This window comes from Dermacentor variabilis, chromosome 7 (assembly GCF_050947875.1).
Source record: "Dermacentor variabilis isolate Ectoservices chromosome 7, ASM5094787v1, whole genome shotgun sequence".
NCBI lineage: Eukaryota > Metazoa > Arthropoda > Arachnida > Ixodida > Ixodidae > Dermacentor > Dermacentor variabilis.
This window is the reverse complement of record NC_134574.1, coordinates 92,125,102-92,243,573: the sequence shown is the minus strand read 5'-3', so window position 1 is coordinate 92,243,573 and position 118,472 is coordinate 92,125,102. Positions and strand designations below refer to the sequence as shown.

The following is a 118,472-nucleotide window of genomic DNA, read 5'->3' as shown; positions in this document are numbered from 1 at the left end:
CATTTTCTTTATTGATTGTGCAATTTAAGGGTGCGAAATTGTACAAGCGTTTTTGCTCTTCCAAGGTAACCTAGCCATGACTCAGCGAAACTCCTGTGTAATGTTGCTGACTGCACAAGAGGACCTCCACAAGGCATCAAAGAATAAATATTCCAGAAAAATATCCCCGTTAATCAATTCAGCCAACTCTCCAATGCCCCAACCTTATATTTGTCGCACATATCTAATGGCAAAAAAAGTCAAAAAAACTATATTTATATAGAGAAAATCTGCAGCCTGTTTATCTGAGCACCGGGACGTAGGTTGATTCCAGAGTATGACTCCCCTCGAGCCGCGGACGCATGTCTTCTTGTCACATCGATCTCGTTCCAAAATCCTACACCACAGATAACTAGTATTGTGTAGAAGCATGTGCGCTTTTTGGGAGTACGATCATGAGCAGGCACACCTAAGTGCCGTGGTAGAGCTTGGCCCGTGAGTTCGAATTTGTTCACTAGGGAAGACCTTGCGTGGAGCACATGTCGTGATCCCATGTGTGCTGCACACGCAAACTAATTGTCCACTAATGAAAACAATAGCCTATATAACACATCATGCCAGGATTCCTTACTTTTGTGGTGATTTAAAATTCGTTGTGACATAAAAAAGTTCCGCTTTGCTCGAAAGGCGAAGCATAGATTCCGACAGAAAATAAGCAGACAGCCATGCGAAGCAAGGATAGCACTTTTATCGACCGTGTCAACTTGTAAACATTCAGTGGCTGACTAAATTAACAAGCGCGGTGTCAGTGAGTACAACGAACATGAAGACGCCACACTCGACGACCGCGGACACCCACAGTGCGAACGCTGGCCCGAGGAAACGTGGCAGCAGCAGCGAGCAAAGTGACCTTCACGCTGTCTATCGCTTCAACAAAAACTGACCGCAGTGAACACACATCATGCACAAATCTACGAGCCGCCGACGCACGTGGACTCTGCCGCCAATGCATATCGCTCTCAGGACACGTCCGCGCGACAGCGCGCAGCCGCCGCATACGCAGTTGCAGCTGAAGCATACTGCCGCCGCTCGTCCGTCCCCTGTTGCTGTGCCATCGCAACGTTGGGTCTCTCGCGCATGACGGAAGACGGCGCGCTTCCTTCCCTGTTCCTGTCCGCTTTGCTGCCTTTCGTGAGCCTGAGATTGAGCCGTCGATCGTTGACTCCACTCGCACACTTTCACACGCACATACAGCGTAGGAGGCGCGGTAAAAGAGTTCTCACCCTTGGACATTATACGGAACCTCTCGGCGATGGTGAGGACGACCGCGACGGTAGAAATCCATCTGGCGTATCCATAGATTGCTAACGCCATAAATGAGTCTAGCTCTGCTTCTCACTTTCTTTCCCCTCTCTTTCACCTGCCATTAAAACAAGCTCAAAACACACATGCAAATGTGCCTGCGGGCAACATACTATAAACAAACGCTGTTCACAATGGTAATATGCATACATCTCACTACTAATAGAGTTTCTCCATGTAAGAAAAGAATTGTAGAATATATAATACGCTGTCGTAAGGAGTAATGTTGTTAGCACCGGGTATTGTTGCCGACGGTGATCAGAACGCCGAGCTTTTATTCTAGTTGTATACTCTGTGGCAGCAGTTCGAAAATGTAGGTGAGTTGGTATGAGTTCATTTTTCTTTTATTGGCGGGACAGAAGTAACAGAAATAGGAAACAGGGCATATGGGAGTTCGGAGTGACTTCTTTAAGGCGTTCTTTTTTTTTTTGTCAATACTGAAGAGTTGGATTAGGTGGTACTTTGCTTCTGGCGTAAATGCGCCAGCAGAAGCGTTAGCATTTATGTGTAAAGACTTCTTTTCTACAGCCTTGACGCGATCGCGCGTGTACGACACAAAGCAGGAACGTTCAGAAAGCCTTCTGGTTGAAGGAAACGTAAAAATATATCGCTAACACGGCTGGTGCTAGCGTACACATTCCGAGTTATCCGTCCTTTGCGAAACAGCGCGGACCGGCTAAATATATCTAATTAGGCATACACGTATTCCGTTACGTCGTGACAGTATCTTTGAAAAGGCGGGCCAATTGGGGCTTCTCGAGAAGAGGCTTAAGTTATTAGCGTGGAAACGACAAAACAAGGAGACGTGATTACGAACCTGGGTGTGTTTTAACCCTGGGAATATTATTCGAGCGAGTGTGAGATCGCGATTTTCAGTTATTGGGTGTGTGAGATATCCAGTGCGTGTGACTATGACAATGTGAATAGGAGTCAGCGTTCTAAAGACTTCCACTGAGTCTATATGCGAGTCGCCATACATCGAGCCGGTTCTGCTGCTGATTAGCCTACGTTCAAATGATACAGGTTGGTTCTGATTTCCGGCGAGTGAGATTGAGTCAGGCTTTTGAATCGGAGTTAGCGAAACGAAAGTACGCGTGAGTTCTAAAAAAAAGTAAAGTATGTGAGCAAGCCTGGGTGAGTAACGTTTACCTTTGCTGACCTCTGGGCGATATTGGATGCTTGGAACATCAGATATTATGCATCTTGTACAGTGTGCAATGAAATCTCAGAGACGGAGCATTTATTTTGGTACTAAATGTGCTTCTAACCTTAACGGATGAGGCTTTCGGACAGCTTGAGAAGTGCCTTTCCTCGCAGAGGCGTACAACAGTACAGTCATCGCGAAGAGACTGCAGGCAGTGTGCTTGGAAGTACTGCAAAGGTTTCTGACATTTCTGTGTGAGACAAGGCTGATCAGCCCAGAGTGACACATTTGGCTGCAATAGAGCCGCTCAGATGAATCGATTGCCAATCAACTTTGTCAGGCATGGCCGCAACCTCGCCTGCGGTACCATCATCACCACCGGCATCGTCTTCATCGACACTATTCGTGCAAATGTGTCCTCGAGATACCATATAAACACCTAAGCCGCACAATAAAATGCCCACGTCCACTCCAGTGTGGCGCTGGCACAGAGCTCGCCCAAGGTGCATGGTTCTGCGCGCACGCATACGCCATGCCCCATCCGTCTGTAGCAGCACCATTACGCCATGTCGTCAATGTGTACGGGACAGTCGATGTGCGTGTGAACGGCAAGTGGGCTCCAGCAGGAGACAGGCCACGTGACTTGTTGCGCTTCAGAAGCGACTGGTAGTCATCGTTCCATACTGCTCGTGTTCTCCTGAGAACCAAAATTAGAGGAGGCTGCAGCTGCGCAAGCATGGAATAGAAGCATAGGCCATTTTAGACCGTGCCTAAAGGACAAACACCGCTTCAATATAGAGCCAAGTGGATCGACTACAACAGCTTGCCAGCAATAACATTTCATAGCACGGTGGCGTCCAGCAGCTCCGCGAATTGGCTTGGGAATGAAGTACGAAAGAAAAGGACAATAAATGATGAAGGACAGCTATTCGATTTTTCTGCCCAATACGAACTGGCCTGAAATAAATGGAGTTCCAAATAATGCCTTTAATTTCGTGGATAAACCTTCTTAGTGAAATGGTTTCTCGAAGTCGTTCTCGTGAAGACAGGGAGCCGCATCAATATACCAGATGTTTCGACGAAGATTTCAACTAATAGGTAAAACTGCTGCATAAAATGAAATGACGGTTCTTTCGGAGGTGTGCCATCAGCGGTGCCGATCACAGGGCGGCGGGTGATACGTGCTAGTTTGTCGCTAGTGAAGTAAATATAATTATCTTATAAATTTTATTCTTAGTGGGTCCATTGTAATGGGGAAGTTGAAGCCAGCTTTCCGTACAAGCGAAATGATCTTTCGGATCTGCAAAAATGCGATTACTCCCACAACTACTGCATGAAGAATTCCGGATTTAATAGCGCGCGAAACTAAAACTGGGAGGCTGCAGCAAGCGGCCGAGGCAGCGCACCTCGAGGCGCCGTTCTGTTGGCGTCACGCTGCAGTGGGGCACCAGGGCGTCGCGACCAGTGATTGAGACAGCAGAGCACGGAGTTGAAACACATCGTCTGCGAGCTGCTCGGAAGCGTAAGCAGAACTTCGCCTCGACGGGATCGGCTTTGCAGTCGCTGCAGCCTCCCAGTTTTGGTTTCGCGCGCTCTGATAGGCGAAATTCGTCGTTCCAGTGTTCCGCTGGCAATCGCAATTTTCCAGATCCAAAAGTTCAAATTGCTTGTTCTTTCTCAATTTTGATTACTACGTGGAAATTTGAATAGTGTTTTTTGCTAATTTGCGACTACTTACTCCATATTACCCGTCACCCCGTAGTCGGCGTCGCTGATGGAATGTCTCCGAAGGCAGTGTCCTTTTAATTCACAAGGTTAATTTTTAAATAATACCTAAGGTCTTAGAAAAACATCGTATACTACAAGGTTACATTGTGGTATAAGCTATGAAAAAGGGATATGTTGAAAAAAATGAGCAAATTGGAATTTTTCTGCAGGGTGTCACTTTAATGTCTGAAATCCCACAGCGACTTGGAGGAAATCGCCTCGCTTACATCCACATCTTTACTCCACATTTTGTTATCGCGGCAGCTGCTTTGTATAGCTTGCCTGTACTTGTCTTGTGATGCTATTGGCACTACCTTTTGAAAAACTTGCTGACAGTTATTCTCTTGAAGCTATTGAAGCACATTGCTGACACTGTCGGATCCCCTGAGACGGGAACGGAACTTAAACCACGAAGCAACAAGCGTCTCTTGATTGAAGCGATAGTCACCCAAGTTAAGCACGAGTCCACTATGCTGCCTTTCAGCGTTTTATTTTATACTATCTTCATGCGGCTAAACTCCCAGCAGAGTGCCATAATTTTACCCTGCACTTCTGAGAAGATCACCATGTTCTTTTGCTAAATTACAGGGCCGTAGTGAATTAAAGGCTTGTAGTATATAGTTCCCCGCCCCTTTCTTTTCCGCGAGAACGGAAATACCTATACGGAGAGGCACATGATGTGAGCATCAACTGCTAGAATGCATACGAAATATGGTAATCAAATGCGCTTTTCGTACTGCTTTATAGTGCCAGTTTCATGATATTCCTAACTTTTTAGATCCATGCGTGTGTAATGAGGTGTAGCTGCTCTACACTTCTCAAAAGTAAGTTAATAAAGTGCTGCTAAATGGATGATTTTGATATCACTATCTATTTTGCTACCTTCTTACCTGTTCTGTACAAGCCACAGTTGGCAAAGCTAATAATTGCAGCCATTACTGGCCAACAAGGCTTCTTAAAAGTTTTCTCTAAACAGCGACTAAGCAACTGACACTTCATCTGCCTGTAGTCTATTATGCTAGGACTGCGACCGTCTTATGCAGAATTTAAACTGTAGTGTCGCATATTACATTAGACTAAATGTTATCTGAATATTTGGGTCCAGATATTTGATAGGAAATGGCACGAGCATCGAGTGACAATCTTGTTTCTTGCACAACACTTTCGGTTCACCTTCTGGGAATATGCAGGGAAGAAATTCAAAATAAATAACATAATAAGAAATAGTGCAGTACTAAATTCATTGGTTTCATTAGAGATATGATATCAGGGCATAAGTTTAGGTACAAATAGAGTTACTCGAATATCCAGAATAATTAGAAATAATTCGAAATCACTAATTACCACACACCAAAGCACAGAATTGTAGGCTTTAGACACGCGCCACGTGAGCACAACTTTCGAAATGTTCCTAGAAACCTGAAGGTACAAAGTGGAAGCAATGACGTCGCTAATGACGCCACACACAACGTTACATGATATTGAACTGGCTAGTTAATGGCAAATAGTTGCCTAACAAAGACTTAACAACTGAATAGCAGGGCGCATGTGACGTCACTCCCTCTTCTCTCGCTCTTCCTCTCCCGGCGCCCACTTCTCACTCGCTCGCTTGCTCACAACAGCATCGCACGCGCGCTCATTAGATGTTCTGACGTATGCAGCGGAGAGAGTGGGTAAGGAGCGCTTCATGCGGCACTCGCTGGGAGCTACGCCCGCCAGGTGGGGCGCGCTGCGTTTCCTGCTCGCCCTCCCTCCCTCCTGACTCGCATATCAGGCCAGGGGAAAAACGTTTGCTCGCTTATCTAAAAGGACATCAACGCCGAGTTGACAGTGCCACCAAGAGACACCTAAATCAAAGATTATGGTCACCTGCCAATTTTTTTTTAATTCAAATACACCTGTGCTCACTGGAGCAACTTGTGGTCCCAGAAACTCGAGCTATAAATACTCTTTAAATTCCACTTACATTTCTTGTACCGTAGCACGTTTTTTTTTTAATCCGTGCTATTCTTTATTGTAGCTTGAGGGCGTCCTTTAGCGCACTGTTACCCGGAATCATTGTACCGTAATTTCCCTGGTAAAGATGCGTGCACCAATAATTCATGCTTCAAATTTATCGAAAACATTCAGTGTCTTTTCTTCATATGTAATAGTTTGCTTACTTAGGCTTTTATAACGTCATCGACCTAATATGACAATACGAGCTGCACCTAATAATCGCATAGACCCCTTGGTATCGTTCATAAATATGCTTCAGTTTATTAGTAGCTGCACTACCGAGGTACTGACAATCACAACAAACGATTAATACCATAGTTAATACACAAAACCATCTGAATTGTAGCACGAACCCACGAACGGAAAGTAATTAAGGTTTCTCAGAAAGAAATATTCCTAGTTGAAGAAAAGTTGTCCTCACTCTTTAATCTGCTTAGCTCCTGGTTAGGTGAGATGGTAGAGTAACCATCACGGACAGGTGTTCGTCCCGGTACGTACACAGAAGCAGGACGAATGTTTCTTCAACTGCGAGCTTTCGTGCCTTAGAATCCTTATGAACTTCTGCTGTAGCTTCGTGGAAAGTGACTACATTTCGGGTGGATGGAAGTCTTACCCTTTCACGTATTTTATTTCACCTCACGGTCTTTGGCAGAACCGTTTTGCCAGTTATAATTTAGTTAATATTTGGGGTTTTACGTGCCAAAACCACTTTCTGATTATGAGGCACGCCGTGGTGGAGGACTCCGGAAATTTTGACCACCTGGGGTTCTTTAACGTTCACCTAAATCTAAGCACACGGGTGTTTTCGCACTTCACCCCCATCGAAATGTGGCCGCCGTGGCCGGGATTCGATCCCGCGACCTCGTGCTCAGCAGCCCAACACCATAGCCACTGAGCAACCACGGCGGTTAGTTAGAATTTAGTTAGTGCTAAATTACTAAGTAGAGTTAGTACTTAGAGATACTTGCTAGCCTCGGATGGTAAGTATTGTACAAACGATAAGTTCACTACCCACAGTTGCTAAGAAGGTAGTTTTTTTTTCTGTGTGTGATTAGTAGCGTGTTGGTATTTAGGCCTTAAGTATGACGAGTTTTTTTAGGCGTGCGTTATTCCTTCTTCATTCCACGCGAAATGTCCCAAAAGTAATCATCGCCGCTCACTAACACGTGCACAAAGTCTTTTTCTCATCAAAAATGTTTTCCGACCTAAGCGCTATTTGAAGTTTTCAGAAGAAGCAGAATGGGGTTGAATGTAATTTTTTTAGGCGAGCGTAGCAGGTACAATGATAATTTTTTTTAAATATTATGCTGGAGTCGTTCTTTCATGTGACGTCTTAGGTGAAAAAAATTATAAGTTTTCTGCCTTTATTTGACTATGTATAACAGTGAACAATTGTGCGTTTTCAGGATTTTTTTGCACAAACATCGTTAAGGATTTAGCCAGAATATCCTTTAATATTTACCCCTCTGATATAATTTCTGGTAAATATATAATGCTCGACTATAAAATCAAGTTTTTTCTAGAATATTCTAAATTTAACAAAAAGACACTCTTTGGCGATGTTCAGACCTAATTTAGGCATTCGGGCCGTCCACATAAAGATACGAGAACTCGCTTATTGCACGCACCAAATTCTCATCTGGTGACCTAGAAATTTTGTTTCGACTAAATTTTGTTACTGGTGAGAAAGCATTTCTGGAAGTACAGAACCAATATACCCGGCAGGCACTCCTAACATGTGCCTTTTGTACACAACGCGTACACGACGACGGCCATTTTTCTGGAAGGAATATGCACTCTTTGCTATTTACTAGGCGCACGCGCGCTGTGTCATATCAACATAAATTCATTGTGACAGGAGTACGTTTGTGAGTTCACCAATTATAATCTGGGGTGCTTGGGGTGGTCAGCTTGTGAGCTTTTTGTTGGGGCTGATAGCGGCTAACCTAGACTCATGCTATCCTATGCAGCGGCAGAATTATTACACAGTCGTATCTTGTCTGCTGCTTCACAGAAGGACAAAAACGGCACTTAATCAGGGACGCGTACGCTCAAAGCAGGCTATAGGTGGCCAACTATAAATTCTTTGGCATTTGTCTTTTGTAGTAAAAGATTATTTTTATCATTCACTTTAGCAACGTGGAAGATATTTAAAAAATGTGGTTGTAGGGATAAGGGTTTTTATTCTATTAATGCCTCAAAGGGAGAATGTCCTGCTTTTTACTAAGCCAGTTAAACGCAGAAAATTCATGAGTGCGTTCGCCTATGGAATCACACAAAAGAACCAAGCCAGCAGGAAACGCAGACATCCCGTTTGTCATCGTACCTAATTTCATGTAGATTAAAGATAGTTACCTTCAACCAACTTCTGCTCTTTGGTGGAAACTTGAAAGAGCGTGTAGGTAACCAGAAACGTTTTGCAAGAAAAATACTTTTGCGGAAGCTTCCGCAAAAGCAGACTTCCGAAAAAGCGCATTTTTTTCCAAGAGAATCGGACATGGCAGCTTTTAGGGTACCGCGCACTCAAAAATAGTTAAGCGCCGTATTGTAAGATCTTGCATGAATGCGGCACTCATCAGGTCTTTTGACGACGAAGTAGATGTAAGCTTCGAATTGCAGTAGTCTGGCTGAAGCTGAAGTTGAAGGTGGACTTGGAGTTTATTTCAACACAGTGCTTCAATGTTTACATATTCATACATGAGGCAATATACAATCTGTGGTGTGGAATTCGGGAAAAAAGCTGCGATATAAACACACCTAGACGGGCCCCACATCCCAGCAATACAAGGCAGAAAAGTGACAGCATTCGTGGCCATGAAAACAAGTAAATAGGCACATAAACACATAGCGAAATCGGCCCAATAAGGAATATGATTATACAAAAACGAAAAATGCCGAAATATTTGCAATCCTCGAGAAGAAAAAAATTTAAAAAATTTAAAAATTGTAAGAAATGCAGCATCTTATGCCCATTTTTTGCACCAAGAAAATACAAGGAATATATCATGTCAGTAACGAAAGATTGGACACATCCTGTCGCGAAAGAAAGCGCGATCGCTCTAATGAAAAATTGAATTGGTTTAGTATGTGGGGGAGTGAATGTTTAGCATTTGGAGGCCATAGTTTGTTCGGCATCGAGAAAGCTTCCAATAATCGCTGTCTAGTAGTTAGAGACGAGGAGCTGTGCTCTAAGCATGCTATGGAGGTATCTTTAATATTTACTTTGTTAAATTAACTTTTCAACGACACTAATAAACAATATTCATAGAGGTTATCAAATCTTAACACAGAACTGATTGAATAAAGACGAGGTATGTGCATTATATTCGGCATTTGCTATACAACGTAATGCATTTTTCTGAAGCGCGAGTAATTTTTGCTTAGATTGCATGGTGCCAGTGCCCCACAGGAAAAGACCATAGCGTAGCTGTGAATAAAAAAGCGTGTTATATGTTGGTAACATCTGAGTAGTCGGTAGAAATGATTAACATCTCCTAAGCATGCCTACCGCCTTGCTTAGCTTCTTTCTTACCATTTCACTATAGGAATCCCATAACACAAGCTCGTGAAAAATGATTCCCGGTGCTTTAGCTGTCGAAGAAAAATCAATCGCAGAATCGTTCGGGTATAGCTTTGAAGTGGCTGTGTACGTTGTTCCCTTCTATCGAAATAGAACAGCTTTGGTTTTTATGCAGCTGATTTGTAGGGCGCTTACGGTCGACCATGCATACAAGTCACCTAGTGTCGCGTTTGCTGCTGAAATAATGTCGTTTACGTCCACACCTGTGAAAAACAAGGAAGTGTCATTCGCATATAAGGCATGTTGGATTGTCGGGTTTATGGTAATAATGTCGTTGACATAAGTAATGAAAAATAGTGACCCCAATATACCGCCTTCAGGTACACCTTGAGTGGCTTTTTGCAAAGACGATTGTTCTGTGTTTATGCTTACACACTATAGCCTATTGCTCAAATAACTGCCAAATAAATTCAGTGCAGTGCCTCGGATGCCGTAATAGGGTAATTTTTCAAAAAGGGTATTGTGATTTATCCGGTCAAAGGCTTTAGAGAAGTGAAGAAATATACCTGCTGTAACTCTCCTGTCCTCCATAGTGCCTAATATAATTTGCTTTTGTCGTAGCAATCCTACCTCTGTCGACAGCCCTGATCTAAAACCCTACCGAGTGTTTTGTAAAGAAATTTGGTAATCTTATAAATATAAGTTGTTCTATGGGTTTTGAAAACAGTGGTAGAATATATATGGGCCTCTAGTTTTTAAATCATTTTTGTCTCCTCGCCTAAACAGTAGAGTAACTTTTGCATGCTTCATACATTGTGGGAAAATACCTGTGCCTAAAATGAGGTTATAAATGTATGTTAAAGGGACGACTAATATATCTATAACAAAACCCAATGGAGCGGTGTTTAAACCGTCAATACCTTCCGATTTGCTTTTCTTGAGTTTTCTTGAAAACACACATAACCTCATATTCAACTGTTGTGCAGAGATAGACCGACGAAGCTAATTGTGGGGTGGACACGAAATGTAGTGCAGTGATGTCACTGACGCTGTGTATCAATGAAGTAAGGTGGTTATTAAATTTCACAGCGAATGGTTTGCCCCTCTATTTTCGATACCCTTAAGTTATCTCTTCTACAGTAAAATTAGCTTTATGTAATGCGATAATTTAATTTAATTTGCTCCACATCTCCTTGACCCCTACAACACACTCGAACATGCGAAAATATTAATTGCGCCTCGCTATTTACATAAGTTTAGAGTAATTATTTCTGTACTTCCTAAACGAATCCAATGTGTCTTGATCGCGATTATTCAAGAATAGTTGATACATGTTATTTTTCATCATAATCAATTTTAACAGCTTATTTCTGACCCATGGTTTCCGTGAACGTTTCCACTTCTTTATTTCTTTGTAGGGAAAATATCGCTCGTGGATGCGGGAAATTTTATGCATAAAATTGTCACATGCTGTGTTTGATGATGAGCACGAGTGCACTGCTTCCCAACTAGTTCAGGAGATTTCGTCTCGAAACTGCGAAATAGAGTTTTCGGTCATGTTCTGGCACCGAAACTTACAGGTTGGCTTTCAGTGAATGTGACAGTTATCAATAACTAGATATATCAGCAAATGACTAAGTGCAATGTAAGTTGTCCCGGAAAACAGGCCTTCACGTGGTAAATCTTAAAAAACCCGCAGGTTCACCGTTACCTCTTTTAACTAGCATCGCTGAGAGCCTCGCAACAAGCCTTAAAAGAAAGCAATCGGCAGCTGCTCAATCAGAGAGTCCCTCATGGCAAATGGTTGCGGTTATACCATATGTGTACCAGGTTGCGCATAATCTCAAAAAGGTTGTCAACAGGGCAGGCGTTTGGTTGTTGTTCGCCGCCAGAAAGAAGTTAGGTAGCCTGTGCCACCAAGTCAGTCGGGTGACCGAGACCATCAAAAAAAAAATTTGTAAACAGCTGCACAGGCAGAGGTTTGTTGTTGAATGTTGAGCCTGTGTGGTATATATGATTCGTGTTTTATGTAAGCGTTTCTATATCGGTTTCTATATCGTTTCTATTTCTCTAAACGCAACATCAGCTTAAGTCTCAAGACAGGGTTGTCCTGTAGATAAAGTGGATAATTAAGGGCGAAACATTATGAACACTCTTACAAGTTAAACAGTGGTTTCACTCATGCAGCCACGAAATTGTGTAAAGCAGACACATAATATATGAAGCTGGTTTCGTGAAGTGTTTCATGCTTCCAAGGCTTCTTCTGCAGTTGTGAAAGCTGTCTCCACTAGCTAAACAAGCGATCAGAATAAAAAAAAACTTCAGCATGCTAAGAATACGTTGGCCATTTGCAAACAACCAGCAGTCTTTCCCACTCCTAAGTTGCCTGGGGCAAAGCTACTATGCCACAGCACTTGCCTTACCAAGTACCAGCCACTTTAAATTGCAATGTGTTCAGAGCCCTTTCCCTCTGTTATTCTGCTTTGGAAACAGTTTACCATGTGTTCAGTTGGCATCAAGTGGACAGAAAACACTCTGCACCACTGATTTCTAATATGTTTTACGTGACGCAGCACGCCGCACCCGATGCAGGTGAAGCCAGTGGAAATGCAGCGTCGTGCAGTGGCTTGTCCTGGAAGCAGGGCGTGTGGTGGACTAACTAGTGCGCGCGATCACATAATATTACTGCCGTAAAAATTTTCTTTGTGGTTTTTCACATTTTAGAAGATGTCTGTACATGTCTGGTAAGCGCTTTTATGACAATCTGAACCCGTATACGCTAGTGTTTTCTTACTATGAAGTGTTGTCTCATTTACTAGTATTCCCATTGCGCGCCACTTATGTTAGCGACAGTGTGGACACTTCAATGTAAAAATTCTGGACACCTACCGGAGAGCATGGGTTTATTTGCGTACAATAATACTTCTAGCGTGGCTGTGTAACGTTTTCGAGTGCTTTGGGCCCATTTACGACCTCGCTCAGTCAACTTTGTTGGTGATCCTTTTTAGCTTGGGCCCTATAACGTAAAACTATTCCAATTTTTTTTATTCCAATCTCCTGACGTCAAATTTGCGCAATCGCCGACGCAAGCAACAGGCGGTCACCCGCAGGGTTGTCTGAACAGACCAATCAAACGCTCTCCTTGTTCACAGGAGGTCACTTTTGTTGTTTTGGTATAGCATTGATTTTTTTTTTGGTCAAGTGTACGTAATTGGCAATATGATCATTCAACTCGCCACTAGGTCCTCGTTGATTTCCAATCGCGTTCTTCGAATATGAGAAGCGTCACTTTTTCCCCAGCCTATCCTTTTTCTTGAGATGAAGACAAATTTGAGATAAAATTTCAACTGACTTTGAATAACCGCACTGTCAACTGTGGCATTCGTAGCAATATGTTTTGCTATTCGGTGACTGATAACAGTCGACAAAAGCTGACATGCGTAAAACGCACAATAAATAATCTAAATAAAATTATCGTGCAGTCTATAATCGCAAGATTGCTTATTGATAACACGATGTGCATTGTAAAATGTCCTCACATATAAATTTATTAAAGTTTTATCGCACTGCAACACAGCAGAGCATTAGATACACTGCGAAAGTGCGACAACTGCGATATCAAGAAAAAAAAACGGAAGTTGCAAATAAAGATCCCTTTCTGCAGAACGTTATTTCCAAATCCCGACGAAACATGATGCTTTGGTGCTTTGTGAGTGGTGTGCCGTTTTGAATTTTGACGATGATTTGTCCAAACAAGAAAGATTGACCTGAGCGTCTTCATTTGGTTTTGCCATTATATATGGAAGCCAAGCTATCTTTGGCCAGAGTTGAAGAATATACGAATGCCACGTAGTTGGACAGAACCAAGGTAATCTTGTTCGCCATATTTTGAATATACTGAGATTATTTTTTCAATCAACCTAATCACATAAGTAATCATAATTAATTATTCAGCTCCTCAGCTATATTCGTTGAAAAGTGTCAACGAGCAAATTGTAGCGCGACATGAAAAACTCCTCACACAGCTTTCGGTTGCTCAAAACGTGCTACATAAAAGTGTTTTACCGAGCGGAAAGGCACCCACGAATACACGCAAAGTGCCTGGTGTGCCTAGTCGTGCGGAAATTTTGTGTGCATTGCAGGCACCTTTCTGGCTCCGAAAAACACTTTTATGTAGCATGTATTGAGCAACGAAAAGCTGTATTCGGAGTTTTCCGTGTCGTTATACAAGTATATCGTTCACACTTTTCACCTGATTATATTATTTGAGAAGTTGCTTATTCAGGAATAGTTATCTAATTAGGCGCAATTAAATATGTAGTTTGAGTACCTTCAAGTGACGACAAACAACATTACCTTGATTATGTCCAGCTACGTCTCATTCGCATATATTGAATCTCTTGCAATGCTAGCAGGAGCATACTGCTGCTAAGCACGAGGTCGCGGGATCGAATCCCGGCAATGGCGCGAAATGCGAAAAAACGAAAAAAAAACCGTGTACATAGATTTAGGTGCACGTTAAAAAACCCCAGGTGGTCCAAATTTTCGGAGTCCCCCACTACGGCATGGCTCATAATCAAACCATGGTTTCTGCACGTAAACTCCCATAATTTAATTTAGCAGGGGCACCATGTTTTGGTCATGCTAACATAGACCGCATTCTATTAGATGCAAATACATCGATGCTAGTTCTGAGGATCAATTCGTCTTCCTAACTTGAAGGTCATACCTTTTACTGCTCGTTTGGATCCGAATGATTTTCTTAGGGAAGGCATAGCGTTGGCACCCAGACCATTCATCAGTCAATTTAGTATATGAGGCGCCTATAGGCTGTTGCTTCAACAATACTTGATATGTGTGCTGTCATTGCCAGGCATCGTAAATATGGCGTTCAATTTTCTATGAGCATCTCGTAAATCTAAGCCTTCAGTGCGCACAGGTGCGCAGTAGGTTAGTTTGTCTTGAAGAGTGCGGCGCGCTAAGACAATCAGCAAGCGCCGTCAGGGGAAGCGTTCCAAATCGTCCTAATACAGTACAAGAAACGTAAAGGTACCTACGCCTGTTGTCAATGTGAGTCCAAGTGTTTGAACAATTACAGCTGAATTTTATTTACAAACACGAGAGGTTCATTGATATTTTTTGTCAACAATTAGGTCATTCGAGTCGCTCTTAAAGACAAAATGAAATTAGTCGTACGAGCATGTTTGCGCGTTTTTTTAGTCTACTGTACTTATAGTAGCAGACTTATCGACTGTCTATGGTAAATATCCATATTTGTTCAAGCTAGTCCTCGCACACTTTGACTGCCTATGAGTATCCATGGTAGACTTCCCAGGCCTTCCAATTCTCGTATGCGATAGCCTAATTTATCACTTAAACAATGTGTTCCTTGTAGGCGAAGGGTGTACCTAAAAAATGCATTTGCGTTCCGCATGGTAACAGTAATCATTCCACTGAAGCCTCTACATTAGCAATTTTTTTCTACAATGCTACGAATCAGTCAAAAACATTTCAGAATAATAATAGAGAGGAAGAGCAACTCTAGGCTAGAAACAACTTCCGCAACTTCAGGAGGAAGCATGCGCTTGGATATACATTCTAAGCGGGATATAGAATCCGAAGAGATATTATTAGCATCATTGCCTCCTATTACTGAAGTTTTCTGTGACCGAGTAACTTAAGATACATTTCTATTGAGTTTATTACGTGTTTATCAGCATTTCTCTAATATAAGCTGAGAGCTCTAAGAAAAAGCTTTGCGATTATTTTCCCTTATCAGCAACATATGGCAGCTAGAGACAAGCTTCGTTTCTCTATCAACGTTACAAACCGTCCCCTCTTTTGCGTGCCTCATTGGGCGCCTTGCCTCAAACCGCACTCGCAGGTCTTTATGTAGGCAGGAACACTGACGAGAATCGGTCGCACCAGTAATGCTGCGCTTAATAACGTCAGTAACGTAACCAAGATGGAGTCCTGCGTTCTACTGCTCGTATGAGCATTGTTCACACACTACTATAAGCACACTAGCGTTTCAACTGGACTCCTGCTTGTATGCAATATTTTGAGAGAAATGATCAGTAATTATCAAGATAAGCTTATATGATTTGCAAACACTGCTAATTCATTTTCTCAATGAGTATTTTCTTGGGCGCGAACTACACTACCGGTTTTCGGTCCGGTAATGTCATGAATAATCAAGGCGTGTCCCCTGCAACACCTTCGGCACTGCACGTTAGAATGACAACGTTGTAAGGTGCTTGGAAACTGACAGGATGCTGTTTCATCCACACAGCACGAGTAATGTGGAGGGCTACGACACGCTAACATGTTGCTGCTGCGTATATCTACCATCACACTAGTCAAAGTGCAACATTTAACGGCACACTCGATGAAGACGTTGTATTGACTTAGAGGAACATTTTATCTGTCTACCACACTATCACCGTTGCCTGCGTGCCAATAAGCGACTTTGGTGTATTGAAAATTGCCTCCGAAAGTCACTCAGCCACTCCACAATTTAAATAATTCACGTGACCACAGAGGACGGGACGTCGTATATCACGCCACATTGTGCTCTGCCGCTACTCCTGTTTGAGCCACTGCTCTCTCAACTCGCATTGGCGGCATTCCTCAAAGCGCCCGTGCCAGCTTGAGCTAGACTAATGTTTCACACCTCTTTACATCCTACTCCCTCTCACGCTGCACGCAGTCTCCGTCTGCCGCCTTACCGGTAGCGCCATCCGTCCAGGACGCCGACGTTACATCAGAGAGGTACCGTAGTCCACAGCAGGTGGCGTCACAGCAATCCCTCTTTTCGCGTAGCTTTTTAGCTTGCAAGAACTTTTTTCTCGTTTCAAATATATTTGGTGTTACAAAAGCCTGCTCTTTGAATACAACTCGACGTGACACTTTGTTTTGTGTCACCTGAACTTTCATAACGCTATTAGTTAGTTTTAGTTTGGCATACGCAACTTATAGCGTGCGCTATCGTGTAGCGTACGCTATAAGTTGTGTCAGGGATCGGTAATTTCTCAAATGCGACATTGTATATAAAGATAGGCTTACGATCAACACAACAGCGTTATAGATTGCTGTTGGTAGGGTGATGAGTCAGTCATTTGATTCTTTATAAATGTACGTCAAGATAAAATGAGGTTGCAGTGCATTCATTTGCATTTGCGCCATGGTTCCAGTCTTTACGTACTTCCGCAAAAAATGTGCCTGCTCCATGATGTTTCTTCTTCGTGCAGACCTAGCATCACAGTTCCGCTGCTAAAGGCCCCCACGATGACGTACGATCCACATGAGCCTATGTCATCCGACTTCCTCAACTACTTCCTTGACATTACTCGCAAAAACGGATATCATTGCGTTTTCCCCGTAAGAATTTTTCTTTTTATACTCTAATGTTCGTTTCGCTATGTACCTGCACTGTGATGGCGAGATGTAGCGCCCGAACTAATACCGACTGGCTTTGCCTGTCTTTACGTTATTCGTTGTTTCCGATGCTTGCAACTTCGGACATACCCAGCGGATCACTTCATGAAGCATACGCAATAGATGTGAAAGATAAAAAATACGTTTTTGACCGGCAGACTATGTGATTTGTTAGGTCTCTTTCTCATTCCCACTTTGTCATCTTTTCTCTCGCGGTTAAACAAAGAAACGATGTAATAAAAAAATGTGCCGGCTCCCGAGGAGCTTCGCGTTACGCAATACTGCTCACTTCCTCAAATAAGTAAACATTATTTCCCTTTCAATGTGAAAAAAGGAGACACAGCTAAGAGCTCTAAGAGCATGACGAACTCCATGCCCTCTTTTACAGTCAACAAAATGTGTATCGAAGACTATATTTCCAAACATACATTTCCACTAATACTGACTGCTATAATACTATGACTGCCACAAAAAATTGTAGTGATATATTTCGCATAGCAAATACCAAAAGGTTTGCAAAATGGACCTGAACAGGAAACACATGCTGTACTTACAGTAAAGAGAAACTGTGACATAGTATAAATGCTAACAAGAGTGCACAATAGCAGGCATATACTTCGTGCTGTCATATTAGGCACGCATTTTCACACGAACATCACATGCAGCTTTACTAAGGTGCATTGAGATTCTGGCAGATCATTTTAACGGTGTTGCTGATGCTACATAAAGTGCTAAAGTCATCTTTGCCGAAGACAATAAGAGAGGGCGTTGTGTCGATCAGGAATTCGGCTGTATTTCGAAGTTGTAGTGTAGCCTTGACAGGGCTGTCGGAATGCGGAGGCCATGAAGTAAGGCTAACGGCTGGGGGCGCGGGGCCCCCTGCCCCCCCCCTCGAAAAAAAGTATTACTTCCTTGATCGGGGACGAATTGTAGATGGACGTCTATTTCTCAGAATGCGAAGGCGAACAGTACCCTTACAAGGTTGGGCTCGGCGTGGCGCTAACAGTCAACACCAACTGGAACTAATGTTGTAACGTTACCTCTCCCGTAATAATTAACGTCACCTCCCCCTGGAACAAACTTCTGGACTTTCTTGGATCGTTTATGAAACTGGAGTACTTAGAGACTCGCACTGTCTTATAGGTAAAAACAGAACCTGTAAATGCTATACAATGAATGCCGTTTGTTAAAAGAAGTCCAAAAACAAGAAAGGGGCTGACAGATGGAATAGCACACTGTGGTATAAAGTGTGAAAACAGGGATAAGGTGCCTCAGAAAGGTTGCCCAACGTTTCGATAGGAGGACATATCTTCGTCAAAGGCGGCCTCGTCATCCTCGGCATGTTAGTTTTCAAGGGTTAGTGTAGTGACATCACGTGCGGGTGTTGTCGCTGGCGGCTGGTTTTAAAGAGAGAGACTTCGGAGGAAACGAGCGCTGTCGTCCGACGTCTGTGAGCTTTGTTCCCAAGACGGCGTGACAAGAATGGGAGAGTGGAAGCGCGGGGAGGAAAGAAAAGCAGTAAAGGCAGCGAACAAAAAATGGGGGGGGGGTAGCCAGGGCGACCTCAAGATAGAAAACAAAGAGGGACAGACAGAAAGAACAACAAAGAGAAAAACGAAATTTTCCGACAGATCGGGGCCTGGAAGCGGTTGGGGATGCGAGAGGTTAGGAAGCGTTCAGGGGGAGTCGTTGGCGGCATGTTTTTGTGGCATTAGAAGGGCCGGTCAGGCGGTCAGTGCGCGAGTAACACAAAAGACAAAAGAAATTTAAAAAACACACAATAAAAACATGAGTTGAAAGAGTGACTTGAGTAGCATAGCAGCGATACGTCGAGTAATTTTGCCATAGTTAAGATGGCGATGTATGGGGTGACTGAAAGGCAGCGGCATGGTCGGTCAAGGGCATTGCCCCAGTCGCTCAACGTAGGTGTCGTTACGGCGGCATCCAGAAATGGCGATACGCTGGGTTGAGGCGCCGAAAAAGGCATATTGACTTCGGAATGTGTTGGTGAGGGGGTTTTCAAAAAATACATAATAAGAAAAGAAGGGAAAAGAGAAGGGAGGAAACGAAACCGGAATAACAAACAGGAGAGTGACGTGCTCAGAAGCGGGCGGGGGCAAGTGTACATGGGAGAAGGGGTTCACGCAGTTGATATAGGCGTAAAAACCTGAAAGAGTATATTAAATTGAGTAGTAGGCAGGAAAAAAAATTTCCTTGCACTCATGAAGCACAATGAGGAGATTAACAGGCTCAACTCATTAATTTTCAACTTACAAAACTTCCATAAGAATGTTGACAAGATTAACCAAGAAGAAATAAACGAAGTACTGCACGAAAACCTAGCTTGGGACGGCTACCACTTAAACCGCAGTGAAATAAAGCCTGTTTCCCAACACATTAAATCATTAATTAAGGACAAGTACAGAAAAACTTCCTAAAGTCGACCTCAAATACCACCCCCACCGACTCTGCGGAGCGTGCCACCGCGAACAACACAACTGCGACAGCCACCTCGAGAAAACAAGGAACACAGACAGTGCAATGTGAAGCAAGCCACTGCACAAGTGAAACAGTCACCTCAAGAACAGTTGGAACACAGACAGCGGAATGTGAAAAGAACCACAAGGCACACGCTACACCAAAAACGACATCAACCACAGTGCAAACAGACACAACTGCAACAGACAACAGGAAGCCCACCACCGAAGTCTTCACACAGACCCCCACATGCCTGCCTGCACGCACACAAAGTCAGACAGAAACCGAGACCGAACTAAGCCAGTAATGCGGTAATAAATCGGCCGAACAGAAAAACACCCCACGCAAATCTGCCCGCAAAAAGACAAGTAAATGACAGACATCGCAAATCAATAGCTATTCACAGCCACGAAGCACCGAATTCCTACAGGCTAGAAACTTACCAAAAAACAGGTGAGCTACACCTCCCAACTGAAAACCTACACAATCTGCACAGAGAAAAATATAATCCTTAAAGGTCTAACACTGAAGGCTGTACGAACTCTAGAAAGACTCCCACCACACCATCGTGCAAACTGACAAACAACATTGCACAATGCCTCACTTTCACTTTTGAATATCATCGAGGAACACTGCGAGGAACAAATCGAAACTTTTAGCCACAGACTTCGGAACATAACCCGGACACCAGATCAGAAGAGGGATTCAGAACATTACGACGAAAAACAGTCTAAAAAATTGGTTCAAAAACAAAGGAAAAAAAGCAAGCTTTAATCAAAAAACAACCTTACAGCCAAACAGCCACCACATGCCGACAAGAAGGACCTCGAGTTTAGAAGTACCAGACGTTAAGGAAACTTTCACAAAACTAAACCGCTCCAATGTTATATACATTTCAAAAACATTAATTAAAAAAAATAGACGTACTCAGCGAGGGCCTAAACTTTTGTCTCACGAACAACCCAATAAATGAATTCGAGGAACCTATCAGAATTCTCCCGACGAATGCGCATCCGACACTTTTCCGCAGACACACCAGACACCGGGACGACACCACTTAGAGCCCAATCCACTTGGACTCCCGAACCAGAACAAGCCATTGAACTAGACATATACCTTAAGACTGTCACGAAATAAATTATAAGCCAATCCAAGACATCTAAGCGACCTAAAAACATAACTGCGTCGGAGAGTGATATTTCAAATCTGAGTTGCCGGAATGACATTGTTGTTAAGGAAGCAGATAAGGGTGGAAGTAAAGGTATTTGGCCAGTAGAAAAACACAGGCACGAGGCTTACAGACAACTAAACAAACCACAACATTACCGCAAACTAGATAACTATCCGACATTATCCTACACAATGACAATTACCAACAGGCTGAAATCACTTATGGCTGATGAATTGATAACACCGTCAGAATACAAATTTCTTAGACCAAGCAACAAAAACTGCCGGGCGTCTTTACCTCCTTCCAAAAATTCATAAAATTCCATACGCTGAACTATACACTACTATTATGCCAGGCCGTCTGATAGTATCAAACAACAACACCCCGACAGAGAGCATCGCCACATTCCTTAACCACTACCTTGGTGACTTGCCAAAAGCACTTCCTTCATTTGTACAAGATACGCTCCACCTGCTCCGAATTATAGAGAACATTATTGCTACAGGCACACTACCCCACAACACAATTCTCGCTACACTTGACGTCACGGCGCTGTACACCAAAATTCCAATCCCTGGTGGTTTATCTTCGATAAAACAAACGCTGTCTAAACGCAATGCACAACACTCTACTGAAGTCCACATATCTCTCCTTGAATTAGTTCTAACACATAACTACTTCGAATTTGAGGAGGGTTACTACCTAAAGATACATGGTAAAAGCATGGGTACGCCTTTTGCCCCAACCTACGCGAACATACATATGGGGATTCTGGAAACAGATTTCCGATCGCGCTGCACTGCCAAGCCCCACACATACCTACGATACATAGAGGACATAGTCATAATATGATCGATATGAGTCATGATATGATATGGCATGGTCAAGACAGTCTAGATAAATATGTAGCATTTCTAAACTCTGTTTACCCAACAATAAAATTCACATCAGAATCCTCAATTGAGCGCACAAACCTTCTGGACACAGCAATATACATAGAAAATGGGGAGCTAAAGACAACGCTGTACAGGAAACCTTTCGACAAACAACAGTACCTAGAATATACCAGCCACCATCCCAGACATTGCAAACAAAGCATCCTTAAAGGCCATGTCACACGACTACGTCGCATTTGCGTTGAAAACCAAGACTCGATCACCTTAAGGGAACCCTATCAAACAAGAACCACCCAGACAGTGACCTTCAAGCAGCCTACACCGCTGCAACCGAACTTGATCGAGCCGAGGTCCTAAAGCCCCGCCCGAGGATCACAAGAACAACAACGACTCTTCTGACTACTAAATTCTCAAACGCACTCCCAAAAGTGAATAACATCCTCAGTAAATACTACGCAATTCTCACCAGCAACCAGAAACTTAAGATTTTTCCCGACCCTCCCAGACTAGCTTACAGACGCAACACTAATTTTAAAGATGTGCTTGTGCACGCCAAATTAAAGACAAAGAGGAAGTTGGGAACCAATCCCTGTGGCCGCCCCAGGTGCTCTACATGCAAAAATATTCAATCTAGTACTACAGTAAACAGTACAGCGTCGAATTACGCACACAAAGTGACTTCGGATTTCACCTGCAAATCAAGCAACGCTGTCTACTGTCTAGAATGCGCCGCTTGAAGCAAACAATACATAGGTGAGACTGGACAACAAATTCATACAAGACTCAACGGTAACCGCGCGGACACAAAACACAAGTTACCTAAAGCAGTAGCCAGCCACTTTATTGAACATGGTCATATATTTGACAAAGCAAGGCTCTATATACCACAAACAAATATCTGTTCCCCTCGCGAAAGAAAGTATAAGGAATCATACCTCATACACAGGTTTAATTGCCTACACCCGACGGGAATTGATTTGGCGCACGGCAACTTAGAATCTTTAAAAGCGGTAACTTAAATCTGAAATACTCATATCATCAACCAAGACACAAAAGACATTATGCCACCAGCTAACCTTAATTCTTAACCTCACCTACTCTTCCACTCCGGTGAAAAAATAAATTTTTCCTGCCTACTACTCAATTTAGCATACTCTTTCAGGTTTTAACGCCTATATCAACTGTGTGAACCCCTTCTCCCATGTACAATTTCCCCCGCCCGCTTCTGCGCACGCCCCCTCCTGTTTGTTATTCCGGTTTCGTTTACCCCCTTCTCTTTTCCCTTCTTTTCTTATTATGTATTTTTTGAAAACCCCCTCACCAAAACATTCCGAAGTCAATATGCCTTTTTCGGCGCCTCAACCCAGAGTATCGTCCTTTCTGGATGCCTCCGCAACGACACCTACGTTGAGCGACTGGTGCAATGCCCCTTGAAAGACCATGCCGCTGCCTTTCAGTCACCCCATACATTGCACCGCAGACTCCTCGTCGCCATCCTAACTATTTCAAGATTACTCCACGTATTGCTACTATGCTCCTGAAGTCACCCTTTCAACTCATGTTTTTTGTTTATTTTTTTGTCTTTTGTGTTACTCGCGCACTGATCGCCTGGCCGGCTCTTCTGGTGCCACGGGAGCATGCCGCCAGCGATACCGCTGAATGCTTCCTGACCTCTCGCATCCCCAACACGCTCCCAGGTCTCGGTCTTTCTTAAAATTTTGTTTTTTCTCTTTCTTGTTATTTCTGTCTCCCCCTCTTTTTTTCTGTCTTTGGGTAGTCCTGACTTCCCCAAATTTTTTTGTTCGCAGCCTTTATTTCTTTTCTTTTGTTCCCGCGCTCCCACTCTCCCGTTCTTGTCACCCCTTCTTGGGAACAAAGCTCACAGACGTCGGACGACAGTGCTCGTTTCCTCTGAAGTCTCTCTCTTTAAAACCAGCCGCCAGCGACAACACCCGACGTGACGTCACTGCACTAACCCTTTAAAACTAACATGCCGAGGATGATGACGCCGCCTTTGACGAAGATAAGTCCTCCTATCGAAACGTTGGCTAGACTTTCTGAGGCCCTTTATCCCTGTTTTGTAACTTTGTACCACAGTTTGTGAGAAGAGACGTTCCATTACAGAAAAAAGTAAATGCACACTTTTAAACGTTTGTTAGAAGACACGTACCATTACAGAACAATGTAAGTGCATAATATTAAAGCAAATACTATAGAAATCAAGCCCTCTACAACCAGTACCTTGTGAAAAGAACATGTGACTATACGACACATTAAAAACCTTAACTCTCATTGTGTTTCGTGTACTCGGAGCATCTTTATACATTATAAAACTCAAAATTGACATTATCGCTCACATCTGCCCTGACGAAGTTGTATAACTATGGTCAACATTATAACAGCATCTTTTTTTTGGCACACGTACAATGCTCAATGATTGAAAGGCCATACTCAGAGATCATGGCGACCAGCGCTTTTTTGCGCCACCGCTGATCGCTGAGTGGTTGCTGAGTTGGCCGAATACAGTTACAATGCATGCAAACGGTTCTAACTTTAATTTCATAAAAATGCATAATCTCAGTGTCACCAGCACCCACCGGTGCCGCAAGAAAGTACCGCATTGCATTTCAATCACTGAGCCCCGTAGATTTACGTTGTCACAAACAGATGCATCTTTGGTTCGCGATTTTTTTTTTGAAGAGAACACTTGAATGAAACTCCGTAAAAGGAATAGCCTACTATTATATTAGCCATAAGACTATTTATTTATAGCAAATGTATGTACTTGCACACAAGTTCACATAATGTTGGGCTGCCAACCTAAATAACCCATGTGTCTAGCCATCTTGGCGGAACGAAGAGGCAAGACTCACTTTTTTGGTGGACAGAACAATAAAAAAATTGACACAAATTGACACAATGCGTGACCACTGAACTTTAAGGCATAGGCGAAGATCCCTGTATCCGCTTTGGATAAGAAAGATGAGCGGCTCATTCGCTCTGAGTACGGGCCCGAAATGACGGTCCTTGACCATAGTTGACATGGAAGTGCGCGTATTACACGTTTATGGTGCTGGAATGTTCAATAATATCCCCCCTTTAAAGGATAACATTTCAACAAGTGTAATGAAACAGGCACTTTGGGAGTAAAGAGCCGCCTATCTATGGTGATCATTTACATTAGTTGACCTAAAGGCTAGTTTACTGCACGTTTGCGCTGCAACACTGATGCATGAAATTTCATCTCGCCAAAGTATTTCTTGTGCTGTTTTTTTTACAAAACTGTATAGGATGCTGTTGTATAAAAACACGCTTATTATAGCAAGGTGTGAAACGAACATTTGCAAGCAAACCAAGACAGTACAGTTATAATGAAACGTATTGCTTAAACAATACCGGGGGTTGCCTTTCTGGTTGTGGAGTATGATTAGACGAATCATTACTCTTAGATGTGAGCTGGAATTCTGTGTATTGCTTTTCTAAGTTTTTTTTCAGAAGCCCTGTTTTGTGACGGTATGTTAGACGGAAGCCCAGCACATTCTTCAGCAGTGTATGAACCTGGTCACGGGAATGAAGCAGGAGGTTGAAATGGGGCGTATTTAGCAGAACCTTTACCAATAGAAACTGCAGAAAAAGGTTAGGAACTATCATCAAGGGATGGGTAGCCACTGCAATGACTCCCGTTGTCTAAGTATTGAAAATGATGCTGTCGTGTCGCATATTTCACCAGTTTGGAAATACTTCATCGCATGCCATTTTCCAGCTGGGAAGTACGGGATCCTATCCTGCGAATAGTGAACGGACCTAAGTATTTTGCACATCGGACGGAACTGCGTGAAGAAATTGAGGCTATTTTGTTGCCCGACGAGGATAAACGTATGATTTGACATTTTCCTCTTTTCGTAGCACGCATCTATACATTTCCTTGCACAAATAACGAAAAGCAAGTTCCGGACTGCTTGGAAGGATGTTTTCCACATCGAGACGAGTTCTGAATTGACTGTGAAGCAGCAAAGCCGGAGAAAGATATGTAGTCATATGTGGAGAAAACTTGTAGATTGACAGGTATGGAAACACTACAGAGCTAAAGTCTCTTTATTGCAACGGAGAAATCTGTATGAATTCCTTGATGACATGGTCTACCTGTCTGTTTGCCTGCGGGTAGTATAGTGAAGACAGGAAATGCTCGATCCTTCTTTCTTTTGAGAAAGTTTCGAACTCAGCAGGAACAAATTGTGGTTCATTGTTGGATATGATGGCATCAGGAATCCCTTATCCACTGAATGGAGAAATGAGACAGCTCATGATAACTTCAGATGTGACTGAAGCCATGAAGTAAACTTCAGGCCACATGAAAGGATAGTCAGTTATGAAAGAGGCAAAACGGGCAAACTGATGAGCAGGACCTAAAGTGCCTACTATGTTGATGGTTATTATTCCCATGGCGGAAGAGGCCTTTCCACATGTTCATGTGTAGCAAAACAATATTTAGCAGATTTATCTGCTTGCTCACAAGCAAAGCATTTTTGCATGGGTTCGTCAACCTGTGCATCTTTGTGAGGCTGCAAGCAGATGCCTCTGAGTCTGAGTGTTGTTTTGCTGATGCTCAAATTATCCTCATGAGCGAAGGACACGAGTTTCTGACGCATGAAAGCTGGGAATAATGATACATTGTCTGATTTGTGCTTTGGTGATGCCCAAATTATCTTCATGAGCAAAGGTCACGAGTTTCTGACGCGAGAATGCTGGGAGGAACGATACATTGTCTTCTGAGAAAAACAATATCCATGTATAAGAATTCGGACTACATCAGAATCAGAATCAGAATCAGTATCAGTTTATACATGACAAAATGAGGATAATTACAACATATGTATATACAGAAGGAGGTCCCGTAGTTAGAAACTAAAATGGGACCTCCTGGGCACGATGACTAGAATTAATAATACATACAACAATGGCAACATGAAAAAATTAACGAATAAAGGTTTTAGGAGACAAGGCATAAATGAACAGAAAAGCAGCATATGTACGTATTAAACAAAAACAAGGCTTAGACTTAGTTAACGAAAGGTGAAACTACAAAAATAGCTAAGAAGAAAGAAAGTAAATATATATATATATATATATATATATATATATATATATATATATATGCGGGAAGGACATAGAGAGACAAAGAGAAAGTTAATAATACAACTCATACTATACTCAAATGGGAAAGTCGGAGGAAGCTATAAGAAAATACTTAAGTTCTCTACGAAATCTGTGAGCTTTCAACATTTTAAATGGAATGGTGATGTATTTCACAGGGATAAAGTTGAAAAGTGTAATGACTGCTTACCATAGTTGGTGCGAACTAAAGGTAAAATGAAATTAGTATCTTCTGCAAATCTAGTATTATTTGTATTAGTAAGGGATGTCTTCGGTATCATGGTTACTAGAATATCATTGTTTAATGCCCTAAAAATAAATATGGCAATGTTATATTTAACAAGGTCAGTCACATTCAAAATATTATGAGAATGTAACAGCCGAGTTGCGCTAATGCAACGAGGCGAAAATGTTATTAGCCGAATAGCTCGATTCTGAATGACTTGCAAAGAAGTTAGGTGACTGTTATAAGTGTTTCTCCATGATTCAATGCTATAGTTAATATGAGAATGAACAAAAGCATAATAAAGCGACATGGGAGTAGAAAATAATAAATATGGTCGTGCTTTGATTAAAACGCGTATCCCGTATGCCATTTTCTTTTTAACATTTGCAATGTAAAGGCGAAATTTGAGATGGCAGTCAAATTCCGCACCTAAATAGGTGCAATGATGAACTGCATTGATTAGGTGATTGTTGATTGATGTAGACCGAAGGAGCTCAGGCGATCGCTGATCGCCTGAGCTCCTTCTCCCCGCATACAGAGCGCAGACAGCGTTGTCTGTATGCGGGGAGAAGACTAGAGAAGAAACAGGAGGAAGGGCAAGTAGTTGCACAAAAGTCTGCCTCGTCGACAGTAGTTGTATTTCCGAGCTGTCGTGTTCCCTCGATATGGCAGCCAGAACGCGGGGCCCACGAAGTAAAGCCAACGGCCGCAGGCAAGGAGCGCCGCAGAAAGAAGAGGGATTCCTTGTACGAGAAGCAAACGTACACTCACGTTATTTCAAAAGATTAGAAGGGAGCACGTCGCAGCACCCTCATTAGGTTTTGCGCGGCGTGAAGTTAGCGCTCCAAACAATCTGAAAATGAAACTCCGGATTTTACAGATTCCTTGCTGCAATACGATAGCCATGTGGAAGCTCGCGGTCTCACTTGTCTCTTGTTTTCCAAATATTGCTGTTTTCCTTGTTTTATGCAGGTCAGAAAGCAACTAATGGTTATACTTCCGAAAGGACTCATAGCTCAAGCTTGCCGTATGTTAACAAAATCGGAACCCAGCCTACGAATACCTTAATATTTTTAAAGCATATCTTCTTCGGAATAAGAATGCATATTTGCTAAAAATCAAATGCAAGCAAGACAAGATTGTGATACCCTTGGTGCAACAAACAAGGCTACAGTGTTGAAGCTCTGAAAACGCCAATGAGCTTTGACGCATCACTTTTATTTCACTAGAAAGAAAATATCGCAATCATAAAATAACACGAACAGAAGATGCATTTTCACGCGGATATTGGACATCCTCGTTCGAAGTCAAATTACTCAGAAAATAATGCACGCGCAAACTGTTCTGGGTCTAAGTATGGGCAAACGTTGCGCCACTTGCTCATATCCATGCCGCACAGCGTCATTAAGAATGTTATGAAACTTGACTAAACCAGTATAAAGCTTGTCAACCCTTAGCAGTCGTTAACAACCTTACGGGACCAGATCGGACTCTTATCAAACCTTATCGGTTTTTATGAGCCTTTACGGACTCGATGCGATCCTTACCAACCCTTATCGCTCCTTATCAACCTTATCGAACTTCACCCGATTCTTAACAACCGGTATCTGTGCTTGCTAACATTATCACATTCAGTCCGATCACTATAGACGCTTGTCGCTCTTTTGCACCTTATCCATCTGCGTCGAACCATTATCAATCATGATGAGACATGTATAGCCGATTATCACTACTTATCTTTACACTAAAATAGTTAACTGCTGATCTGTCTCTGTCGTGCGACGTGAAGCGCACGAACACTCATCGATCGGGGGCGTTTCTTTCGGTGAAAGAACGCCCCGACGGAAAGTACATACCAAGGCCACGGAAGTGCACCAGGATTGTGCCTCGATTGGCGTAAAACTTTCTGCGCAATCGTAACTTTTCTGATGTCTACAATACATAAATTCGGCTCCACCTGAGGTTCTAGAGATGGCTTTTATTCCACCATCAGCAAACGTTTCAAGAAACCATTCATAGAAAGTGCATTTAGAGCGCAGCTCTTTGGCACCCGTTCCTGCGTTTCGCGTCTCCATCGTGCCGCGTCGTCGTCCCTCACCGTAACCAGCTCTATAGCTGGAGCCAGCGCGCAGCTCTAGCTACGCCTGCTCCTGGCGCCATTGCTTGCGCACGCACGGCACAAGACTTGCTCTCTACGCCCCTCCTCCAATGTCACCCCTGTGCGGCGGCAATCAGAGCGCCGGCTCTCTGGAGGCTGACCCCGCTGATGCGCTGATGCGCTGCTGCGCAAGCTGACACGCATAGCCGCCGCCGCTCGGCACTGCGTGTAGCCCTCCCGCCTCCTGCGTGGCGGCTACCACGCGGTTGTCGATGCACCGGCTCAGTATCCAAAGCCGAAACGCTTCCCAAGCGGAAATGCAGAGTCACGTTTAGCTCAATCGCAAGCAGCGTCAGCGGCGTCAGTCAGTCACTGCCATCTCTACGCCGCGCAACGTTGCGCAACTTCCCAATAAGCGAGGCAGTTGCGCCAAGCTTCGCTCCGTTTGCGGTGGCTGGTGCAAAGTGTTTAGCACGAGGCTGATTATCCGAGGCTCACCAACGGTTAATATTATGATATAATCCGTCTGCCTATATAAATGGTTTGTTCCCAGCCAGTTCTGAGCCGTGAGCGAGGCAATAGGTAGAAGTCCTTCGTCTGCTGCTGCTACTAAATGAGCAGCCCGAGCAGAGGCCCAGTGCCGTCGCCGCCAGGATCCATAGGTGTGCAACGCCGAACCAGGCATGCGTTCCACAAGTAGAGCATATATCTATCTAATCATCCGACCGCAGTGGTTCCTTCAAGGCATTCAAGAACTGGGAGTGGAGTGTTTCTTGATGAAGGAATATGGTGTTCAGAACAAAAAATTATCTGTGTAGCTGTGCATACATGTCTTCTTCGTATTCCTGCCCCAATATATTGATAAGCCGGAACAGCTAAAGAGCTGGGCTCAAGTTTCGCATTAAGAAGTAACGTGATCGTTGGCAATTTTTTATACATTATCTTTGTAGCGCTTCGTCTTCCGTAGCGCACAGGTTTCCTCGTTGGTTAGGTAAAGAAATGCTTACACATCTAAATTTGTTGAAAGTGGTAAAACAAAATGCAAAATATTTATTATACATTTAACAAGCGTACATAAGGTGGCGCTTTCCGCGCTTTTACCTTCGGCATGCACATCACCATCTTTGTCATCACCTAATGTATACAAAAGTGAACTCAGTTCATTTTTCAAAATCTAATAACTTTTTTTCCTGGCTGCACTAATTCACTTTCTGTAGTTCTCGTGACAAGCACTGCTGTCGTCACCATAGGAGACAAAGGTTTAAAACGCAAAATTTTGGCGATGTATTCAGTTTAGAGAATGACGAATAATTGGGACCAATGATACTTCCTTGCAACACCAGAACCCTTATTGCCTGCCGGTAATGTTCACCAATGAATGGCATTATCATCACACTGCATTGTTTCGCTAGGCATGAACCGTGAAGAACTAGCGCAGTACCTCTGATGACATATACTTCTAACTTGCGAAGCAGCATTTTCTGGTTGGAAAAAATCAATGTATTCATAAACTGAACATTTTAAGAATCCAAACAAGGCCTCGCTTTGTTTGAACCAATTCAGCGGATTAGCATAATATACAAGATTACTATCCAATCTCGTCATAATCAACGTCGATTTTATTATCGTATAAGCTATCATACCAGCGATAAAGTTTTCAATTCCAGCAGCATATCATGATGAATTTCAATACAGAAAGCACCGACGTTCTGAGAGAGCTGTCGCCGGCAGTTGACATCATTTGGAGGTTTATTATCAGGCGTCTCACCGATACGAAAATATATCTGGATAGCCAATGTTAACAACACTTTGTTTGTTTTTTTGTCGTGAATCGAAGCAAAAAAGCTCTTTGGATAAAAGTACCGGCCCTTGGATGGGAACATGGAAGCGAAAAATATAGTTGTTTTAACGCTCTCATCAGTCCCGTCTCTCGACTTTCAAAGTAGGCGATTATGAAACGCGATGATGGTCGTGTTTACAAAAATGTGCCCCCATGTATTCCCTGAAAAAGCTGAAACTTGGAAGTACGCTTGCTTTTCCTTATTTGCAAAGAATAGAAGCTGCTTTCCTCGCCAGCAAGGACGGTGTCACAAGCGCGTACTGATACAGCTAGCGCTAAATTGAACGAAATTGATATTTGTCTAAAATTTGAAAATGCGCAAAAGCACCATAAGATGTGAACCATTTAGCGACAGACGGAGACAAAGAACTGCATGGGCTCAGATTCTAAGCGTTACGTTGTCTCTCGTGTCACCTACACTTACACGATAGGGCAGGAGAAAAGAACTCTATTTGGTCGTGATCTTTAACGACGCGACAGAGCGCAGAAGCTACTGCATGAATGGTAATCAGCAAATGTCACACCCGTGGGTAATGCTGCTAATTGGATGTGAATAGACAATGATAGGCCGATGTTACTTTCGTCCGCAGTGAAATGTTTCACTATGTGTTGTACTCATTTCCTCGGTTTGAATTCGGAGGTTTGATGTGCCAGCGCTACGATATAATCATGAGGCACGTCGTAGAACAAAAACGCCGGAATAATTGGGACCAGCTCGGTTTCCATGCTGTGTACCTATATCTAAGTACACAAGCCTTCTAGCATGTGATGAAGGCGCCGTGTCATGTAATCGAATCCCGTACCTCCCTCATAGTAGCACAACGCCATAGGCCGTAGGCCCACTGCCCCGGCTACTCAGTGCTTTTAAGTCTTGTTTCGCAAAATCATGTTTTCAGGTACATGCAACATATTTTGCGCTAAGGTTTAGCCTGCATGAGTCAGTGCATGGAATTTATATCACATAGCATCGGTACTAAGCAACACTGATCTGGTAAATACGATTTTCTGTCGTAGTTTTAAAAATGAATAAGATTTCGTACTGCACAATCATGGTTTCTCGTACAGTCATTTCTCGGACTTCCAGATTCACTGTTTGGATGGATTAAAAAATATATATCAGAACAAGAACACTTCCCAAGTATCGTTGCGCCCGTTGTCAGCTGTGATTATGTCACCAGCCGTACTCCACTTTATCTTTATCAGATATGCAGCGCTAAAATAAAATCAATGATAGAGTTTTACGCGCCAAAACCACTTTCTGATTATGAGGCATGCCATAGTGGAGGACTCCAGAAATTTATACCAACTGGGATTCTTTAACATACACCTAAATTAAGCACACATGGGTTTTCACCCTCATGGGAATGCGGCCGCCGTGGCCGGGATTTAATCCCGCGACATCGTGCTCAGCAGCTCAACACCATAGCCACTGAGCAACCACAGCGGCTTGATATGCAGCACTATATTCCCCATTACAAATCAGTACACTGTCACGATATTCACACGCGAATACACACTATATTACTTACTCACACATCTCAATTATGTCAACATCTACAGTCTGACTTCAGCAACGTGATTTGGTCGTGTGATAAACACAAGATGATCTTAAACATATCAATGTACAAAAGCATTCTTTTCAGGAAATGCATCTGCAAGGCGTATGTTTTTATGCAGCATTCTTACAAGCATATGGACGACAGCTATATCTATGTAGGTACAAGCCATAACGCAAAAAAAATTTTCCCAATAGTACATCACCGTTAATGCGTATACGTTACGTTGTTGTGGTCAGTTCTCGCAATTTTGTGACGTTCCGTGTCAAGCAAGCAAAGTTGGCGCAACCTGATGAACTTTTACCAGTAGCGTAGAGTTCATGGTGAAAAAGGCAGAACATCGAAAGTGATGATTTTTCTTTCGATTGGCCTAACTATGTGCACCCAGCGTGCTCACGCCATATCAGATGGGGAGTTGTGCCTGATTTCAAGGCGTCGCAAGACAGCCAGGCAAGGCGGGAGGTGACAATTGTGGACGTCAAGTGGCAGAAATAGAATAAAACTGGATTGGAATACCTTTACGCCATAGTGCCTCAGGAGACACACATAGAAGAGGCGACGTTGTTCACAGGAATAAGCTCAATCATTCTCCCTGATGTTCTGGATGAACGTAGAGATACTGCTCTGTTGCGTCGCTTATTGAATGATTGCACTGTTTTTATCTTAATCGGAAGTTTAGTAGCTTCTCTGCAAGCATTGCTAGGATCAATGTGAAGGCCAATACTCTTGCTCGAAGTGCCTATCAATGATGTCACCTCCGCTCATGGCCATCCTTCTTGGTCGGTGCCCATCACGGTCGAGCAAAGAAGCGAAGTAAAAGCTCAAGAGAAAGATAGAGAGAGAAATATATTTATCGTTTAAAGATTTTAGTGCCACTTGTGCCGAAGGGCGGCTTCTCAGTCTCGGACTCCAGTAGGCACCGCCACGCACCGGGCCTGGTCGTGGACACTCAATTGAGTTTTCAGGTCAGTATGGGTGAAGGTGGCGGCCCTTTGTTCCATTTAAGATTTTTTCGCTTATTGGTATGAATTTGAAATTTCGGGCAGCTAATTGCACGCCCATATCACATGGGGCAAATTTAGCTTCCTCCGGCACAAAGGCAACTTGTTGGCATATGTGCTTCGCCAGATGGTAAGCCACCTCCCAGATGTGACATGTGTTTGTCTAGATTATGCAGTATAGGCCAGTCCCCTCCACAGTTAATTATGGATTTTGCGCGGCGAGTTCTTGGTGTGCACGACGTTGATGTTCTAAGACCTCGCACACTATATTTGATTGTTGTTTTCGTTCAGGGTGTCAGTCTTTGCTCGCATTGAACTCTCGCGAACAAGATCGTCTGGCCCTGTGTTACCGTTGACAGCAGCATGTCCCATACACCATCCATTCTGATGTTCTTGTCTTAGTCGATGGCCCAAGAAGCGTAATCCTGCGAATTCTTCCGTGGAGGAAGAGTCGGCAGGTCACCTGGGAGTCTGGGTCCTTATCGCCACAACTACTGAAGCCGCCTCCGCTGTGCTGCAACAGCCCAGTAGTTAACCAGTACTTTCCACCAGTAACCAATACTAACGAGTTAACCAGTACAGTAGCCGAGTACTTTCTGCTGCAGAAAGTAGTTACGGTTCCTGGATTTCAAGAAAGCCACAAAGAATCCACAATAACGTGTCCCCTAATGTCGTGTGGTGCGTGTGCGTGTGTGTTGCATAGGGGTTATTGCCGAATTGTTTTTCTAATTGTTGGGATCAGGCTCAGCGAAGGGGAGCTCGTTCTTGGTGCTTTTGTAGGTCGCCTTGGCTACATTTATTCCTATTATTCAGAGTCGTCCTTTGCACACCTACTGAGTCTCGGCACCGTTTTGGGCAACCGGGTTTTGGAGTGTCCTTGTTGTTGGTGGTGTCGTTTAGTCGTTCATAGCATTCTTTGGCCCTGTTAGATGTTATCCAACGCATTATGCGTACTTTGAGGGGCATTCATGCTTGGAATTTAGCCCTTGTATCCTGCATTTGTCAAATACAGGAAAGCTAGGGCTCGGGCAGACATCGGTCCTGTGCCCTATTTAAGCTAAACATTTTACACGTTTGGATTGTATTTTTATATAAGAAACATGATCACCTGCATCTCCTCACATTACACTTGCCAGGGAAGAATTTTGCTGTAGAAGGTGCTAAAATATGTCTCGAATTCCCCGAGCATTATTGCGTAGATGATATCTGCTTCATGATTTCATGTTCTTCAGTGGTTTTTCATTCTTCCACTCAAGGCCATGTATAGATCATTAGAGGGTGGCTCCTAAGGTTGCTACATCCCCGTTTAAATAGTGCACATTGCAGTTGAGACGGATTGAGGTTAAATAACTCACCTGTACCACCGTTTCATGTTCTAGTGTCGATACAATAAAGATAATAAATACTGGTTTTCCGCCTAACCAAATTTTTACCACGGACCTACCCTGCACTCACTTCGGCAACTGATTCTGCTAATAGGGCCATCCGTCAAATGCCCTATGATGAGTCCTTTGTGCCATCTGAGAGTCACTTTAAGATCCTCTTTAGGTGGAGGTGGCGGCTTCTCGTAGATTGATTTCTTAAAAGGGACTGGATGCAGCGGTATAGTGCTCGGCTCGATGCTCTCCGCTCACGTGACCCGATTCCTTCGTTTTGATACTCTTCTAATTTGCTAGCTTCCCTTTGGCGAAGTGTTAGCAGCCCACGTCTTCTAGTTGTAATTGGCTGTGTGCTGTGAAACACGTTGCAGTCGAACGTCCCGTGGTTGTCAAAATGGCTGAACTGTAGTCCCCTTATGCTCGCTAATACATTCAATCATACTCAGAGGCCGCTTTCGACGCAGTGGCCTTTCGATGATATTGTTTTCAAAGTCATGGTAGCTGCACTCGAACCCCGCATACTCGACATCGGGCCGCTTCGCACGTGCGTCGCAGGTGGCGGCGTTTTCACATGGACTTGCAGCCGGTTGTTCTAGGGAGAGTTCTAATTAAGTTTCACAGTAAATATTGGATGTACATTCAAAGCATTTCGTGTCCCCTGGTTCCTCGGAAGTTGAGTAATGAGTTTGCATCCGCTTGTTCCGTGTTTCGTCCCACAAAACAGCTTCCTAAAGCGTTTTTGTATTAGCGCCATCTGACTCCGTCAGCATTACTGGGAGAGCCATAAGATTTAAAACTTGAGTTTCTCGCGTGTATTTGCCAAAGACAGAAAAAGAGCACACGAACATCATTTTGGCAAACACAAGTGAGTGTTAGTGCAGCGCTGTTGAAAAAAACTTGTTTTTGTAACACCATTTACTTGACACTGCTGATATAACGTGAATGGTATGCTATAATAAATGTGTAACGAGAGTGAACGTTTCGCTAATCTTTCCGAAGGGTCGTCATAATCCTTTCCTCCTTGTTCTACCATCGTTATTAGGTCACAGTCTCCATCACCATCGTATATTTTGGCATTGTCAGCACATCAGCATTGTAACTTTCATGCAGCTGTCGTCACGGCGTTGTCGTCGCCCACATTGTACATCAGGCTCTCCTCATTCTAACAGAAGCGTCGTTGTTATACGCGATTACCTGGAGCTAGCAGAAGAAGTCCACGTGTTGAACTCATTCGCATGTAATTGACTTAGACCCACTCAGTGTGTTACGCACTCTATAAATTGAAGAAGCGCGCAGAACAGAGATAGAAATAAATAGTAAACAATCCACACATCTTTTCCGTCTATACATGTGCGTACAAGTTACTTTAGCTCAAATATACGTTGCATCCATTCCTGTGCACAACTTGCGCCATCTGCAGCTCTTGAAATACCTCGTGATTCTAATTCTGCACAATCTCTGCCTCTTTTTTTCTGTAGTATGGCTGGAAGCTCGCAGACAAGGACGCATATATAAACAGCACGTTGAGACCACCCTTGTACGATGGCTGGACATTTCGAGTGTTTTTTTACTGTGTGGATCCGTGAGTATATTATAAAGCTGTACAAATCTGTGCATTGCACAGGATAAAAGGCAAAACCGAACTGATTACTGAGTACTGAGAACTGATAACTGAGTACAAACGCCTCTTTGGTATTCGTTTATATTTAGGAAAAATAGTCACGTTCTGCCCACATAGGCCTTCTCAGGCAGCGAATGCAGTTAAGGAGGAAAAAAACTGCTATTCTTCATATTTCTGACACTATCATTGTGCGAATGCTGAATTGTCTGCTGTATCACCGAAAGGTCAACAACGTGCTCGTACTTGCTTGGTTTGGATTGAATAATAAACAGCGTCTTTCATACACAGAGCGCAATTATTATCACAGCGGTACTATTCGACCCACAAACTCACTACGTACACATTATGAAGTTCTCATTTTACAAATATTGGAGAATTGTGTTAAGTTATTGCGCTTTTGTTTTGCGGAGAGCGCGGCGCACTCTTCACACAAATTTGTCTGTGCAAATAAACATATGCGTGTGTACGACAGTGTTGCGTTGCTACCAAACTACTCCAGGAAGGTGACGGCGTCATGTCTTAGACGCAAGTACACCATCACTGTACCTAACATACCATGGTGGTTCATGCCTCCAAGCACACTGGGCGGACGCTGTAAAATCGGTAAATTGATTGGTTAACTGATTTCGCGATGTCACAAATTGCGCAATTCAGCTTGCCTAATCCTGGCTCGTCAGCAGAGGGAAAAATTGAGCGCATACCAAGGCAACAATTATATTAGCGACTAGATGGTTCCGAGAATTTTATAGTCTCACTAGATTCAGTTTATTATTCACACAGCACCTATTGGCAAATATAATAGGGTGCCCAACCCTTTTAACTTTTTATTAGTACAGCGAATACCCTCATCTAAAGTTACCTTCAAACACCTTCAACACGGCAGAATGTCACGTTCTTTGTATAGAAAGCGACATTTTTAATAGATTCTAGTGCTTCGCATGGCTGCCTGCTTACTGCGTGCTAGGTGTTTTTTGGACAGCTGCGGTTCGGGCAGGTATGTTTGCGGAGATAAATAAGAACAATATATTGAACTACTACAGAAGAGGCGTATATGAGCCTCTGGTTGATGAACAAGCAAGCAGACAATATTATCAATACTTATTTCTTTGCTTCCTGTATAGAACCTGGACATTAATTGGTGGCTATCAGGCATTCGTAAGCTACACCAACGTGTTAATTGGATGGTGAACTATATTCACCACTTTCTTGGATATACTTTGTTCTCTTTGACTTACGCAGTAAACATTCGCGTATTCGTTTTTAGACAATCCTGTAGAGTGCGCATGATATATTGAATTTCATAAATGAAACTTGGAACTTCATATCAGCTCACAAATATTTTTAACACACTCACTCCCTCACGTATTTATTTACATTTCGGGGATGAATAATTTATCAAGGGTTTCTTTTTGCCATTCGACAAGTGTTACTTAGAAAGGGGCCGTTCAAGGCAATTATTCCAGAGTGCGTATGGACCAGTGCGACATCAGTGGTGGATAGTACCTAAATCCTGCCCCAGACGTGTCGCACTTTGCACGTATGTGCCATCACCATTCTTACCTCAGCCAACGTGACTATGTCACATAGTGTGACTATAAAGGACGCAACAGAAAACTGAATGGCAGAAGCTTATTGTTTTGTTGAAAGAACTTGGGCCCACAGAAACAAGAGACACTGAAAGCACAATCACAATAGCGAACACACTCAGTGATAGCTGAAATCTGATTGCGTGTCAGGCGCACTAGCTTTTATGCATGAGTCTTCGAAGCTTCTAGAGTAATCACTGGGGCCCATGTGTCTTTCAGCGAGTACTGTACAATTTCGGTCGCTCATACAATGAGATTGTGCAAGCTTTGGTGACAACAAATAAAGGATAGAGCCATCGATAACACACGAGAAACTCCCCAACGTGCCGTCGCGCCCTGCGTTGACAGATAACGTTCTCCATTTGCTAGCCCGTGAAAAGTGGTCACCTAAGAAAGATAAACAAGCACAAGTGCCAATGCCCCCTGTGAAAAAGCATCGTGCTGATGCTACAAACAGAAAAGACGCAAAAACAAAAGCATACTTATTTTAAAGGGAAAAAACAACAAAGAAATCAAGTTCGAACAACAAATTCCAAACGTAGCAAGTTCAAAGTTCAGGTATGCAAACTTCCAAAGTTCATTAGTGCTTGCTGAACGGCTGAAGTCGCACAACATGAACTATTTCTGGTCCCGAGCGGTGCCGCATTTATTGGGAAATGTCGTCTGGCACGACCTCATAGTCGAATGCGCCAATGCGTTGGATGATCTAATAGAACCCGAAATCGCGGTGCAAACGTTTCTCGCTAAGTCCTCGTCGACTTATCGGGGTACAAACCCAAACACGGTCGCCGCGCTTGTACCCGAAATAGCGCCATCCAAGATTCTAGTATCGGCTATGGGTATCGCGCTGGTTGTTGATGCGCAGGTGGGCGAACTGTCGGGCTTCTTTGGCGTGTTGCAAATAGGCTGCGACGTCGAGATTATCTTCGTCGGTGACGTACGGCTGCGTTGGCGTCGAGAGTCTTCGTAGGGTTCCTGCCGTAAACAGCTTGAAAGGCGTGATCTTCGGTGTTTCTTGCACCGCCGTGTTGCAAGTGATGGTTACGCACCACAGGACGGTCTCCCACTTCTTGTGTTCAACGTCGACGTACATTGCGAGCATGTTGGCGATGGTCTCGGTCAGGCGCTCCGTAAAACCATTCGTCAGCGGGTGTGAGGCAGTTGTCCTGGCAAAATGGTTTGTGTGAGCTCAGTAGTCAAGGCCATCCCTCTGTCGGTGATGAGGAGTTTGGGGGCATCGTATTGCCGCAGGTTGTTCTGGACAAAGAATTCAGCAACTTCGACAGCACTACTTTTAGTGAGAGCTTTCGTTTCAGCGTAGTGGGTATGGTAGTCGGCAGCCACGACGATTCACTTGTTCCTGATGTTGACCTCGGAAAGGGCCCGAACAAATCTCGATGGGCTCATCCCATCGGCCGCGCAGGTGTTGCCTTGTTCCGCTGGCAGTCTCGACATGTTTCGACGTAACGGGTGACGTCGGCGATCAGGCGCGGCAAATAGTACCCATCTCGTATTTTTTCAAGCGTACGGCAAAGCCGGAGTGCCCGGGCTGTCTCATCTTTGCACAGGGCGTGCAGCATTTCTGACTAGAGTCCTGCGGTTTCTTCATCACCACGACGTCCTTTCGTCTGAAAAGGGAAGATAATCCGCGCCTAAATACCCTCGAGACAACGTCGGTCTTTCCTTGCAACTGCTCAGCAAGGCTTCTGATTGCTGGGGGCGCTCCCTGTTGCACTGCAATTTCATCTCCAGTTATTGTACCTAAAGAGGCGGTCCTATCTTATTTAGTGCGGGTTGGCGGGTCCATGGGAGCGCAAGACAGGCAGTCGGCGTCAGAGTGTTTTCGTCCGCACCTCCAGATCACACTGATGTCATATTTTTATAGTCAGAGGCTCCACTGGCCCGGGCTTCCAGAAGGGCCCTTTAATTTCACTAGCCAACTTAACGCGTGATGGTCGCTGGCGACTTTGAATGGCCTGCCATACAGGGAGCGGTGGAATTCCACTGTAGCCTAAATAATGAACAGGCAGTCCTTTTCGGTTGTAAAATATGTGCTCCTGCTATTGAACACGACTGGTTAGCGCACGTTATCACCCGCTGAAGTCCGTCTTTCTTCTGGACTAGGAGGGAACCTAGGCCTAGGCTAGTGGCGTCAGTATAGATTTCTGCATCCGCGTCCTTGTCGAAGTGCGCGATTACGGACGACTAATGCACGCGTACGTTCAGTTTTTAAAATGCGTTCGCTGGCGGCGTTAACCACTTGAACTCGACATTGTGTATATTGATATGTGTCAGCGGCAGAGTGATGCGTCAAAATACATTCACAAAGATCTTGTATAAGCAACACATGCCAAGGAATCTGCGCACTGCGTCGCGGTCTAAGCTGTCTTCTACGGGTCGGGACAGACTCCAGATTTGCTGATGACCTCGGCCGGGATCAAGAGCTGATCGTAAGCGAAGCCGCGCATTTCTAACTTCAGAGTGAGCCTTGAACACTTCATGACCTCTAGTACTGTCGCAAGCCGCCTAAGGTGACCGTACATTTCCGGCGAAGACGACGACGCCATCCAAGTAAACAAGACAGGTCTGCCACTTCCATCCTTCTAACACCGTATCTCTGACGCGCTGGTACGTTGCAGGCGCTTTGCACAGACCAAATGACATGACCTTCATGTCACAAAGGTCATCTGTCATGATGTAGGCGGGCTATTCGCAATCCCTCTCGTCGACTTCTATTTGCCAGTAGCCAGTCTTGATACCTATAAACGAGAAGTATTTATCGTTGCAGAGCCGAATCGATAAATACGTAGTTCCGGAGCCAAAATGTCTGCTCCGGAACTATGTTCGTCTGAGCAGATGCGGCAGAATCCGAGTGCACAAACGGTTTCCACATATTCCTCCATGTATGCGCCTGTCGGGCCCTGGTTGTTGGGCTGGAACTCCTGGCTAATGTTTGTCAGCATCACTTTCGCTTACTTCTGTCTGTTCGCGCGATCCCTCTTTCAACCCAAATTTCACGGTCGAGCAATTGACATTGGTCGCCCCTTGATGATGCCTTCTGCTACACGGTGTCTCGTTCCCGAGGGAATTCACAATGATGGAAGGAGGCGGGATGCTGACTTAGCCCTCAACAACATTGCAAGACCTCTCCGTCGCTACCGCTTGATCAGTGGACAGCGTTAGGGAGTTTGACGTCAGGCCGACGAATGCGTCGGGTTGGCTCAATAAGTCCATGTCAAGAATTGCGTCTCACCAGCACTGTTGCAGGACAACGAATGTCGCAGATTAGGTCTAGTCGGGTACTGTAGTTCCTGCTATTCAGATTCCGGCCGATTTTAGGAGGTGTCTTTCAGCTGTCCAAATTTGATGGCCCTCCCATGCAGCCTTGGCTTTCTTCAACTTTGCGATGAATAATCCACTGATTACGGGATATTCTGCTCTAGTATACAAGCGCGGTGACTTCAAGACCGTGGAGACGGACGTCGAGGCCTGCAGGTATTTGTCTTGCTTTGCAGTTAAGTCTTGGTATCAGATCACGGCTGCGTCGCGTTGACCTGCCGCTGGTGCGTGGGGCCATCAGGTCGTTTCTTGTAGGCGTGTTCTTGGCTTCCAAGCTTCGTCGTGATGGCTGCGTGTCGTTTCTGCATCGTCCAAATTGATCCTAAAGCGTTACTGTTGACGGCGAAGTGTCTTCGTCATTTCGATGTGCGGCTACCACACCTCCATCGGTTGCTGCTTTTTGTTTTCCGGGTATGGGCTTACGGACAGTACACGGGCTAGGCTAGTGTACGGTTGGTGCAGCTGCGACAGATGGCGTCCTAGCGACGGCGAACGCGAAGGACGTCGGGTCTCCACTATGTTGAGGCGAGGTAGTCAGTGATGCAACGTGACCGCTCACCAAGATCGTGACGTGGTGCTTTGACGGCAAAGCCTCGCAGTCTGAAGTCGCGGCATGAGCACCGGCGGTGGTAGCAGTAGCTTGGAGCATGCCATACATAATTCTTCCTTTGGTAGCTGCGCAAGGCGACTGGAGGGCAAACTGGCGGCTGCGGTGGTGAACAGCGTAACTGCGACGCTACCGCGGTTTCGCGCGAAAGAAGAGCCTGACAGTGGGATACGACGACGTCAGGCATCGCTTTCGGCTGAGGCCGGATCAAGTGGAAGCTCTATGCGACTGGTGAACATCTTGAGGGATGATGTGAGCAATGGATGCTATTTGTGGCTACATCGGAGTGATCAACTTATGAAGCTCTTGTCGTAAACGCAGGTTGTATGTGCCCAGTGATTAAACTCTGGTATAGTATGTTGTGTTGCTGCAGTGGTGTAATTGTCTGCTCCTTATTTCCAATGTTTTCTAGATGATGGTGGCCTCGTGAAGAAATTTTCCGATGGTCTTCGGTGGGCTCGGTGTCATTCCAGCAAAAAGTTTTTGCCGTGTGTGCCGGAAGAGAGGCGAAAGCTTACAAGCGGGTACGTTCTAGAGGGTGGCACCGACGAATGTAGTTCATACGGTGAACCACTGCTAGGGCGGCTGCAGCGCTATTCTCGATGAAGTCAGTCTTGACAATACTCCGCCCATTCTTTGTCCATTAGGGGAATGCCAATGCAGCGCGGTCGCATGGCTGTACCTCGCTGGGTTTCACTGATTGTGGTGCTCAGTACATCACCGATGACAGTGCTTTGTGCGCCTATCTATTAGCAGTCAATATTGACGGCTATTGGCTGCTAATAGATGTCGGGTACAAGCGCGGGTACAAGCACTATGTCGCGTACAAGCGCGGCGACGGTGTTTGGGTTTGTACCCCGATAAGCCGACGAGGACTTAGCGAGAAACTTTTGCACCACGATTTCGGGTCCTACAAGATCATCCAACGCATTGGCGCATTCGACTATGAGGTCGTGCCAGATGGCATTTCCCAATAAATGCGGCGCCGCTCGTGACCAGAAATATTTCACGTTGTGCGACTTCAGCCGTTCAACAAGCAGTAATGCACTTTGGAAGTTTGCATACCTGAACTTTGGATTTGCTTTCCCTGGATTTTATTGCTGTAAACTTGGTTTCTTTGTTGTTATTTTCCCTTTATAATAAGTATGCTTTTGTTTTTCGGCCTTTTCTGCTTCTAGCATCAGCACGATGCTTTTTCACAGGGGGCATTGGCACTTATGCTTGTTTATCTTTCTTGGGTGACCGCTTTTCCCGGGCTAGCAAATTGAGAACCTTATCTGTGAGCGCAGGGTGCGCCTGCACGTTGCTGAGTTTCTCGTGTGTTGTCGATGGCTCTATCCTTTTTTGTTGTCACCAAAGCTTGCACAATCTCATTGTATGAGCGACGGGAATTGTACAGTACTCGCTGAAAGACACATGGGCACCAGTGATTACTCTAGAAGCTTCGAAGACTCATGCATAAAAGCTAGTGCGCCTGACACGCAATCAGATTTCAGCGATCGCTGAGTATGTTCGCTATTGTGATTGTGCTTTGAGTGTCTCTTGTTTCTGTGGGCCCAAGTTCATTCATTAAAACAATAGGCTTCTGCCATTCAGTTTTCTGCCGCGTCCTTTATAGTAACACTATGCGACAGAGTCACGATGGTTGAGGTAAGAATGGTGATGGCACATACGTGCAAAGTACCACACGTCTGGGGCATGATTCAGGTACTATCCACCACTGATGTCGCACTGCTCCATACGCACTCTGGAATAATTGCCTTGAACGGCCCCTTTCTAAGTAACAGATGTCGAATGGCAAAAAGAAACCCTTGATAAATTATTCATCCCCGAAATGTAAATTAATACGTGAGGGAGTGGGTGTGTTAAAAATATTTGTGAGCTGATATGAGGTTCCAAATTTCATTTATGAACTGCAATAGAAAACGCGCATTCTATAGGATTGTCTAAAAACGAATACGCGATTGCTTATTGCGTAAGTCAAAGAGACTAATGTATATCCCAGAAAGTGGTGAATATAGTCCACCATGCAGTGAACGAAATGGTGTAGGTTACGAATGCCTGATAGTCGCCAATTAATGTCCAGGTTTTATAGAGGAAGCAAGGAAATAAGTATTGATAATATTGTCTGCTGGCTTGTTCACCAACAAGAGGCTCATATACTTCCCTTCTATGGTAGTTTAATATATTCTTCGTATATATGTCCGCAAACATACCTGCCCAAACCGCAGCTGTCCAAAAAACACCTAGCACGCAGTAAGCAGGCAGCCATGCGAAACACTAGAATGTAATAAATATATCGCTTTCTAAATAAAGGACGTGACATTCTGCCGTTTTGAAGGTGTTTGAAGGTGACTTTAGATGATGGTATTCGCTGTACTAATAAAAAGTTGAAAGGGTTGGGCATCCTATTATATTTGCCAATAGGTGCTGTATCAATAATAAACTGAATCCAGTGAGAGGATATAGTTCTCGGAACCATCTCATCGCTAATATAACTGTTGCCTTGGTATGCGCTCAATTTTTTCCTCTGCTGACGAGCCAGGATTAGGCAAGCTGAGTTGGGCAAATTGTGACATCGCGAAATTAGGTAACCAATCAATTTACTGATTTTACAGCGTCCGCCCAGTGTGCTTGGTGGCATGAACCAACATGGTATGTTAGGTGCAGTGCTGGTGTCCTTGCGTCTAAGACATGACCCTGTCACCTTCCTGGTGTAGTCTGGTAGCAACGCAACATTGGCGTACACATTCATATGTTTATTTGCACAGACAAATTTATGTGAAGACTGCGCCGCGCTCTCTGAGCGCTGCTGATGATTTTGTTTAATAGTCGAACACGTGCTCAATTATAACATCGCCAAGCCATCCCAAGGTGAACTCGGGAACATGGCTGCAGCAGCAGCAACCCGTCTTATCGCTTCCAGTGGCAGAAACAGTCAATATCACGGCATAGACCTGTTCACCTACTTGAGTGACATAGTGTTTCAATGTAACTTTCTACTTTTCACAACGTCAGTTCGCTGGCTGTGTAACGAGTAATAGACCCACATCTGCGGAGACACTGTGGCAGCCAAATTAGCCTTTCCGAGCAAATTGGTGTGACTGGGCTGCGGAGTAAGGGTTCGTGCGATCGCTTCGGCTCCCCGCTGCTTCAAGCGTTGTGCGTGCACCGCGAACCTGGGCCATGCCCAGTCCAGTGGCGTGATCGGAGTACTCGGGCACCTACAAGGACCCAGGTTTCAACATGGACCGACAAACCTGCGAAGTGGTCACACTATATCGGAAGACTTAGAATGGAGATCGTGCGTCCTGCAGGTGCAACAGGTGCCGAAAGCAGTTGGGGCAACCCACACGGTGCCACTTCACTGAATTGGCACCGAATCAACACAGACCGCCTCGGCCGTCGACCTCTCTACGCGGCAAGTGATTTGACTCAAGTACTGCGTGAGCAAAAGCGTAAGTTTGACCCTGACCTATTGACGAGTACTGTCTTCGCGGTGGACAAAAGTACTATCCAGGTCGCCGGATGCCGGGCAACAACCTTCCGCCGAACGCCAAGAATTACAGCGGCACCGCAGATCGTGGACCATGCGTTTTCGGCACGATCTGCGCTAACAAGGACGAGCTGTGACTTTTCAAGATCGACCGACAAAATTCGGTGACCCTAGGCCCCATTTCTGCAGCCAAGGGTCAACTGGGGACCATTGTTCACAGAAAGAGTGGACTGCTCACAACTATATGCAAAATTTTGTGGCTGCTAACTGGACGAGTATGAATCTGGATTGGGAGAAAGTCAATCACAGCCTGAATTTTGTGGACCCGATCGTGGGAACGCACATGCAAAAATATAAAGTTATTGTCAAGAAGTGAAGCTCCACCTCCTTAGTGGCGGGTACAGGGTAACTGCACCACTACTGCAGTCTCAACTCACACGGATGTGGTAATTAATTTATGGCCACGTGCTCTGCACAGAATCTTTCTTGCGTTTGTTAGAAGCCATGGATTGCTCGGGGCTACCCAGTAGGAAGATGCACCACAAAGTAAAAGAGAATAAAGCATATTTGTCTAACCCCTTACTTGTATGAGTGTTTTTCGGCATTGCTGCGTGCTTACACGGTAGGTGCGTGGCAAACCACTTGTACGCTAGCCAGCATCCCACTTCGTCCCGCAGTCTTGAATTTATTGTGAGGAACGAGCGATCTATTGATTGCCCAGTGTGAAAATCAGGCGCGCAAACGCGGGATCGGAAATGCGAGTGCAAGCAGTTAAGAAGCCGCACCAATTCTACGCAGAAGAAACAGAAGGAACGACGAGTGATCTGTTGAAAGCCCAGTGCGGAAACAAGGCACAGAACAATCAGTGCTCGGAAATGCGAGCACAAGCACGTAATGAGCCACGCCAATCCAATCCCGACGGAAGAGGAGGAGAGCGTTCCATCGTTATTAAATTATAAATTAGTCTAATACACATGTCGCATACAGGCGCAATCTTTTTGAGCGTGGACACGGGAGCGCGTGGCTTTCGATACTACAACCGCAGTTAAGCGGCGACTCACAATACATGTGCGCATGCGCTGCGAGTGTAGGTTCCCTTCCCGCGCATCACGTCATCGGAGCGCTCGCTTGTCGTCTGCCAGCTGTTTCCTCGGCGGTGACCGAATTATCACTGTAAGCAAAATCGAGATGTTTCCAGTTTAAGTGGTGTGTTCCTGATTCTTAGCTTTACGCTAATTAGCTGGAAATCATTACTTAGTTTTCTTTTTCTTTCTCTCGGGTTTTTCATCTCAAAATGCAGAAAACGAGCTAGGAAACGCGTACATCTGAACTTTTATTTTGTGCACTTGTCACAAAAGAATGAAAGATGTAGAAAAGTAACAGCTGTAAATTAGAAATTATTGCTGTATCATCTTCTTTATTATTTTCTCTTATTCGCTTTTGCAGCAACAACTGCTGCCATTCTAAACAGTAGGGAAGAGTACAGGGCAGGTACAAAGTTATTGCTCTAAGATGCTCCCACACTTGGCAAACAGCTACCCACATGGAAAGCATATTTAGCGCCAGCGAACAAGGACAGAAGGGAGACGACACCCCCCCCCCCCCCCCCGCCACCCTTTTGACCTTGTTCGCTGGCGCTAAATATGCTTTCCAAGTCAGTTTACCAACATGCCCAACAAATGAAAAGGCTACCCACAGCTCATCCGCTCATGCCGAATGAATAGGGTGTTCCACCATGGCTGCTTTTATGCAGCCCCACGCATTTTCGAATATGTTCATGTCAGCGCCCTTGGCCGGCCAGGAGAGCAGATCGACCCGGAGAGTTTTTAGGTGCTCTTTCACAATTTTCGCAGTGTGCACCGGCGAAAGGTCACGCTGGAACACACGATCAGCATCTGCGAAAGCGAGGTGGGCACGTTGTCCAAAATTTCGCTCGAGTAGCTCTGCGAAGTAAGAGGGGCGTCAACAGTGCTCCCGAAACTCTGGGCCTCGGGCCTAGCACCCCCGTTTCATTTACATCGGGGGGCGCTTACTCAAATGTGCAGCTATGAATTTATACATGCAGTTGGAGACTGTTCTTGAACTTCTTTCCAGTACATTCATTTCGGCGTGTTTTAAAACAAAACAGAATTCATATGAACAGCGTGATAAGTACCTATATTTTTTTTTTCAGACTTCAGTCAGACACTGTAGTGCAAGTTGGATGGGCCTCCATTAATCCGTCCTATTATGTAATCAGAGCAGAAGCTCGAGGGGGTCGTCCAAGCGTGTCTGGTTACACACACAACGCAGATATTTCTGACCAATTTGTGACAAATAATATTAAACAAGGCGATTATTTCTCTTTGGCTATTCAAATCGATGGTGAGCTTCATAATTTCAGGGTAAGTGTGGGTCTGCTATTGTATGCGCAAATTCACTATTCTGTGATCAAAATCATAAAATTATAATTTGAGAAAATATACCATATACTTTCTTTTGGAGGTTTGAAAAAGTGACAGAAGTGGATCACTACAATTGTATCTGTGCCACTACAGTATTTCACTACATGTTTCGCAGCGGAAATTGCACTGCCCCACTTCACTGACTTTTTCTCACGCCTTTCTTTTTGTCCGAGCTCTCCCTTCCCTCTTCCGATTTTCCTTCCCCTAGTGCAGGATAGGAAACCGGAGGCTTTTTTTCTCGTTAACCTCGCTGCCTTTCTCTCATTTGCTTTTCTCTCTCTCTAATGCGCAACAAATAGCGAAATATTTGCAAAGGCATAAATGCAAAAATTTAGATGTACCACTGTCGGCTGCCAACTGTTGCCTGGTGTCCCAAACGTTCCGCATAAATCAAATTGCATCCCAGCTCACAATATAGGTGCTGTGGAAACATGTCTTAGCGACGGTTGAATGTAGCATAATTCGGCAGAACAAATCTCACGCGCTTCCTTCCGAACTTGCGGAACCCTCTAGCACTGCTACAGCAAAGTCCCCTGGGAGACCCATGGGAATATATATTCACGCAAGATTGCCTGACAGATCTCAATGGCTATGATTTTGCTGAGTGGAAGCGCCGGAATTCCACGCCGAGCTGCAGGCACGTCATGTGCCGCTGCATTTCAGTAAACACCTGCTAAATTTCTTCAAGAAGGCTGTTATTTGGTTTCATGAAGTTGTTCAAAGATTGCGATTTATTTGAAACGTTTTGTAGCAGCTTAAGGTTATATGTTGTAAAATACTAGATGTTTGCACAGTACGTTTAAACTTTATTGTGTTGCGCAAAAACCGAATCTATTCACCTAGGGAATGTCGAGAAACCCGCAAAGTGTACCGCCACTGAGCTATCACATCAATCAAATTCACTCTCACTTTTTGAGGCATTTGTGCTTGTCTAGGTAATCATCACAATGGCTCGCCGGGCTATAGAAAAATGAACATTTTAGTGGAGTGGATACCACATTCAAAATATCAGCATAGCCCATCATAATTTTTATGCTGGGCGTGATATAAAATGTGCAGGGCATGTTTCGCACACCCTGTGAACGAGGTGCCAACGCCGGAACAAATTCAAAATCTGGGTTAGCCTCCGAAAATAACCCCATGAACGCTACAGCGGCAGTTTTCGCGGGATAGGGGCTAACGCCTTCCACGCTGACCACATGTCCCTGAAACATAAGCTCCTTGTACCCGAAGTGACACTTCTGAGGCTTAAAGGTGAGGTTCGCCGATCGGATGACTTCGAGAACTTGCCGCAGTCGTTTCAAGTCGTCGTCAAATGTCGCCGAGAAAACAACCACGTCGTCGAGGTAGACGAGGCAGGTTTGCCACTTCAGACCAGCGAGAACGGCTGGAAAGTTGCTGATGCCGAACAGAACCCGAAAGGAACTACCCTGAATTTTTAAAGGCCATCTGGAGTGACGAAAGCAGTTTTTTCGTGGTCTCGTTCACCTACCTTAATTTTCCAGTAACCGCTCTTTAGATCGAGAGACGAGAAATGCTTAGCTCGCCGCAACCTGTCTAAAGAGTTATCAATACGCGGTAGTGGGTACACATCTTTCTTGGTGACATCGTTGAGGCGTCGATAATCAACACAGAAACTAAGCGTTCCGTCTTTTTTTCTTGACCAGAATGACCGGGGACGACCACGGACTGTCCGAAGGCTGAATGACACCATCATCTAGCATCTCCTCGACTTCGGCTTGAATTGTCCCACGTTGTTTCGGTGAGACACGATAAGGCTGTTGTTTGATGGGCGTGCGTCGGCGGATGTCGTTATTCGGTGCTTCGTGATCGGCGCTTGGCCCACCTTAGTAGACCAAGTGAAGCACGCGCGGAATTCGTTCATGAGTTCCTGCAGTGCGTTCTTTTAATCATCCGTAAGCTTGGAGTATATATCGATGTCTCTGAGCGAACTGTCGTCTGTGTCCACTTCAGAAGCAAAGCACCCAACGATGTCCGTTGATGGTTTGGCGTAGGCGACGGTAGTGCCACGAAAAATGTGGCGATGCTCAAAGGTAAAGTTGGTAACGAAGACCGCTGCCTGGCTATCACGAAGTTCCACAAGGCTTCGCCCTACACAAATACCTTGTGTCAGCAACATAGAAATGTTGCCTTCTACATTGGCTTCACCGTCTTGTAACTCGTCGGACTTGACAAGAACCATAACACTCGCACGCGGCGGTATCGTGATGCTGTCGTCCGAAACGCGAAGTGCGGATCTGTGTCCGACGGCGTCGGTCTGTGTTGTTGCCGTTTGCGTCGAGAAAGTGATGGAGCGCTCGCGGAGGTCAATAATGGCACCATATTCTCGGGGAAAGTCCCTCCCAAGAATTAAATCGCGGGAACACTCGCGTAGAACCAGACAAGTAGCCAGAAAAGCAGCACCGCGAATTTCTACTCTCGCCGTGCATAAGCCAAGTGGTGTGACGACGTGGCCACCTGCCCTGCGAACAGGTGCCCCATTCCAGGGCAACGTAACTTTTTTCAGAACCCTCGCCAGTTTGCCACTAAGAATGGAGTAATCGGTGCCGGTATCTACAAGTGCACTCATTTTTCTGCCGTCGATCAACACAGCTATGTCCAGTGAAATCTTCTTGGCGGGAACTCGTTCTGGCGTCGTCGTGTTTTTATTTTGCGGTCGGCATGATACGAGGTCTTCAGCGCGTCGAGTATCAGCGGCCCCGCCTCGGAAGGTCGGTGACGTCAGTTTTCCCGGCGTGGACTTGGTGATCTCCCTTGCGTCGTCCTCGAGGTGGTATCACGAGCAGGGAAATATCGCCGCAAAGAGGGTGAGCTTTACTGCCGCTGCGAGGTGCCCGGCCTGCGCTGCTGCTCGATGAATTCTGCGATGCCGGAAGGTCTCTGGCCAAACCTAGGTCGAGGTGAATCGATGGAAAAACCCCGCAGGCCGAGTCGTCGATAGGGGCACTCGCGATACACATGACCAGCTTCGCCGCAATGGTAGCACAGCGGTCGTCGGTCGGGTGCTCGGCAAACCTCTGATTTCCTCGCGGGCGTTCGGCGGTCGTCGAAGTACAGTAGCGGAGTTGTCGGAGCAGCTTGCGCCGATTGCAACGCGACTGGTGATGCAACATAAGTAGGTGCGAAAGCTTGGGCGGGGCCAGTAATGTTTCCGCGTAAGTCTTCCGCCGGGACTCACTTGGCAGAGGTGGCGCTTCACTGCTGGAAAGAGATGCCTGCTGTACTTCGTAACTCACGTCTGTCACTTGACGAAAGACACGGTATGCGCCTAAGTAGTACGAAATGAGCTTCCCACATAGTCGAATTCGCCGTGCTGGTTTCCAAAGAAGCACTATGTCACCAAGGTTAATGGGGGCATTACGGTGACGAGCTCATTATTTGCGTCGTTGGTTTTCTTGGGAAGTGATCAGGCGCAGGCGTGCGACCTCGCGAGCCTCGGTAGCTTTAGATATGGCATCTCGCGCATATGCTTGCGTTGTATCTGGAACGGCTGGGAGGTTAGGGTGAAACGTCAGTATAGGGTCTCGTCGATAGAACAGAAAAAAATGGACAAGAGCCAGCAGAATAATGGCGGAGCGTATTGTAGGGGAACGTGATGAAAGGCAGAGTGGTATCCCAGTAACGGTGGTTGGTAGGGACGCACATACCGAGCATTTCTGTGAAGGTCAATTGAGCCGCTCTGTGAGGTCGTTGTCTGAGGCTTATACGCCGTTTGCAAATTTGCAATTCGTAGCGAAGGCGTGCAAAATGCCCTGGACAACCAGTGAGAGAAAGTAGCAGTCCCGTTCGGTAAGCAGTTTCGGGGAACGCCGTGGTGAAGTACCACAGCATGGAGAAAGAAGACAGCGACGTCGGTTGTCCAACCGGTAGGGAGAGCCCGCGTATCCCATACCAGGTGGTATTGTCCGTAGCAATTGCTACCTGCTTGTTCCCACCAAGCGATAGAGGAAAAGGGCTAAGGAGATGAAGACCAATCAGAAGGAATGACGCAGATGATATTTAAATGGGCTGAAGACGGCCAGCTGGTAGGGCTGCTGGTTTTTCGCGGTGCTGACATGATTTTTGGGAGGCAACATCACGTAAATGGGAGAATAAATACCGGGCCAACAGAAACGACGCCGAACACTATCATATGTTTTTGAGACTCCCAGATCACCAGCGGTTGGGACATCATTCAACTGTGCCAGTGCAGTCTTACGCATATGTTGGGGACTGACCAGTATCAGTTCAGGGCCATCGCGGTGGATGTTGTAACCGTACAATATGCCATCTTGAAGCCCAAACATATGCGAAGAGGGGTAAGTGAGCAGTGCGTCAGGCTGAGAATGATGTCTCACAGGTAAGGGTTGGGTCGTTGCTCATTGGCGATGTCACCAAACGCGGTAGGCACGTGCACGCAAGTTGACTCGCTTGTTTTAGGCAACTGTCGTCGTTCTACTGCATGGCGTGACAAGGAGTCAGCTTCCTCATAGAGTCGGTCTGTCTGAGAGATCACTCTGTAAGAGACTTAGAACCGTCAAGCTCACTGACCGAGACATCCTGCTGGATCTTTTAGAGACGAAAGCCAGCATTGTGCGTGGCGATCGGTGATAGCCCTGAAAGGCCGTCCATAGAGCTGGGCGCGAAACTTACCTAGCACCCAAATGAAGGCGAGACACTCACGTTCGGTGATTGAGCAATTGCGTTGGGCTGGTGACAGAAGACGTTTAGCATGCGCAATCACACGGTGGCAATAACGATGTTGTTGTGCCAGAGCAGTGCCGATACCGTGGCCGCTGGCGTCTGCGTGAACCTCAGTTGTGGCGGATACGTCGAACTGACCGAGCATCGGTGGCGACCTGAGTCGCGTCGTGAACTCAGCCAATGCAATGGCTTCGTCGAGACGCCAGGCAAAAGTCGCGCCTTTCTGAAGAAGTTCCGTTAGAGGGCGTGCGAGGTCAGCAAAAGTTCTCACGAGTCTGTGGAAGCAGGAGCAGAGACCTACAAAGCTTCGAACTTTGGTTGCGCTCGTGGACAAAGGAAAATACTTGACCGCGCGAACTTTCTCCGGATCAGAACAAACACCGGACAAGTCGGTGAGGGGACCGAGCACAGTAACTTGCCGGCGGCCGTAGTGCGATTTCGTCGAGTTTAGCGGAAGTCTCGCCTTGACAAAGGCAGGTCCACCAGCCGAAAAGTCAGTCAAATATACTCTGCTTATTGAACGTAGGGCTTATATTTCTTCTTCAGTGTACATAAATAAATATATATATATATATATATATATATATATATATATATATATATATATATTTATTTATTTATATACACTGAAGAAGAAATTCTGAGCATTATATGAACCCTTTATCTTTTTATCTGTATATATTCCTCATCATGGCCAGCGTCATCGTCTTCAGCGCGCGACCTGCGAAATAAACCGTTGCAGCTCACCAGCTGTCTCGCAGCTGATGGAGGTTGCGTTCGTTCCCTTGGTCCTCTACGCCTTCGAGCTTCCCTGGAGCTTCGTTCAGGGCGCCGCTTGATTCACTTTTCTGCCAGGATGGCCCAAGGAGCCTCCTGCGTCACACTCTCTGACCCACCGGCCGTTCCTTCATGGACCGTCAGCACGCGGCAGCGCGATCCGACCATGTTCGCTGGTCTTCGTAGTGACGATGTTGACGACTGGCTGGACAATTATGACCACATGAGTGAGTCTAACCGCTGGGATGATATGCACAAGCTCCACAACGTCGCATTCTACCTCACTGACGTTGCCAGCACTTGGTTTCTCAACCAAGAGAGCATCTTGCCTCACTGGGCGGCATTCAAACACCAGCTTCGGCAGATCTTTGGCGCTCCCAACGCCCGCTCTCAGGTCGCCAACAAAAAGCTTGATGCATGCATTCAACTTCACGGGGAAACATACACCTCTTATAGCGAGGACGTCCTCGCCCTTTGTCGCCATGTTGACGCCACCATGACGGAATGTGATCGTGTTCATCATGTCCTAAAGGCATTGCCCACGTCGCTTTCGACGCACTGGCGATCAAGAATCCAAATATCGTTAACGGTGTGATCGCGACTTGTCAACACCTGGACGCACTGCAGGCCATCCGTTTACAACCTGTCACCGGTGACGCGCCTCCTTTGTTGGATACCAACCTGCGTATGGTGATTCGGGCTTTCATACGCGAAGAGCTCCAAGCGTATGGCCTGCTCAGTCCTCCTGTTCCCCAGCCTCAGCCTTCCGATCCTGGCCTGCGCGACATCATCAAAGAGGAGCTGTCCTCCGTGACTGCGCTGCGAGCTGTGGCCCTCCTTCGCCATCCACCTCGTTTGCTCAGGTTGCGGCTATGCAACCAGCGTTCGTTCGGACAGCGCCTCCTCCTCCTGCTACTGCCCCCCCCCTTCTGGAGACTCTACCACTGCGTCTTTCTGCCACAGCATTTTACACTACCCGGCCTACGCCCCGCCCCATTTGTTATTATTGCGGCATTCGCGGGCACATATCGCGTTTTTACCGAAGATGACCACACGACGAACGCCGTGGCTACGATATTTATGAGAGAGCCATTGCTTCCTCCGAGTACTTACCAGGGCCGGCTCTCCGCACGCTCACTTTCTCCACCTCCCGTAGCGTCTCGCAACTACCATCCAGGGCACCGCCGCTGCCCCCCCCTCTCCTACCCTCGACATCAACCGGTCAGCCGCACCCCTGACTACCGATTGGAAAACTAGATGGTGCAGTTTTTTGGGGGAAAGCTGCATGGCTCGCACAGACTACAATTCCCCAAGCGTGCCCGGCCAATACTTTATTCCTGTCTGTAGAAGGTGCACCAGTCCTGGCATGGATTGATACGGGAGCAGCTATTTCTATTATTCACGCTAGCTTGTGCTCTCGTCCACGCAAAATTACTACACCTCACTGTGTAGTTCTTCTTCGTCGTGCAAATAATATTGTTATTCGGCGATCGGTGCAATGCACCATTAGAGTTTCGATGGATGGGATACGCCACCATATCCAGTTCGCTGTGTTGACTTCCTGTGCTCACATGCTTATACTAGGGTGGTTATACAGAGACCGACAATTCCGACAACGGACACGAACCGCGCCTTCGCTTACGAACTGCTGACGATTGTATGGTGCCACCTGACCGCGAACAACTCTTTGTAGGTAACTCTGACATTTCCAATGGTGACGTTTTAGTTTTACCGTCAGCCCGTTGCTTAATAAAAGGGATTGCTCTGGCACCCAACCTTCTTCGCTTCACCAACGGCACGGCCACTGAGCCAGTCCTGCTTTCTTAAGGCGCCGTTCTCATCTGCGTCTTGGACACTCAGCCTGTCTCTGTGCTTACCTCGACTACTGCTGTTTCACAACGACCCACAGCTATAGATATATATACAGTGAACTCTCACTTGAGTGAACTTCAAGGGACCGAAGGTCATAGTTCACTTAACTGAACGTTCACTAAACTGAATATTCACTAGACCAACATAAGACATGGCATGCAGAGTCAAAAGTTTGAAGTGCAATTCATGGAGCAAAAGACATGGCATCCGTAGTGTTAGAAATGTGTGAAATGGAATTTGTACATATCAACAAGTACAAGGTTATAATGCTGCCTTTCTCACTTAGAAAAAATATATAATCTTCTGCACTTGTACTTTTAAAGCACAGGAAGTAACAAAACGGTGCAAAGAGTCAATGTTTTTGTACACTTCTGTAACAGCTTGCTGTTGAAACACAGTCTCTCAACTTTCCAATGTACCCTACAACCTCAGCTAGAGTTATAGGGCTTGAAACCGGCTCGGCAGTTGCCTCTTCGTCTCTTCTTCGTCTTCTTCCCTTCTTCGAAAGAAACAGACGACGACCATGCCACGAGTAGCCGGTCGGAAAAAAACACACCACGTGGTTTGGGGTGTGACAGATCGCCGCTTTGCTCTGGCTGCGTTGTAAGCGCCAGCGATGCTACCTTGTTCGTGGCCTCGGAGATTACATGCTTGCTTGTTTTATGCGGGCGATCTCGGAGGTCATGCCTCGTTGCCCTTCTTCTTCCGCGCCGCCGCTTTGCCCCAGGGGCGCTGTAGCGCCAGCGACGTTACATTGCCGCTGGAGCGGTGGTTTGATGGGGGCGGGCATCGGTTCTGACCATAAAAATATGCCTTGGTCCTCTGAGCGAGTTCGTTAAACTGAAATATCGACTGTTCCGAAATGTGTTCAACGGAAACATTTTTGCACAGAATCTAGAAGGAAACTACCGGGCATTTTTAAAAAGTTTGTTATTCTGAAATATTCGATAAAGCGACGTTCGTACAACTGAAAGTTTACTGTGTATGTATATATATATATATATATATATATATATATATATATATATATATATATATATATATGTAGTCCCTGCTTCTCTTCGCGCTAATGCCATCAGCTTCCATCTAACGCCACAGCACAGATGGGGGAGTTACTGATGTTGTTGCCCCAGCATAAAGACTCTTTCGACGTCCACTCTTCTTTTCTGGGACAGACTTCTGCGATGGCTCATCGCATACACACAAACGGAACTTTCATCGTGCGCCAGCGGCCATAACGCGTTTTTTTTTCCGTTCAATGCCCGATCATCGATGCCATGATTGGCAAAACGCTGAAACGTAGCATAATCCGCCCCTCCGCAATCCCTTGGTCGCCACCTGTCGTTTTGGTGCGTAAGAAAGACGGCTCAGTGCGATTTTGTGCAGACTACCGTGCCTTGAACAATATAACCAGCAAAGATGTCTATCCACTGCGCCAAATCGATGATGCGTTAGATTTATTACAAGGTGTGGAGTATTTCTCCTGCCTTGATCTACGCTCCGTATACTGGCAGATCCCCATGCACGAAGCAGACAAGGAGAAAACCTCCTTTGCGGAACCCGATGGACTTAACGAATTTAACGTTATGCCTCTCGTCCTGTGCAATGCTCCCGCCACATTTAAAAATATTATGGGGTTTTACGGACCAAAACCACCTTCCGATTATGAAGCATGCTCTAGTGGAGGACTTCGGAAATTTTGACCACCTGGGGTTCTTTAACGTGCGCCTAAATCTAAGAACACGGGTGTTATCGCCTTTCGCCTCCATCAAAATATGGCCACCGTGGCCGGGATTCTATCCCGCGACATTGTGCTCCGTAGCCCAACACCCTTGCCACTGAGCAACCACGGCCGGTGCCCCCGCCACAATTCAATGGATGATTTACACCGTACTACGGGGGCTATAGTGGCAGACTTGCTTATGATACCTTGACGACATCATCATATTTTCGTCGACCTTCCATCAGCACTTGTAGTGCCCCGACGAAGTCCTGACATGCCTCTCAGCTGCTGGCCTTCAGCTGACTACAAAAAGTGCCACTTCGCCAGCAAGACCATTAAAGTGCTCGGACACCTTTTCAGCAAGGAGGGCCTTCGACCCGACCCCGACAAGATTACCGCTGTCCTCCACTTCCCCAGGCCTCAACGCACCAAAGACTTGCGCATCTTCCTTGTTCTAGCTTCGTATTTCCGGCGCTTCATACGTAACTTTTCCACCATTGCGGTGCCGCTGCATCAACGCCTTCCTTCTTGAGCTCCCTATATATGGTTGCACGAATGCCAAACGCCTTTTGACGCCCTCAAGCGTGCCCTGACGTCCGAACCTGTGCTTTGTCATTTCGAGAACATCCCACCCACTCTTCCACATACTGGGGCCAGTGTACACGGTATCGGCGCTGTTCTTCTCCAACGTCAGCAAAAGTCTGAAGAACGTGCAGTTGCATACGCTTGTCGCACGCTAACAGCTGAACAGAAAAATTATACTATTGCCGAGCAAGAGTGTCTCGCCGTTGTTTGGTCCGTCCTAAAATTTCGGCCTTATCTGCACGGCCGCCACTTTACGGTCGTTACTGATCACCACGCCTTGTGCTGGTTGGCGACGCTAAAGTATTTAACGGGATGTCTCGGCCGTTGGATAGTTCATTTACAAGAATACGACTTCGACGTCACCTACAAGTCTGGAATGGAACACCGGGATGCCGATGCTCTCTCTCGTTGTCCCCTACCACCGTCTTCAAACGCGGCTTGCTTACCGCCTTCCGTGAGGAAACCGCAGGGCGCGTCGCCTGCATTCCCTTCGATCGCTGCTCTCGACCGGCTCCCATCCAGCCATTCTCATACGTTTGCTTCTAGCCGACGTAATGACTCCTACTGCCACTCCCTTATGGAACGTATTCGCGGATCATCTGGCACACCCTGAGCTCGGCTCCGTCGGCAGTTGAAGAACTTCAAGATCGAAAATTCAATATTATAACGGTACGTGTTTTATCCCGAAGGACACTGTTGGGTTCCTGTCGTTCTCCGATCACTTCGGGCCCAGATATTGGAGACCTTTCACGACGATCCCACTGCCGGTCACTTTGGTTTCCATAAGACCTACGAGCTAATTTGCAGCCGCTTCTCTTGACCTGGACTTGCAACCAGCGTAGCCAAATATGTGGCTTCCTGTTCGCTCTGCCAACACCGCAACCGATTGACCTCACCTCCGGCTGGACTGCTTCAACCTGTCCTGTGTCCTGAAGCTCCTTTCGCAGTCGTTGGTATCGACCAATATGTACCGCTACCCTTAACCACTGGCGGTACACGATGGATCGTCACAGCTGTAGACCACTTGACACGGTACGCTGAAACGGCCGCACTATCTTTGTGATCCGCCGAGGAGGTTGTAGCCTTTTTCTTCGAAGCCATCTTTTTACGGCACGGAGCCCCATGTGTCCTTTTGAGTGACCGCGGCAGGACCTTTCTCTCCAAACTTCTCGACGATGACATCCGTGCGTTCAATACCATCCATAAACCGACTTCCAGCTACCACCCTCAAAGTGATGGTCTCACAGAGCTCTCTCATCGCACGTTGTCCGACTTGATATCCATGTACATCAACCCTGACCACACCAATTGGTATTTCATTCTGCCATTCGTCAATTTCGCATAGAACACGGCCTTGCAACGCCCTACGGTATACTCGCAATTTTCCTTGTGTATGGTCGCGAACCGATCACTATCCTCGGCGTTTCTTTCTTAGGTGTCCCCGTGCCTGCGTCCACATCAGTGTGTGAGCAGTTCGTTTCGCGCATTGCCCGACGTTGCCAACGTGTCCGCCTGAACACCAACGCCAGCCAAGAAGACCACAAAATCATGCATCTCACCGTGTCGTTTCCTTCCACCCTGGAGACGAAGTGTTACTGTGGACCCCAGTTCGCGCTCCTGGATTGTGCGAGAAATTTCAGTCCCGTTTTATTGAACCCTACATTGTTTGGGACCAGACTTCGCCAGTTAACTAACGTGTCACTCCAGTTGTTCCGCCTTTGGAGGGCCGCTGCCGTGGCACAGAGATTGTGCATGTTTCGCGTCTAAAGCTTTTCATACGGCGTTTCCCGTCATAACCAGCGGCCAGGTTGGCCGCTTCCACGCGAGAGGGTAATTGTGTGAGCATTGCATTACCTTTTCATCCTATTCATCTGTGTATATTCATCATCATGGCCAGCGTCATCTTCTTCAGCGCGCGAGCTGCGAAATAAACCGTTCAGGCTTAACAGCTGTCTTGCAATGCAGGTTTCTAACCATGTCCCTGTTTTCAGTATCATTAAAATGAAAATATGAGATCTCTAATGTAAATATATATACATTATATATATGTATATATCTCTAATAAATAAATATATATATATATAATTTAGATTAAAGATCTCATATGGTCATTTTAATATTACTCCAAACAGGGACATGGTTAGAAACCTACAGGGAGAGTGAACATAAACAGATGTTTCTGAGACACGATGCCGTGCTGACTATGTGTTTCTTTTCACGTCTTTCCTCTTTGCTTACAGGGACTTTATGATAACTTTAAAGGCAAAACGCATAGTATGTCATCTATAAGCAGTGAGTACTTTTTTTCTGCGGAATTAATTAAGACCAATACTTATAAAGAGGTGGCTTAAAATTCCTACATTTGACTGCTGTCAGAATCAAGCTGGTTATATGTCTTTGGGGTTACTCGACGCTCACATATCGATAAGTAAGCGTGCAATTTAGTAATTCCAGTTTTACGTGTTGTACTTGCTGTAAAAGTTTAATTGCCAAGGAGTGTTCGCCGAATACCAGGCACTTTGCGGAACCTAGTTAGATAGGTAAGCAGGTAAGTAGGTAGGCAGGCAGGTTGGTAGGCAGTTAGTTAGGTGGGTGTGTGGGTCGGTGAATGCGTGTGTGTGTGGGCAGGTAGGTACCTGGATAGGTACGTACGTACGTACGTACATACGTAGATATTTTGAAGTGTTTGCTCTCTTCGGACCTAAGAAAACGTTGAGTGATGGGGTCAAGCCGCAATCTCCAAACACAATAGTCGTTTGCTCTAAACATTAGTCCAAACTGATCTGTTTTTTTTTTCCTTTTTCGCACAGAAATACTGTCAGCAACTTCGCGTGAGCATCATTTACAATAAACATGCATACAAACGCGCGCACACACGCGCACACAAAAGAATTCAGACCTTGCGAATAAGTCAAAACTGATAATTCCACGCATTGCAGCAATCAATACTATGCGATTCATTCTGGAGCCAGCTTAACGTCAAGGCCACATTGTCCTTCTTCAAAGCTTTACATCATCAACCAACATTTATGTGCACGTACAGCTATAGTGCACCCCCTTGACAATTGTAGTATCGCGGGAGAATAGACCGCACAGCAATTCAGTTCATTAATAGCCGCGACGCTGGGGAATCAGCGGCAGTGTGCTATAGTGCACAAAGCTCCCTCGAACACCAGCATCGTCTGTTACCCGGCTTTTTCTTTCTTTTTCTTCATTCAGAGCTTAGGCCGCATTGCCCGAAGGCGCTATAGGAAGGGCGTTATAGCGTTGCCATAAAGAAATCTTAATTTTTACAGCACACCCGAACCAGGCCATATCGTTATAAAAAAACTGGAAGGGAATTGCACCTTTAGTTTCCTTTTGTCAAATACGTCTTCCTGGCCAGTTTCCTTTCGTCAAGGACAACGTCTTCCTGGGCGAGTTTGGGGTTAAAATTTAGCCGTTTCACCTATCGCATGAGAGGACTTGGGAGTGTCGCGCTAGGTAAATATTTGAGAGGCAGCTGCAGGAGGCAATTTTTAACAGAAACCTTTCAGGGATAAGGGGTGCATCAGCCCGGTGAGTCACTGCCTGTTTCGCTACTGCTTTCGAATGAAGAAACAATGCAGAATGCAGATTTGTACACAGCCGAAATGTTTTGCTACCCAAACGAAATCGGCGCACACGAGGATAAACAATTGAGATATAGCTCCACAATATAATAGAATTATTACTGACTTCAAAGATACCTTTTGCTTCAAGCTCTATTCGTATAAGTATTACACAAATTATTGCAATTGCTACTGCAAATAAGTTGCGTCAAACGGAGAGGACACGTGAATTCTTTGGGACGCGGAAAGATGGAATGATTCTTGAAATCATAGGTATATGCGAAATATAAGCTTTAATGCTTGCAATTGTGCAATTGTGCAATTGTCTAATGCAACTGTGCAAAACAGGGCATCTTCTGCGCTGCAGTATGGTCTTACACCATCACTGATAGTTATGATCTTCATGCGCAACTACTGAGTGGGAGGCGTGCGCTTTAAAATGTCTCGACTCCTTTCCTTTTCAACGAGAGACGCTCCGGTGGAAGGTGGGCCTTTGCGTCATCTGCTGCCGCTGGAGCCAACACAGCAGCCATCACCGTTCGTATTTCTGCAAGTGTAGGGTGGGGGCTACATGGAGTACATTCACTACATTGAGTACAGCAAACTTTAGCACTTGCCTTTGCTATCCCATAGTCGCCCTGCATAATAATAGTAGCGAATGAATTATTCAATAGAAACGCCAGTGCGCACGGAAGATGGTGACACCAGTCTTGGCATCGGTCAGCCTGGTAACTTGGGTCAGCGATGGAGAATTTAGGGTTCCTAAAAAGCAAGAAATTTTGAGAGATGCAATCGTTTTTCCAGTCTTTTGTGATCATTCCATAGAAAGCGTGAAAAATAAAGGCATCAGATCTAGTACACAGCAAATATTAGGTTACGCTTTAATGCAATAAGTTGAAAACAAGTGCGAAGTGCAGCGCGGCTTCCAGTATGAAAATGCAAAGTGCTTAAGTTACTGAAACTACTTCTACTGTTCTCACGGTACCAAAGGCCACTTGCATGTACACGCCCTATGACCGTGACGTCAATTCAATTCTGCACCATACAAGACCGCAGCTCGTGTGGTTTTCCCTGCGTACCCCCACCAGACGCATGCAAAATTTGTTTGATCGGGAAATATGGCAGCTTTCGACAACGTCACGGCTTGATTTGCATGCGATTTAGTTTTTATTAATGCTTCATGTACGCAACTTCCAGTTTGGGTGAGAAAAACAGACTCACTTTTCACATCCATAGACGCGTTGTATTTCGTCCACATTCTTCCTCGGCCGTTAACGTGCACAATTTTTGTCGTAATGTTGACCAACTGAAGCGTCGTACCGTAGCTGTGCAGTAGGCAGCTACATAAAAACCGCTAAATTGGAATACAGAAAATTCGTGTCGTTGGCTGAGTACTCCTTGAACCTGCCACAATGTGCACGCAAGTGAACGGAAAGGTTGTACCTTTGTACGCCATTGTAGCTTTGGAAACATTTTTTTTCAGCAGCTGCTATCTATAAAAGAGCAGCTTCGGGTTGCTTACTGTGCTATTCTAAAAAAAACACTGCCCCTTCAAGGCCGTGAAGAGCCACACTGAGTGTTACACAGCGTAAGCTAAACTTCGCAAGCAGTGCATTTTGTCAATCTTTTGTTTCGCGATTCTTTCATCTCATTTTCGCTTTCGAGCGCTTCGCGTGGTGGCCTCGCTTTACGAGCGCTGCCGTCAAACCTCAGCCTCTCTGGCGGGCAATTCGGGGTCGACCTTACGACGAAGAGCCCGTTTAGAAACCAACTCTCGCTGACGCTGGCAGTAGGCACCTTCTTCCTCAGGAGTACCCACTACTCCTGCTCTTCCCATAGTTGTAGCTGGGACGAAATAGCAGAACCACTAATCCAGAGCTCCGTATACCGGGCGCAAGGCCTACCACAGGAGATGCGGGCGCTGCAATCGATGCTGGCGCTGCAATCGTTTTGACGACAGGTTGGCTTGGTTTGACGATTGACGATAAGGCCGGCACTTCTTGCTGCCGGCAGCCACGCAGTCTTAGTATCACCTTTGAATAGCTCGACATTGATCAGCGGAAACCGCTTGCATAAAACTTTTTTTCTTTCACGGCTGGGCGGAATCAATCGTTAATAAATTCGGTGTCGGTCCGGCTGCATCGCCTAAAATGCACCGTGTGACAACCGTATCAGATTCACGTGTAAGATAGAAAATTCTCAAATAGAGGAAGGGGTCACTACAACCACTTTTTCCCTGTTGAGCTCTTCTTTTCCTCTCAGCTAGGTGACGTGGCCCGTTTTTGGCGAAGTCCGACAACGACGGCACAGGGTCCGCAGAAACAGCTTCGCTGTAAACGCATTCGGTTTACTCAAATGGAATTCACGTCTTCATAAGGCGAAGGAATCCTAATATATGAATGAATACTTGAATTTTACGTGCCAATACCACGTTTTTGTTATGAGGAACGCTCTAGGGGGGGGGGGGGTACCAGCCGGGGATCTTTCACCTGCCCCCAATGCGCGGGACATGGGCGTGTTTGCGTTTTGCCCCACTCAAAATTAGGCCGCCGCTGCCGGGATTCCATCCCGTGGCCTTGTGCTTAGCAGCGCAACACCACAGCCACTAAGCCACCACGGTGGATAATCAATATTTGTCGAGGATGCTTTCGTGAAAGCTGTAAATTTTGTGTAGCGAATGGTTATGTTGATAATATGGGCTGTAGTCTTTATATTGGTGAAAATTAAAACAGAATATTTGTAATGACAACGTACAAGATTCAAAGGAAACGAAATCCAAATGACACATACCCAGTGTGCATACCAAGTGGCACGCAATTTTACTGAGCACAATCACTGCGATAATTCCTCACAGAATTCCCTTCTTTCCATTGATTCTTAATCTCGACGAAAGGGTTTGGGCCCTCTCCCTTTAAATTGTCGCACTGTCTATCTGCACCACTGAACCGACGTTCATCAAGAGCAAAAATTTTAAAGACTCGTTTTCGACAAATCATTTTGCTTCATTGAATAATATTTCAGCCTCTCTTTGGCGTGATGATGCTTGGGTGAAGCAGAAACGACGCAAATTCTACATCCACGTGGCGATGCTGCCAACGTTCTCCTCACTGGCTTGACAAAACATCTCAGATTTTTAGAGCCTTCCGTACAGCAATAAATAACGTTTTTTGAAGGACGGACTAAACTCCTTTGACAATGAACGAAAGGCTGAATCTAGGTTTTTATGAAAACAGATAATGCATCAAAACGGCCCATGTAGAAAAGTTGGCAATTGAAGACGTCGCTTTTAATTAGCGGTACGGAGGGTCGGAAAGGTATTACGAAAAAAAATAACAGTGGCGTTGTCTTAACTGATGTAATAAATTTTGTTTTCTATCAGAATTGAGAAAGGAAGCTTTCAAAGAATACTATCGGCAGCAGCTTGTTTATTCATGTATTGCCATAAGGGATCATGTATTTTGCTCGTGGAAAAACACGTGTCCTCAACAATTTTAAAAACTAACGTTTCACAATTTTAGGACAGTGCACAAGCCTCCCATCCCCAATAGTACAAAAGTGCGCAGATTTCTTTGGGTCTAGAGAAGTACTCCTGAATCTACCACGAACCTCCTAGGGAAAGAAACTTGGTATTAAATTACAATGGTTATACCTTTGCAAAACGTTTAGATCCATCTCTTTCCACACACACTAATGTAATATTATTTTCAGTTGCGGTGGCTAAGAAAACCTAACCCATTTTCTCACCGTTTCTAAATTTTCAGGGGTGAGAAAGTTCTATTTTTAATATTTTTTACGGTTTCATATCATATTTCCTATCTCTACCAGTCAAAGAACCGGTTAGAATCGGGTGTCTTCTGGGTCGTGATCTCGTAGCAATGCCTTTTACTCGAGCCGATGCCTTTCTTATGTTCAACCATTCACAACTGGTTGTCCTAGTTAATAATGGGGGGAAGAACTTCGTTCTCACCAGTTACGAAAAGCGCATATACCTGCAAAAAAGGTGAATATATGCTAACGCATCGCTAGGAAAAGCTGTCTTGCATGTTTCATCTCCATCAGTCGGACGGCAGTTCTGAGTATGCTTCATCTGCTTCTATCACTGCCTTCTTACGCTACCATCTGATGGTGGTGAGGGTGTTCAAGAAGGCGGAATTAGCCTGGCATACATTGCCGGCATTTGTTCCGCCTGAGCGACGCGTCACAGTGTGTGTCACCAGATTTCGAAGAGCCCCGTGTCTCGAATGAAGGCAATCAGAAGTCGTTGCGCCGTCTTCCTGATTGCCGCAGGCCCGCCGGCAAAAACGACGTTTTCAAAAGTAGTCCGCGAAAGGGTATTTTTTTGCAGGCTGTCGACCATAGCTTTCCTCTCTGTATCGAACTGCTAGCATATCCAAATGAAATGTTCCATGTCGGTGATATCACCAAAGAAGGTACAGAATGGCTATGGGCATCGGCCTGTCTTGAATAACCAAGCAGGGGTGTACGCGGAGAGCGTGTTAGGATGCGGTACAACAACGTTGCTTCTCCCCGAGTAAGTCCATAGGCCACACAGGCTGGGTGTAGAGTCTGGTGGATGGTCCGAAAGCGAATGCGGATTGCGTTCTTCGGGTTCTGAAAAGCCTTTGACTCTCTTACTTTTGAAAGACATGTCGGTGCCCGGCGTGCAAGAGGGTCAGCTTTTTCGCTTCCTTGAATTCGCCTTACGGCGATGTAAATAACATCAGAGGTGTTTCTGTGGGAGCAGCAGCGACCGTAGTAGAGCGCGGGCCGCATATATTGAAGATCTAGAAGCCAGAGCGCCTTAGCAACCGCGGTTGAACGCAAGTGACTGAATTCCGCGGTGACGATGACTGACCCAGCACGAGCGCTGCAGGCGCGAGAAAGTCTGTCCCACGTACCTTCAGACGCGAAGTTCTCACTGGTGTTGCAGAAGTCGCGGCGCGCGGTAGTGCTGGACTTGGCGTCACAAGTTGGCGGCTAAACCTAACTATATTTATTCAATCATGTTTTTACTAATTCTAACTACGTGTCATTATTTCGCATTATTTTGTAGCCTCCAGGACACCAAAGCGGGACACCAAAGCGGGACACCAAAGCCATAACCCGGAGTGGTTCATGGGTTGAGGCTCGCCGAGACCTGCGCATGCCAGGGATGTAACAGATCGGCTGTCCGCTATCGCGGATAGCCGATATTTTATGCGAACACACCCTCGCACGCTTCGGCCTCCGCGGCCTCAACCGACCGGTCGCCCTGCTTCCAGCTTTAATCACCCCGCAACCCCATGGGTGTCCTGAAATCCTGCACCGTCTGCTTTACTATAACCTCAGGTGCTCTCCTGACGCCTCCGTTTGCTGGTTGTGTGTGCCCTCCTAGAGCAGTGCTTGTAAAATATTCAATCTTCCCTCGCGACGAAAAAAAATGGAGGACGATTAAGCTTCGCCGAGAGTGGAACGCGATAGCGTTCCCGTAGACCCGCCAAGGTATGTAAGACCATGCGCTACGACGCAGCGATCACTTACGAGGCGCCCCGCATCAGACTTTGCACCCAACAGTCACACGATGAGTGTCGAACAATGCAGCGTTGGGCGCGTCAACGAAACATGTGCCTGAGCAAGCAGAACGAACCAAAGAACTCGATGTCTCGGAGGTAGAAACGATCTACGCGAGCGAAACGTCGTGATCGGCATGGACAGCCGGGCCGCAACGCGCCTCCGCACCGGTTCCCGCACGGCCGCGAGAAGACCGCGAGTGGCGCGCCACCTGGCGGGGCAGTGCTGTACATTGCGAGGAGGGGGTCTTCTGTGTTTGCCGCAAGAGGACTCTGCGTGTGCGGCAAGCGCAAAAGAAATGTAGCGGAAACGTACTTCACTACGCCTTTAACTACGACTTCTGTAATTTACATGCTCATAATTACCGATATACACCGCAGTATAACTTTCTACGGCACGTTTCTAAGGCAACACCGCATTCACTAGAGGCGCTTTTGTCCCGCTTTTAACTATTGAACTCATGGCTGAGTGGTGGCGTCTCCGTCTCACACTCCGGAGACCCTGGTTCGATTCCCACCCTGCCCATCTTGCAAGTTGTTTTTATTTATCAATTCCCTTCCTGGATTTTTCGCTCACGGCCAACGCCGCCGACACCGGCTTTTCTGCGACACGAGCTCCCTTAACGCTGTCGCGTTAAAAACCCGCCCGCGACTTATACAACACCAGTCAGAACCTTGCCCCTTCAGACACAACGATCACCAAATGGGGGGCCCACACCCACTGGCTCATCGCACAGGCAGCCAGCGGGGGAGTAGAAACCCGACCGCACTCCGCAATGGCTGCATGTCTAGCGGGCCAAACGCATACAATATGCACTAAGAAACCTCCTCGTAGTGCCTAGGCAGTCATATATTCAAGAAGCAAAAGCCCCCAGGTTTTCTCCCTCGTGCCCGCTCTTACTCGCGCCTGCGCACAAACGACTGGCTATCTCTCAAATGAACGTCTCGTGGAGGAGGCGCCGATCGCAGTTTAATGTTGCGTGCGCGAGCGAGGAATGCGGCCCGGATGCGTTCCTTCTCCTGTGGCGCGCGAGGCAAGGGGAGTCAGGCAAGGGAGGAGGGGCGTTCTTCTCCGGCCGCTGCCAGGGAAAAGCCACCTAGGTGGCTTTGGCCAGGGTGTCTCGATGTCTTCCTCGCCCGCATCTCCGTACAGAGTGGAGATATTGCGGCGTCTCCCTCACAGGTTGTAGAATCAAGCGTCTTTCCATTCTGTTGATCACTATCATTTTCTACAATGACGTTGGGCACGCGAGTCGTGGAAGTCGCGGCAGACGCCTTTGGCGGACGCGGTAGGGGCGCGTTGCCGGCACTCGTGTTTCTTGGAAGCGGTCGGCAGCGTGGCTAAAGTGCGCGCCCGCGCGGGGCTCATCTTAAAAGCAATATGCCATGTTTGTTGAGTCCACGTAGTGCAGGTTGCTTCGTATGCGCGGTGCTTTCAACGTTTCGTTCGCTATGAAGCGACCGATGCACGGAGGTCAATTGGCTCGCGGCTTCTGCTGCGATTCCTAATTCCTGCGTTTTCACATACAGTTTCGGCTGCCAGGCAGCGAAATGCGTATATGTTTAGCTGTGCGCGCATGACACGTGCTAGTTAATTTGGTTGAAACAGGTTAACGGGCTAGTTGGTTTGAATTCATAACACAAAGGGCAAGCGCGACTGAACAAAGACGTAGAAAGAAGCGGACCCCGAAAGACAGCGCTGTCTCTGCGTGTGTTTCTGTCTATGTCTTCGTTGAGTCACGCTTACATATTCTATCATTGTTAATTTAGTTAGTAAGCGAATGTTTACAAGTTTATACTGTCTATAAACAAGTATCCTTAGTTCATACAGCTGTCTACTAATTTGCTATCACAATCGGCGCATGGCTTTCGGGCGGAACTGTGATATTTTTTTTTTGAACGATGGCTACTGAGTCACCGTATCGAGCCCATGAATACAGCCAAATCAAAGTTGTTACTTTACGATAACAACCACAAGTACTGGATACTATTTTCCACAGATGAGAACCTCATTAATTTAACACTACCCCAAGCGAGTTTCTTCCCTGACTGCTTATATGAGCAGAGTTCTCGGAAAACAATGCGCAGTTTAAATGTGAGGAGGTTAAAAATATATTTAAATATCTGGCTGCTCCTGAAAGCGTCCAATAGCGACATAGAAACTAGCGACTCCTCTCGACACTGGAAGGTGCCAACAGGTAAACATTTACCGCATTGTTACCAAGACGCGGTCTCCATAGGTGCCTTACATGTCTCACAGAGGCATCGTTAGCGCGCCTTTTTTCCTGCCACTAAAGCGTATGCCTCTATCAGCGAGAAAAAAATGCCCTCATAAAAATTGCACCGCAATGAGCCACATCATTCATTTTATGTTACGACTGGTACTTTAACTTCGAAAACAAATCCTGCATGAGCTCCTGACCTTGGGCACCGTATGACAAATTACTACAGCTTGGGATAGTTGTTACTGCTTTTACGTGTCAGTGAAATGTAACATCATCTTAGTTCGGCAGTACATTTCAAGCTACATGTCTGTGCAGTCATCAATATGTCATATAAGCTTCACTGAGTTTGGCTGGCAGCCTGCGGCAAAAGCCCACGTACCTATGCTCAAAACAAGGAACATGAGCTTTGACATCGGTTTGTGCGGACACAGTAGACGTGAAAATGAAGACGGTTTATATGAGAACACTGATGTCAAAATTGAATTGAATAGTGATTTTACTTTTTTAAATTTCTTTATTCGCGCACACAAGCGGAGATGGTCTCGTGTATAGGGAGTCAGCCGGTACTCTTCATCTAACCTCCAGTGGAAAGGAACAGACTCTGCCAACGGGCATGGTGCAGGCTAAAGTTTGCGTATTTGAACTTCACAAGCCTTGTAATATCAGTTTTCTTTAGCTTCGTAAAGAAGAAGCCCCGAAATTACCTCAGCATTTTATTGGTGCGATTATATTAATCATCGGCAGCATTCCTGGTGTCGCTTCGAACGCGTGAGAACGACTGCTAGGTTTGTTTATTTCGGGTAAACTAAACAACATTGGGACGCCTTGCGGTCATTGGTGGCGTCATGACTTCTAAGCAAACATAAAACCATTAAAGGAAGACGTCACGGATACACACAGAAAATGCGCACTTTACGTGCACGAAATTAAACATGCACTTCCGCTACGCAATAAGCACGCGTTGGCAGCGCACGAATAAAGAAAACGAAAAAAAAAACTGCAAAGGAATTGACGCGTTTTCTGCATTTCCGTATGTGGATAAAAACATAGGTGAGCAAACAATGGAAAGGAAAATATTGGAAACAAAAGCTATCTCGAGTGTTATCAGAATGCATGCACAAAAGGAGCAGGTCGCACGCCATTATTACAAGCTGCGACACTGTGCTGTGGGGTGGCAGTATGCGGCGACAGTGACCCACTGGGATTGTATATCTGAGCTACTTTCTTTATCTCTACTTTGTTATCACTTTACCTCCCCCTCCTCTCTCTCCCCAGCATAGGGTAGCAAACCGGATCTCTCCCTCTGGTTAACCTCCCTTCCTTCCCCTTTCCTTTGTCTCTCTCTCTCTCTCTCTCTGAGACACGGAATAGACATCTGTAACTTCAAACCATCGCGTTAATTAGGACAGGAATCTAGTCTGCCCCAGTAAAAACTATATAAATATTTCATTGTTGTAAAGGGCCTACTCCTTACGTACTGTAACCGGAGCGGTAAACACAAAAACTCGCGTAGTTTCCAGTACGCGCTTTCGAACCCCAGAGAGACCCAGCGCAATTCCAAGCCCGTAGCAGGAATGCTTTCATTGCCCCCGCATCACAGCATTGCAATCAACACCTCACTCAGTGGGACCCATCTCTGTTTCAGCGTCTGTGACCGTGTTCCAATGAATCCTAAGAAGCGCAACTGTCCCCAGTTCAATCTAATATAAAAAAAAAACGGGCTCGTTTTCCACTGCTAGGTACTGGAAAAAGCGGGTATATGAGACGCTCGCGAAGGCTTTCTTTGCCAAGTATTTCGCGCACGAATCCATATGTGCAAGAGTCGGTGCCGCCAACTTCCAAATTACATCAACTGGGTGTTTGCATGCAACCACTCGATATCCAGGGAACTTCGTGCTTGTCTGCTTCTCGTGCAGGCGAAGGTTAGAGCGCGCTGCTGCAATAGGCACCGATATATGCAAACACTTCGCTGCTAGAGTTTATGATAATTACGTGTGGTCCGCCGTCAATGATAGGCGCAATAAAGACACGCATTTAAACTTCACACCTGTTTAAGAAAGTACCAAGTTGCACCGAAAGACGCAGACAAACTAGAGTGAAAACAATCCGCGCATTCGCTGCTTGCCTTCGGGTCAGTTTTCTCTTCCATTTGTCTACGTTTTTTGGCACTGCTTGTTAGTTTCTTAAATATGAATACAAACCAATTCACACAACTTGCGGTATCTGGTATCTCAATCGCGGTCACCCTAGAACTCAAAGCTGCCTTGGGTATTGAGTAAAATGGGTATTGAGTCAAAATAAAGGCGTGAATCAAGTTTTCTATTTTATACGACAGACATACTGTCGGTTTCAGACATATCCGACTTACCTACTTGTGCAGATCTATGTTTGCATCTTCGAATGAACACAATTTATCTATAACCGCACTCCAATATTCAAAATAAAGCTGCTTCGCAAACAATGTAGTGACGAGTGTCAAACGGGGCAAGGAAAACAAATATTTTCTCTGCCTCAACAAGTGCGCCCTCGTTTTCTACTTGAAGTTTCCTTTCGGCTGCAGAATTGCTCAATTAGGCAAGTAATGTTTTTTCTATAAAACATTGTAACGTCTCATGATGAATCGTTTTTTTTCAGCTATAACAAAATGGCATTACAAGATTACTCCATCTATGAATATTATTACTTCAATCCATGTATACGATGATCTGGGAACGGCATTCCCATCGAGTGGCCTCGTAAGTATGAAATTCCTCACTGCATGTTGCCAATTTTGTGCCTGGAAAATTCGGGTGCAGATAATTCGAAACCTTTGCCTAATTGACTAGAATTTTAAACCATGCAAGCGCCTGCATTCATTATGTTCGGAGTGTGCGCTGTCAAAGATTGCCCAAAACACTGCTGACAGACAACAATAGAGGGTAACACTAACAGCCCCGCCCCCCAAAATTACTTTGGACCCGAATTTACAGTAACTTCTTGACGTAACTGTTCCTAAATTAAAATTTCAGCGAAACTTGTGGCCGGACATAGCATCAGGGATGGCTGCCCGCAAACAAAAAAAAGAAAATGTGTTCCGAAGGAGAAGCTTAATAATGAGGCCCTTGTCCTATAACTGCTGTTTAAAATTATTCGTATATTCTTTTTGCGCGAAATGGCGCGCCTTTCCCGTTCTAATTTCCACGCAGATATTCAGCTTTTTCCAGTACGTAACTTTCGCTAATCGAGATTACCGATCCTCCTCTTCAACGCTGTAGTGGCATCTGATATAGGGAACACGATGTTCTCAAAAAGTCGAGTACTGGATGGTGATTCCAGGCAGTGCGGGAAATGGGGCACGCGAAGCATTTCCGCAAGGAATGCCTCCGCAACCGTCATTGTTCATGCTGCGGGTACTTGGTGAAACGAAGGTAGCGTAAATTGAATTCAGGGTCAGTATCCTGGTGGAGCGATGACTTTCAGTGACAACATTACCTTCGCGAGATTCAGAGTGATTAAGGACCGGAGTCGTCCTAGTGGGCGGCTGTAATTGTTGCTGACGCTGTGCGAATATTCCGAGCTCGGCTAAGTGCCAAAAATGCTGTAAGTTGTACGCCGACTTGTGTCCGCTGGCGAATCGTCCAAGACTTCGCGAACGCTGTCGCATTTTTCATAGTGTCAGTATGCTGGCTGGAGTACGGACGGCTTCTACTTGACAAGAGAGACGACAGTGCAGACAGGCGAAATTTTGCAGATGACGATAAAGAAAGCTTCGTTCAAAGAACCACTGCGTGAACCGGCCAAAGCAAACGCGAGGGATAACAAAATAACGCTTAACGCCAGAGCAGGCAGCATTCACGGCATAAAAGCTGTTCGTGTTTTTCGTCAGGGAACGTGCCAGAAACTAGCTCACGCCAGAATAAATAAAAACATGATATGGTATGTGCAAAAAGGGATACATAAGAGAAACACTCGATTAGTTTAGTTTATATTGTCGCCATTTCTAAACTATACTAATAACTTACGAAAATAATCAGGCGAAAGCCTCCTCAGGATGAATGTGGACGTTATTGCGAATAGCCAGGAGACCGTCCAGTGACGCGCCATATTGCCGAGGCCGAAGTGTGTCAAGCAACTAGCGTGGTATGCAGCGGGGATCCTGGCTCTCGCTTCCTATTGAACGCGCTGGACCACGCGTCCCAGCGAAGTCCACTAACGTCGTGTGTACAAATGTGTGCTCAACAAGACTGCTTAGCGTATACGACGCCCTTTCAGTTCCGTGCAGCAGCCGATAAGCTTCTAAAGTATTGTTTGAGCCTGTAGAGGATGGCCGGTGCTCTGTGGCACATGTCCGTTGAGAAAAGTAGGAGCGACGATTGGTTTGTAATTGGAGTCACTCAGAACAAAGCCCGCATCTCTGTTCATCACACGATAGACTACCCAGTGACCCAAGTTGGCGGAAAAGGATTTATAATAATAATAATATAATATTTGGGGTTTTACGTGCCAAAACCACTTTCTGATTATGAGGCACGCCGTAGTGGAGGACTCCGGAAATTTTGACCACCTGGGGTTCTTTGACGTGCACCTAAATCTAGGCACACGGGCGTTTTCGCATTTCGCCCCCATCGAAATGCGGCCGCCGTGGCCGGGATTCGATCCCGCGACCTCGTGCCCAGCAGCCCAACACCATAGCCACTGAGCAACCACGGCGGGTGAAAAGGATTTAGAGCTGCTTTTAGTTGGTAGATAGACGGCCAGTAGAACATGCTTGAAGTATCCTAAAAATGTCAATCTTGTCACAGGTATCTTTTTTTAGCTTTGTAAGAAGTATTCATCCTTAAAGTGGGTAAATATTTCTGGAGCAAATAGAGGTGGGAGTTTGTTTGGTGTTGTCCGACTTTTTGCGAAATTGTAAACGTTAAAGAAATAGCGAAGTTCCATATCTTACTTTGCAAGAAATATTTCCAAAATCTTCCAGGAAGATGCATTTATGGGTTTCAGTTTCATACTCTGGGTTTTCTTTGCATCACATATTAACAATTTCCAGGCTGTTGTAACCATAATGCAAGAGACCCTATAAGAACTCATACGTCCAAACAGGATTTTCAAACAAGAGAAATTGCGATTACGACGGTCACGTGCTGCCATCTAGCCATAAAAACGTCTGCGAGTAACCACGTCTGACTCAAAAAACAGCGCTATTGCATGAGGCTTCAAATAATGGTGAACATACCAAGGAACTCGTAAGGCTAAATTAATTTAAGGGCTTAAATTGAATTCACTACCTCTGCGGCACCTACTGCTTTACAGGCTCCAACAGGATGCGAGACAGTTCATCCGTTATGTCGGATTTCATTCAGCGCGATAACATGCTAATCTAAAGGTATAGTTTGTTGCTAGATGCCCACTATAGCTTTCTTTAAACGAGTCTACAAATCTCACTCGCGGTGTCAAAGGGATGAGAGCCTTTTGGAGGATTTTACCTCTCGGGCAATATTTATCAATGCAATTAAAACGTTTTCTTCTAGGCGAAAATTCTCAATCTGTAGGAGCTTAGCTGCACTAAGAAACAGCAGGAAAGAACACATGAAATCAAGGGAATCAGACATGAGACTTTTTATTCACCTCGTTATGCATCGTGCTTTTTTTGTCACACAAAATTTTTCGTCTCTGCTCACCTAGCTTAGACCTTCGCCGTTGGCTTAGCCACTAGTGCTTTTCGCTGCTACGCAGGAGCTCTCGGGAGGAAATCCAGACAGCAGCGGCCGGATTTCCGTGGGGGAAAAGTACAAGAAAGCCCGGGCGTGGTGCGTTGCGCGCACGTTAGGGATTTCCATGGGGTGAACATTTTTCCTGTAATCCCTGACTACAACATGCCTCATATGCATATCGTGTATCATGTGGATCTGCATATCGTGTGGGCATTGCGCGAAACGAAGTTGTTAGCCGGCAAGACAAAAGACGGCACTGCGCCAGCTACTAGAGACGCCAAAAGTCTTTCTCGCAGCGACAGCATTTGCTTCCCAAAGAGCATGTTAGTTTTGTTGATATCGCGCCGCAAAAGGGTATTCTTTCGAAAGGCAGTCATTGCATCGGCGAAAAAAGTACCGCCACCGAAGAAGAAAAAAAGCGGTAAGAAAGAGTGCCAAAGAAGCTCTTATTTGCTTTGAAATGTGGTAGTTTGACTGACATGGCACGTGTAGTTAAAGTGGTAGTGATGTCTTGCCTGTTGGTAACCTTGTCGGAAAGTCTTCTCACAATAAGAGCTGGTAACTTGGCGTGGCGCAGCCCGCAAGGTGACTGCTCTTGAGCAGCTCAAACAGCACCTCCTTAACAGCTGCGCACCCCAGAATTCTTGCAAACGTAGCCTATATACTCACACTTGTGGCTGTGTACGATGCCCCCTGACAAGGGTGCTGAATACGACTTCTATTGACATCCCCTTCCAAAAAGGTCTGATACAAATTGTCAGCTAACGTGCTTGAACTAACTCATTTTCATGTGTGTCTATTTCGCTGTCAGAATTTTGTCTATTGGTCCGTCACCTTCTATCTCGTCATTAAAACCTCTGTTCCTCCAGCGACTACGCAGTCGCTTATGCCTGTATTTGACCCTGATTTGTCGATCTCCTGCCTAGTAGTGTACTAGTGTAGAAATCCATTTCGTGCCAGTGACTGTTGTGGCCACGGTCCGAGTATCTTTGACTAGGAAAGCGGTCTTGAGTACAATCTTTCTAAAGTTGTCCTCATAGAGAAGTGTTGTACGTCGTAGCGAGGGCAGGCGCGCAATAGGTGCTCGATGGTTTTCTCGCACCTACAGGAGTCGCACATCGGGCTCTCGACCCTTCCGATATGACAGAAGTAGGCATTCGTGAACGCCACTCCCACCCACGAGCGGCATAGCAAAGTTGTTTCGCCACGGGAAAGGATAGAGGGCAGCAGAAGGCGCGGCATGGTGTCTAGTTTAGGCAATCGGCAATTGAAGACACCTGAACTCCTGAAATGTTGCGACAATCTGCGTGCAAGGAGGCAAAGTTTCCTGGCAGCGTGCGACCTCGCCAAAAGTATTGACGCGTCTGTGTGCGGTCATGGGCAGAGCGGACAGCTCTGTCAGCAAGGGTGTTGCCGACCTTGCCACAGTTAGCAGGAATGCAATGAAAAATATTCTGTGCCCTGTTTCCAGAGCATGGTTGTGTACTTCTTTGATGTCTGATGCCATCTTCTCGCAAGTTCTGTGATGTAATGCCGACTTGATGCTGTGAAGAGCTTTATAGTCACAAAATACCACCCATTTCTCAGTCGGCTTATCGGTGACTTACGTCCTAGCGGCATGGAGAGCTGCAAGTTCTGCCGACCTAGATGCAGTCATGTGTTACAATTTGAATATGATTGTAACCTGCTGAGCTGGAACGATGAACGCGGTCATGATACGTCTGGTGCAGTAATAGGAGCGTCAGTTGTTTCAGAGCCGTGAATGGATGATTGGCCGTTGCAATTCCGAGAATAGCAAAATTCACTTGAAACTGTCGCAGGCACCATAGGGGCGATGAAGGCATCGCCGCCTGTGTATGAGATGATGGCATGCAGTCTTGAGCGCTAATAAACTCACTTGAATTTATCCGATGCTGAACGGAATCAATGTAACGTCACAAAGATGCCGCGAGGACAGCAAATTGACTCATTAGAAGGCAGCGCCCCAAATGGGTTGCGTAGCTACGGTTTTTTAATGAACACCTCTAACGCCAATGTTTCAGCTAGCAGTGCCAATATTATGCTGGGTATGGGCCGCTCTTCCATGAACCTCTCGCCAACTTGAGTCACGGAATATGGACCACTAAGTGCGCTTAAGGCAGGGAACGATTCTAAGCTTTCGCAAGCACCGGCATGCCATGGTTGTCGTCTCAGACGTAACGAGTGGACTTCTCAGTGATGCCACAGGATGGCGCAGCGTGTCCAGAAAGGTACGTGACAAAGCCCTGTTGTGGCATGAAGCGTTTCCCAGTGTTCGCATGCAGTGGCACGCCATTCACTTCGGAGGCCACACGCAGACTTCGTGGCGGCAGCAATAGATGGCGCGGAGAGATCTTACGGAAGTGCCAAATAGGAGTTCCGCTGCCCCCCAGTACGTACCTTATACATAACTCGTTTAGACGGTGGCAATACGTTGTGTCGCTATAATGATTTACTGCCAGCGCAATACCAGCGACAGTCATTACGAAATGGGTTGTACGGCAATTTTTTTACCGCCAATACTCTTTCTCCTGCTATATCGACCGCTGACCACTTACGGGTTGCACTCGCTTTGAATTGCTGCGCTTCTAGAAAGTCAATGTTCCCAAGAGTTCTTGTTAGCTTAGTACTTTGGCACCCCGCTACGATGTGCTTTGTGGTCTCTAGAGTTTCTCAGCGCGCGAACATGTCATCTTGTTGCGAATATTACTTCTGATGGGTTTCTGTACTCATGCAGGCAACCAAGGCCTCAAAAGAGAGTCACTGCCATGTGTGTTGTACTAATTTCCTTTACTGAATTATCTCTTGGATTTGTCAATCACTGTTATCTATATTGTTTCTATTTCTTGTATTTTTTACTGTGTGTTTCTCTTCCCCTTGGTTGATGGCTCCGCGCTACGTAATAACACATTACAATACCCTGTACTTCGTAGCCAAGATTCGTGGCGCGCTGCTCTATTCCATGTCCATACTTTCGAGGTGCAGATATATGAGTAATTTAGTCGACGACTTGTTTTATTGCAGCTTACTGAGTCCCTGTGTTAAACTTATGATGTGTAAAACCTATGATCTATTGGGTGTTGTCGCACAAGCGCCAGTAGTGGCGAGTGAGTCGATGTGGGGTAAATAGCAAAGGGTTCTCTTTAGAACTAATTACCCCAACAGGGCCTCTGGTGTTGTGCATAGAATAACATTTGTGAACATTAGTAATTGCACCATGAGTGTGCTCTTAATTCCTCGCACCACATAATATTTATTGTAGCCACAAATGTTGTGTGTCGTTACAACAGCATTCCATTTTTCCTTATTGATGAGAGCCTCTTGGTGGATGCTTCAGTGATCGTTTGTTATGGCTCGTGGGCCACAAGTGCCACATAATCTTTAGTAAACAGGTTGAGTGGTCAAGAGCGCTTGTGGAGCCAACAACGACCTTCCAAAATTCACGGATATAGTAGGCGTATATTTGCATCGAACATCAGGAGACTGACAACCGATTTCAGGATTTAGTTGTTCAGTGCGCAACGCAAAGCTTCCTGCCGGTAGTGTGTACATCTGCCGCGGTTACTTCCAAACATGCGTGAATATTTAGTAAGCATACTTTTTCGATTTCAGCAGCCTATAAAAATGTAACCGTCCCTCTTCCGGCAACGCTGAGAAGTGTGAGCGATGTTCATAGCCCACCTCCCAAATTCTAAAAGCCACCCTTCTATCTATCTTCAAGGGAGTAAGTGCAAGCGGTTAACCACCTGCATTCGGGCTGTTTCAACAACTTCAAAAATGAGAAAGCTGGTTCAACAAGTTCTCGTTGTTGTACACATATTTCTTATATTCGTACCGCGTTTTTTTTTCCAAGTACACGCCTACGTCATGGCTGGCTGGGCCCCGTCGGCGTTTTGTCGATGGACGAGCCAAGCTGACTCATCAAATATAAGGGCCGATGCAGCGCCACATATTTGCTCAGTACAAACGAAGGCTTATGGGCACATTGTAAGTGAGGAAAAAAATTTAATAAAAGAAAGTTTACTGCATTTCAATACTAATAATTAGACGATTAACTGCGCACACTAGTAGAAGGTCATGGGGTGAACTTCTTATTCAGCATCATGTCTTTGCCGTGTGTGGCGCCAAAATTCATCTTTTGCGATTTTTAGTGATGAATGAAAATATAAAAACCTGTCTAATGAGAAAAATATGGCTCGTTTTATCCACTTCAATAGGGAATCATTCAATCAGCGGGGTTATCTCGTTTCATGTCCTGAGTGGTTGTCTGTCTCCTTAATAACAACAACAATTCACTGAAGCACATTTAAATACATTTATTGAAACAATGTAGGCGCAATGCCCCGACTACGCTAGCAAAAGAAAAACGCATGCTGCGAAGCCCCGGTGGCCAAACGCGCACCGAGAAAGCTGCTTCCCGGCATCCTTTTCGCGCCACGGGATGGTTCGGTCCTGGAGCAACCTTTGCGCGAAGCAGCTGAGGGCCTGTGTCGCAGAAAATCTGGCGTCGACCGTCGTTTCGGCAAATATCATTTCCAAACACGCGCACCCAGACACGGAGCCTCTCCTTGTAGCGCAAGAAATTTACTGTAATAATTGAATTTCCCGAAATAAGATAGGCCAGACAAATCGTAAAGTGTCATTTACACACAACCTATAGACAAGATAGCGTCGGAATGCAATTTCAATATGGATGAAAAATAATTATTTCGTGCGGAAACTCCAAAAACACAAACCCCCCTTTCCAGCGTTTCTATCAATCATAAAGCGCCCAGGGCCTCCGAGATTTGCACGAGCCGGCACGCGCGAATCTCAAACGCCCTAAAGCGGCGTGCAACACCTCCAGATGGCGTTCGCCTCCGCCACATCGCAGCCCACGGAAACGGCCGCTTTACTGTCAGAGGGATCGCCTTCCTGCATAGCGTTCGCCACCAGGGTTTCCCGGTGAACTTTACGATTACGTAAGCTGCACTTACCTGGATGCGTAAAAAGCAGTCAGAGGCCTTGGAGTGCTGTTATATTTCCACTCTTAAAGGCGATGCTTCAGTGTCCTCAAAACTTTTTCTGGCGTCATTCCGCGTGCCGTGAAAAGGGACACCAATGAGACCAGTCCCATCAATGACGTCATCATTGACGTGCGCGCGGGAAGGCGCTGTCACCGGGACCTTCCGTCATCGCTTGATCGACACTCTTGTCTAGTTTCAGCCGGACGACTCGTTTCATACTTTTGTCCTCTAGCCTCACGCCTTGTTCACACATGTTTCATCTGCTTTTTGTTTGGTTTCATTCGAGCTTCTTTTGGTCTTTATGATTTTCGATCGTATTTAGAAGTAGAAATCTTAACCGAATTGTCCCGACGAAAAAGGTTTCGGAGGTAGTGCACTATAGCCGACACTCTACGACAAGACGCACCTTGGACTCAAGGACGAGAAAGCGACCCCCAGTACCTGATTTTCTTTGTCTTTGGAATGCGGTGATGTCGCAAATAAAAGGGAACCGCACGCTAATGATTAAAATAACGGTGACAACGACGTCGTCACCATGATCTCCCATGACTCGTGTTAGAAACGAATGCGGAAAAATCTAAAGCTAGCACCGATCTGTCTGCAGACAAAGGACATAGCGCACGGCATCTCACTCCTATGCGCAGAGTAAAAAATCGGAGGCGAGATTTTCATGCTTTCACGTGACTGTCGCGGAAGTACCCCGCCAATCGGGGATGCCACACTCCTGCATGATCGGATGTATGTATGTATGCTATGACTGTCCACTTTGGAACAGGGCAGTCGGTTGCGCCAGCAAGCTGTTGCTATTATACTGCCTAATGTCCTACCTAGGTTAAACAAGAAAAGAAGGAAAGCCTAGGAACTTCCACAACCAAATTTTCTGATCCCCTACTGCGAACTTTGCTTTTGTACGTCTCCGTTTTTTTTTGTCGTTTCCTTACTTTTCTTCCACCAATCTTCCAATCCCCTCTTACTAATCTCAATTGCGGACATGTATACTTTTGCAGTGCTCTCATTGAACCCAATGCCTTCAGAGAGGCCAGTGGTGCCTAAATCGACCGCTGAGCAGACATCTTCACATTCTAATAAAACATGCTCCATTGTTTCCCTAGCTATACCGCAGCAAGCACATGCTTCTTCTTCCTTCTTATGTCTCCCTTCATAGGTGCGTGTTCTAAAGCGTCCCGATCTGTCTTCGAAAAGTAATGAGCTTCCCTTTCAAGTATCATTAACTGTTTCTTTCCTGATTTCGTTTTTTCCTCTCGAGTAGTTACTCATGGCAGGTTTCTTTTCCATTGCCGCCAACGATGAGATTGTTTCAGCCTCTCTGACTTTCCACTTCGCTTTTTTTGCTGCTCTCTTGCTCACCCTACAGGCCGCGTACTTGCTGGTAAGCTTCCTAGTTCTTTTCCTCTTCTGTGAATCAATGTTTTTCCTGCACAAATACCTCCACACTCTCCCAGCTCATTTACTTTCTTCCATATTCCTCAGTAGTTCTTCATAATCAATTTGACGGCGAGCTTCCATTACTTCAAAACTAGTCCAGCCTCACTCTCTGCAACTATATCGTTTCACAGCCGGCGGCGCGGCGTGTTTTCTTTTTGGTCTACTGTGCCTGGGGCTTTACATCACCGAAATAAATCGCAGCAGTCCTTGAACATCTGGTGCTGAACGCACGACTTTTTTCATAAGTATTTTTCTCATGGGAGAACCGCCTTCGATTGTAATATTTCCGCCGTCAGCATTACCTGGACACTTCTACTACGAACACTTCTTGCATGAGACACTTGTGTGACTGTAGGCCCTCGTTTTCTTTGTTTTCATATTTTCTTTAGGGAGAAGAATTTCTTCTTCACACCGTTCCCCTCGGCGTCGGATCATACGGAATTTTTAGTTTGAGATACGGCTCTGGCAGCGGAGAGTAAGTAGCGCCTTCTACAATAACTACATTCGATATTGGCTAGCAGTCAACGAGATATGAATATGTCCGATAGAGGAAAACACTTGATATGAGAAATCACGGAAGCAGACATTCTTACTATGTTGGAAGGACGCGAATCACAATAGAGCGAGGAGTAGACAGAAGAAATTTGTACGGAATGTCTTCCCTTCGGCTCCTTTAGAAAACCTATTTGTCCTCTATTTTATCAGCACCTGCTGCCATTTTTCTAAGACTTTCAAGTATGAAGGATATACTCATTTCAGCTCGAGCCTCAAGGAAATTTAGTCTACTGTGACATAGGGATAAAAGAAATGATGCCAATTTAATTTAATAAAAGCAAGTAACTCATACACACACACACACAAACACACACACATATATATTATATATATATATATATATATATATATATATATATATATATATATATATATATATATATTATTCATGACATAGGTAGACATTCTTCGAAAAGAATCGCGAAAACACCTTACATAGCCTTCTAATCTAAGTACGATGAATTCGATGAAATGCGTAGGATGAATACGATGAAATGCGATGAATTCTCCAAACATTTTGCAGCTCGCTGCTCTTAAGCGTATAAAAAGTCGTAGAGATCTATATTATGAATATGAAACTACTCTATATGAAAGAAAGCAGAGCTTGAAAAGCGATTAGTTGGTGTAGCGTCATCGTTACGTTTCGCTATGGAAGGCATGGGGACGCACGAAGTCAGTAGAAAGTCATTCATTTTTACCATGATAGATTTGTATTGCTCGTATTGGCTACTATGTTAATTATGACGTTTATCCATTACCTGTAATTATTATAATGAAATACTCAAGCATACTACGGGCCCAAATGTATAGCTTGGAAGTAAATTATGCATGACTGCACGCTCTGCGCAAGCAGCTTGATGGAAAATTACGTGCTACCGCAGCGATAGTCCATTACCACCGATAAAATATTTATCAAGGTTTGACGTTGCGTAGTAGACTGGATTTGGGTGGATGTATGGAGACTCCTTTACGGCTAATAATTGAACGCACGCATGAAAAACAGAATGATTATCTGCTCGGGCGCGCGTGCTTCTTTTGTAAACGTGGTGCCCCTTGTTATTGCAACGCGCAGCAAACAAACATACGGGGCATTAAAATATAACTGCCGCGAAGCGTAGCATTCAAGTCGACACGAATGTTAAGCGTTGCGCTGACCACTGTCGGATGGTGTTCTGAGAACACGCCTGGGTAACAAGTTGGCGACTGCGGCTCCGCAGCAAAGACACAGAATGAATGCTCTTCTGTTCCGCATAAACCAGACGTCTCACACTGCTGCTCTTGTGAGCTGCACGAAGCGCTCTATGCGCGACGGTGTGGTGGGCACATAGCTGAACAACAGCAGCACCAAAAATCAGCTGGAAAAGATCTAACGTGTAAACAAAAATTTAACAACTTCACATTCCGCCATGACCTCAACTTTGTGCATGATGTCGCAGTATAAGGTAGGTGTCAACTCCTGTGATCACAATATTAGGTTGAAAAATCGACATTGATTTGACAAAAAAATGAAAGCACAATCAGTCAAGAGGGCCCAAACCTTGACGTCTTCAGAGTAAAAGGCAACTAAGGTCAGGTTAGTGCTCGCACACAAAGATGTGGCCTTAGAAACAAAGCAAGTTATGAGAACTGAAATTTGGGCAGATTGGTTAGGCGTCATCTTCCCTAAAGTGAAAGAACACGTCGAGGCGGCCGAAGAAGATTGGAGGGGAAATGTCGTCCTGTCTTCTTTGTTTTGGGCCCTCTATTGTCGCGCTCTACATAAGACAAGCCTACATAAGCTACCGACAACATACGACATCGTAACTAGCTTTTTTTTTCTTTCCGGGGCCACTCCTTAGGATGGAAGTCGGGAACAACAACAAACAGGCAAGATCTCCCGCAGAAACTAGTTTAATTAAGAAAACGCAGATAATAAAATCTCAACCACAAAAATCTAGTTTATTCATCCGAGCTGCAAAAATGACCTGCGTTGGGAGAATCCATGATTTCCAGAATTATTACATCTAAACCCTATTGGCAACGGTAAAGAAATGAAGGATTTAATTGGCATGAACAAAACTGGGCATTGGATGGAACGAGACGTAAACAGTGAAAAGTATGCGTGGCAAAGTTATCACCACTATCGACGAAATAGCGAAAAGAGCAGAAAAACTTTATTAAGAGCTACACAGCAGCCAGGGTAACCAGATAACTTTCGCTTCAATTTAGTGGCGAATAAGGAATAGAAGCTCTACGTCTAGCGTCCTATCAGTTTAGAAGGCATCTGGAAGACACGCGCAGGCTCAATGACGCAGACGGGGGAATGACAAGGAATTTATTAAAAGATAGCATGAAAATTTTTCAAAATATGTGCACGCATCTATTTGCAATATTAAATCAATGCTTCAAGCGCACGAGAATGTTCTGACCATGATCACATCACTGATTATCTCATGCGCGGTATTTTTTAGCGTTACGCAATGCAGGAAAGCGTAACTGATGAAATGCTGCTTTTTTCCCCAGCTGTCCTCACTTTTTGGTACATTTTGGTATGTACTTATGTGCCATTATTGTGCACTAGCTCAATCTAAATCGCTCATAATGTATAATATCACGAAGCAATGCAACTTTCTGCTTTATGGGATGCTTCTTGCTGTTAATACTCTTATGTTATGTAACTTGTTACTGTTTTTATGCAATGCTAATATGGTGATTTCTCTTGTTTACCATCTGTATAGTTCCTGTATAACATAAATTTCTTCGTTTTGTGCCAATATTTGATTCCTTGTATGTGTCGATATCTTTTTACCACTTGTATTTTGTTAAAAATTTTACTTCGTGCCCCCTCACCCTATGCATCTTCGTAAGCCTGTCAGGAAAAAAAATTAATAAATGAAAAAGCAGGGTAGAGAAGAGAACAATTATATAGATTTAGCTCACATTGATTATTCAACTAAAAGGGAATCTGTGATAGATTCAGGACACCACTTGAGTTCAGTCAACACTCAGAACTAATGAACAATGGGTCACATGCGTGTCATAAAGCAGGAAAATAAGAATTCTGCGGAGTATAACCAATCCTAGTGAAACTTTTTTACATAATACAAAAAAAGAAAATGTTTTATTCTTTAGAGATGCAATGAGTTATGCGTAATCAAGGAGTACTGAAAACCTATTTCAATTTTTGATTCTACTAAAGTAAAGCAGGAAATAGAAATCGCCGAACGGGGCAAGGCGCGCGACAATATCTCTTCTAAAGCTATTGGCTCTCATTTGTGGTCATTGGGTCGGACTGATCACCCTTGTTTATTAGTTTGTTTCGTAGGAAACACTTCAGCGTCCGAACGTAGGGGGACAGGGTCATTGTTGAGGTTATTTACCCGACTTCGGGGAGCGCGCCAATCCGACTTCTCTCTGCTGCCTTTAAGGGGGCTCGGTTCTCGCTTTTTACGGCTTGGCCAATCCGCGTCGGTCTGTCTGAAGCGACAGTATGAGTCAGCGTGTATATCTTGTTCTGAAATCAATGGTACCTCCTGACAGCACTCCAGGAGCCCGTCCATAGGTTTAGTCGATCGCACTTCCACTTGTTTCAGGACTTCCGCGTGCAGTCCGCACAATATTAGTGCTACTACAGCAGAAGGAAGCATAGACTCGGCCAGCTTTAAAAGGCGGCGTTTTTCAAGGAAACACTCGACGAGGGAGCCCTGCTTGAATTTAAAATCAAGGGCAGCGTCCCGTCTTCGCACAGCGTTGCTTCAGAATGTCGTCAAGGATTTTTCCTTCCACTGGTTTCAAGAATTGCCAGCTTCTTCAATAATGTGCAGATTGTAGCACTTCCGTAGAACACCTCCTAAGTAACTACGCAGGTTAGTAATCTTGTCCTTATTAGAGTGCCAGTTGTTCATACCTGCGGCATATTCATAGAATTCAATCCAACCTTCTGGACTTGAAGACATGCTGTCGAACGCATCGGGTTCAACAAATTTAGTTACCGCCTTCTCATTGTTTAGATACCTGATAAGCGATGTCACCAGTTGGTTTGGTTGCGCAATCTGTTCTTGTAGTAGCTGAAGAGCATTCAAAACGAGGCTCACCTCTTCCGTCGAAGGCCGTGATCCAGATTCCTTTGGACGCACCAGTTGAAGAACTAATTCGTTGAAGATCGCCAGACACAAGTTTGCTTTCACAGCACCCTTACCACGTAGTTCAACTGTGCTCATGGATGCCTGCTCTGAAACCAGGTTCACTAGCTATGACGAATTGAGTTCGCGAGGCAGTTTCCCCGCTGCTTTATCTTGAGCCTGGTATCTCAAAAATATTATATTCTCTGCGGAGGTCTCCTCAAAGAAAAATGTCACCTACAGGTTGGAGTCAGTTGTCAGCTGCGCCAAAATAATGTAGCGTTCCTAATTAAAAAACACAATAGACGTAAATCATTGCTGTGGCACTGGCGTCCATCTTGTTTCCCTTTATTCTAAGCTCATTCTCCTCTTACCCTGTACCAAGCTTCCTGCGCTTCTTTATGCCCTCCCAGGCTCATACTGCTTCACTTATCATTTAGACATTGTCGATTAGAAAAGTCTGATGTCATTGTTTGAGTAACAGAACGGGTCAAACAATTCTTGATGCAACTTATTTAATAAATACGGGAAGGTATAGGATAAAGATTCTTTATAGTAGTTAGCTCGTGGGGTTGGTACAAACCATTATTCTTTCTTTCTCGTGTGGACTATCCTTTTATTTGCACGTAGGTATGCAATGTCAATTATGTATGTATTGTATAATTTATTATCATATAGTTCATGTGCAGGAGAAATATTATATTGTAGAGACAACTATTTAGTGTGCTCATTATAAGGTAAACTTGCAATGCATCTTATAGCATTCTTCTGTTGTAAAGGTATTTAAACTATTAGTAATACATGTTTTACCCAATACAAGATGACAATACTGAAGCAACGAAAGCACCAAATAATTGTAGAGTAAAAGTTTAATCTTTACAGGGAGTATATTTCTTACTCTAGTAATTATACCAACTGCAGGGAAACTTCAGAATAGAGGTACTCTACGTGTTTATACAAAGTTAAGTCTCTGGAGAAGAAAACACCCAGCATTTGAATATTATCAACAACTTCGATTTTATCCTTACCCATGCTTATATTATGTGATCTGGGGATAATTTTGCCCTTAGGTGGATATTGGACAACTTTTGTTTTGCTAATGTTTAGTTTAAGAATATTAGCATATGCCCATTTTTTATTTTTGCAAGCGCACAGTTGGTTTTGCGTTCAGCATCAGCCGTCGATACACCAGTAATAAAACCAGACGTGTTGTCGGCTAAAGAAAGAAATTGGGCGTCCTCGTAGCAAAATACAATGTCATTTACATAAACTGTGAAAAGGAGCGACCCCAAAAAGCTGCCTTGAGGTACTCCAGCAAGTATTGATTGTAAGGATGACCTGCTATTGCTTACATATACATATTGAGTTCTTTGGGTAGGTACGATTTCAGTAAATCGTTTGCTATTCCACGTATTCCATATTGTTTAAGCTTAGAAACGAGAATATAATGACTTATTGAATAGAATGGGGGGGACTTGAAGATTCTAATATACAGAATTTTTTAAATGCCTTTAGATATTACAGGCAAACTCGAGATTGGACGATAGTTGTTAATAAATTTCCTATTGCCACCTTCAAACACTGGTATAACTTGCATGTCCATAGGGAACACAGCACTGCATGCAATGAGATTGTAAATATACGTTATTACTGGACAAATTAAATCAAGTACGTGGTTTACGGGCGTAATGTGAATTCCAGTAGTACCTGTGGATTTACTATTTTTTTGAGAATTGGTATAGGACAAAACGCCTACGCATTCTGTAGGTTGTAAAAATAGCGAATTCACGGGGCTGGAATTTAATGGACTTGCATCAGAAGTAGTAGGAATAGGACTAGTATTGACACTGCTCGCCCCGTTTTTATTCAAAAAGAAGTTATTAAACGTGTTTGCCATTTCATTACCTTAAAGATCTTGGCCTACAAGCTCAATACCATGCAAAGTATGCAAAGGTCTATAAGCAATGTTAGGATTCAGGAGCTGTTCAAGCTTTTTCCCGATCGGGTCTGATTTTCTTAAACTGTCACCCCAAATATGTTATTATAGTATTTCTTTTTCAGCGTCTTCAGTTCAGATGTACATTTACTGCGGTATGCTTTAAATTCTTTAAATACCTCAAGATACTTTGTTTTCACAACATGTTCATACAATTCATTCTTGTGCCTTATCATTTGTAATATATCATGATTCACCCAGGCTTCTTGTGCCTTTCGCGATTTCCTTACCTTGTTTAATGGAAAGCATTGATGATATATGTTTTTAAGGTATCTATAAAATTGTTGTACACCATATCACTATCATTCAATTCATAAGTACTTGCACATGTCTGCTTATTAACGCAGCTACGGAATCGCTCAAGTTGACTTTGCGTGATTACTTGAGTGAAATGTTGTTCCTTTGGTGTTTTCGATATGCCGTCGTTCTTGCGTACTAACATGAATATACCAAAATGATGAGGAATGTCAGTGATAGTGATATCTCCAAAATTAGGATGCTATTCATGTTTGTTATAAATATATCCAACAAATATTCGAATGTAGGTGTGACTCTCGTTGGCCTTGTTATAGCATATATGAAGCCATTTGCTTATATGATCGGCTGAAGCCCATTTCAAATACTCGTAGAAACCAACAAATTCACATTTACATCTCCTCCTAAAATTATATTCAGGTAATGAGCATTGCCGTATCCAAGAAAACTATCAACCAATGCAAGTTAGCGCTGTGCACTTCCTGAAGGTGGTCTATAACAAACAGAAGACACTGTACCCCCGCTGCGAAAACCTAGGACCTCATAACCAGCAGTTATGTTAGTGACTTAATTGAAGATTTCGCAATAAATATGTTTCTTTACAAGAATGCCGTCCTTTAAGTACAGCGGTGAAAAAAGGACTGGTGTGGAAGAAGCTGAAAGGTGCATGACTGTTCAAATGTTTCGATGATTCTTTCAATCTAATCCTTGTTTCAGAGGGAGCGGGCGTTAAGATGAAAAAGTGAAAAACGTGGCTTGTTAGCTAACACTAATTCTTTAATGTCGGTCGGGAAACATTCCATGCTGTTCTGTACCATCAATTAGAATCTGACAAAGAAGAATTAAACTATTCTAGACAAGTATTCAATGTGCGCAATGGATACGACTTCCGACGTGTTCGACTTCCGGACAGAAATGTTCCCATTGGACGACCAGATGTGCTTCCAGCCACACTATCTCTATTTTGCGTTCGCCATTCCGGACAGACGTCTAAGTGTTGGGCACAAGTGCTCGTTCACATATACTGGAACACGAGAAGCACACGCGAGATCGGCTGAAGTAGCGCCTTGTTCTGTTGCTCTCTTTAGGGAACTGCACCAGTTTTCATGGCGTGTAAACTGTATGATTATATTCCATAATTAATTTCCACCCTGAGATCGAACACGATGACACGCCTCAATTTCACTGTCCGCAAGAGGTGCTCCAATGGCTATTGAAGCTTCTTGGTTTTTTCCAGCACACTTTCGTTCGGTGAGTGCGGAACGCCCTCTACCTCCACAATGAGTCGCCTGAAGCCTGCTCTCGTGTTCCCTTACCCCAGCGCGAAGAACATCACGTTCATCCTGTAACACTTTCACCGCTGCTTTGAGTTTTACGTTTTTCGTTAGTACATCATTTAAGGAGGCCCTCATATATTCATAACATGTATTTAGGCGGGAAAAGCTCGACTTGATTTTTCTGATATCTTTCCTCAGGTCTCGCTAGAAACTTTCATGCGATTCTCGGATCTCGTGAATTCGTCGAGGAGTTCACTCAAATCGTTACACATGGCTAGTGTAACTGTTATACTAGGTACGATTAACTAGTACAAGTTCAGTGGTCGACTGTTACAAAACGGCAACACACTCACAGCACAACTTTCATGGTCCAACGCACTCTTGGCAGCAACACCACCAGTAATAAAAAATAATAGCACGTCCTGTTTTTAAAGTAATGTGAACAGATCAACCCACCTTCAAAGATGACATGTAGAGTTGATTAGAAGATGCGCTTAGGCCACCGCTGCCGTGCAAAATTAACGAAAATGTTTGTGGCGATGTGTGGTGAAAGATGTTTACCACTACTGCACAAATTGTGATCGTTGCCCCCAATCATATACAGCACAATCATTTTTTTTCTTTTATTGTCTCTTATACAAAGGAACTTGTAGTACCATAAGTGAGCCGAAAAAGTCATCTTGCTTATATACAGGGTGTACAAAGCACTACGCACCAAGATTCAAAAATACGCAAATGCGACGTAGATGAATAGAACCAGCGTGATATTGTATGCCCTCGTTTGGAGATAATCAGATTATTATTAGCATTCCGCCGAATTACATTTGTCGTGATTGTTTAATCAACTTCTCAAATGTTATTATTAGATGAAAAGTATCAATTGGAAAAATGTAAACCAACATGAAGAAGTCCCGATACAGCTGTTTCCATGTGCGTCCTACAAAAAAAAATGTTTTTTCGGGCATGAAAGAAGCCAGGGGATACAGGCAAGGTTCTTCGATCGGCCAGTCGCGGGCTTATTTCACGCTCAGAAAGCACTTTTATATAGCACGTATATGGCAACGGAAAGCTTTATCAGGACTTTTTCTTGTTGCTCTACAATTTTCTCATTGACACTGTTCATGCAAATATAATTATTCAGAAGTTGATTACGAAATTATTTAGGAGAAAATGTGCAATTATGAGGAACTAAAAAAATAATCTGCCTAGCTTCAAGCGATGACTAACAGCACTACCTTGGTTCTGTCCAGCAACTCGGACGATAAGCACGAATATACACCGAAGTGCACCCTCTGCGGAGGCCTTCATCGCACGGCTGACAGAGCATGCAAGCAAAGGTTCCAACTTCCGTTTGTAGTTAGAAAACGGAGAAGAGAACGGCGCAACGGCGAACAATACAAACAACTAACTGGGTCGCCAACCCCTTTCAAGCAGGCCCTCAGCAGCTCGCACAGATTCAGGAGCCGATCCCGAGACCCCGGCGGCGAGGATGGCGGCTACCATGACCGTGCCCCTTCTAGGGGCAAGAAACGCACACGAAAACGGTAACCCTCCCAGGCGATCAATCGCATGCCCAATAAGGTGATGGTAAGAGGGTAATCAGCACATTAGTCACCAACAAATGTGCGTTCATAACCCACGATATGAATCTTAACTCCAATAAGGTTGAACACTCGCTCGTTGAAATCATCCGCAGCGGACAGTTCAAGACAAGTATATTTATGCTTACCATAAACAGTTCACCCAAAGACCTCAGGCAAAGATTCGCGGCAATTGTCAACAGGGCTACAAGCAAGGCAAAGACATTCCCATTCCTGGTGGCCGGAGATTTCAACGCTCCGCAACAAGAATGGGGGTACCAACAAGGGCGTTGACCTATGGCAAACTACAGTCAATAATAACCTCACGCTTATAACAGATAGGGCTTTTCCGAACAGGATCGGCAACTCCTGCTCTAGGCATACCACACCTGATCTTTTTTCATACGGAATGTGGAACTGGCATCTTGGTCCAACCTCCAAGGGGACCTTGGCAGTGATCACAACATCCTGGCCACCTCCATCAACGTGAGAAGCGAGGACCTCAAAGAATTCACTATTACAGATTGGGATTACTTTTGCAAGATTAGGGAAGAGCGAGCACAAACACATGACTTGGCACTTAGCCTTGAGCAGTGGGCTGAGCAGTTAAAGGTGGACATTAGCGCGGCGACGAAGAAAATCCAGACTGAATTGCAGGTAGACAGGATATATAGCCGCCTCGCTCAACTTCTAGAAGCTAAAACATCACTCTTGAACAGATGGAAAGGGCAGGAACTCAACCGAAGGCTCCGAAAAAAGATCGCGGAGCTCAACAAAACTATAGAAGATCCCTGCGAAACCTTGAGCAGACAACAATGGGATGAGGTCTGCAATTCCGCTGATGGTCAGATGAGAGTTGGAGCGAAATGGAACCTACTCAAGCATCTGCTCGATGATACCAATACTAAGTCAAATCAAAGACAAGTGATAGCGAAGGTTCTACACCAGGCATCACAATCACAGACATCGCAGACCGTACTCGACAGACTCGCTCGCAAGTATCTGCCACTGGGCAAGTCGATTGAATAAGACTATCCCCCCAACAAAGGCTCATCTTGCCCCGAGGTTGATAAACCCTTCAAGGCATGCGAAATAAGGGAAGCTCTCCATAATCTAAATGGTAGGTCGGCCCCTGGTCCTGATGACATCCCCGACCGCCGCCTCAGAAACCTGGACGACTGCTGTATAGAATGCTGACAGTGGAGATTAATGGAATACGGGAACGTGGGGTTGTCCCGGAGTCCGGGAAAATGGCCTCGGTCGTCCTCATTCCAAAGCCTGGAAGGAATCCGAGTCTCTAAAACCTCAGACCCATTTCCCTCACGTCCTGCGTGGGGAAAGTAGCGGAACATCTCATACACAATCGAATTTCTAAGCACATCAAGAAACAAGGATTGTGTCCGTACAACATGATCGGCTTTCGTCCGGCCCTGTCAACGCAAGACGTGATGAAGCTCATCAAGTGTCAAATCCTTGAGAACACCACAAGCGATATAAGAAGTATCCTAGGCTTAGACCTGGAGAAGGCATTTGACAATGTATCCCATGGTCACATTCTGAACTCCATCTCGGAGCTCAATTTGGGAAACGCCTTCCACAGATACGTAAGCTCGTTCCTGCGGGATCGCAAGGCCACGCTTAAAATCGGTGACGCCAAGCCCGACAAATTTAGTTTGGGCCCCAGAGGCACGCCACGAGGAGCGGTAGTCTCACCACTGATTTTTAACATCGCGATGAAGAAACTATCGCAAAGGCTCTCCAACATAGAAGGGATCAATCATATGCTCTATGCCGATGACATCACAATCTGGTGCACCGGAGGAAGCAAAGGAGCCGTTTAATTAGCCTTACAGGAGGCTGTAGATCAAACAGAGATGTACCTGCAAAATACGGGGCTTAGATTCTCCTCGAAGAAGTATGAGCTCCTCCTCTACAGGCCATTCAGGAGAGGTCCCAAACCTGGAGACTGGAAACCATTGTTTGAAATTAAACATCAAACTCCACAATAAAACCGCTGTACCATACCCAGAGTAGATACCATTCGGGTCCTTGGCATGTTCATCGAATCTAATGGCAGTAACAATACGACGCTCAACAAGCTCACAGCCAAGACTGAGAACATGATCAGACTCATCAACAGAGTCTCCAATAGGCGTGGAAGCTTAAAGGAAGAGAACCTCCTCAGGTTGTTCCATGCCTTCCTCATGAGTCATATAGTTTATGTGGCAGCGATACACAACTGGTACAACTCCGAGAAGAAACAATTAAACACGCTCCATAGAAAAAGTATAAAATAGTAATAGGCGAGCACGGACCTCCTTATACAACTAGGAGTGCACAACACATTGGACGAGATAATCGAGGCCCAGGAGTCAGCCCAAATATCCCGTTTTATCCTGTACCTCGGCCGGAAAGAAGATCCTGGTGGTTCTTGGGATCAACCCTATCTTCATGGAAGAGCAGAATATGAAATTTCAGAAGATCAAAGGAACAACATACGAGTTGCACGGTTTCCCCGTAATGTTCATCTCAACACAACGTAGGCAGACGCAGTGCAAGAGCCCTCAAGCGTACTAAGGAGGATCCCTACTCGGCATGTCTTGTCGACGCAGCCCAATGTGGACAGTCGTCTTATTTCGTCATTGCTCTCGTTGATCACAACGGAAGATAGTGAATGCGGCTTCCCTGAAGTGCTCAATACCAACCAGAGCGGAGCAGGTCGCAGTGGCTATAGCACTCCTAGACAACAGCAGATCACATATCTTCACTGATTCGAGATCGGCGGTCAGGGCTTTCGCTTCCGGATCCATCGCTAAGGAGGCTCACAAGATTCTCAAGAAGAAAATCGAGCTCAGACTCCGGGGTTCTCGCGTTTCGCGACACTCTCACTACTTTCAGCGAAATTACTACGCACTATCACCTTGGTATGAGGACTTATCCTCCCCCTCACAGCAAACTGGCTAGACCTCCGGCGTCCACTTTACGCATGCTTCAGACTAAGTGCTATCCAAACCTGACCTTTTCCACACGATCACTCCAGAGGCTTTTAGTTCAACTTGCCCCGACTGTGGAGCTGTTAGCAATCTCGGACACATGCTCTGGCGATGCCCTCGTTACAGTGATTCCCAATCACATCACAGAAGAAGAATGGAGCTCTGTCATCCAGAGCTCAGAATATGCACGTCAAACTTGGGCTGTCCAGAGAGCCCATGATGCTACGGTTAGGCTCGGCCTACCAGTCCCCACGAGGGAGCGGCCTGTAGCTCTGCCCTAGGGCGCAGCTTCTCAGGACTTTGTAATTAAAGTTCTTTGTCTCTCTGTGTGTCTGTCCAGCTACACGCCATTTGCATATCTTTAAATCCTGATACATGAAAGTTTGGACACCCGCTATAAAGGAATAAGTGGCAGGTTATCACAGTATACACAGAACGGTGGGTTGATCGGGCTGCTGGACATCCGGAGTAGTCGGGCATTCCTGGAAAAGCTAGACGCCACTTGCTAAATATAGGGTTGCTATATTGCGAATGTGTATGCAAAAGAAAATGGGTAAAGGTTAGCTATATAAGCTAAAGAAGCGCTTGAAATTTTTATATAAAAAAGCCATGTGAACTTTTTAAAGATATGCGGTCAGCGTTTTAAAGTGGGTAGTTTCGTATTTGCTCATTATTTTGTTTTCAAATTGGCAGACAGCCACCTAAAACGTCTTATGACATTTTATTGAGGATTAAAACATCTGCATTTCAAATAACAAATGACAATTCATGAAAAAATAGTAATGGTAACAAAACGTAGTTATTTAATGACTGCATGACTGATAGCATTGACGGCGTGCACTGTGATACTGGACAAAGTGATAGTAGTCGCTAGTGACTCAATACTACCAGCTCCTTGTCTTTATAGTTAATGGCTGTTTAAATGAGTTTGCATTTGATATTCCGGATACTATGCTCTAAAAAGCCCGAGAACATCCAACCAAGCGTATCACTAGGCACAACTGGAAAAATTGGCGTTGTCAGTTTGCAATGATAATGTAACAAATAGAAACAGAATCAGTTTTTTTTTCAGGCATACAAATGATAACCTATATGAACGAATGATGCCGTTTTCTTAATAAGCAAAGCAATTTATGACCCTTTATTTCTCAACCTTACTGTCGCCTAGTCACTACATATGAATCATCCCTTGTAGGACCTTTCATTCGATAGAATGACGCTATGTCACATGAAACTGAGCTTTCCGTTTATGATCACCCATGACCTGTTGTAATCAGTCAGCAGCGGTAATGAAAGGGATACCCAATAATGACTGCTTGATTGTTATCAATTATGAATTGCGCTAATGAATACGTCCCTTAAACCAGTAAAATAAATGATTCCTTATCACTAATGACTTAATCCTACCAGTTCCCAGTAGCCATAGTTTATTGACTAGTTTTATTACGCTTATTTCATATCAAATACAGTTGGATGTTCAAAGCAGAAGGACCTAAAAGATTATGTTATAAACTAGTGAATACTAGTGACTGTAAATCTATTACTGGTGCGCTGTAGACGCTTAGTAAATTTCACAATACCTCAAAGTGTGATTAATATTTGATTTCCATAACGCCGTGTTCAATTGGAGGCTACCGAGGGCCTTGGAGCAAAATTTTTTTCTGTGCACTAGTGATCAAAGCCTACTAGTGCTTAGGGATCACTGAATTACTGTAAGATGTTTCGGTTGTGGTGACAACGCCGTCGGGCATGTGTTGTTCCCTCTCTTAAATTCATGCTAACGTTTTCCTGACATTGTTTACTCGAATTTACCTCGCCTAGAAATGTTTTATCAAGGGTTTCTTGGCGTTCATTATAACGTAAACACACACGTTACTTTAGTTTGCTTATGGGAGAAACGACTGTAATAACCGGGCTCCATCCCACGACCTTATACAATGTAGCCGTCGATCGTAGCTACTTTAGTTATGTAAGTCATTAGTTATTTAAGTGAGTGTATATTCCGTTTCTTTACGATTTTATCAATTCTTAGCAAAGAGGCAAGAACGCTCTGTAAGGCGTGTCATGTTCATGAAGAAATAAAATACATCGGACTTGTACCGACACGGTCAGCTTGCGAAAAGAATGAAACTGCGAACTCAAACCGCTAAAGGAAGCAGGTCTCGGAACACTTGGACCAGATTCACGTTAACTTCTGTCTTTGCTCCTGTGACTAACCAAGGCTCAAGAAAAGGTCCTCTGCGTGTACACGTCACACATGGAAAAAATAAAGACAAACAAATTGATGTCTCTGGCACGGAGCACAATGCAACCAGGTACCTTCATGCAAATTCTAATTTTTACGCTTAGGCCATCTCAGATGTCAAGCGTGTTTCTGCATATCCTGAAAAATGAACCCAGCACCGTCATTTAGCAAGCGTCCAATTAAATTAATGCTATAGCATTACATGCCCCATTGCGCGAAAATCAGGCGGCGTCATCGGCGGCGTGACCAAGCGATGGTACCAAATATGGCCGACAGCGCTAAGTGTAAAAACACGTCAGAAATGCTCGGATTCAAGTCGAATTTCTCAGGGAGGTTGATGTAAAGATGGCGACTTAGTGAATTTGAAAACAATATTCTGTACATTTTTCTATGAATAGGAATTGATCCCGGAGCTCTGGCGTGCGTACCATCGCCACGACGGCTCTGCGGTTCTGGCTAACTAAATGTGTGCCTAGTGTTTGTGTCATCGTACACGTCCTGTCGGAGCTCTCGGGCTGAGTAAATATGTGGCATAGTGCTTGCATTAATGTGCACGTGACGGCGCTTCCAGCGTGAAGGAGGCGGCGCCATGTCATGAGTGAAAAAAGTGGGGGTAAAAAATTCATCCTTCTGCAGGAAAATTACCCGCATGTTCACAGTGTGTGGCCAACGTATAGGCAAACACATACACCGAATCAGCAGTAAGCACTTTAATGGATGTCGAAAACATAAGTCGAGAATATTGCACCGCAGGAACTATAATGATTTCGAATTCTCGCACGTAAGTGGTCTTAGGTGTCTCTGCCTAATTTTTTTGGAAATTAGCTCTTCAGGCTACGACAACTGCAGCGACAAAAGGATGTTTTTTGCTTCTATAGGACACCCGGTGCAGCCACATGATACTTCGGTCGACAAAAAATTTAGGCGAGGCGTGGGATAGAAGGGGACGGACAGGGTGGTGGGGCAGGGAGTTTTCTTGTTTCGTGAGATTCTGGACCCATTATCTCGAAACGGGACCGAGCCTCTTGTACGCCTATCACTTACAGCGTAACTGTTGATTGCTATTCGACCAGCCGGCCAGTCAAATCGCGCTGTGCGTTGAAAGCGACTATTGCGGAGCTGCTTTTTTGGAATTCTGCTTTTCTTTCAGTACACTGCGTACCTGATTACTCGAATTTTGTATCTTTAAGGTTCCTACGCAATGCCCGGATTTGTTGGATTTGCTCGGGAGATTCGGTTTTGACTCTCCAAGGCGGCATAATTCGATGTATTCGTTCTGTTTTATTTCAGTCTCACGATTGCATTCAATGATGAAAACAACCGCAAGAGCCACCATTATGACTCAGCGAAGTTGAGGCCTGGTGAAATATTCAAGGTGTACATTCGTAACACGCCTGTGGGGTGGCTTATATACCCAGATTTTCAGGCAACGCCAGACCTCATAATACATGAAGTCTATGATGGTATCATCTCGCCTATATTCTCCCCAGCAGGCATCCTAATGATGAATATGGTAAGTATGAATGAAAAAAAAGTACAGGTGTATCTTCCGCAGGGTTACAAATTGATTGTACCACCTACAGATTTCTACGAATCGCTAAGGGCCTCAAGCTCCCAGCCAGCGTGCACGATATCAAGCCAAATCATCGGTAGGCTCTAGTCATAAAGTTCAAGAGTCAATAACCTCATTCCCCACCGCCATCCTCATATATGTATGGTGGGATACACGCACAGCAGGAACCAGGGGTACGAGGCAGGTCGATTTAATTATATCCGCGTGGACGCGTGCACCCTTCACTAGCATGGAGCTCTTTGGCCATACATGGCACTTTCGCCATTAAACATCAAACATTCATTCATACGATCAAAACATTGGCGTTTTCATTCTTTTTAGAGCTCCACGGCGAAATTCTGTAAGTATACTCCGCCTAGAGAGTATCGCCCCATTGTTGAGCTACAGCAAATTGCCATGGTAAAAGAGACGTGCAACGTTATGCAACGCTTTAGCGCTACTGCTACGTTTGAGTCAGGCCGTCTGCGAGACTAGAAACCACTTTAACCAGGATATGATGCCGCACATTCTCCTGGGTGCTTAAGCGAACTCGAATGGCAAGGGCTAATTGGCCTGATCTCGTCGTCGTTGTCTAATACATTGAAAGGCGCCGTACGTGACAAACAACCTGCACCTTAGGTTTTCTGAAAATCTCTGCCAAGGGATGTAACTTCAAACACATACTTTCTCATCAGCCTTATAGTTGATGCATCTTGTGGCAAATTCTCACATTGCGCGTCATAATGCGGTTTGCGGGGGGTTCCCCTCCGCGTGAACTTTCAGCCCACTGAGTGAAAGCTTCAGCGTTCATGCCTAACTACTGCAGTCACGCTGTACTGGTCAAGCATTGTCGTCATTTCGCTGCCATCAAGAAGGCTAAATGACGTTCTCCGCGCAGTTTTGTGGGGTGGCGTGGCATACGTGAATGTGACATAAACTTTAATATCATTCATATTTCGACAACAAAGCCTTCATAGCCGACTTCACACGCATTTGGAGTAGCTGGAATCTGCACATCTTCTAACCACTTCAAATAATAAATGTCACAGGTATGCGCGTCACACGGAGCACAGAGCAAACTGTTAGATCGGCTCCCCAGGATCTCCATGTTTGGCAGCACGCACTACAGGTTACTCGCCGCGAAGTCTCTTCCCGTCGTTTCTACGTGAAAGGCTCGATATGACACTTCCTTGGGTGTTTTTGTCGCTGACACGGGTGGCACAATTTCTCCGCGATGAAGGGCCGCTGTCGTTTTTATTGGAAAGAAAGCGTGAGAAGAAAACCGTAGTGCCATGAACGGCGGGCTGTGCGGCGACGATGCCTACGTTATGGCGCCAGAGTAGAGCACCCGTCTATATTGAAACAAAGCATTGCATGAGCGGAAGTCTGTCTGTGTTGGCTGCTGTGAATCGCGCACAAGCATCTACGGGCTGCATCTCGCAATTTCCTGATTAGTGAGGCAGTCGCGCTACACTTCGCTCCATTTGCAATGTTCTGCACGAGACCGATTGTCCGTGCCAGCTACGTTAGTCACAGTGTTCTGTTCCAAATATAAAACCTGCACCTGCATTAGAATTATACAAAATGTTTACACGGGAAATGAAGACACCTATAGAGCTGTGCTGAACTTTCGCATTAGAGAATAATCGTCGCTGAATTCTTGTCTTTGTCTATAAAAACCGGGATCACAAATCGCTTTAAGATCCCTTTCTGCGTCCCAGCACTATTTCGCACTGGAAGTACCCCGCAGCTGTTTGCTGCACTAGAGAGCGAGAGCGAGAAAATGCTCTTTATTGGAAATGCAGAGTGTTTAGCCAGCATATTTCTGCCTACATGCTACTCTGCAAAGGATGGCATGAAGGAGAAGAAACTCCCTAAAAGGAGGCGGCAGAAGAAAAAAAGCAATATAAAATAAAACATATTGCACGTAGTGTGGTGTTATCAGTAGCATAGCAAGTGTCCAATGCGACGCATAAAGCAGGTAAATACAAAATAAAATAAAACCACAGTCTTAATGAGACGACGCACGTAAGCTTTAGTTTGGCCACCAAACCATATGTTTCAAAACATAGGAACAAGAAATCCAGGGCATTGTGCTGGTTTGATGGGCAAGGCCAGGGACTCAGCTTTTCAGTCAATGTCTAGGGGCTATTGTCTGTCTTTTTGATGTTCATCGTATATTGATATTGCTCGTCTCTGTAGGTCGGCAACTCGAGCAAAATCTGCTCTAGAGATTCTACTACGCCACAGTTCTCACAACATGGTTTTGTGGTCTGGCCAATGCAGAAAAGAAGATTGTTCGCGTATGCAATGTTAAGTCCAAGCCGGTGGTAGAGGGTCTCCAGTAGCCATGGTATACATTGTGGAAGCCTTGATTGGAGTTCTCGGTCGATGTTGAAGAAATGCTTTTGATTATCAGAAAGCAAAGACCATCATATACGTCGTTCAATGAATAAACATTGCTTTGACAAAGCTGAAGCTTCAATTTTAAGAAAAGACTTTTATAAATATGATGCGATCATGTTCGTTGTGGGTTGCCTCATCCTTCTTTCATTGCCTATTCTTCCGCAGTATCCTGGAAACCTCTGAAATTCTATCGCATGTCCAGCATTAGATGCCATGTGGTGAAGGCATGCTATGTCCAGGGCCAAAATGTAATTTCTTGATTAAGTACTTTTCGTGCAAAGCTCTGCAATGCTTCTTTCGAGTCTGTTAAGATTGTCTATAGTTGTTGAAGTTGCTATATTACATATTTTAGTGCCTGTTTCGTCCCGTATCACTCAGACAATGTTAAGGGCGTTACTTGCTCTAAACGCCATGAAAATACCTGGTCTGTGGAAGGAATGAACATACCTCAGGAATATTTCAGGTGGCCTAGAAGAACCGTCAGTAAATTTGTGCTTCCTAGTGGAATACTTCTCGCTCATGCAGGCCAGGGACATATGTAAGGTAGCGGCTTGAAGCATGTCCTTCTTGGACTCTATTCCACGGATGTACTTTCGAATGCGTAGAGCAGACATTATCCACGGCGGGAAATGTGGTGGCCTGAGCTGTCGTGTCTGTTTGAGGATACATAGTGGAATTTCGCAAGAGGTTGCCGAAATCCCGAATTCCTTTGCATTTTGATATTCCTCAAGAAATGGTTATTGCTTTGGAACAGGTTTCTTATGTGTATGCGGGCGCTTTCCTGATTCGTAGCAGGTCAAAACATAAACAGTGGGCCTCGGCTAGTTTCCGAATACAAGAAGACCCCTTTATATGACCAATGCAAACACGCAGTCTATTGTTACGTGCTACTTCCAAGCTTGTGTTATTAGTTGGGAACAGTCACTGACCGATAGGACGACCGTAGTGTAGATGGTCATCAACGTAAGCACTTTGAAGCATCACGGTCGACCGGCAGTGGCCACCCTACCAAGGTCCAGCAAAAGAATGAATAATTTCGAATGCGCAGGGGATGCTGCCTCGTAACATTTTCACATCCGGTGTCCAGGAGAGATTATGATTGATCAAGACACCGAGAAAGCGATGCGTCCGTACGTAGGGAACGGCTCGACCCACAAGCATCAGCGGGTAGCCATCTGTGGGCCTTAGAGTTAAGGCCATAATGATGCTCCTCTTTGGTGACAGATGAAGCCTCCGCGATGTAAGGTACGATGACATGCTGAAAAGCGCGTGCTGTTGTCGCTGCTGACTTACTCGATGAGATCGTAACGCATTTCATATAGAGATATCACCAGCGTACAGTGTGATATGTTTGTAGACTCTTCTTCAAGTGAACTAGAGCGATGTTGAGAAGAAAAAGGGCTAAGGACTACTCTTGTGCAACTACTTTTTCAACAATGTAGCGAGGTGTCATACTTTCAGGGGTTACCATACAAACTTGCCGTCCTTCGAGATAATTGATAGCCGTGTATAAAGGGGTCCTCCAAAGAATAGCTTCAAGGGCCTGAAGAACTGAGTGATGTAAAGCATAACCGATGGCGGCTTTGATGTCAAGAAAGATGAAGGTTGGAATATATAGAGTAGTTAGTTGCTCTTCTATGGAGGAAATCAAGGATATTATATTATCTAGTGCTGACCTATTCCACCGAAAACCATTCATTTCTTTGGGATCGATGACTCGCGTTTCAACGAACAATGTGATTCGCCTTTGAATCACTTTCTCCATTAGTTTCCCAACACAGCTGAGCAGGGCGATAGGTAGGAAATATTTGTAGCTGGTTGACTGCTTGCCAGGCTTGATGGCGTGGACAATTTTAGCGAGTTTCCATGCGGCAGACACTGTACCACTTGTGCATAAAGTATTGTGTGTTTCCTGAACTCGAGAAGACAGTGGCGAGAAACGTACTATAGGTTAATAGCTCACTTCGTCTGCGCCGGGAGAAGACTTTTTGTTGGTGTCAGCTATGGCTGTTGAAAGTTCTTTCATGGAGAGGGGGAGGCGCATTGTATCCATAAACGTTCGCAAAGGTTGTCTATCAGTCAAAGACATGGTGCAAGTACCATGATGCCCAGATCCAGAAATAAGCGTACGGTACTCTTGTGCACTTTGTTTCACGGTTAGTCCTGTAGTATGCCCTGCAGTCCTTCGGTTAGTCCTGTTTCACGGTTAGTCATGCCACGGTTAGCTTACTGTAGATATAAACGCAGGCTCAACTACGGTGCTGCCTTAAAGATCATTGAAGTAGAGTGATGTTAGTAGTCTCTGCTGGGATTCTGTAGCGCGCAAAAGCTGCACAGGAACTGGCGGCCAATAAAGCGCAATTTATAGCTTCTTTTTTGGCGGTGGAAATGCGTGTCTAAGAAAACATGAGGGCCACTAACACCGTACATTCATCCTCTGAAGACAACAATAAACATGATAGCGTTTGTCAAAAATTGGCCGTATGAAATTCTTTCTTCGCCCATCTTTCCTTTTAAATCACAAGCTCAAATGTGTAATCGATAGAGATCTATGAATTTCTTTCCCATTTGCCTTTGCATTTCTTTAGGTTCCTTAAGGGAAAAATTAATTCTTTGTTGGCGGTGGTTCTAATAGGCCACCCTGTGCTCCATATAGATTACAGAAATACGATAAATGGACTTTCTAAAATTTCTGTTCGAAGAAATAAAATTTCCTGTTGGTGGTAAGCTCAACCTCTTTTAATTACACTTGAAACAAGGCTTTCACGGCTGTTGTCATTAGCATCGCCTTTCCGGTCGTTGTACGACGTAAAAATAAAAAAAATGCTTCTGATGGCCAGACGCAGCAAAAAACTAGTTGATAGGAAATTCGAGGACGAGAACAGGAGACATGTGCACTGCGTGTCGAAGCACAATATTTTATTTGCCAAGACAATATCTTACTTGCGAGGTTACCAGCGTTTTTGCACATCGGGTAAATTTTGTTTACCGTGTTTATAACCTGCTTCATGCCTTATTGGTGGGCCAATTACGAAGCGAGCGCAATCTATTTATACGTGTCAGTGATACGAATGCGTGTGTCACAGGGTTTGGAACCATCTGGTTACTGGCTGGGCACGGGCACCTGAGGTCAGTGGGGTCCACGCAACTATGATGGTGATGACGAAATATATGACGATAGTCGTTATGTTGACGGCTACGGTAGCAATTATTTTGACCGGTGTCACCAATTTGGAAGGTGATTCAAGGTGTAGTTGGTCTCGATCAAATGAGATCGCTCAAGCACGGCTCCTAGAATAGATCATATTGTTCCTACGCTCGAAACGCCCTGGAAGGCATTGTCTTTGACCGCATTCAACTATAGGGCGAATTTACTTTGAAGTTTTCAATAACCCTGCATCTGATTGTGTCTGACGCCAGCTAGTGACTGTCGCGGGAAGAAACAACAGAAGAAAACAAAGCCAAGATCCGAGGGTGATTCAGTGATTATGCGAATTCCACGAACCCTTGTAATCGACGTACGCAAAGCATTGTGGGTGATTTGTATTGTTTGTCACAATGTGCGATAGTGTTAATGGCGAATGTATAATTTCTTAAGCGTTAATCTAATACGAGAGTGGCGAGGAGATCTTAAACGTAACCTTTTGTCCACCACTGCTGTATGCCGGCGTAGTTGACAGAAGACAAACATTCGTCTTTGGTTGAGGCGTAGTTCTGCGCCATGGTTTATAACATCCGAGAAGCTTAGCATTGTCTTTGGCTCACATGGCACATCGCAACGCGGCAGAAATGGTAGTCTTTAATTGAATTATAGACATGTACGTGCCAAAACGACAATCGTATAAGGCACGCCACAGTGGCGCCTGTGGATACACCCTGGGGATCTTTAACGTGTTCTTAACGAGTCTTATTGCATTTTGCCCGCGTCGAAAGGCGGCTGCCGCGGAGTGGATCAAACCCTTCACCTCGAGCATTGTCATAGTCGCAAAGATACGGCTGCGGATAGAGAAGTGTTAATTTTAAGCGCTAGCAGTTCCATATTGTCACCTAATTGATAAGGTGCTTTAATGCGGCTTAGCGTCGGTACACCAAGCGTCAGTTGTCCGCTTGACAAAGTTGCGTTATGTTTATTTTTCAGAAATGTCAGAACCGCACGGTACCGCAGCTTGAACCTCAATTTATTGAGTTGTTCTGCGAATATTGTTGCGTCTAGTAGTAGCTTTCCTCGCCCACTCACTTCACCTTTTCCCTCTCCTTCCCTACCACATGAATTACGACTGCGATCAAAGAGTGCCAAGGCTGTCATTCACTCGTTTCAGGACTACGCTGGTTCTGCCTGTTCTCTGGCTACAATCCACACCTCCTCTCTGCCATTCAAATTACCTCCCAACGGGATTGTTGCTTGTTAGTGTTAAAGGTTAAGCGCTGCAGTTTCGGCAACGTTTTTGCGGGCGTTCACGGATAATATTAGCTGTCATCTGGGTGTTGCGACGACCTCCGGGTAGTTTCAGAAGGCAAAGTGCCGGTGTCACGCGCGGGAAAGGTCAAAACGTCTTTGTTACACGACCTGCTCTGTCCCGTGCCTTCCATGTAGTTCCATGTTCCATGTCACGTGCCTTGCATATATGCATCTCTGTACCACCGCCAAAGCGGCGTCCGAGATAGCGAAGGCAGCAAGAGCAACGGCTAAATGAAAGGGAGAGGCAAAAGAGAGCGTCACCTTAAAATGCAAATTAGAGCGACAACGCACTAATCCATGGTCTAAAGTGAGCTACAACGAATAGATGGTGTATCACTAGTGAACACAAATACGGTTTGACATTAGAGTTTGTCAAAAAAAGAAATGAGACAGCAATTTGGTACAGGTAGTTGGCATCAACTACATGCAAGTACAACATGCAGTACGGTATATGCAATGTACATGGCAATTTACGACACGTTGAACATTTCAGGGCGACAACTAAAAGAAATGGGTCGAGGTTCATCGCTCCTGCTTAAAGCGTGGACTATAGTCCATACGAGTATATGCGTGTTTCACTGTTTATTTAACTAGCAGAAAAAACGGTATCGCTACATCAAGAAAATTTGAGGGCACCCAAACTAATATCTGACCATTTTAACGGCGTGACTTTTGTGAACGTCGTTTTTGCTATTATTGCGGATAACGAAACGGCAATGTAAGACATCTCGGCAATGGCGGCCCCATTTCAATGAGGGCGAAATGGTAAAATACCTTGTACTTATATTTAGGTGTACGTTAACGTACCCGTTATGTCCACGTAAAAGCCAACGAGTTAACTTTAATTTCGCGCAACGCAAAAGTTTTTTCTAATAAATACCCAAAATGGGCAGATATGAACATAATAAATAAATAACTTCCAATGACTAATTAACGCTTCATCAAACATATTATTTTGACAGGTGTGTAATACATATTCTCTTCTGATACCCATTGCTAGAACAAGAACAAAAAATGCGCTTCAGACAGTATTGGCATCTCACTTATAGAAATATGCCTATATAAATGCAGCTTTACAGAATATTTCCAGGTATTGTAAAGGTTTATATATCAGTCACAGGAGTTCCGGGATTAATGAACAGAAAGTAAGAGATACGTGTAGAAGTCACATATCAAATTTACCAAAACAATTTGTTCTTAACGAGGCGCAGTAGCAGGGCAAGAATGATCCCAACAATTGTTTTATCTGTTTTGTTTAACATCAAGTTTTCTTCGCGCACTCGTCCAATATAAGCGCTTAAAGAAACTTTTATGCCTCTAAAACGTCACTGCGCAGTTGTTGGATCTTTTTGGTGATTCCATATCACCAGTCACGCTACATTGTTCTCGTCGTGAAGCAAATGTGTATTGACATGCGCTGTTTTTCAGACTCGCCTCTGCAGTACTTGTAGTTTATTTCATACCTGTGTAACCTAAAACGCCACAAATTATATTTCCATAAATTATTTGTACTCGACAGTTTCTATTTCTAAAGACACCCTGTTATTGTGACACTTTATTTTGTAATATTCGTCTTTTTCACCGTTTTTCCAGGAATCCTCCTACTAATCCTAATTGGTGCCGTTGCAGGAATAAACAGATTTTACTCTATTACTCGTGGAGCTTGTTTCTTTTAGTGTTTCTTTCTAAGGCGTTGGCATGCACTTATGAATTATAAGCATTTGTGTCGCTGGAAGAGGAAAACTCGATTGCGCAAAACGTGAAGAGATTAAAACGATCACACATCGTAAGTCGTTATAATTGTTACACTGAACGCGGAATTGTGACGACCACCTGCCTCTGATACCGCTTATGGTAGAGGCATTTTTGTAGTATGTGCGGTATTTGATTTCAATGTTCTTTCTCTGTTACGCAAAATTCCTGATGAAAACTAAATGCTTACTTGTGACTAAACCCGTGTAGATTAGTAACAAGAGCATGTAAACATTATAGTTCAGAAATGCAATGTACAAATTGCTCTTTTAGGGCCACCTTTCGTTCTATATTCGCAATTGGTTTCTAAATTCTCTTCTTATTGATAAGAATACAAATGTAAGGACAATAGGATGTTGCTTTCGAGTTCATTAATCAGCAGTTGCGCATTCAAGAGACCTATGTCTATCATGGCACAATACCTATCATCCCCATGTCGCGCAGTAGTATTTTATTAGAAATATAGTGACGTTGAATGAAGTGGGAGTCGGTGATTTTTTAGAGTCAGCGGTTCTTTATTTCCAACTGTACAACACAAATCGTGTCGGTGGATACAGTTGGCAAACACTGATATTGTTGATAGCAAGTATATGCACACTTCAGACAAATTTACGTCGCCATCGTCGCGTGATGTCCCGCATAAAGCCCAAGTGTGGTAACGAGACCAACCACAAGCTAAGGGGGACCAAACCGTTTCAATTCACAAGCCGAAACGCCCTTCCACAACTTCGCAGTTCGTTAAGACTACCGTAGCCACGTAGGCGGCAGCCGCCGTTCGCGTCAACAATGAGTGCGCGCCTCATGGCGCCGGCCAGCCAACCTCCCCGGATGACCAGACGGCCGAACACCCCTCTGCGGACAAAATAGGTCGGCCACACCGCGATAACATGCATTTCTAAGTCTCCGAGAAACGCAGCTCACCAACGCACAAGGACAGCACTGCTCAGACCGATGTCGCGGTGGACAACAAAAATAAGGATGACGGATAGCAAACGGTTTTCATACTTTTTCACAAGAAAAACCTGACGAATGAGGAGGAACGTCCAGACTTAGACCACCAGGGTCCCGAAAGAGCACCGACAGACTACCGGAGGGAATCCGGGAGGGGAAGTCAACACCAGATCAAACCTAAGCACAGGAAGCTACCTCCTCCTCTTACCCTTGAATGCTCAAAGACTACTCTAAAATCGTGGTGAGACTTCACTTGAGATTTCCGAAGAAAAATCTGACCAGTACACATTTGGCCGACAGTCTGATTATAGCATGCGACCACGAAGTCTCAGGTACGCAATTTCCACAACGTATCGAGCCGTGTTCCAACATATTCGGAGTATCAACGTCGCACCAGTCGGCCGCAGATTTGATTCGCCGAATCACAAGCCTGTGCATCAACGGCCGGGTGAGCGCATACGAGGTGACTAGCAAAGGCATGACCAAGGGGCTAATACATGGCTTAGAACCGAATACAATAACAGAGGAACTCAGGGCAAACCTCCGCATGCGAACACAAGAGGTGTGAATTCTGCAACTTCGGATGCTCGGAACGACCAAAACAGCAGTTATCCTTTTTTAGATAGACTGACTCCGTGCTTTGTCTATTACAGAGGGGGTGAAATGCCCTGCTATCCCTACAGGGCGACCACGCAAGTGTGCAAGGTCTGTCACCAAACGGCAAACCTTTCTGACGTACGCCCGCAACCAGACTTTGTCATGTGTCACCCTTGTGGGCCAATAGATCCCATGGTAGGGCAGGAATGCAATCCACATATGCCACTTGTGGAGAACGACACCTTACTGGGGATAGAACCTGCAAAAGGCGCCTCAAACGCCTTCCTAGCAAGAAATCGCGTCCCGAAAAATTGCGCCTTAGCAGGAAGGACTCCGCGCTGAGTGAGAGTATGCTACCTCGCTGCTTCAGCTTGGAGAGAAACTCTTAGTGCTACCTATCGCCACCAACATGAATAGTCCAGTCACCGTCAAGATCGAGGTGCCGCTAACGAACACGACTCAAAAGCCCACCAAACGACCAGCCCTCCTACCTTCCTTAATCCAAACCCCAAAGAGCATAGTCCAAGGCCAACAACCCCCTACTAAACACCCGACTCTGACGAACAAGCTAAGGTAGGCAAGGATCGTTTGCCCCTCTGTTCCCATAACTTCCTATCCAGAATATCAAAAAATTATTCAAGAAAAGAAAGTCGACTTTTCCCCGAAAGCCTAGAGGAAATCGAACGAGAATTCGCGTCCCTTAAAGCCGGGTCACGAATTCCTGTGCCAGGTGTCACCCCAAAGGAACCGAACAGTTGATGGCGGGGCCTACACCAGATTCCATCGCGTCGACCTCGGCAGATGCAACACTTGAACAATTGGTGCATAACGGGCAGATATTTAAAACTTCCAACAACTCTTTACAGAGTTTGAAAACATGATATGCTGCGTAGACGGATCCAGTGGCAAAGTTAAAAGTACGACCAGTAAGACGGCAAGCTCTAGCCGGGCTAATAACCTAAAACAATGCGTGAGCCGCCATCAGCAGCCTCTAGAGACGACAGACAGCGATGCATGGCGAGTAACGCTAGGGCAGTCCCGGAACACCTCGAAATCCGGCAATGGAAGTGTCGTACCTTTCACAAACGCCCTGCCACGTGACAACAATATATAAGTGGAGCGCCAATGCAACCCGACGTCATGTGCTTACAGGAGATGGACACCCGACCTGTTAAACTGATGGGCTACTAAGCCATACTTAACCCGGACTGTCCGAGAGCGGTGCCACTGGTGGCGAAGAGTGTAGCGAGGAGCACAGACTACACCTCGGACTGCTGCGTTCAGCATCAAATTATTAGAGTGCTGCCGCAAAAGTGGAGCGAGTTGGAAGCCATTATAGTAAATGTACAGAGCCCGCCCAAAGAAAAGGACGTAGATTTTGATATCTTGATTACAGAGGTAAAACTTCGCGCGAACGCGCAGGACCAACTTGCGCTGCTGGCAGATTTTAAGGCGCCACATACGAGTTGGGGTTACAAAAAGGACTCTCTCCAAGGAAGGGCTCTTTAACAAGCTACGAAGAAGCAAAATCTCCAGCTAATAACAGTGCCGGTCTCTCCCACGAGACTTGGTGAAAGTGTGAACAACGACACTTACCCTGAGCTCGCTTTCAGATACAACATACGGAAAGCGACCTAGACGAATATAGCAGCAAACCTGCGTAGAGATTACTTTATTATTGCATATCCATAGCCTCCCCGAAGTTTAAACTTATAAAAGAATTTGCAACGATTGCGGATTGGGTTAATTACAGGAAATATTCCATACCCAATAGCACCCTGAGCAACGCCAGTGAATGAGCGAACTTCATCAAAGAGAGAGAGAGAGAGAGAATACAGAGAAAGGAAGGGAGGTTAACCAGAGGTAGTTCCGGTCAGCTACCCTGCACGGAGGGTAAGGTTAAGGAGGAGAAAAAGAGAAAGAGAGTGGATGGGGGGATATGGAGAAAGCGATACGAGCACTAACCAAGCCCGTACACTATAGAGCGGTAAGGGCGGTGGTATTAAAGTCTATCCTTAATTCCCGCAAACCGCAGGAACCTTAATAACGCGAGTAAGGCCTTCAATGCGGATGTTCTTTCAGAGCACTGACCTAAAGCTTTCAGTTCTGATAGTGGACGATTGTCCAACTGGTCCACTACTCTGCACATCACTAGTCTCTGGGCACTATTTTGCCGGCAGGCATAAATAATGTGTGTGAACGTCTCTTCGCTGTTGCATGTGTCGCACGTGGGGCTGTTGGCCATTCCAATAAGGAAAGCCTATGAGCAAACGAACGCAAACAGCACATGGTGAAAACGTTCGAGTCCCACAGGGGCAAAGTACGAACACGGAACATCAATCGCAGCCCAGCCGCAGCATCTGTTCGCGAAAGTGGGATTAAAACTGGCTGATCACTTTCATGCGCAGATCGGGCGGCTTCGTCGGCGTGGGCATTCCAACTTACGATACATGTCCTGGAAGCTATTGAAAGATTACTTTGTGTCCCTTGTCATGGCTGTGATAATATAGGTATCAGATTTCTTAGGCCAGTTGTTCATTGGGTTCATGGCGCATAGGGCTTTGTATGCAGTGAAGGGCTGCCTTGGAGTCACTAAGGACAGTCAATTGTTGCGGTGGTTCCTGCTTAATGAAATCAAATGCAGCATGGAGGCCGCGAGTTCTGCACCTGTCGATGTGGTCACACATGAGGCCCTTAATTTGACTTCTTCAGATTTTGCGGGGATGAAAAATGCAGCAGCAGAGCTGTTGAGTTTGACCGAAACATCTGTGTAGACATGTTGCCGGAATCTGTGCACGTTGTGAATGTTTGCCAAAGCTGTTTGTTTCAAAGGTTGCCAAGACGTCCCGGCTTTGTTTCTGATGCAAACAGCAGATACGCCAGTTGTCGATAGCCGCCTTCTACCTATGTGGGAAAGTAGGCAAACACAAAAAGATGGAAAAAATATAAGCTTACCCTTAAGTCAGATATAAACACTGTAACTCGCCACTGCCGGCAAGTAGTTGCAAGAAACACAATATATTATGACGCTGTAAAGTTATTTCATTAAATTGAAGGGATGCTTTTGCAGTAGGAAAAAAGTTTGCTATTTCAGGTAAACATGTCTTTTTCTCACAAGTTGTTTAGCCAAACTGTGTATGCGTGCAATTCGTGACTTATGAATAGATTTTAATTCATTCTTTAGTAAGGCTTCTAAAACAGACAAAACATAGCATGTGACTAGCTCTCCAATCAGCAGATCAGACACTTACTGTCATAAGTGGTAGTTCCATGCAGTCTCGCACTCTATATAACCTTTCTTTTCAGCAGCATTGGAACTGGTGGCTGTGTTTTCAAAAGAAGTGCACTTCACACTGTATATGTATGTGTGAATTCGGTTTTCTTTGTATGTGTCGGCTCACTGACACAAACAGTGCAAAAATCAGTTGTACCATGAGGCTGACGACGACTGCTGCTAGAAATGCTGCATTACATATTTTGCAGTACTGCATGACATTTAAAGCAAAGCTAGCACATAAAATGATCAAGAAAATACCCGCCGTTATAGCTGTTTTCCTCAGAGAAAGCTTGTCCTTTATGGGCCATGTTAATCTCAGCTCTCCACCAATGTTGAAGTAGTATTATTCCTTAGTGAGTGAGAGATTGGGGGAAATTAATGGTGTTAGTGTTTAAATAGTGCCCTAATTATGTGCATTTGTTTTAACAAAGTTGTCTAGATTACTTTATTGTGCAGTGTACAGCTTATAAAACCGTCAGCAACTACTGAGTTGCTAACATGCATATGCATTTATCCCTATACGTGTGGCACTCAGCTGTACCACTGCAGTGCTGCGGAAATTGCCAGCACCAGAGGCTTTGCAATAGCTGTTTCACAACATGTCGGTATACGCTAATTTATAGATATGTTGGGATGGGCTAGTATTATGGACCACTGCTACTCTTTATTGTGACAGATCCACATGATAAGCGATGCAATGGGCACAGCGAAAACTATTGAATCTTTTACTACGGTACATAGAAAGGCTCTCCTTTTCGTCACTGGAGCAAGGGAGAAGAGCAAGCAGGCACTCCTGAATGTACGTATATTTCAAAACATCAGAGAGACATATATATATATATATATATATATATATATATATATATATATATATATATATATATATATATATATATATATATATATATATATATATATATATATATTAAACTAAAGGCAGGGACGTGCCATCTTTCATCTTGAGTTGATTTGTACAGCGCAAAAATGCAACACAGGCCACAGAGAAGCACACATGTTAACAGATTTGATACACAAGTTAATTCAACAGATTTGATACTTCATGTCTGCTATTTTACACAAAGGGGAAAGGAAAGGGGAGAAAGCCAGAAAAAAGAGTGGAGTGGGTAAGAAACCAATCGTGCCTAAAAGCATGAGAAGCATCGTGCAGCCAGGATCACCAGCAGGACATATAAAAAGCACTCTGACAAAATTACATAGACGACAACCTTACGTATTGTTTGTTTGAATCAACTCAGATCACGTGCAGCCATTACTACAAAGAAGCTGTTTTCTTGTGTCATATGAGGGAATGATATGGACCCAAAAACTGTTTAGAGCTGAAGGATTATACTCAATGCTAGCCCATTGCCTGCTTTTTCATCATATTGTTATCAGCTCCTTATGTTAGGGACAAAAAGTAAGAGTACGAGCTGTTTCCTGATTCGCCATTCCACACAGCATGTCTTTGTCACTATGTGTACATGCAGATGATCCAGAGATGAAAAATATTCAGTACAGTATAATCCCATTACAAGAGACACTTGGTTGTAACAGACATTTAAAATCGGTTTGGTTGGTTTTCGCATGTTTGCCACGTTAACAACACTGTATACAAGAGACACCTTTGTTACTGAGGATGATTTTTTAAGTATTCACTACTTCGAAGGGACACAACCCAGACACATTCACTTCGTGCACCTTGTGTGCTCCGAAGGACTTAAACATCCCGCAATCCTCACACAAGTCAATTGTGCATGTCCCTTTAAGCATAAACTAGAAAAGGAGGGCAACAAGGATAGGGCATGGCAGAAAGTCTCCGCAGTTCAAGCTGACGAGCGTTTAAGAGCACCTCAAAGGCACGGCGAGCAATAAGGAGGATTGCGAAGCGAAGTGATTAACTTCCATAAGTTGGGAAGGAAGGTAACACAATCTACAGTCACTAAAAAGCTGTGAGTGTCTTTTTTAAAAGGCCCCTAAACCACCGAGGTTGAAATTTAGTTGCGGTGTTGCAGTTGTACACGATAAGGCAACGAACACGTAACCACGAGAATTTAAGAAACGGTGCAGTAATAGTGTAGTTACGTGTCTTTGATTATCGAAAAGTAGTCCCCGCTCATTTCACTCTTTCATCTGGTACACGCCATCTGGACAGTATCGTCATCATCATCATCATCATCAGCCTAGTTACGCCCACTGCAGGGCAAAGGCATCTCCCATACTTCTCCAACTACCCCGGTCATGTACTAATTGTGGCCATGTTTTCCCTGCAAACGTCTTAATGTCATCCGCCCAACTAACTTTCTGCCGCCCCCTGCTACGCATCCCTTCCCTTGGAATCCAGTCCGTAACCCTTAGTGACCATCGCTTATCTTCCCTCCTCATTACATGTCCGGCCCATGCCCTGAGTAAGAGGGGTTAGTCATCCGCTTCTCACAGAAAATGTCATTGTGTGCAAATTGTGTGCATGTAGCAGGTGTAAAATCAGGTCAGTTTGTTCAGATGCCTTATCTGCAAGAGAGCCCTATATTGAGGATATTTCAATCAGAATAGGTACATTAGACGCAGTCTTTTAGCACTTTATTGCATGTAGTTTAAGCATTGCTCAATACTTTCGTGCATCGCAGTTACAACTGACACAGCACTGCGCTTTGCCACGGTCACATGTGTCTTCGAAGCGCTGTTTACCAGTTGGGTTGATCCGTTTGTGTATGCATAGAGCAAGCTTTTTATTAATTTTTTTTCCGCATTCACGTGCTTGCACTAAGCATGTATCAGGAAGTTACGGAATGTGCGTCACTATATTGAACTGTTCTGTTGTGCTTACACCAGCAAATAATTGTACTCAGATGGCCGCACTTCTATGCTGGTGCACCGCTATCTCTGTGTATGTTCTCGTGTTTGTGTAAAGCTTATATAAGCCACTTACAAAATGTATGCCACTAAGCACTCTGATATTCGTTAAACATCTGCTTGGTTGGTTTTACAGAGGTGAATTAGTGCTCAGGCAGTGTTATTTCCATGTAGGCCCAGTTCAAGCTTTCTGTGTGCTCACATGTTTGCATTAAGCTTTTACAATGGAGTGGCAACATGTACGTCACTGATCACTGTGAAACTTGTTGAAGAATTGCTGTGATGGTTTTACATTTGTGAAAAATAGGGGTCAGGACACAGTACTTGTGATGTATAGTTGAATTTATACATTGCCAAGACATGGGCTGTATACGTACCAAACGAAATGGATATCATATTATTGTGATGATTATTACTGTTTGGATTTTATTAAACTGTAATAACATTGCTTCTTGTATCAATTGAGGTATGGCGATTTGCCATGCAACCAAACTGAGGACCTGAACTTGTGCATACAAATTAATAACTAATTTAAGAGTACACTGCTCATATTCTCCTAAACCAGTTTAACAAATCTTCTACTACAATACTGGGCGAATGAAAGAGCTGACTGTGATTTACAGAAAGAGCTCTGCATTGGCTGAAGGAACTGCCCCACACTGGAGTTGGTAATCTTGCGTTTATTGGAGTAGAACAGAAAGTGCACTTCTATTAAAAATGCGACAGTAAGTGCAGAAACATAAAGTTACGTAAGTATAAGCCGATGTGGCACACATTTTAGGGCCCTCCATGCCTACTACTGCATTTCTAGTCTTCCTGTGATCTGCGTATAAGTCCCTGTTCAGCCAAGGTTTTTACTCCATGACAGTTGTTCTACAGGGCTCTAGCAATATTGAAGCGAAAAATTCAACGATTTTCAGGGAATTTCGAGGCCCCGACGCAGTAACTTCAAGGACCTCGCGCGATGTGTTTAGTAGCTTGGACAGGCAATAACCTGTTCACCAACATCGTTAACTTTAATGCAAACAAAAGAAAACAAAACAAATCGCATTTCACTGATTTCAAATATTTGAGAGACTGCTAATTTGCCTTTCACCGCCAATCACTAAACGCACACACAAGGAGGCATTTCAAGAAAGCGCTCGAAGTTTTTTTTTCCAATAGCACAATTAACTGCTTGAACCTACAACATTTGCAGTTTTTTAACACTGTTTGGTTTGACAGTGTATGTGATGTCATCTGTTACCTCAGCTTTTCACCATCAAATAAGCAACAGCCATTTCTAATTTCTTTTTAGTGTGTCTCTAGTAATCAATTTACTCTTCACAGCTTCCCTTCGAATGCCTCAGCTGTTGAGCTTCATACTTCTGCTCCTCCAAGTACATTTGTTACCGGTTCCATGCGCCTAATACTGGTATCTGCAGCTCCTTTGTAATTTCAACTTTAAGGATGTCGCTTTCCTTCTATTACATCCACAGACAATTCTCTGTGGCATGCGAGAGAGTGTTACAGAAGGAAAAAAATGCTTTGCAATGTCTCCTAAGTCTAGCCAAGTGTACAAATTTAAGGACTTTACACTACTAAAAATTCAGCGGTTTTCAATGCCTTGAAAATGGCATTTCAGAGATAAAGGGTTTTCAAGGATCACTGCAAACCCTGTATTCTAGCCCCTAAATTTATTTTACAAGCTTATTTTGGCATGTAATTCGGAAATTCATGCTTTTTGGCTAACGCGGCACTATCTCTGTAAATTGAAGCCACGAGAGCGCAACCTTTTTGGAGTAAAGAAAAATACTGAAAGCTCTTAATACCACTCTTTTTTATGGAGCTTCGCATTGCCTAGTTATGTTTACGAATGTGCCTGGTTTTGGTGGGTGTTTCTTCGACATTTTCTGTGAGAAGCGGATGACTAACCCCTGTATTCCGAAAGGCATCTTAATTCGAAGCTCATGTTTGATATAAACGACGCCTGGTGCGAACGCCCCCCAAGACGCTCACCGCGTTTCTTTTGGTGCGTTTACAACTTGCGTCATTTAGATCAAGTCAAGCATGGGCCTCAAGTTGTGATGCATTTATGAATATGGGGGTAAGCGTGCACAGTTCGTGGCAACGCACTATGCCATTGATACTGAGAGGAAACGGGGAAAACAAAGTTAACCCCCCCATGCTCCTAAACTTTCGTGTATCTGTGGTGTGCATGATCGTGGAAGAAGAAACAGTCCAAACACAAGGACAAAAAAAGCAACAACCACACCAGCGCTTCGTGGTGCGGTCCATGTTTTTCCGTCGTCCGTGTGTTGCGCTGTTTCTTCTGAAATGCTCAACCAAGTAGCCGGCAAGTCCATCATGTGCATATATATTGAACCCGCGCATGAATGTAGATGGTCTTCGAAGCTTTTAGAACGAGCAGTGTACGCAAAACAAGTGGACAAATTAGTAATTTAAACATGCGTGCCGATACATGTGACGCAGCTATCGGCATAAGCAGTCTCCAAACGCTCGAATGCGTGTGATCCAAAACGCTAACGATCCGCTGCTAATGCAGGACAACAGCTTACAGCGGAGTGAACCAAACTCTAAACTAATGCACTAATGCAAATAATGCAACTAACGCCTACAAGGCAGTGTGAGGCACGTCGAAATGCCTGGTACTGGCGTCGCAGTTGACCATGTACGAATAGAACTGGCGGAAAAATTAAACAGAAATGCTCTACCAGTATACGCGCGAATTAAATTCACATACGTGGTTGGCTGGCGCGATACTTTGTATCCGCGTATTTTCAGAGAACAAATCATGCATGGACTGGAGAAGCACTGGATCGTGAGCTGAACGGGACATTTGTTATTTTCCTGCTGTAACGACAAGCTGTGAATAGTTCTCACGTTGTCGTCCATGTTGTTTTCCTTCCTTAGTCGTAGCAAGGAACGAAAATGATGCAAATGCAAACGTATTCCAGTACTCAACAGCAGAGCACACTGCAGAGAAACTCCACCCACCGCCGCCGATTCCTCAAATGCATTTGGTATATACATAACCTCTAAAAGAACACGACTGGGCCTGGTGGCGCTGTAGTGTAATGGTTAGGATGCGTGCTTTGAACTGTATAAATGCGAGTGTACGCGGTTCGGAATCCACGTGATGTATAGAGTGTTGTGTTTTTTCATAAGTATGTGATGCCCTTGACAATTATGTTCTAATTAGGTTATGTGACTACTGATTGTGAAATTTGCCAAGATAATTGCGGATTAAGTGTTAATTCGCTCTTTTTTCTGCACAGTGGCGTTCGGGCCGCGTATGCATAGACCGACTTCAGAGCAGTCACGCCTCATAGTTGGCCGCAAATAGGCAGGAAAAGTTTCACCTTAAAATCCTGCATAACTTTGCTCACCCCTATTCTCAAGGCTGCTTGGAATTTGGCCGCTGTCTCTCGGGGGCCTCGTATGGAACGGTATATCAGCGGGCGTAATTTGATCTGATTTGACATTTGATCCTCCCTGCATGCGTGGATTCTAGCTAGGACTTGGCTAAGAGGGTATTGGGAAGAGTACTAGCTCTCTCTTCTGCAGGAGTGCAAGCACTCTGTTTAGGGGAGTAGAAGAACTCGGTTTGGAAGAGTAGAAGCGCTCGGTATGGAGTACTAATACCGCTGCGGGGATAGTATTAGCACTCTGCGGAACAGTACGAGCACTTCCTGTGGGAAGAGTCTTAGCACTCTGCGGAAAAGTACTAGCAATTCCTTGCAGTAGAGTAACAAAACTCTGTCAGGAGGAATTGACCTACTCTCTCTCAAAGAGGGTCGATCTACTCTCGAAAAGAGAGTGAAATATGGCACAAGCAGATACTCCCTCAAAGAGAGTGCCAGAACTCTCTTTGATTTTAGAGTGTAGAAAGGCTGATTCCCCCAATCATTACAGGTAAAAAAGTCAACTATGGGTAAATTGGTTTGGCTTGGCAGATATAAAATGTGTTACAACTGCTAGCACGCGTAGCATTGATGAAAATGTTGTTAGAATCTCGTACACTAAAACAGTTACATACTAGGATCGTCGAAGGATATTGTGCAGATCAGACAACTGATCTCGAGGTCACATTTTATGTTCACTGCCAATGATGTAATCATGAAGGTCGCCACCCCTTTCATGAGATTGAGAGGGAAAACAGCTGGAATATTTCATATATAATGATCTGTGAAAGCGAGAATATTGGATTTGCTGTAATTAGCGAAAAAAAGAGAGCTCAGATCACGCTATCCTGATATGCTAGGCATGGTACGGCATGATAATAGCGATGAAGATGGGACAGGAAATAAGTAGTTTTGGTGCGTGCTTAACCTGGGCAGGTG

At 44.9% G+C, this 118,472-nt stretch overlaps 1 protein-coding gene across 1 annotated transcript; it reads left to right on the top strand.

The window, feature by feature from the left end:
- Nucleotides 1–17,015: 17,015 nt before the first annotated feature.
- Nucleotides 17,016–100,426, top strand: LOC142588737 (uncharacterized). The gene is made up of 8 exons (XM_075700554.1): nucleotides 17,016–17,150; nucleotides 36,485–36,588; nucleotides 47,829–48,039; nucleotides 60,001–60,052; nucleotides 71,759–71,859; nucleotides 81,674–81,759; nucleotides 97,576–97,798; nucleotides 100,409–100,426. The coding sequence occupies exons 1-8, from the start codon at nucleotides 17,058–17,060 to the stop codon at nucleotides 100,424–100,426; spliced, it is 888 nt and encodes a 295-aa protein (XP_075556669.1). The 5' UTR covers nucleotides 17,016–17,057.
- Nucleotides 100,427–118,472: the final 18,046 nt, after the last annotated feature.

Excerpts from the sequence above, each read along its gene's own strand:
- LOC142588737 (XM_075700554.1), top strand. The coding sequence starts at position 17,058 with ATGACGTACGATCCACATGAGCCTATGTCATCCGACTTCCTCAACTAC. Across the intron at positions 36,589-47,828 it reads TTTTTTTACTGTGTGGATCC|ACTTCAGTCAGACACTGTAG; the intron begins GTGAGTATATTA and ends TTTTTTTTTCAG. Across the intron at positions 81,760-97,575 it reads TACGGCTCTGGCAGCGGAGA|TCTCACGATTGCATTCAATG; the intron begins GTAAGTAGCGCC and ends GTTTTATTTCAG.